Source organism: Salarias fasciatus (genome assembly GCF_902148845.1).
Source record: "Salarias fasciatus chromosome 7 unlocalized genomic scaffold, fSalaFa1.1 super_scaffold_4, whole genome shotgun sequence".
In the NCBI taxonomy this organism is placed as follows: Eukaryota; Metazoa; Chordata; class Actinopteri; order Blenniiformes; family Blenniidae; genus Salarias; species Salarias fasciatus.
This window is the reverse complement of record NW_021941229.1, coordinates 15,020,374-15,162,734: the sequence shown is the minus strand read 5'-3', so window position 1 is coordinate 15,162,734 and position 142,361 is coordinate 15,020,374. Positions and strand designations below refer to the sequence as shown.

General features: G+C 42.1%; 8 protein-coding genes across 13 annotated transcripts; 4 read left to right on the top strand and 4 right to left on the bottom strand.

Moving 5' to 3' along the window:
- Positions 1-22,414: 22,414 nt before the first annotated feature.
- On the top strand, positions 22,415-30,602 carry slc5a1 (solute carrier family 5 member 1). Of its 2 annotated transcripts, none has more exons than XM_030084619.1 (14): positions 22,415-22,459; positions 22,813-22,917; positions 23,123-23,182; positions 23,933-24,037; positions 24,902-25,007; positions 25,433-25,513; positions 25,606-25,820; positions 26,037-26,172; positions 26,334-26,441; positions 26,541-26,691; positions 27,356-27,524; positions 27,788-28,003; positions 28,984-29,092; positions 29,188-30,602. In XM_030084619.1, the coding sequence occupies exons 1-14, from the start codon at positions 22,445-22,447 to the stop codon at positions 29,409-29,411; spliced, it is 1,800 nt and encodes a 599-aa protein (XP_029940479.1). In that variant the 5' UTR covers positions 22,415-22,444; the 3' UTR covers positions 29,412-30,602. The 2 variants fall into 2 exon arrangements, with proteins under 2 accessions (XP_029940479.1, XP_029940480.1); XM_030084620.1 differs by having other exon boundaries at positions 28,984-29,125; positions 29,188-29,411.
- A 10,826-nt stretch (positions 30,603-41,428) lies between these two features.
- rnf208 (ring finger protein 208) lies at positions 41,429-50,728 on the top strand. Of its 2 annotated transcripts, XM_030085616.1 has the most exons (3): positions 41,429-41,897; positions 41,985-42,111; positions 48,542-50,728. In XM_030085616.1, the coding sequence occupies exon 3, from the start codon at positions 49,582-49,584 to the stop codon at positions 50,356-50,358; it is 777 nt and encodes a 258-aa protein (XP_029941476.1). In that variant the 5' UTR covers positions 41,429-41,897; positions 41,985-42,111; positions 48,542-49,581; the 3' UTR covers positions 50,359-50,728. The 2 variants fall into 2 exon arrangements, with proteins under 2 accessions (XP_029941476.1, XP_029941475.1); XM_030085615.1 differs by having other exon boundaries at positions 41,429-42,111.
- Positions 50,729-51,702: 974 nt separating this feature from the next.
- Positions 51,703-55,911, bottom strand: LOC115383433 (uncharacterized). 2 transcript variants are annotated; one of them, XM_030085613.1, is made up of 6 exons: positions 55,187-55,909; positions 53,222-53,374; positions 52,917-53,079; positions 52,751-52,833; positions 52,513-52,610; positions 51,703-52,258 (listed from the first exon to the last, which is right to left on the bottom strand). In XM_030085613.1, exons 1-6 carry the CDS (start codon positions 55,898-55,900, stop codon positions 52,171-52,173), a joined length of 1,299 nt encoding a protein of 432 aa, XP_029941473.1. In that variant the 5' UTR covers positions 55,901-55,909; the 3' UTR covers positions 51,703-52,170. The 2 variants fall into 2 exon arrangements, with proteins under 2 accessions (XP_029941473.1, XP_029941474.1); XM_030085614.1 differs by lacking the exon at positions 51,703-52,258 and having other exon boundaries at positions 52,693-52,833; positions 55,187-55,911.
- A 2,831-nt stretch (positions 55,912-58,742) lies between these two features.
- Positions 58,743-61,554, top strand: cimip2b (ciliary microtubule inner protein 2B). Its single transcript, XM_030085629.1, has 5 exons — positions 58,743-58,848; positions 59,095-59,303; positions 60,553-60,707; positions 60,970-61,096; positions 61,310-61,554. The coding sequence occupies exons 1-5, from the start codon at positions 58,784-58,786 to the stop codon at positions 61,552-61,554; spliced, it is 801 nt and encodes a 266-aa protein (XP_029941489.1). The 5' UTR covers positions 58,743-58,783.
- Positions 61,555-62,299: 745 nt separating this feature from the next.
- LOC115383431 (iporin) lies at positions 62,300-73,672 on the bottom strand. Its single transcript, XM_030085611.1, has 10 exons — positions 73,555-73,672; positions 69,406-70,713; positions 68,712-69,006; positions 66,891-67,895; positions 65,280-65,356; positions 64,968-65,142; positions 64,770-64,875; positions 64,622-64,668; positions 63,277-63,949; positions 62,300-63,182 (listed from the first exon to the last, which is right to left on the bottom strand). Exons 2-10 carry the CDS (start codon positions 70,669-70,671, stop codon positions 63,071-63,073), a joined length of 3,756 nt encoding a protein of 1,251 aa, XP_029941471.1. The 5' UTR covers positions 70,672-70,713; positions 73,555-73,672; the 3' UTR covers positions 62,300-63,070.
- Positions 73,673-75,818: 2,146 nt separating this feature from the next.
- LOC115383435 (liver-expressed antimicrobial peptide 2) lies at positions 75,819-77,370 on the bottom strand. Its single transcript, XM_030085617.1, has 3 exons — positions 76,563-77,370; positions 76,286-76,425; positions 75,819-76,021 (listed from the first exon to the last, which is right to left on the bottom strand). The coding sequence occupies exons 1-3, from the start codon at positions 76,626-76,628 to the stop codon at positions 75,994-75,996; spliced, it is 234 nt and encodes a 77-aa protein (XP_029941477.1). The 5' UTR covers positions 76,629-77,370; the 3' UTR covers positions 75,819-75,993.
- Positions 77,371-77,488: 118 nt separating this feature from the next.
- scarb2c (scavenger receptor class B, member 2c) lies at positions 77,489-88,230 on the bottom strand. Its single transcript, XM_030085612.1, has 12 exons — positions 88,026-88,230; positions 87,351-87,508; positions 85,414-85,558; positions 85,139-85,330; positions 84,893-84,984; positions 84,201-84,320; positions 83,508-83,686; positions 83,215-83,333; positions 81,185-81,258; positions 80,264-80,315; positions 79,914-80,066; positions 77,489-79,786 (listed from the first exon to the last, which is right to left on the bottom strand). Exons 1-12 carry the CDS (start codon positions 88,146-88,148, stop codon positions 79,748-79,750), a joined length of 1,446 nt encoding a protein of 481 aa, XP_029941472.1. The 5' UTR covers positions 88,149-88,230; the 3' UTR covers positions 77,489-79,747.
- Positions 88,231-91,031: 2,801 nt separating this feature from the next.
- rai14 (retinoic acid induced 14) lies at positions 91,032-125,031 on the top strand. 3 transcript variants are annotated; one of them, XM_030085184.1, is made up of 21 exons: positions 91,033-91,448; positions 93,410-93,491; positions 109,494-109,624; positions 111,108-111,196; positions 111,394-111,458; positions 111,989-112,046; positions 112,293-112,363; positions 116,158-116,264; positions 116,348-116,532; positions 116,973-116,998; positions 117,365-117,451; positions 117,892-117,981; positions 118,149-118,283; positions 118,693-118,794; positions 119,922-120,617; positions 120,722-121,188; positions 121,397-121,565; positions 121,657-121,824; positions 121,932-122,090; positions 122,327-122,392; positions 122,984-125,031. In XM_030085184.1, the coding sequence occupies exons 2-21, from the start codon at positions 93,456-93,458 to the stop codon at positions 123,068-123,070; spliced, it is 2,994 nt and encodes a 997-aa protein (XP_029941044.1). In that variant the 5' UTR covers positions 91,033-91,448; positions 93,410-93,455; the 3' UTR covers positions 123,071-125,031. The 3 variants fall into 3 exon arrangements, with proteins under 3 accessions (XP_029941045.1, XP_029941044.1, XP_029941043.1); XM_030085183.1 differs by having other exon boundaries at positions 91,034-91,448; positions 118,146-118,283; XM_030085185.1 differs by lacking the exon at positions 117,365-117,451 and having other exon boundaries at positions 91,032-91,448; positions 118,146-118,283.
- The last annotated feature ends 17,330 nt before the right edge of the window (positions 125,032-142,361 follow it).

Below are 142,361 nucleotides of genomic sequence, written 5' to 3'. Positions count from 1 at the left end.
GATGCGGGATGTTTTTAGCCACTTTGCTGTGAAAATAATATTGAATTTTTTTATCTATTAATAATTAGTATTTTCTGTAGAAAAAAAATTAATTCTTCTGACTTGACTCTTTAAGACAGCTTTTGTGGAAAATCAAGCCACACAGTAACCAAAGTAAACAAGGAAACAATCACACACACCTGTCTGTCATGCAAGGTCTTCAAACACCAATGGGAGTTAGAGTTCAGCATCTTCACCAATGACCAGGAATCGAACCACAGATGACGACATCTGAGGAAAATCCACTGCACCACCACGGCAGACAGCTTGGAACTATCCCCCATAACATTTTGTTTGTTTTGTTCGAAGATCTAAAAAAATCTGCTCATAACAGCTAAAAATACGCTGGATAATGAGTGAATCAAGAAGATATAAGTAAGTAAAAACAGAGTTTACAAACTTTACACCGAACTGCTATGATGACAGCTTGGACCAGAATTATTTCTGGTCTCAATTAGTCCATTTGTAGGCTCTGTGATTTGTTCAGATGCATCTCAAATAGAAAGAGAGGCGGATGAAGAAGCAGGAGTCTGCCATCTCTCTCGACCCCGTCTGTCATTGTTGATCAGCACTCGTTCCCCACTTCACTCCTCTTCAGGATGAGCCCCTCTAAACTGGTTTCGCCCAGACCGTCGCTGCCGGCGCGTCTTGTGATCCCTCTGCTTCCTCCTGGCCTCAGCTCACCTCTCTTCACTCCCTCCAGCTGACTCCTTCCTGCGTCTCCTCAGCGAACTCCACGTTGATCCCGACTCTCTTATCCCCTCGGGACCCTCGCCCCTTTTCTTCTTAGCTCGCCTATCTGCTCCCCCTGACGCTTTGGCTGGACGCCACCTCAAGAATCAAATGCACTGTTCTTTAAGGCAGCTGGAGGAAAATTCCTCTAGTCTGACTGTTGGAAGGGTTTCAGTATCTGATCTTATCAGCAGATAAATCTGGCATCTGGCCATTTTAAATCCAGTCATCTGCTCGAGGCCAACAGAGATGCGTCCACACACTCACCTCACTTCAGCACCGCTAAAGTCACTCCTTCTTCCTCTGGTCTGCCTTCAACTCAGTAAAGGATGACAAATGAGGATCAGCTCTTCAACCAGAGGAGCTGACTTGGAGGCCTGAAGACACTCTTCCAGGATTATAATTACCACAGCCTGATTACATTTAAGTTGAATCACAGTTTAGTTTCACATCAACATTTATTTGCATCTATTAAAATAATATTATCACTGTGTCAGATCTGCACGGCTGGAGGGCAACAACTTAATATAAATAATGAAACTTATAATTCTATGCTCTTTAAACAATTTTCGGTTTTGGTGCAACTGTGGTCGATTGAGCGCTACATAAAATGTAAAAATTTTACAGCCACCGAAACAAGCCACCCTTCCTTTAATTACTGCTTTGCGCACTTTCAGCCTTCTCTCAATGAGCTTCATGGCAGTCACCTGAGATGGTTTTCTAACAGTCTTGAAGGAGTTCCCAGAGTTGCTGAGCACTTGTTGGTCCTTTTGTCTTCACTCTGTGGTCCATCCCACAGCCTGGAGGTGTGTTTCATTGTAATGTTGAAGGATAAATGATGTTCAAACTGAATGTGAGCTAGATGGGGTGGCATGTCACTGCAGGATGCTGTGGTCACCATGCTGGTTCAGTGTGGCTTCAATTTTGGATAAATCGACTACGATGTGACCAACAAAGCCCCCTCCACACTGTCACATCTCCTCCATGCTTCATGGTGGAAAACATGCCTGTAGAAACCATCCAACAAAGACACGGACGGTAGAATCAAATATCTCATCAAACCCAGGCACAGATTTCCACTGGTCTAATGTCCATTCCTTGTGTTCTTTGGTCCAAACGAATCTCTTCTGCTTGTTGCTTTTCCTGTCGTGGTTTCCTAGCAGCTATTTGACCATAAATGCCTGATTCACGCGGCCTCCTCTGAACAGCTGATGCAGAGCTGTGTCTGTGTGGCATTTATCTGGGCTCTCATCTGAGGTGAGCTGGGAACTTGGGATTTCCGAGGCTGAAATAATTGAATAAGTGAAATAATTTCAGGTGACTACCTGCTCATTAAGCAGCAAAGTAAACAGAGCAGAGGGTGTAACATATACACATACATAATTTAACATATAAAACACGCTTTGAGTTATTTCACCTTTTTTAGTTTACTGCATAATTCCTTAAGTCTTCATTCATTCTCTGATGCCTTCGATGGGAATCTACAATCTAAACAGTCAAAACAATAAAGAAAAACATTGGATGAGGACGTGTGTCCAAACCTTTGACTGTAGTGTAAATCAGAATGAGATTCAAAATACCTAGTTTATTCGCCCTGTGATTGACTCATACTTTTGCCCTGGCCATGACTGCCCTGAGTCCTCCTGCCTGAATCCAACCAGCCTAAAGCCACGAATACAAGGCAATCAGGAAGACTATTAAACGGAGATCAGAGTGGAGTTGCAGTTGAAAATGCAATCTTGATTAAAGCTGAATAAACTTCAATGATATGTTGTGTCTACACCTGTCGGCCAACCTTTCACTATTTCCCCCGTCTGACCTTAAATGAACGCCTTCTTCAACCTCCAACTGAAAAAAAAAGTTCCTTCAAAATAGATGAGAAGAATTGATGTCTGCCCTCCCTCATCCCTGTATCAGGCCTCTGCTGCTGATCTGCTCTTGGTTCTTGATGAATGTCATCAACCTCTTTCTGACATCTGGCTGTGGACCATCTGTCTTCGAGTCAGTTAGAGTCACTGCTCCGGCCATAAAAACCTCCTCTTGACCCACGTGACAGATCTATCTATGGACTGCAGTCAAGACTTTTTTTTCAGAAGTCAGTTGAGAAAGTGAACAGAACAAAGTCTTTAAGTCCAATAAAAAGTTAAGAAATTAACAAGTGCCAGTCACTGTATTACTGAAGCATTTTCTTATTGTAACTCTGAGTATGTTTTCAAGGGAAACTTTGGAAATACAGTGAGACAAATCTTAATAATAATTATTTTAAATTAATTCTAGTCACACAACACAGCCAAAATTGATGGAAATATTAGCATCATTAAAGTATTAATCATTCATCAAAGGGCCCAAGTAAACTGAAAATAAAGCAAAAACCCTTTTGATGTTTGACAACATTCGGATTTACTGCTGTTCATGATTCTCATCAGGACTAAAATAGTCATCGCCATGAAACTCTACACAGAATCTCATGACCGTCATGGCTATCTAATAGTTGTTGAGTTGTGAGTTCATGAATACCAGACACACAGCCGACTGTGGTTCAGTGGGTTGAGCAGTCATCTCTCAATCGGAAGGTTGTTAGTTTGATTCCTGTCTCCCCCTCTCTGCATGTCGAAGTGTCCATGGGCAAGACACTGAACCCCAGATTGCCTTGCATGGCAGCTGCTTCCACTGGTGTGTGAATAGGTGAATGTGATATTGCAGTGTAAAGCGCTTTGGGCTCTGTCAGTGCAGGGTAAAAAGCGCTATATAAGTGTAGACCATTTACCCAGACATGCTGCTGGCTATAGAAACATACTGGACGATCTTGACCCGCTTCATGCAATGTCTAATGAAAGACTCACAGGTCAAACAGAAAGACACAGTCACTTTTATTCCAGGCATACAAAGAAACCAGTATCGTTAAAGGAAAATTTCCAAATAATATTAATCCCTCTGTTTACCGCCTAGAGTTCTGTTTTTATTTGATTTCTGATTCATCCAAGGTTAGCTAACTTGGATTTTAATCACTAATCAATGACTGCATGTGGTTCTGTGAAACAGGAAACCACTACAGAGAGGCTCAAGAGCCACTCGAACAATCTAACAGGCATGTCTTTGCTTTTTATGCCAAGGGAAAACCCACACAGGGAGAACATGCCAACTCTGGAGTCAAATCTCAGTGTTTTTGCTGCAGGGTAACAGTGCAGACCACATCCCTTCCCTGCCACCACAAAAACATTCTATCAAACTCATTTCCTGAAGTACCACTTTTATTTTTTCCTGTTGTTTTCCCAGGAATTCTGTTGCCTGTCAGTTTTTAAATGTTGGGCATGTCACATGTATACATGAGAAGCTGAGTTAGCTCGAAACATAACTTTTGCTTTAATACCATAAACAGCCAAACAACGTCTGTCCTAACAAGGTAACAGTGGCGCGCTTGTTGTGCAGCTAAAAGGAGAAAGAACACTACTCTCTGTTGCAGCCCGAATGTAGTAAAAGAAGGCTTTAACAGGCCTGTGAAGATGCCGGAGCCCTGCTCAAGCCTATCTCATTGTGCCTTTAGGCATCAGATAAAGACGTGTGCCAGCATTCTTTCGCGAAGGCAAAAGAGAGGAAAACGATGTTTTCCAACCCTGAGAGATGAAAACAAGGCCCCGCCACACAAAGAGGTTTTAGCTCCCAAAACATTCATTCATAATGTCTACTTTATGAGGACTTCCAGATTTTACCCTTCTTTTATATATACTGTATAAAACATATACTATCAAAGCACCTCAGTACAGAACCCAGTGCAAGAAATACTGCAGGTACACTGCGAGAATCAAACTGACAGCCAAGTCCAAGAAACACAAACACCAAAGAAGACACGCAGTGTAAAAGGATACCAACAAGCCGTCCGCCTGCACGGTGAGTCACAGCTCAGAGGCAACCTGCAGGCGAGCAGGAAATGGTCAGGCTCAAGGGCGAGAAGGGACAACGTGAAGGACACACCCAACACGGACAAGAAGATCATTTAACATGCTCGTTCCATACGGACACGGGGGGAACAGGAGGTCAGAATTCCAGCCTCTCACTCCCTTCTAGGAATAATGTAATTGTATTTTAACAATTTCACTTTAATCTCTTAACACTGACATGGATTTTCTGACCCTTGCGCAACAAACACTTCCCCCATCAATGATTCCAGGAGGCTACTCATTCAAATATCATGCATCATACATGAGTTGGTATTCGCAGTCTACTGTTTGCATATTCCTAAACTGATCACTTCAGTAAACATATTAGAAAAGTGCCCAGTTTCCCAGTTAAGCCTTCAGGTTTAGCTTTCCTCTATTCTTTTGTTAAGCAAACACCAAAAAAGCCCCACCTTGTGCGTTCATGAGCGGCCCGCTGTGTGCCCACTTGCTCTTGGAGCTGTGGAGGTTCATTGCACCGTCTGTCCACTTTTCGTAAACGTCGACTTCCTTTAATTACCATAGTTTGTGGCTCGTCTGAAGCAATTACCACAACACTTCAGGTGTTAAGTTAGCTGGCTGCACGGTGTGTTTATGCAAGTAAAAATATACTTTCCAGCTCCACCTGTTATTTGCAAAGACGGCCAGCGCACACTAACGCGCGACTGTGAGGCTGCGTGTGCGTCTGGGAGTGAACCGGTGTGTCACTCACCCACGGGCATGACCCTGATTCACGACGGTACTCCAGTAAATCATTTTCATGACTGACTGACATGTCGATGTGCGTCTGCATAAAATCGAATCACTGCTGTTGCCCTTGTAATTCCGCCGCAGCACGGAAAAGGGGACCGAGCACATTTCGCCCCTGCATTAATCACAGGGTTCCTGCTCAAAAACAATTCAGCTCTTTCAATAGGAACTACGCCAGCCGTCAAGTTGATTGATCTGCTGATGCATTTACCTCTCATAACGGTCTTATAATTCATACGTATAGTGAAGAGCATCATCTACATAAAGGCATCAATTATGCTAAACAGTGTGAAGACATAAGTTTATCTTTCCAACTCAATGCCAGCAAGGATCACAACAAGCAAAACTGTAGTTTCCTCTGATCAAGATTTTCGTGAAAACGTACAACTTCTTAGTAAACAAACTGGGCAACAACACTCACTACTGATGGCGTTTCATATCTAATATCAAAATTCTATCCACTCTTATCAGGTTGGTGTTTGGTTGAGGAATGATATAACGATATTACATTTGTGACGGCTCAATGAAACAACTCACAGTCGTACCATGACTATTCATAAATTCCCATCACTCACATGTTAAAGAAAAACAATAGGAACCAGAAAAGACGGTGAAGTGGAGAATTATTTTGCTGTACAATAAGAAGGTCATCATCGGCCTTAAATATTATTCCTTTTGTCAAAAATTAAATCGGCTACTTGACTGCTTTCACAAAAGATTATTCAAGAAATCTTCAAACAGAAAGAACTATGGATAACTTTTGACTACATTTGCCTCTTCTCAAAGTAAGATGCAGGAAGAAAAAGAAGAACATGAGATGCTTTTCTTTTGTGACGTTTTCGCGTCTGTCACGGATCTCAGCGGCACAAGATGCACAAGCCCAAGTTGTTCCAACTGCAGGGTTTATGAATATTTCACGTTATCACTCCAAACATCTGAGAACATTGTTCACATTCTCAATTGAACAGGGTCAGCGGAGAAAATCCGAAATGTTATTGAAGAAGTAAACAATTTATTTTGGCAAAAGAACAAAATGTGTATGTACTGAAACCTAACTTTCAAAAGCGCAGCTGCAACCATGTCCACGTTTATCTGCTATTTATCATCATTTCTATGGTGACCTTGATTTTTTAAAGCCTACTTAAAGACATGATTCATTTCAAGCCTCTGTAAGCCCTTTGGTCGTCACATGTTCCATTACTTCATAAAGATCACAAAAGATATGATTTCAGAAAGGCAATCCACCTATAATTAACAGGCTTACAGGCTTCCAAATTCTGGGCAGTTTGCCTTCCTCTTGTGCTTTATCACAACGATCTAAAAGTCTGAGCAATGCTTTATCGCTAACACCATTTGACCTCAAGTTTTTGATCGTTTTAACTTTGATTTTACTGTTTTAAGTAATAACAAAAAGGTCATTTTAACAGATTCCGACACAGAACTTTTTATAATATCTGTCTACGAAACATGGAATCTATGTCGTCTTTCTCTTTTTTCACATGTTTACAGAAGGAAAAGTAGTGCCAGGCTGGTCTCAAACACAGCATTCAGCTTCAAATCAAATTATATGGTTTTTAGATGTCTGAAATATGTCGTTCATTGGATGGAGTGAAAAATGACAGTTGAGCTAAAATCCAAACACACTCATGGAATGGTAAAGCCAGTGTTGTAAGAGACGGAGGGACATAGAGCTGTTTGTGTCGCGCTTCAGCAGTTCAGTAATGGCCGTTAACAAGGACTAACTGAGAAATTAAACTAGAAATTTGAAGGACTTCACTCAATTAACACAGAAACAAAGTTTCCCCACAATTCTTGTGACGGCAGCCAGACTGTCTCTATTTTCAGTATCTTTAATCTACATGGCTATTTTTTTTAAGCTGATTAGAATTAAAGAAGTTACAGCATTTAGTTGTTTTTTTCTGCAATGACCACTGCACTTTTTTGCGCATGAATTGTCCTCTTGATAAAATCGCTGTTGAAAATACATGAAAATGCATACTGTCACTTTAAAAGAAAAGCCCACACACCTCATATATATTCATATTATAGACAGAGGTCTGTTGATGAGCTGAATACTAAAATCATGGAGTACCATCACACTACAGGTATAAAAAGAAGTGGGTTTTCATAGACTAAAGAGTGCTGAAATAACATTTGTAGTCCCCCATATATAAGGAAATACTTTAATAAAAGGATGTAGCATAAATTGCATCTATTCAGCCTTAACCTTCACCAGATTCTGCCCGTCCTCTCCCTACCGTGATCAGGCTGCTTGCCCATGAATACCTCTGCGTGCGTGCCAGCATCTGAACAAATGCGCAGCACAACAGGGAACAGAGTCACCTCGCAACTCTCGTAACTTGCAGCCAAAATAAACACGTTCGGCTTCTCAGCCAAGAATGATGCTGATTAGGTCTGCTACAGTCATGAAAGACCAAGAGGTGCACCTCTGTTTTTCAGCCGATTCACGAGTCGTTTTTATTGCACAGTCTTGTACAACAGCGAGACAAAGGAGCCAAGCAACCACATTTCACTCTAGTTAGTGTGATTTAAGTAATTACTACCAAGTTAATTGTTTTAGTTCAAAATGAAAAAAAAGTTGCCTCAATACACAAACAGTCTACTCCTAAAATTATGACTATATTTAATTCTGGAAGATATTTTCGCTTCTTTTGAGAGTTCACCAATCAAACTATCTCGAATTCATGAACTGACTGCTGAGCAGTGAAGCTGAAGCTGGTGGAACATAAACGTGGCTGGATTTTAGCATGAAGCTTAATTATTGAAATGAGAGCCAAAAGCTTTAATTATCAGGGGCCGAAATGATTGTCGGTCATTTAGAGCTAGTAAGACATTTAATTTTATTTAATGCGCTGTCAGATTGTCTAATATAGGGCAAAAGCATTTATTCCCAGTAACAGGTTTTTCCAGGTAATTAGTATTAAAGAGCAGTACTGGGTCATAAATCTGTGAAACTGACTTTACATTTTTTCTTTTTCTAATTACTATAAATACGCTTCTCAATCCCACTTAGCATACTGCTCTCTCCTTAAACGTCATTATTCAAAAAAGTGTTCACTTGGCATGTGTTTTGTGGGTGATCGACCAAGAAGACCATCATGAAGGGCATCACGTGCAAACTGGAGTATTCAAATGAGGTTTTCGGGAAGACGAGGCTGATCTGCTGGAATCTGTTTCGCTTCTGTTTTTTGTCTGCTCGACTTTGACATGGAGTAATCAGACGGGACGCTGAGCCCCAAGGAAATAAAATGCGACACCATGAAGTTGAGTCTGGTGAAGAACTTATGAAATCAGAGCACTGTGAATTCATAATTACACAATCCTCAGTGCTTTCCTTTCATAGATCACCTTACAAAAGTGTGCAATATCACTTTTGCTTTAATATGCACATGTGATTGAGCCCTTATTCATGCTTCACTTGTAAACTTCAACACTCAAATACATTTGTTTCAGTTCAGACTGTAACTGTTTTCTTTGATAAAGAGCCAGTTTCATCCTTCTGGACATTACAATGCCAAAAGCACGAGGAGCATCATACAGTAAACTCTCAAGTGGAAAGTGAACAGTAGCAGGCCAATGGATTTGATGAACAAACCAGAGGAGAGAGAGCGCTGCTTGGCCAGAGGAATGGAAAGTTTAGAAAACTGTGGGATGGATGTGTGGATGAGAGCACTGCCAATGTGCAAAATGCAAAACAAAGATTTTACATATCACTGAAGCAAATGTAGCCTCACATGTAAACAAACATTCGGTTAATATTTACATAACACGTAATTGTGGTCATTTGATTTTTATCTTTTTAAATATTGGGTTACATACTTCAATCTGAATTTTTTTTTTTTTGCGAGAATTCACAACAAAATAGCAATGTCATACTGTACTTCATGATATCAACATCATGTACACATAGCAAGCCATCGTCTGGACTGTTGATCGATGTTCTATTGATACAATTTGAGAAACGCCACACCTCACGGTTGTTGGCATTTATTGGTTCTCATGCTGCTGTTTGTCTGATCTATCTGAACTGAGAACAAAGTGAGTTCTATGTGAACTAAATGAACTAAATGAGCTTGACACCCATGGTTTACTGTCTTAGTTTCATCTGTGTGTTTCTATGACAACACAGTGACCACGAATAAAGCCACAAACCAGAGAGAAAAAAAAACCTGACTTTGCACGGGCATTCATCAGCAATCACCACAAAAATAAACTTCAAAGTTGAGACTTAAGTTACTAAAGTGACGAATGCAGTTTTGCTAAGACGAAGCAAAAACAAAATCTTCAAGAGAGCACGCAAAACAGGAGCACAAAAGAGTTAATTCAGCTTTAGCACATAAATCAGGCATTTTAACGCCCAAGAGGTGAATCCAAAATGAGCCAGTGATTGGATTTAAAAGACTGATATTAAAATACTCATTAAAACCAGAAATTAAACAGAAATTGAAGATCATGGGGGTCTAAATTCAAGATGCAAAGAAACCTTCGCAGTGTTAGTAAAACCCAAGTGTAATTGGTTGAAATTAGTTGGCAGACTGAGCGAAAATGACTTTACAGGATGGCAAGATTCATTTTGTAAGGACAGCCAATTGGAGGATCTCTCATAATACCTTTAAATCAAATGTCTAAGATCTAATGAGGGCACTTGCGCACGTTACTTCTATATGAAACCCAGTCAAGTAATTCACTAAATGGAATAATAACCCCACAGTAAACCAAGTGATTCTCAAATTTCTGAATCGTGGTCAGATGACTGTATGTCCGACCGACACACTCCTACTGCATGCCTTTGCAATCCCATGACCACCCATCGCCAAACAGACAGCAGAATGAGAGACTCTAGGTTGAACACAAGAATGAGGAAATTCTTTCCAATTTGTTGATTTACAGTCAGTGAACACGACACTTTACTGCCAATGGTGCCAGACAACTTTGGCCAGGATATTTTCAGTCTTGTTGTTCAGCTTTGTTGCTATCAGTTATTTGAAAACGTAAAGGAGAGGAAAGCTCTCCTTACTGGGAAATGATTACGTGCTGATATAGGTAAGCTTTAGCATCTTATTGGTGACAGACAATTAGGAAACAATGTGCTTGAGGAGACCCTGTGAAGCAACACAAAGGAACATAGCGGTAATTAATTTAAGAATGTATTGTTTTAATAGATAACCCTGATAACAGGATTAACTCCTGCTTTACAACACTCATTTCCTTTTCACACCAAATTCTGTTTTTACAAAGGTGTACTTGTTATTTTCTTGAAAAAAATTGCGAAGATTTTTAAATACATGTAGCACATATACACACTTGGGAGTGAAACTTTGCTGAACAGAGTTTCCTTCCTCAGTCTCCTGGGTCCAGTTCCTCACACCGATCAACGGCCCTGCTGGTTTCACTCCAACTATGGTCAGCCTCATGCTCCGCTTCCTCCTGCTCCTCTCGTAATGCGTCAGTCTCACTGCCAGCCAGAGCATCTGAGATGCGACATACGTATAAAACGTGTGTCTGGTCTGTCTTCCCACTGACTTGATCACCAAATCCCCGTTCATTGTGGACACCTGACAGCTCAGTCCGGTGTGTGTGTGCGTGTGTGTATCGCCTCCAGTATGTACATATTTTTCATGAACTCAACACACGAGCTGAATATTAGACCATGAATATCAATCAACTCCTCTTCTCAGACCTATTTCCATGAAAGAAAAACCGGTTTTATATTAAGATCAATACAGTACTTATCCTCACAAAGTTATACAGCTTACCATCTTTGATGACACGCGTTACCTCCGCTGATGTAAGCTCTTTTGTTTCTTTTCTTGCATACTGAATTTGGAGCTTTCCTCTCATGTAACAGCAGATCGTGGTATCAAGCAGTTCTGGCTACAGTCCTGCCTTCTTTAGCCAATACTTCAGACTGAAAACATTTCTCTTAATGTTAGCATTAGCATTCAGCAACATGAGACTGCTGGAGGTACACCTCTTATCCAGACAGCTGACTGTTAATTCTCAGGTACAGTGAAAGATGTTTTCCACTCTCGTGCTCACAAAAAAATTGATTTCCCTCTGAGCAACAAAAGAGGAGCCAGCAGGGAAACGATCGGCTGATTAGCCGACAAGCTACAGCGAGACAGAAAGCAATGTTAAAGCTTCAAACTGATACTGATAACCTTGTACATGCGTAACATCAAAATGTGAGAAGTGTCACATTCAGAAGAATAAAAGAGAACTTTCCTCTCGGTCTTCAAACATTGTGAATTGTGAGCGACACTGAACACGAACATGGTCTGTTGGGCCTGAGGTCTTGATGGAGATTAGGTGAAAGTACATAAACTTTCAGAAAAATAACATTAGAAAATTGAAAGTCAAAGGCCTCTGCATGAGAGTGGCAAGTCATTAATATTTTCATATTGAAGTTTTTTTTTCGTGTGGCAGGTGGTTAGTGTGGAGCGACTTTATAAATTAAGATACAGTCAAGAAGGGAAGCTGGTCTTATTGCCTATTAAGAAACGTTGTGGATTATCAGGAGAATGGTCTGATAAATACGTGAGGTTGGGAGATGATGAACAGTTCAGAAGTGAAAATGGGGTTTGCTGCAAAAATCTGAGTGAACTTATTGTTAATTTTGAACCTTTTCTCTATTGAATGAAGAGAAAGTACACACTGTCCTATTTGGGGTCAAAACAAATTTTAGAAATGTTTCAAAGTCGTCTCTGACATCAGAACAGACACAGATACAGGGGTACAGTGGATTAATCAAGTTGGCCCAGTTCAATCATAGTTTATACGATAGTTTTCTGTACAATGGAGAAACAGATGTATAGATCTTAAATATTTCCTGAGATAATCTGCTGTGAGAAGTGTCCATCATACACTTTCAACAAAAATATATTATATTTCCCCGTTTTAAAGACTATAGAAGAGGGAAATGTGCACTGGAGCTAAGAGGAAGATCAACTTTTTACTCCGATTTCATTTCTCTTCCTTTTAAGGAGATCTTGTATGACCAGTAACGGTAGCAACTCACATCCTCTAAGCAGAGTCGTAGCAGCAGCTCGTATTTTCACTCGTGTCCAGACAGGAAAAAAACCACACGGCTCTAAACTTGGGCTTCTTCCACTGCCCTGATTTCTTTGACTGTTCATTTTAAGATTTTATGGATCACTTGAACACTTGTCTGTGTCCACCTCGACAATACATACATATACAGTACATATATGTATATGTATATATATATATATATATATATATATATATATATATATATATATATATATATATATATATGTGTGTGTGTGTGTGTGAGGGTATGTGAGGGACGCTCCAAAGTTAAATCTGCATTTTTCTGCTTTAAAACGACCGTCTGGCAGAGTTAGTGCTTTCTTTTAAATATTGCTTTAAAAACCTACTTTTATGGACCTGCCTGGGGTGGTGTCACCATTTTATTCAATTTCATTTTATTATTCACAACTTAACCACTTTCATCTCCTTTTCTCCCTTTTATGACTGTATTTTGCCTCATCACTACATTCTCCTCATTCAATCACACATTGTTATTATTTCATTTAATTGTGTGATTTCATTTATATTTTTGCTAATATTTCAGGGTTGTTGTTTTTTTTTTGTCAACCTTTTAAAATAAAGACTCTCAATAAAAGTTTTTTCTAAATATATTTTTCTGTCAGCGGTTATTTCTTTATTATATCACCATGATGCAACATTTCTCCAGGACTGTACTACTGTGCCACCTTGTGGCTATAATATAATATAATATAATATAATATAATATAATATAATATAATATAATATAATATTGACATTCTCAAGCCTAAGGGCTTTTCTTTAAGTTTGCATGTTCTGCTCTCCAGGGTGTCCTGTCTCTATCATACTCAGCTCGTATTGATTTTGATCCTCCAAGACCCCTTGCCCATGCTTCTGATGGATGTATGACTATATAATAGGATCAAATAAAAGCATCTATACCATTGTGGTATAACGTAAATTCATTATCATTTTATAGAGTAATAATATTTTTTGTTAAGTAGTCGTTACTCCTCAATACGGCACACAAAAAAGCCAAGGGCTGAATTTGATCAGAACAATGTCTAAATATCATGTATTTCTTTAATATGTTTCTCGTTTCTTTTTGTTGCACAAACAAAACTCACTGCATTTTCAGACAGCAGAGACACCTAAGTTCTCCAGCCACAATAACAGTAAAGAAATCTTCATGAAAGAAATCCATTTTCATTTCTGCAAAAGAAGTTTTTGCATCTTGGATATTATGTTTTCTCATTTTGTTTTCAATGAGTCTCCATCTGGGACCTCGATTCTACCAGTTTGAACACTGTTGCATTGAAGAAACCACACTCCATGGGAGCAAACGGAGCAGGTCTGGAGGTTTTTGATTCTGGCACACAGCGAGGGAACCCTCATCTCCAATAACCGTGGGCCTGAAACACCACCTCTATTTCCCCCCGGCAGCACTACATGACATCAGCAGTTCCCACAGTCAAGACAACTTCTGCCCTTTGTCATAACTCGCCGTTACAATGAACCTCTGTAGCAGGATGTGGAAGGATGCCCGGAGATGTGGTTCTGATTACCACTTTGGGAACACTCGACATGAATCTCGCTTTCCTATCAGTGATCTGCACCGCATTATCCCAGACTGCTGAGAGGCTACATGTCTGATATAAGGCACACAGTCAGTGGATACGTTATCTTGAACAAAGCTCTGTTTTTATTTCATTTAAAGATTAAAAAAAAATAATCTGCAGCCTAACTTCTATTAAGTCCTTAAACACTTCATGATCAATCTGTCAACAAACAAGTGTTGTAGAAATGATCATAGTTGTTTATGATGCTTCAGACAGTTCAATCAGAATATTTTCAAAGTTTTTTCTAAAAAAACTACATAAATATACAGTCATATGAAATAAAACAACACATAAATGTAGATACATACGGCCTGCGGGGTTGTAACCCCACCTTTTACCCTTCAGTGAGAGGCTCCATATCCCCAACACTCTCAAAAGAGTGCTTATAGATGATAGATGGATGGATCAACCGCTAACTAGCAAGGATCCATCCATCTTCTTTACCATTTATACAGCTTAAAGTCACGGTGGGCTGAAGCTGATCCCAGCTGACTGTGAGTGAAGGCAGGGTACACCCTGCACACACCACCAGTCCATCACAGGGCTAACACAGAGAGACAGACAACCACACACACACTCCCAGTCACATCTAGGGGCAAATTTCGAGACTAATTAACCTCAAACACACACACACTGCACAGAAAGGCCCCCAAGCCTGGATTCAAACTGGGGGTATTCTCGCTGTGCGACGGACGTGCTAACCACTGCATCACTGCTCAGCTCGACCGCTAATTACCGACTGAATACTAACCGATGCTCACACAAATAGACACAACCATTAATTTTCAGCTGCATTTGTCATGAAGTTCCGATCAGTGAAAACATGACAACACAACTTATTGTAAAACACTGTTTTGAAACGGTTTGAATCTTGACCTGTTGGAGGCTCATGTGAAAATTGCTGAGTTTGTGCTCGTGTGACCGCTTTCCATTGATACTGAGGTCACAAGATGAATTCTTCCCATCAGTGTCTCTTGAGGGCAAGACTGCGGGCTTCGTCTTTAGGTTTTGCCAATGGATTTCTGCATAGTTTCCTGAATCGTACAAATAAAAGACAGACTCATAAGACATGAGTTTGTCTGCGTTGACCACAGGGTGCCCCATCACTCTGTTTACCAAAGACAGCATCAGTACTTTCCCACAGTCCACAGACACTATGGGAAATGTCCTGCATGAGATTGATTTCTCGCACTAATCAGTCATGTTTGTTTCTAGTCTTGCTGCAACCAGATATGATCGGCTCTGTGATGTGTTTGTGTTTTAAACGTCAGAGTGGCTCCCGCCAGGTTTCAGCTCAGATTTCATTCTTACAGGAAAGAGAAACAAACTCAGTCGCACCAGAAAAAAAAAAAAAAAAACCATCGGAGACTATCTTGCCCCGAATGAAGCCGTCAGAGAGCCAAAAGTGTGCTCTCTAGTCTAAAACAGGGAGTGAATTCAGCAAGAGCGACTGAGCCTTAATCCCCACAGAGCATGGCCTCATTCCAGTGATTGATTCTCATTCAAGTGAATATTGATTGTGCCCATTTAGAGATATCAAGCACCCATTTGTAACAGTACCAGTCTGATAACCCCCTCCCAACACACACACCCATGTCCCACTCCTTTGTGTCTCCACCTCGCCACACTGTGCAGGTTTCTGCATTTCAGCAGACTGTCACTGCATCAGTATTTCTCTATTTTCAAACTTTACTGTTAAATAGAGCAAATGTGAGATATTTCCAATCTAATACCTATTTAGAAAATAAAAACAGCACAAATAAAATGTGTTTTTGACTTTAATTTCACCCGTTTTCTTGAATTAAAAAGTTATTTTGGTTACTAGTTAGTTACAGATAAAAGCTTGAAGTGATTTTCTGAAATATGCATTAATTCCCCTGAAAGTGAAAAGCTACTTTACAAAGTCACAGCTAAATATTAGGCAAAGTTTACAAATAAGTTTTATTACCTCCTGAAAAAGCAGGTTTTGATTTTCAAGTTAGCCCAAAACCCTGAAATCGCAGCTCACGATTAGACATCATTTCTATTCTAATTATTAAGATATATTTTATATGACAAAAACAGCTTAAGCATGTTCTACAGGTAAAATTGGTACAAGAAACAAGTCTTGACATAACATGTAATTACCGCGCTTTGCCTCTGAAGGGCAGTATATTATCACATATCACATCCCCACATTTACAAGCGCTATTATGCAAATCAATGAAGACAAGAAACTAGAATCAAAATATCAAGCAAACGCCTGTGATTGAAACAGCACTTTTATAACTTGCTTTGCTTTCAGCATCATAAATAATTGTCCAGTGCCAGAGGATTACCTAAAAGAAACCAGTTTTTAATTTGGCCTCTTTCTGCAGGAGGCTTCTGCTCTGCCCCACAGTGCCGGGTGTAGCAGAGCGCTTTAACCTTGGACATGAATGTCACCATTATCATGATAAAGCTGAAGGCAGAGACTCGCTGGGTCAGAGCGGTCCAGACACACTGATGAGAAATGATGAATCGCGGATGTTATACAATCTGGAGCAGGTTGGATTTTGAGCCAGTGCGTCCATATATAGATCTATCCGCATTGAAGCCGACTGGTATCCAGCAAACACAGATGTGCTCTGCAATTTGCGCAGAATACAATTCAATACAACAGTGTTCAACAAATAAATCACTGTTATTGGGTGCAAATTGGATGGCTATATGCTATTAAGTGATGATAGGTTGAAAGTATTTAATTACAGGTCTTAATAAAGAAGTAAAATCCTTTTTCTTTTCACAGAGGGCTGTAATTAACACATTTCAAGAAGCTGTATTTACCAACAGACTGTATATACACAGAGAATACAGCAATGCAGCAAGGCAACCTCAGGCTGGAACAACACTATTTGTAAGGGTAAATGTGTCCGCACACCTATTTTCTTTTTTTCATCCATCCATTTATCTTCATTTCTAGTTGACTGGAGGTGAAGGCAAGGTGCGCCATGAGCAGGAAGCCAGTCCATCAAAGTGCAAACACACAGAGACAAACAAAAGTTGTGAGGAATTAAATGACATTGCCAAATCAGGCAAAAGTACCAATTAGATGTAATAGGGAAACTTTGGAGTATGTGATCTTATTGAAACAAAACCTGTCTTTGTCAATTACGTCTGCACTTCACCAGTGTCAGCTTAGAAGAATCAGACTCAAACTCAACTTTAACTCTCCTGCAGAGACACCTATTGGTTCTTAGTTGTTGTAGTTGCTGTAGTTCTTGTCAGTTTTAATCGCATTGATCGCAATTTAATCGCATTGATCGCAATTAATCGTGATTAATTCATGGAGAACTGTCAACAATTAACTTTTTTAAAGTTGAGATTAATTGCAATGAATAATCTAATCCTCATAAATCAGTCCCAATGTCAGGAAAAAACACTATTATCCTCTAGTTATTTTCTTTGACCCAATTGGCAGACCTCAATGGATTAATCGCGATTAAAATTGACAGCACTATTGCACTTACTTCCTCTGATGCTTTTTGTCCTCTCTGCATATCAACATTGTGACAAAATAAACTGCAGTTATACTTAAATTGCATTGTTTTTGCCTTAAAATTTTAGGTCAACTTTCCAAAGTGAATATTTTAAGACGCTCAGAGGACAACCCATTGCTTTCTTCAGTTATGAAATGAATTTCAATGACTGAAAGTAGCATTTCAACAAGCCCAGTTCCAAAAATGTTAGGAATATCAACGGCGTTCGTTAGACAGAGGTGCACAATACGATATCTTGTCATGTTTGAATTTGATAATAGCCACACATTTTAAAGACTTTGGGACTGGTATCATATCACTGAGAATGTCCACTAGGCTTTTCAGAGTAATCTGCAGATGTCTTAGCAATGAGTGTGACTGAATCCTGTTTTTCATATTCAGCACATCATTCTTTTAGTTATTTTAAGCTAACAAGAGGTTGTTTCCTATGCTGTTGACTTGAATCAGAATTGATAATTTTCTTATGAGCACCTATTTTCTTTTTCAATATTGTTTTTGAAGAGAAAGTGTTTCTTGGTTCTTCTACCTGCTAAAATGGGTACCTACTGTCCATATTACAAATACAATGGTGTGTTTGGAAAGTCTTGTCCTGGCTCCCCTCATCTTGAGTATTTATCTGTTCTCAACTGGCTCCATTGCCAATATTTATTGGCTTTTATTTATTATCATTTTTTGCTATATGGATAACACAGAGCTCTAGTTCTCCTCTAAGCCCAGCTATAATTAGTTCTAAAATCTTGTAGAAAGCCAAACCTTTACATGAACGAACACTGTTCTAGAGTTTTTATCAGTCTAGTTTTAATATGCTTCTGAGCACCAAGTCAGCATTACTCATTGTTTATAATGACATGCTCCTCGCTGATGATTCGGGTGTTGTTGTTGTTCTGCTGGACAGAACCATGTGTGTAAGCCCTGCTGGCTCTGAATCCTCCTCCGCTTCCGTTTCATATGGGGTTCCACAGGGCTCCAGTTTTGGGTCCCTGCTTTTTTCCACTGCTTACTTCCACTTGGTTACATGGAATTTTAAAGACATTACAAAATTAAAAAATAGAAGTGATGGTGTTTGGTCCCTCCTGGTGACTTGGGCCGCTTAGTGAAGCCAACAGTCGTGAACCTGGGTTTTAAAACGGACACTGATTTTAAGCTGGACTCCCAGATAAGCGCAGAAGTTCAGCTTCTTGCATCGCAGAAACTTGGCAAAGGTGAAGCCCAATCTCGCACGTCAGCACTCTGAAACAGTAACTCGCACTTTTATTATGCCTCAACTCGATTACAGCAATGCACTTCATGTTGGAGTTAGACGGTCTTCCCTCGCACGTCTCCACCTCCGCTGGCTGGCCCGTGCATTTTAGAATTCAATATAAAACTCTTTTATTTGTCTTTAAATCTTTCAATGGTCTCGCCCTGCCTTATCTCTGAGCTGCTTCGCCCCGAACCTCCTGCTCGGTGCCTCAGGTCAGCTGATCAGAGGGAACGGAGCTTTCTATGTCCAAAGTTATGGAACGAGTTCCTCACACAAGCCCCTTCACTGTCCATTTTAATAACTAATCTCAAAATCCATTTACATTCTTTGGCTTTTACTCCATCTTGAGATTCTGGTCCTGTTTTTATTGTCGTCATTTTAATGTTTGGTAACACTTTACTTGAAGCCCCCCTGTATAACACATTATAAGTACATTTATAAAGCATTATAATGCCATTATAGCACATGTAGCTATAGTTATGAACATTCATAAATGATCACAATGCTTTGACCTAACTCTAACCCTAACCCTATGCTGTATAGAGAGTTATAAAGCATTGTGATCATTTATGAGTCTTTATAACTACTTATAATGTGCTACACCAGGTACTTCAAGTAAAGTGTTACCTAATGTTTTTATTACACCTAAATCTTTAAAATGTGTTTATGTTCATTGATGAACAGTGTTTTGCTTCAGCTGTAACAATCCAACCAAGAGAGAACTAAGATCTCTCACAATGTCTTAAAAAAAAAAAAATTGCTGAAAATAAAACTGAAGATCATCTCACTGGCCACAAATCTACTCTTTTCAAACGTGACAGATTTTTCTTACACCAGTGATAGCACCAGTGTTCAACCCAACACCTTCTACCTCACCGCACATATCAACAACATCACCTGGTCTGTGTACTTCAATCCATGCAGAATCATTTCCGTCAATCACTCAACCTTAACAGCACTTTTATATCGTTCTATGCTGTAAGTTGGATCCCATAATGCAATGATCCGGACAACATCAACTACCTCAGAGTTCAGTGGCGAACACCATCTCCAGGACTCCCTTCACTCAACACAATTCCACTGTCGCTGGATTCACTCACTCCTGGTTCTTTTCTCTCCATCGGCTTCAACAAAATCAAAACCATTTATCCTTAAAACCTCACCGAACTCCTGCAAATACACTCAATCTACCTTTAAAAACCTTCCTTCCTCTGCTGGCGTCCTCCACTCCCCTCGTCCATCTACCTACCAGACAACTTCCATCTTTTTGCCACTTTTCCTGAATGACTCTGGAACGCACCACAGGAAATTCAGACTGAACATCTTTAATCAATAAATCACTTCCCAATTACAAAGAAAAAGAAACCAATCGAAACTGCCACACATCTCAAAATTCTGTCTGATTCTATGGGATATTATTGCAGGGTTTTTACATAAAAAGTATCTTTAAGAAACTTGCATTTAATATGAGCTTCAAATTAATAATTAACAGAAATAATCATGTATTTTGTGGGGTAAAGTTGAAAAATAAATACTTTTGACTTCTAAAATGTTGTAGCTGTCACGCAGCAAATTAAAAATGCAGATAATTGCTTGAAATTGTCTTTAACGACTGACAATCCTGTTAATATTAAACATTATATAAACAACTGTTTTATAGTAGGTAATTTGGCACTCCAACTAAAATATGAATAAATCATGTTATCTGCAGCTGTTCTTATCAGATATCCTACATTTACTTATTGACAGAGATCACAAAATCAGAAGAAGAGGTCAATCAAAAGGCAAAAGAAGAATATGTAACAGAGCTTTCATAAGTCCTTTTACCTTTGATTCACTTTTGTTAGGGTACGACACTTTGATATCTCCTATTCAAACCATTTACTTTGACCTCATTGGTAATGTAACAGAGTTTATCTGTCACTCCCTTGTTTTGAAGGAACACCAGTCCTTTTAGTCATGGTATTTCCGCGTGAGTTGATGATTAACAACTTCAAATGCTAAAAGGTAACACATTTCAACACGTTTTCCAACACTTTCATACACCTGCAGGGTGAAATCAATGCATCGAGCTTCAGCAAAACGTTCATCAATAGTTCAAACACTTCAACTTGTCTGACATTCCCATGTTTTTATTTTTCAAAATCATTGATTTTGTCAAATCTTTTCTAGTGTGTGTGTTTTTTTTTTTGTTATCACCCAAAGACAAGCAAACATAATATGGGTGTATTAATGGACTCAGAATTTCAGATCAACAAAATTGCATTAAATACATGTCGGACTCCACACACTGTCATTTCTAAGTGGCTGAAGTGAACATGCCATTAGCTTTAACTGTTCTAACCACTTTCCCAAGCCACAGCCTGGCATTAGACTGGAAAACACTTTTAATATGGGCGATTGACATTAATGAGACCCTGATTTCTGTCCGCATGATGTGGCTTCATACACACATTCAGGTCCAGATAACGTTAGTAATACCAGGGGCAAAAGTGTACTTGCACGCACGTACACACGCACACAAGGCCACACACCCCCACCCTCCCACACACACACCCACACCGAGCCACACACCAGAGGTATAAAGGTAAGAGTCTGTGGATTGTGGCACCAGTCCGAAGAAGACCGGCTCCAGTGACCCTCCTGCTTCTGACTCCCCCTCGCAGCAAAATGACTGGAGAAACCTCGTATTTTGGATTTGAGTTCAGGAGGAGCGCAAGGGCAACTGACCCTAAAGACTACCTCAACAATGCACCAGATATCGCTGTTATTGTGGTTTACTTTTTGGTCGTCTTAGGTGTGGGAATATGGGTAAGTGACTCCGACCTACTAATTTGATATATTTCATGCTTTTATTGTAATTACTCGGCTTCAGACTTAAGTACAGTAAGTTATTTGACAGACAAAATTTTACTTGAGACTGAAGAAGAAACCCGTCTTTCTGTTCAGAAACAAAATGTGCAGAGGCAGAATACTTATGACCTCAGATGTTATGTCAGAGGTGTTTTTTTGTACCTTTCCGGCAGGCATTTGGCGGAAATGAGATATAAAAGCACTGAACTGACATTGTGCAAACACACCATTTTATTCAGCGGCCTGATTCTTAATGATTCAACAGCATAACAGTTTTCTCGTAATGCACAAAACACTAATAGGGTTCATTTGTCAGCAATACCGCAATTGTGCAAATTGAGAATTGTGAGCTGTAATTGTAAAGATTCTGTTATTGATTTTAAAACTCGCATTATCCATGAGATGCTATGTAATCCCTTTCTTCTAAATCTATGCATAAGACACAATGAAATTAACTTAAGAGCAATTTAAAAATGTATCTTAAGACAATTAAGTGTAATGCATCAACAATGTAATGCAAATGTTTAAGAAAAACATGAATCTCAACACAGATGCAGATTTCAACATAAAGTTGCTGCTCAGACCATACGTGCGAGGCGGTGTTTTGCACAGTTTATGTGATTTTTCTCAAACTTGTCTTTGCAGGCTATGGTGCGCACCAACCGATCCACTGTGGGTGGATTTTTCCTGGCAGGAAGGAGCATGGTGTGGTGGCCGGTGGGTATTGCACCACTAGGAATCCTCATATTAAACAGAGATTGAGCCATTTTATTTTCTCTGTATTTTTCCTGTAATAGGAGGCACTATCACTGCAGGAGGCATGCTGCCGACTGATAAGTTTTATTGTTTCGCACTAATGTGGCACATAAAATGTGAGGCTCAAAGTCATAACGGATGTGTTCCTGTAAAATCAGGTTTTATTATAGCCACTAGCTGTGCAAATCTTTCCATACTTATGGCGCCGACATGGTCAAATTCAAAAATCGGCTGTGAAGTATTTTCAAAATCATCGGAAAATGTAACAACAAGGAAAGGTAAAACACACCACTGACAGACTGTGCTCTCCACAGATCGGAGCTTCGCTCTTCGCCAGCAACATTGGCAGCGGCCACTTTGTAGGGGTAGCAGGAACTGGCGCGGCTTCAGGAATAGCCATTGGAGGATTTGAATGGAATGTGAGTAACATTTTCTGTGCGTTACACCTGCATTACTTCTAACAAAAACATATGTCTAACCTGTGACACACACACTCGGTATCATTACTTGTCTGAGTCAGGAGGGCTGATGGCCTGAAGATAATCAGTAAACACCTTCACACAGGGAGGAAGAAAATGGTCCGCCTTATCAAACGTGGTGTTGACTTTTGATTGTATGTTTCAGGCTTTGGTTTGTGTCGTCATTCTGGGATGGCTGTTTGTGCCCATCTACATCAAAGCTGGGGTAAGCACGACACCGGCAACAAACAGTCACTGAAGCCAACTTATATAAACATTTCTACATTGCACTATACACTGATCCGCCATAACATTATGAATGACAAAAAGTGAAATGAAGAAAACAGATTGCTTCTTATTAATGGCTCCTGTTAATTAGTTGAGTATTTTTTGGCAAAAAATGTATATTTTGTCCTTTATATTAATATATTAGAAGCAGAATGCTGGAGAAGTGGAAAGAATTTGAAAAGTGAAAGAGAGCATCTCTCAAACTGCAGCATCTATGGGGTGTTGCTTGTCTTCTGGGGATAATTTCTATCAAAACTGACCCAATCGAGGAAGAACTACTATGGTCATGAAGAGCCAAGACCTGTTCGAGCAAATGTGAAGTGAAGGTTAGGTTGTGTGGTTTGATCCAGTCGATGGCTCCAGACTCCTTGCATCAGTAGTTTAATGAATAAAACAATAAAGAATTGCACGTGCGTGTGATGTCTCAATCATTCAGTCAAGCAATTCTATTTTATTAAGGCCAAGCCTTGTAACTTTGAACCTTTCAAAGAAATGTTGTTGACACCTCGGTGTCAGATACCGATACGATGGAGTCCATGCCTCAACGAGTCAGGGCTGAATTTGAACCAAAATGTGAAACTTTGACGTTACGTGAATGCACAATAATCTCCTTTTCCTGCCCCTACAGCTCAAGCAAAACAAATTCACGTAAACTAACGTCTAATTACATCTGAATGTCTTCATGTAGGTGGTCACCATGCCCGAGTACCTGAAAAAGAGGTTCGGCGGACAGCGAATCCGCATCTATCTCTCTGTGCTGTCCCTGGTCCTCTACGTTCTCACCAAGATATCAGTAAGTCACTGACAGAACAAGGAAGCAACAAGGAAAAAAAAAAAAAGCACTTCCCTGTCTTGTTTGTTCAGTAGTGTTAAGAAACTTAACACAAACATCTCAAGTATTTACCTTTGTAGATATTGTAGGTACACTTTCACAATCTTAACTGCTTGACTCCGATTGCCTTTAAAATAGTTCAGTCGGATTATATTAGAATTTCTATTATCTTTTTATTTCCATTAACACACATAGGAGAGGCAGAATATTCGAAATACCTGAAAATGTAAAGCAGATATAATGTCGCAAATAGTTACACTAGATCTCTCCAACAATCTGAAATACAGAATTATTCAACAAGGTTAATTACTTCAAGACAAAATGAACAGAAAAGGATTTGGATATTTTAACAGCAGTAACTTTTTACTCTTAAATTAATTGCTCTACATTATTTTGCATTTCAGACAAGCTACCTTTTGAACTCATTGCATGCCTTCAAAACACTTCAAACACAAGTAGAATGAGTGGATTTCCTACACGGTGAATTTAAAAAGATTAAAAGAAGCTAAAAGACAGAACAAAGCAGAGCAAACAAGAGAAAGAGACTTTACCACTGAGGAGAGGTCAAACACTGAATGTGATCTCTGTGACAGGTTAAATCAGTAACCATGGCTGTAAATGATCCAGATACCAGTAACAACAGAGCAGCAGCACATGACCCTATTTAAAAGGAAATGTCGATTAGCTTTTGGGAAATGTGCTTTAAAATTCTACTTCCTACTTGTCCCTCTTGCCACATGAGAAATGTGATGTTAGCACTGTATGAATACTGAATGTTAATATTAATTATTTTTTAAATCTTTTTTTCCTTTCTTCTTTCCTCAGGCCGACATGTTCTCTGGTGCCATTTTCATCAACCAAGCTCTCGGGCTGAACATCTACCTTGCCGTCATTTCCCTCCTTCTGATCACCGCGCTGTACACCGTCACAGGTCCGTACATAGGAACCATTCGCTTCCTCTAAATAGGATCCCGACAGATTGATATTTTCCTCAGAAAGTCTTATCTACATGAATGGTACCATGATTGCAGTTGTAAAGCCTTTCTCAAGGCTATGTGGGGATGTAGACACACACACAAACACACACACTCTGTCCCGGGGGGAATTTATCTCTGCTGTGTTATTGTGGTTAATCACCCGTGGACTGAGATAAGGATGCACCGGCCTTCTGTTGCCGTTCTGTAATACTGCATCCACACCTGAAGTAAACATTTTATGCGAGGAGCATTGCCCTCGCACTTGCATAACACCATAAACATATGTTTTCTTTTTCCTTCAGTGAAGCATGCTAATGGTCCTACATTTTGCATATTATGAAATGTTCACAGGTGAATAACATGATGTACTGTATCGCAGGTGGACTGGCCGCAGTGATCTACACCGACACCTTACAAACCATCATCATGATTATAGGATCATTCATTCTTATGGGATTTGGTAATTGCATTATATTTACTACACTGCAAGCATACATGTTGTTTGTATTATTACTTCAGTAAAAAAATTAAAAAATTGTTGCACATCCACAGCTTTCTCTGAGGTTGGGGGCTACGAAAGCTTCCAGGAGAAATACATGATGGCCATCCCTGACGCTAACCAAACGCTGAACTTCAGCAGTGAGTGCTACGAGCCTCGGGCCGACTCCTTCCATCTTTTCAGAGATCCGGTATCGGGGGACCTGCCGTGGCCCGGCCTGGTGTTCGGTCTGACCATTCAGGCCATCTGGTACTGGTGCACGGATCAGGTGAGCCTTCTTATGGTGAAGACAGTTTATTTGCGAGGACTGCTGCTTACTTGCTACCTGCATCAAACAACATCATAAACAAATTCAAGTGACTGAAACATTCTTAATGGCTTTCTAGAAGTGCATTAGGTATAAAGCATGCACTGCATGACTACGTGTGTTTTCATTTCAGCAAAGGCTTCATGGCTCTTGTTTATCTGTTCTTTTCTAAACTAGGTGATCGTCCAGCGCTGCCTGTCTGCCAAGAACCTGTCACATGTTAAAGCAGGTTGTATCCTGTGTGGCTACCTGAAACTGCTGCCCATGTTCCTCATGGTTTTCCCCGGCATGATCAGCAGGATCCTCTATACCAGTAAGCAGATAGTTTATCTTTTGTGTGAGCAGAGGCTCACGCACATTCTGCTGTCATGGAGCAAGAAACTCATCCCTTCGGCTGGCGTCACATCAGATGTCTTGCGTACTAAAATTGTACCCCACCTAAACCTATTCCTTCTACCTGCAACTTCTATCTAGATGAGGTGGCTTGTGTGGATCCAGACTTGTGTATGGAATACTGCGGGGCCTCTGTGGGCTGCAGCAACATTGCTTATCCCAAAATAGTGGTGTCTCTTATGCCCGACGGTAAGCATTTTAAGACCACAGTCTGAGGACCTCTAACTTGAGTTTGTAGTTTCTTACGTTAACCCCTTCTGCTGACTCTCTGTATCTTATTTGTTCCAGGTCTGCGAGGTCTGATGCTGTCTGTGATGCTGGCCTCTCTGATGAGCTCCCTCACCTCCATCTTCAACAGTGCCAGCACTCTCTTCACCATGGACATTTACACCAAGATCCGGCGTAAAGCCAGTGAGAAGGAGCTCATGATTGCTGGCAGGTAAAAAATGTGTTTGTGGCTGAAATCTTTTCTAATTGGTGTTGGTATAATTTAGTAAAAGCTTCAGGGAGTCACTACAGAAGGGTTAAATAGCCACGTGTGGCTCCAGACCCCTGACTCACAATCCTGCCAGTGTACTAATCTGGAACCAGCACAAAAACATACTTTTAAAATGTTTTCAGTTCTTAACAACAGACAATTAAAGTGGTGACGGGAATCTCTTCAAGGCCACCAGACTATTTCAGCACTGCCCACTGAGTTTATATGACAGAAAGAGGGAGGAGTTGCTAGTCTGTTCCTGTTATCAGCGTGTTATTGTGCAGCTTTATGGACTTTAATTGGAAACTTGCGCAATGATTAATATAAAACAACAACAACTACCAAAAAAAAATAAGACATTAAAGTCTAATTCAAATTGTATTTTCCTCACTGGATCACATTTCTCATAAAGAGAATCAAAACTTCAGTTTGTAAATGGAAAGAGCACGGAAAAAAAGAAAATACTGGAAACTGTAGCACACAATGACAACAATACAGCTGTTTCTTTAAATGGGCCTTCTTGACCCTGTTCACTCACTCTGAAAGTCATAAGTCTAACCTGTGACCTTCCTTTTCTTTTCGTGTGTGTGTGTGTGTGTGTGTGTGTGTGTGTGTGCGCGCGCAGAGTTTTCATTGTGGTCCTGATCGGTTTGAGCATTGCGTGGATCCCTGTGGTGCAGTCCGCTCAGAGCGGTCAACTTTTCGACTACATCCAGTCCATCACCAGCTACCTGGCCCCGCCTGTCGCATCCATCTTCGTTCTTGCCATCTTTTGCAAACGTGTCAATGAAACTGTGAGTTGCTTCCGTATTTCAACAGTTTACCTTGAAGTTTATAGTTTCCACCGATTTTTCAGCATTCACTAATTTAGGAACATAAAGGAACATAGTCAGACAGTTACTACCGGGGCTCACTCGCTCCTTCTGTTGTTCTGCTTAAACAAATGTTAAACGTACACACTGGTACAAAAAATAGTTTCAAAAAGTTCTATATTTTAAGTTAATCCAAACTAAGATAGTAATACTGTGAATAAAAGGTTCTCTCTTTCTGTCATTAGGGCGCATTTTATGGCCTGATGGTCAGCCTGGGTATCGGCCTGGCCAGGATGATAACCGAGTTCGTCTATGGGACAGGCAGCTGCGTCACACCCTCCAACTGTCCAACCATCATCTGTGGCGTGCATTACCTCTACTTCTCCATCATCCTCTTCACCATTTGCAGCATTGTCACAGTGGCGATCTCCTTTATGACCAAACCCATCGACGACATACACGTAAGTGACTGCTGAGCGGTGAATCTCGATCGACCCTTAATTTACTCTCAACTGCAACAAAAGCGCCACAGGTATCTCAAATCAGTTGTTTTCAGAAGGTATTTTTTAGAATTAAAGCTCCAAACTTTTGAGCTTCATTTCTCTCATTCAAATCTAAAGTAACAATTCTCACATTACACAGAACCTGTTATATTTTTGTTTTTTTTCTTGGCTGAATGCTGGACTTTCTAATGAGTTTCACTGTAGGAAAGAAAAAGGCCGTTGGGATCTCTGAAAAGCATTTTCTGACATGCGCTAGTTAGAAATTGACAGAAATACAAAGACAAGCACAGATAAGTACCACTCGAACTTTTGAACTTCATTTTAGTAACAGTAAAAAGGCGCAGGGTTCGAAATGTACTCAAGTGCAAATGGAAAAAGTAAAGATCCATTTTTAACTACTGATATACAACACCCAAGGTACACAATAGATATTTGATTCAACTTGATCACTCCCTGCAGTTTTATATCTGTTACAGTAAGCTATTTTGATAGTTTCATCTTAAATGATGTTTAAATAAAGAATGGGAGAAAAGGATGATGCAGGCATCGGTCTTCAAATGTAGGGAGGAAAAAAAAGTAAATATGTGTCCACAGAAAGAAATCAGAAAATGACCTTTTAACCTTAAATTTAATCTTTACACGGAAGAAAGCATGCTGGAAACAAAACTTTTTCAATAACTCTTCTGGACCCATTTCAGTTGTTGAGTTCATATACTGACTTCTTGCTTACTGCTACACAATAGCTCCCCCCTGTGGCGCTTTTGCAAATCACACTTTCTGTTTTTCCAATATCCATATGTGAACGTATTTGTCTCAGCTGTTGCAGCTGATGTAAAGAGCAATATAACATAATTGCTGTCATATCAGTTTTACAGTCTTCCGAGGTCTGTTGCTTAATCATGGCAATTTACCGATTTTCAAATCGTTTGTATCACCAGTTGTATCGACTGTGCTGGAGCCTGAGAAACTCTACAGAGGAGAGAGTGGACCTTGAACAGGACGAATGGGAAGATAACAGACAAGACACCGACAGCATGAAAATAGAAGGTAATGAGCGACTACACGGATCATTCACACACGGCAAAGACGGGTAAAAAAGTACACATGACACAAACACTTCCTTCTGTTTTTCCCTGCACTAGACCCTGAGGAGTACAAGAAACCTGGGCTCCTGAAGAGGGCAGTCATGTGTTTCTGTGGACTTGAGTCGAACAAAAACGCTCCCAAGTTGTCTCCAGAGGAGGAGGCGGAGTTGAAGAAGCAGCTCACCGACACTACAGAGGTGCCAATCTGGAGGAAGGTTGTCAACGTGAATGCCATTCTCCTCCTGTGTGTGTGTTTCTTCTGTCACGGTTATTTTGCTTAAGAAACAACCCAGGAGACTCAAAAACTGTCATTTAACTCATGTTGCAATGACACCATTTTGTGAATATAAATTATATTAAGTTAAAGTAAAGCAACTTTGCTACTTCCTCAACAGCATCATTCACTTAACTTAACTTTTTATTCTGTATCATTACTCCTGTATGTATTCAAGTACTGTGGGCACCCACTGAACTCAGCCAGGATGAGAAATACATTATTTTTCTAGCACATGTGCCTTTCGATCTCCCTGGTGTTCTGACAGCTAAGGTACCACCTCCATATACAGAATGTGCATGGTCAAGGGTGAATCGTGTGCTTTTGATGAGCCAAAGTAAAAGTGAACATGGAAAATTGAAATATTCATGTTTTCCACTATAAAAAAGTGTAAATGTAGCAGAAGTGTATGAAGGTGTACTTATTAAATAAATTATTTGTGGTGGGTTACGGTTCGACCTTGAATGATGAAAAAAGTAGGTGGAAGTAAAACTGATATTCATTCTCCTTTAACACGTTTAACAACTAAATAGAAGGAATCACAGTGATAACAGGGACAATGGTTTCATACTGTAAAGACTGTAAAGGACTATAATTAACACATGCCAGTGATGTTTTCTGTTGTCTCCGGTGCTTCATAGCTATTGAGGCTATTGAAAATATCTTTGAATCCTTCAATCCAACCACAATTTACTACAAAACAGGTAAAAAGTTTACAGCTAACCTGTGAGTTTGGATTCTCAATGCATTAGAGTCTGATGCTAACCTTTATTAGATTCATTAAATGTGTTTTATTCAGGCTGCTGTAAATTGCTATGAGTTAAGGGAAGATTTTACCCTCCTTGTAAAGAAAATATTCTGCAAGAAATGGGGATGCGAAGACCAGCAACAAGCAGTTATTCAGAAAACTTTTAAAGAATTAAAGTGAAATGTACTTATTCTTATTAATGAATGCCATTCTAGTTAAATGCACCTTGTATTTACAGTAATTATGTTCTTGTGGTCTTTCCTGTTTAAATTATTGTTGTGAAAGTAATTTATGCGGTGTAATTCAAATGTTGTTTCATGCTGGGATGTTGCACTAGAAGTTAGATAAGCGGTACACAAAACTGCAATTTGCAGTTGATGAATATCTTGTGATTTCACTTTGTGCTACCTCATTCTACTAAAGCTGTAGTTTCTCATGATATGTGCTCAAAGTCACTGTCACTTCTTCAATCTGTGTACTTTACTGTGTGTCGTTTTGAATGTCAATGAATAAAAACATCTGAATGAAAAAGTCTTGTGAGAAAGAAAGACTCTTTATTTTCCTCTCGTGATTCGGTGCGGCCAGTAGTTTTTTTTTTTGTTTTTTTTTTAAGTTGTGGAAGTGACCTGGAATAAACCCATGGTTTTATTATTTGATTGTGGAAGTTTTGTGCTTTTATCAGTTCACCACGGGGATGTGAGCAGTGGTTAAAATGGTTATTATGGTTATAATCTTACATCAGAGTGAGAAAGTCCCCAGTCTGACTTCAGCACAGACACGAAAGGCTTTCTGTCTGCAGTTTAATTGCTCTTCCTGTGTGTGCAAGGGTTGTCTCGGAACACTCCAATTACCTTTGAAATATGTGTGGCTGAACGCTGACTAAACAGTTGTGTAAGAGGTCTCAAAAAAGGAAAACTGTATATTTAACACTAATGACTATCAACATAAAATCATATGCTTGATTTTTATTTGAACAATCCAACTCAAGGAGAAAATAATAAGGCAAAAGAAAGGGTCACAACAGATAAGAAAAAGAGGTTTCAAATTAAGATTTACCACATTGACTTTTTGCACTTTAACTCAGTGAGCGGTGGTTATGTGACAGTTGTGCGTTTGACCTGGAAACCACATACAGTAGTAATTGTCCACACAGGTTAAACAAAGTCATCTGAACTGAACAATTACATAAACTGTCATAAAAAACTACTCTTATTCATGAGAGTGAATATTGCAGCTCCTTTATAATAGACCGAGCTGTTCCACACAGCCTCTTCGTCACAGACTGCCATCAGACAAAAGGCTTCAGTTAGAAACTCTACTCTCCTGATATGTGATCAAGGGAAGCATGAATCGTCTTAGTAGTTACATGTTCAGGCCTTTATGTGCGAGGTTTGCATGTTCTCCCTGTGCGTTAGCTTCCACCCACAGTCCAAAAACATGCATGTGATGTTAAGTGGTGACACTAAATTGGCCCTTGGTGTGAATTTCAGTGTTGACATTCTTTCTCTCTGCCCTGTAATGGACTGGTCCCCACCTGTGGAACAGCCTGCCTCAGGACCGCAGAGACTGTCGATATTTTCAAAGGAAGGTTAACACACCTTGCTAAGGGCCGTCCGGTCTCTGTATGACCAGAGCAGGAGTCTGGTCCGCATTGCCGGCAGTAAGTCGGACATGTTTCCGGTGCATGCTGGACTCCGGCAGGGCTGCCCGTTGTCACCGGTTCTTTTCATAATCTTTATGGACAGAATTTCCAGGTGCAGCCAGGGGCCGGAGGGGGTCCGGTTTGGGGACCACAGGATTCCATCTTTGCTTTTTGCAGATGATGTTGTCCTGTTGGCTTCATCGAACATGGATCTGCTGCATGCTGGGGCGGTTCGCAGAAGAGTGTGAAGCGACAGGGATGAGCATCAGCACCTACAAGTTCGAGGCCATGCTCCCCGACCGGAAGAAGGTGGCTTGCCCTCTCCAGGTCGGTGGAGAGACTCTGGCCCAAGTGGATGAGTTTAAGTATCTCGGGGTCTTGTTCACGAGTGGGGGACGGATGGAAGTGAGATTGACAGACGGATCAGTGCAGCGTCTGCAGTGATGCGGTCGTTGTATCGGTCCGTTGTGGTGAAGAGGGAGCTGAGCCGAAAGGCGAAGCTCTTGGTTTACCGGTCAATCTGCGTTCCCACCCTCACCTATGGTCATGAGCTTTGAGTCACGACCGAAAGAACAAGATCCCGGATACAAGCGGCCGAAATGAGTTTCCTTTGTAGGGTTGTAACACCCGCCAGTGCCCACAAACGTAATAAACCACAAGCGTTATAAAAATATGCAGCTTTTAATGTAATAATCCTGCAAACGTAATACATTTTCCACAAACGTAATAGCCGCTGCCTAGTACAAACGTAACACGCAATTTCCCACAAATGTAATAACTGTTACGTTTGTAGAGATTTATTACGTCTGTGGGGAAGTGAAGATCTTCAACTTTAAATGTTGTAATAACTTCCCACTGTAGTGGCCAAGAGGTCTGCTGAAAGGTCTGGTATTCCTGAAGAAGCTATACCGTTTCTTCCAGAAGAAATTATATCCATGATTACTCGACTCACCCTCAATCTGGACATGTCCATGACCGGCACATTTAATCGAGTGTCTCCACAGTTTAGAGAGTTAACTTGAAGACGCCTTCCCTCGATCTATATTAGGCCTCCTCTGTCTGAGCATCTTGATTTATCTCAAAATCATGACACAGTTATCAGTGTTATGAAAGTATACAAAGCAGCTGGTCGGAACGGCGGTTTGGCACAACGTCTCAAAGAACTTTCCGTCAAGAACAAAAAATGGATGAAAGCGTGGATGACCCTACCATGCCTCGCTCTTGGCCACTACAGAGTGAAGGATTAATTTTAGAAGTAGCCTATGCTATCACACTTATCCTCTTTAGTCCCAGAAATGTTCCATTGTTATTTATAGGATATATTTAATTTGTTTATGAAATGCACAGGTTATTCATATTTTGATTTATTCTAATAGTTCAGACATATGCCTGCTGTTTAGTGAGGATAAGGAATTTACAAGGAATATCCATCCCTTGTAGCCTGTGTATTCTTTTTGTTCATCAACCTCTTTGCTATAGCCTTCAGCCTTTTAGAGTTTGACAGCGTATAATTCGCTCATTCATTTTTTTCAATAAAGATGTTGAGAAATCTCGATTAATTGCAAACACAACACTTATAAACAGCCTAAATAGGCAAGATCTGATACAATTCAATTCAATTCAAATTCATTACAGGCATGTGTGTTATCTAGCCTATATTGCTATGTTGTATGTGGCAACCTTGACATTTCGGTAGGCCCATTTTATTTATGTATTTATTTATTTATTTATTTGACATTGTTTTTGTTTTTGACTAACCACATTTCAAGGTTAGGGTTAACCCTCATCAACTATGAAAGAAAAAGAAGAAAATTTGATTTATTGCTCATTAGTAAAAACACCACTTATCAGTCTAGGCAAGAATTTCAAGGTTTACTAATTCGATTATTTACCACTGAAACCAAAGAGAGAGAGCTTTTCCAGACCCATGGTCAGTAGGCTATTAGTAGGTAAGAACAACAACAATCAAACAGCAGCAGCAACCATTATTCATTGCATTATTACTAGCTGGGCCGTTAACGGCGATAACGTGCTGCGTTATCGCGAGAGTCTTATCGCGCGAGAAAAAAAAATGTCGCCGTTAATCTAATCTGTCCTGTGTGTTTAATCGCTGCCCAGCTCTAATTATTACATATGTGGGAAGTTATTACAACATTGAAAGTTGAAGATTTTCACTTCCCCACAAACGTAGTAAATCTCTACAAACCTAACAGTTATTACATTTGTGGGAAATTGCGTGTTGTATGTCGTGGGAAATTATGTTTGTAGTCGCCGGCAGCTATTACGTTTGTGGAAAATGTATTACGTTTGCAGGGTTATTACATTAAAAGCTGCGTATTTTTATAACGTTTGTGGTTTGTTACGTTTGTGGGCATTATTACATTGGCGGGTGTTACAGGGTGGCTGGGCGCTCCCTTCGAGACAGGGTGAGGAGCTCAGTCACATTACATCAATTTTGTATCACATCCTTTTAAGTTTTTAGTTATTCTCTCCTTCACACTGGGAGTCTGATATGGTTAGTTGCTGAAGGGGGGGCCTGTGTCCGGGTCCTCCTGTACTGGCTGGCTTAGGGGGGCTCGCAAACCTTGGGGTGGGGGTTCCCTTGGTCTGGCGGGATTGGGGGGTTGGGTGCCGGAACCCCAGCAGTCCTGACCTATGACTTCTCCCAGTGTGGGCGGCCCCACTGGTGGTGCTTCCCATGATGCTCAGTGCCATGCCATGTCTCCGTTTTGGATGGAACAAACTTGGAGTGTGTGTGTGTGTGTGTGTGTGTGTGTGTGTGTGTAACCTTGAATGAAGGTGCGTTTTTTTTTGTTGTTTTTTTTAACTGATTTTACTGTTTAGCACTTTGTGTTGTATTTTTAAGAATATAGATGATGATTTGATTTGATGTGATTTGATTTGATTTGATTTGGTGGCCTGTCCAGGGAGCACTCTGCCCTCATCCATAGTTAGCTGGGACTGGCTCCAGCACCTGCAACCCCTGAACAGGATAAAAAAGGTATAGGAGATGGATGGCTGGTTCTCTGTAAACCTGAGAAGGCTTCTTCTTTCTTCCCTATTTTCATGCTCTGGTTAAACTTTACACGCTCATTTGACCATTTCCACATGTCGATATTTATCAAGGCCCTGTTTACACGACAACATCTTCAAGTAAAACCATCTCTGTGTGGTTGTTGGAGGAAAATGCAACATTTCTTAAACATTGCTGCTGCGCATGCACACCATGGCCACGACAAAAAGTTCTTCTGCACATGTGTGAGTAGATGGACAACAACAAAAACAATGGTGACTTCCAGGATGGCAGGAATCCCAATCGATCTTCTCCTGGGACTCGGTAATTATTAGCTATCTGCATTAACAAGTAGTTGACTTAAAAAGTGGCCATGAATGTATACACTCTTTACTATATGACTTAAGTACGGTAATAGGTTAATCTACACTGATTAAAAAACGAATGATTAATCATTGCTGAATGACTGAATGATTAATGATTCCCCGAAGTTTGATCCCCTTTGTCCTTCCTTAGATATCCAACAGTTGCAAAGTGATTTGTATCTGTTCTCACAATTTGTCCAGTAACGTTTCTGACCGTCCACGTGGAGCATCAGAGCCAACAACTAACCAAAGGTCATTAATGAGGCTTGCATGGCTCGAACCGGGAGACATTCTGGTGTTACTATTATTGAACAAACGCCCTCTTGGCTGAGACATTAAAGGATCTATCTCTTAATCTGGTTACACGAACAAAGGCAGTCCATTGTTTAAATAAGAAAATAAGTTCAGTTAATAAGTAAACCACGATAGGAAATCAATTAACACATAAATGAATATCAGACTGATATGTCAAAATATGTTACAGTTGCATGTATGACCTAGAAGCTACATAGTAATTGCCCATACAGGTTAAACAAAGTCATCTGAACTGAACAATTACATAAACGGTCATAAAAACGACTCTTCATAGAAACGAACATTGTAGCTCCTTCATAAGATAATTAACTATTCCACACAGCAGCTTGTTTCACAGCCTCAAAAGTAGTTCACAGATTTATTTAGAAACTGTTATGAGCCAAAGGGCTTAACCGGGTTAGCAATCCCACCATCTTTAAACGCGATTAAACAAGAGGAGTCTTGGTAGAGACACGGTCATTCTACAACAGAGCAGCAGAAAGCAGCTGACAGGCCGTCTCAGTCCCCACCACACTGTCAAGCTATGTTATGTAACAGAAATCTATATTCAAATTCTCTGAGTATAAACTAACCCTTTAAAGTTTTTCCAACAGCGATTACTTTAATTGTAAAACTGCTGCTGTCATATGCTGTCTATATTTTCAAATTATCAAAAAATGTTTTTTTTTTGTTTTTTTTTTAATTGCCTGCTCTTTCCAGTAATCTGATTGCTGGGATTTCTTTTACCCTATACAGGAATGTAATTTAAAAGCTCAGGACATTTCATCACTTCTCTCATATGTGAAGGTTACGTCCATATGTACAGGACGTTATTTGCTGATCATCTCAGGGTGGATTACCTTCATTTGGTTTACTTTTGAACTGTGCGACACAGTAAGCTATCCTGCTGGGAGAAGCCATCAGTAGATGGGTCCAGTGTGGTCATGATGGGATGAACATGGTCAGCAGCAAGACGTGAAAAAACTTGTTTCCAATCATTTACTGTTCCAATACTGGCGAGCTTGTTCCAGCTGTAGCTTCCTTTTCCTGTTCTTCACTGACAGAAGTCGAGTTCTTTTGGTGTTGTAAGTGGACTGCTGGATACTAGAATTTACACAATGACTAAAAAACTACCAATCTACCTATCTATCTATCTATCTATCTATCTATCATGTATATACCCTTTACCAGACTCCATCATGGTTCTACAGGGGGTTAATGTACAATGATTAAATAATGAAAGCGTCTGGCCTTGTTGAATGATTTATAACTTAGGCGGTGCAGCTGCATGCTTTGTTCCCTGAAGTTTGAACCCACTTTATCCTTCCCTAGATATACAACATCTGCAAATTGCTTTGCACCTGTTTCCATAATTTGTCCAGTAATGTTTCTGATTGTCCACGTTGTAACGTCAGAGCAACCGACTAATCAAAGGTCGTAATGAGTCTTGAGTGGCTCTTGCCAAGACATATTTTGGTATCTTTACTAGTTAACAAACGCCATCTGTTGGTTGCTTCAACAAACTGTGCTGAGTCATTAGAGGAGTCAACTCTGAATCCGCTAAAATTAATGACGGAAGTGATTGTGACATGTGTGAATTTGGGCCATTGTCTAAGGAGAGACGTTACAAAAGATATAATTATATTCAGTTAAAATAAGTAAACCTCCATAGAAAATCAATGAATCAATAAATGCATACATAAAACTTGGATAATGTCAAAATATGAGAACTTAAACCATAACCAGGAGCAAATTAAATGAAATTAAGCTCTGCTTCATTTTTCAGTTTTAGCTTATAAGTCAAGACAATCTAGGTAATAAATTGCACTAACAGTTAATAAAAATCAGATTCTTCAATATTGAGATCATTTACTTGAAAGTTTTTGCTCCAAATGAATGTAGAAATACATAAAGCAACAAACTTCAACTGAAACAGACAGGAGAAAGAGAGCTGATGCACCAGCGCCTCCAGCTGGCACAAATCTGTCATTGCATGAGGCTGCATGACTTCTGGCATCCTGGTTCCGGAGGGCCGCACAGCCCTGCCTGTTTTCAATGTTCCCCTGCTGCAGAACAGCGGAATTTAATGACTGGATCAAGATAAAGTTCTGCAGAAATCCTGACAAACAGCCAATCATTAGACACACTGAAACCGAGCAGGAATGCGACACTCCAGGACCAGAATTCCCAAAACCCTAAAACAAAATGTAAAGAAAATAACTTTATAGAGCATCGTAACACAAGTGTGCAGTGACAGTCCAAAGGGAATAAATCTTTTTTCCCAATTTATCCAGTTATACTCAGTGTGACCATGTGGAGGTGTGAGAAAATGTATTTAAAAAAAGCACTTTAGAGAAGAATGTGTTTGGTCCTAGAATTGTTTAAATAAAGCAAAAAGGCCTCAACTAGTTCCCTAAAAACCTGATGAAATGCAATATTCCCTCTTTCTCTGCAATAGAAGTAAAAAGTACAGCCTTAGTAGTGGACATTTCTACCTGCTGATTCTGTTCTTCAAGCTTGCAATTCCTCGTTTTTATCTTTATTTGGAAGTGTAAATAAAGAGTGTCTCCATGTGGTAACTTTTCTTCCTGATCATGGACAGGACTTTTTGGGGGGAAAAAAAAAAAAAAAAAAAAAAAAAAACTTTACTCATGGCTTTTGCAAAATGTATCCATCTAATGACACCTTATTCTATTTAACCTGTGAGGAATTCAGCAGTGGCAATGCAAAACGGTTTATTCTGATATCTTTATATCATTTCACTAACTTGTTTTAAAATGAGTCTTAATGTCAGAATTTGTCAAAACAAAATTATTTGACTATTGGCAGGCATTATCAGAAAATAATAGTAAGTACAAGTAAATGAACATGAATACTGAAAATTAATCTACTTAAGTAGCAAGTGTAAAATTAAGTTACTGCTTCTGCTGATCAGCTTTTATTTAATTTTATATCTTAAACTCATGATAACCTTTTATTAATCTGTTCAATCAAAATGCTGAAGAAATCACACCACCAGTCATAAATTGGCTTTAAACCAATCACAGATTGCAGCTGGAAGGTCATTATATCATATAATATTGGAACGATTTCAAGTCTCGGCAACCACTTCCTTAAAAACTTACCTGGATGAGTTTACACTTAAAATAAAAGAAAAATCACTTCCGTCACTGACCACATAGTTTACATTTTTAAAATGTGGGTTTAGAATTAAGCTTTCCAGGGAAAAACAAAAAAAGGCCAACCTACCTGAAGGTGGATATTTCATTCATCAGTAGAAACTTCAGCTGCAGGTGGGTGACCAGAAAGATTTCAGGCAGTCTGTAACCCTGCAGAATAACAAGGACGTTCGTTTCCAAGAGCTGAACTTCACACAATGAGTGATGTTATAATAACATCTCTCTGTCAAAAATGTAGCATCCGCAGAATCTTATCAAGTTACTTTGTCCTTTAATTTAAAAGCATTTGTTTAGAATGAAATAAAAAGTGGCTGGTGTTTCATACACAAAGAAGCTGTAATGGAAACGGACAAAAAAGCGACTGCTTCTTCTTTTTTTTTTTGTTTGGGGGGAGTTTAAAAACAATAAATGAATAAAAGTTTCCAAAGTAATTATTTAAGTGACTGATTTACGTGTTATTTACCATACAGACTCATCAACATGTGAGCGTCACATTTTTAGGGGGGGGACTCCAATCAAACAGTCATCCTCAAAGTTTTCTACATGATTAAATGTCCATGTCTTTACTAGTCGGTACCATAAACATGAGCCAGTCAGACATTTTTTTTTTTAAATGTAGAAGTTATGTACAACTCCTGATTTGTCAGACTGCCCCCCCCCCACCCCGCCAATTTTTTTAAAACAGCAATGTGAAGTACAGATGTCCAAACTGTCACTCCCACCAGTGTGATCTATCAGTATGTTCATCTTGAAATTGAAAATGAGATTGCACGTAGGCTGTATCAGACCGACGTCAGGTCTGTAATAAACTGCTGAGTTACCGGACATGACTCTTCCATTATCGTTCCTCTTCTTCCTCAAGAGGTGCAAGCGAGGTCCGACAGAAGACAAATTAACCAGGTGTACCTTGCACAGGTCAATTAATGATACCAATATCTTTAATATGTGGAGCATTGCTTTGGACTTTTGATTTTATAACCCACATCTTGATCGTATAATATTTATGGACAGTTTACGCAACAGATTTTATTGTGCTTTATTACACGCTATGATTTTATCGTCTCAAACAAGGAACACTCTTAATGACCAGTAAGTCATGAGTCAACAATAACAACTTTTGCTGTGGGGAAACATTTTGGATAATTACTGTATCTACAGTTGCCTGCGTGCCAAAAAAAAAAGGGGGGTGTGCAAGATAATTAAACATTAATCCAAGAGCGCCAAGATGAAAAATGGAAATTTGAGCAAAACAAGATGTGTTGAACACAATTAAAATGACAAAAAAAACAACAACAACAATTTAAGGGTAAAACAAGCTCTGAATTTATAAAACACATCACTGACCACTATTCTTGAAACCATTTAGTGCATTACGCAAAAAAGTAGTTTAAGTATGGCTTACTTTTGGGATTAAATCTGAATTTATGGACACTGTGCACAACTTGGTTTTTTTATAACAAATCATTTTTTAAAGCATTATTTAATGGTCTCACCAGGTTGAAGAGACATTTCATCAAAACATGGTTCAGAACAGAACAGCAGCTCCTGACAGAGAAGCAGGACTTCGCAATCATGTATTCTGAAATTGTAATTACCAAACATGGTCACTTGTGCAAAAAAACGGGTTAAGAAAACGGTTTTGAATCTGACGTGCTCCAGAAAACCTGCTGGGTTAAACAACTGAGAGAAAGAAGCCTTTTTTGAGGAAGCCGTCTTACCACAGCAATAACAATGGTGTGCTAAGTAAACATTGCAGCTCTTCCTCATACCTTGACCAGAACAAGCTTTACTGCAGGAACCCCTATCGGGATCCGCCGGACGCTCAGAGTCACTGTCCTTCACTGCACTGCTTTCCCTCGTTGCATTATGCATTTGATGTCCTCATTATGTAAGCACACCCCTCTTACATTGATTAAAAATTCACATCATGTTGATTCCCCGCTTTTGATCTGAGGATTATTTATTGGTCAGCACGAAAGCTTGAGCAGATACAGAACTTATTAATATTGTTACGTAACATCGCAGCCTGTGCAGACCGGAGGGAGCTGAGAATGCGGCCTATAAGTTTCTCTCTCGGCGGACCTATAGAATTTTAAATCAATAACCTTTTTTTTTTCCCTTCCTTTTAACAGAGGGGTCTAACTCAAAGGAGGAGGGAGTATAAATGTCAGATCTGGGATGCAATGCTCAAAGTGTCCTGGTCACAGGAATCAATTTCAGCAAACAGGAATAATATACAAATGTGGGATATATGGTAGATGTGCTGCTTTAAAGCTCAATGTCAGCAGCTGTACAACAATTAATATTTTGACTATGAATATTTTTTGTTATAGAAAAATACATGAAATACATGAGTAGTGCACCAGATCCCTGTGTTTGCCGTGTGTCTGTCTCCAGTATCAGCCTGTGTGAGTCTGTGCACATAAAGGATGATTCATTGCTTTTTGGTGCTATCATAACTCAGAGGCCCGGTGTTTGTGTGTACATGTGCTTGTCTGGTCTGTAGGGGTGTGTTTGGATGTGGGGAATGAGGAGGGGGCAGGACTGTTAATGCTCCTCATTGGCTGAGATATTTTCTCTGGCAATGGGAAAACGTGATCCTGCCTGCAGAGGTACTGCAGTGTGTGCTGCAGCGAGAGAGAGCGAACGAGAGAGAGAGAGAGCGAACGAGAGAGAGAGAGAGCGAACGAGAGAGAGAGAGAGAGAGAGAGAGAGAGAGAGAGAGAGAGAGAGGGAGGGGAGGGGTGGGCAGGCCAAATAAGCCTCATGCATAAGGAGAGAGCCAGAAGCACAGGGAGAGGGAGCGTGTGTGTGTGTGTGTGTGTGTGTGTGTGCGTGTGTTTGTGTGTGTGTGTGTTTGCGTGCGTGTGAAAAGACTGCGCATGTGTGACGGCGAGGCGCACTGACTGGAGCAGACGGAGGAGGAGAAAGAGCAGTAATGAACGGCAGCTGAGTCAAGAGAGATAACAGAAGAGGAGAGGGAGAAGAAGGAGGAAAGAGGCTGACCTGAAGACCAGGAGAGGGAGGAGGACAGAGAGGAAAAAGAGGGGAAGGAGGAGAGAAAGACGAGGGAACGTACAAGAGAGACAGGCTTGGGGCGTTCAGAAAATTCCAAATATTAAGAGGAGGAGAAGCGGGATGGAGAGAGAGATGCCAGAGGGAGACGCTCGGCCACAGCTCAGAGAAGACGGAGTGAGGTTGGGGGAGTGAAGGACAGAAGAGGAGAGGCGGACGGGAACGGAGGATGCGGAGGTCGACGGAAGCAGCCTGACACATGATGTATCCACCTCGCAACAGCTTCCTCCATCTTACGTCTCCTCCATCTTTTCCTCCGCGCAGTGCCGCTCCATCCCTCTAGAATCAGGAGGGGAGAGCACCCTCCCTCTGGCGAACGATCTCAGCAAACGTATACAAAAACATATACTGGAACGGGAGGACGGGAAAAGACGAGTGTGCAGGAAGGCAGGTGAGGATGATGAGATTTGGCTGTTTGTGCGTGCGCTCGTTGTCAAATGTATCTTCATCGTGTCGTCTCGTTGTATAGTTGACATGTGAGGTGTGGCCCGTCAGCTATCTTTTCAGTCAGCCTTTGTGAGGCTGAGACAGAAACAGAGGTGCCGTTTTGCTTTGTTCTGCTGCTATTTGCACGGTCGTTGCATCATGACGTCCATTTTGCAAATGCAAACACACACACACACACACACAGACGCCCACATGGATGTAGATATGAATGGCGACGCCACATGTGCTCCCACAGAGCCCTACACCTGCACACCTGCTTATCTGCGCAGACCATACGCAGCGGCGGGAGACCGTCAACAGAGCCTTCTGGTGGTGCGCGAGTTTGGGTGCAGATGGTATCTGGAGTGTTTCCTGTCTTCGGCGGTTGTGACATTTGACAGACCTCTGCACAGACGGGCAGGAGGTGAAAGGAGGAAGGGTGGGTGGGGAGGGTGCAATAAGGACAGGACGGGACGGGACGGGAACGGCCTGTTCTGTCGTCGTCAGCAACACTGAGGCATCTCCATATTGGCCATACATCGGCGCTGCAGTGAGAGCGCTCGCCACACCACGCTGCGATTGCATAACTCCGGCTCCCAAAAGCACCCCTCCCACACTGCAAGGCAGCGACGCTAAAGCCGCCTCATCTCGACGCGGTCCAAATCATTTTGGCCCACCTCACTCCTGCCACACACACACAGACACACAGACACACACGTGAACAACATGAAGCACACAGCAGTCAACAACGCCATCCACCTCAAACCTGTGCTCTTACAGCCGCTTTCAAAGAAACACAATCAATTGCATTAATCAATCAAGCTGCTATTACTGAAGAGATGGAGCACTTGCTGAGGTTTTCTCTCACAAATCTTCTGAGTTCTGTTCCAGGAAAGAGCGACGCTTCTTGTTACTGCTAGTGTTTTTCTGCCTGTGTGCAGCTCTGCCATGTTGCTGTGGGAGCTACAGAGACGAGAACAAAGAGCACTTGGACTGTAATGAATTGCGAGGCAAAATGGCCGATGTCTCCCATGAATGACAGCGAGCTGAATTAATAAAAGCAACACCTTGATACAAACACACTACACACTTTTTACCCATGTGAAAAAAACAAACGTCAGATTGCAACCGTGCCATTAAAGGTAAATACAAACAACGGATAAAGATGCAAACATTCTATGTGGATTTAAATGTGAGGTGGGAAATGTGTAAATACATTTAAGTCCTCACATTTCAATGGCATTACTTTGAAATTAACCAATTATAATATACGTACGCAAATAAAACTACCATTCGCAAATCACCCAATAACAACACATAAACAAAACATGAGTGGGACCCAGACATACTCAACCTATTTCCATCTATCAAATGCGTTTGAATAGATCTGATATGCTTTCCAACCTGTAAAACTCACCACAGAAACAAATCCTCTTGCACTGACATCATTTGACTGAATCTCTACAAATGGGAGTTTACAGAGAAAGAGCTGCAGCAAGCAAATGTACAGTAAATCTGGGGATTTGCCCTCAGATCACACTAAGGTCATAATACATTATGTAATCAAAATAAAGGATCACACTCTGCACAGATCCCAATAATGATGCAGCAATTCTGTTCTCTTCTTTTTGTCAGCTTAGGGATGAATGTAGATAGAAATCTCAACATAGCTGACATACCTAACATACTGCTGGTATGTGGCGCAGAGACACAAAGAGCCAGAGCCTCTGTGCTTTGTCCGGCCAATGTGAAGATACACAGAAATGGATGGAGAGATGGAGACAGATACACACACACACACACACACACACACAAGCAGCCACACGGGCAGAGCTACCGATGCGCCCCGTCTCTATGACTCATGCAGAACATGGTGCCCTTCTCTTCCACACCGATCGGCGCAGGTGGAACCCATCCAGCGCTGATCATGAGGACCAAAGTGGAGTGTGTGTCAGGAATGTGTTTTTGCCTCTATTTTTCACTCGTGTGTCAGCGTAATCAGTCACAAATTAATCTCCCGTCACATTGGAAAATATTTGATTTGAGGATTTGTACCAATCAGTCTGTTATCAGCGTGTTTGTGAGGCTGCAGGAATGTTTAGGGTGGTGCTCTGTGCGTGATGAGGAGTTGTCTGGGGTGAGAATGTTTTCGGACTCGTGCGTGTGTGTGTGTGTGTGTGTGTGTGTGTGTGTGTGTGTTCCTAAAATGTGAAAGCAGCTCTGTGTGTGTTGAACGGTACGAGGAATGTGCTGCTGAGACATCTCTGTGGTCGGCTCTGCTCTGCTCTTCCTCCCATGCTTGTGATGATGAGGTCAAATGCCTGCCATGATTTCATTAGCGAAATGATTCCACTGCAGGAAGAGCATCCAGAGCTGTACAGACAAACACACACACACACTCTATGTGAGGACTTTGGAGAGCTGCAGCAGTTTACACTGTGTTAATATGGTGGCTGGGTGGAAAATGAGCTCCTTACATAACGGGAGAGGGCTCGGTCGATTAGGAGGAGGCTGCGCCAAAGATGACCCATCAGCAGGCAGGCCGAGTCAGTTATCAGCCCTTTTCATAGCGCTGTCACCAAATTAGAGGGTAATTTTAGCTGCTGCATCTCCCTCCTGGCTCAAAGGCTCCTCATGCAGCTTCACTGCTTTATCAAATTGACCTTTACCATGAGGAGACAGATTTAGGCTGTTTGCATCTACTGAATGCGTCTAGACTTGAAAGATCTGGGAGATAATTATATGAACCCGACTGATTCTGCATGGCAAAGACTGTCAAAGATGTCAGTGACGCATTACTTAATTATATTAATATGAAATCTATATATAACAGTCATTTCATTTAGAAGCCCTACATTAAGATTTTAAAGCATTTCTACAATATCTTCAACACATCCCAGTTTATTAATGAGATTTATTGTTATTCTGAGGCACAAATCTTTAAGCGTACTATCCTTCCAACTTCTATTCCACTGTGATTTAACTCGGGGTCGCAGGGTGCTGGAGCCGATCCCAGCTGACTCTGGGTAAAAGCAGGGTTCACCCTGGACAGGGCAGACAGTCCATCACAGAGCAAACCCAGACAGACAGACGAGGGTTTCTTTGTCAGAATCATTCTCATACTTTTAGAGCTTTTCCACATAAGCAACTCAATGAATTTTTTTTCATAAATTCTCTATAAAGCAACACTTATTGATCGATTCAAAAACATTTTTTAAATATTTTTTCTGGTGTGTTACACTAATGAGGCCTACAGTGGTTTACAAAATTATCAAAAAGTTTTTTTAAATCAACATAATAAGCACATATCATTCATTCACATTCATCGGTATTGGTAATTGTTTCTGATGACAAAACATCAAGACATTTTGATATCACTGATATCAAAAATATATCAATACTTATGTTTTTATTCACTACATTTAGAAACCAGTGTCATCCTCAGTCACTCTGTCCTGCATGTGTGTGATTTATGTGATACGACACTCCTCATAGACACAGTCACACACTCTACAATCACCAAATCCAAAACACAGCTCAGACAAGCGGAACACAAGGAGAGAAAATAGCATTACCTAGTACACTTAAAAAAAAAAAAGAAAGAAAGAAAATAAAGAAAAATCTGAAGATAAGATGATGACTACCTGCACCGGCACAACCACTGAGTTGTTCAGAGTGTGAGGCTTTGTGCACACCCTGATGACGCTGCTTCCATTATGCCGAGGTGTGTTCGAGCAAGGAAACATTCAAAACACGCGGCACAGTGACCCTTCAGGACCGGGAACGGACAACGTTATCTTAAAGCCTACATCATTACTGTTTCCAGTACATATAAACATTCACAAATGAAGCTGATAGTTCAAGAATACCAGCCTTTTTTTTTTTATTTTTCCTTGTCAACACCCTGCCTTATGAAATGTGCATGAAATGGCTACTGTGTGCTGAAAAGAATGAGAGAGAAACCAGGGCTATTTCAGGAGAAGTGTTGCAGTACCGCAGCGCAAAATGGACACATTTAGTACGACTGAAAGCGATGGGTGACATTTGGAATAACGCCGGCGAATGTCTCTGTGTCTAGGTGCACAAGCGTGTCAATAGATTAATGGAGGAAGGATGAACGGGGGGGAGGTGGATGTCTGCGTGCTCCTGTCGTACATGGCTCGGCGAATCAGGTGAAAAGCAGTGGGCTAAAGCACTTCTGCCTCTTATGTACATCTTTCCCGTTCGGCGTGAATCCTCAGCAGGGGTTGGGGGCAGGAAACCATGGAGAAGTGCGCAGATAAACTGACCAAAAATAGAAACCAAGACCTATGCTGTGCTGTGCTCGCTCTCTCTCTCTCTCTCTCTCTTTCTCTCTCTCTCTTTCTCATGTAGGTCACCTCCTCTGCTCAGTTAGTTCTTTTTTCCCTCTAATGAATCATCACTGTTGACAGCCTTGCAGAGAATGAACGATGTGTCATACTCCCTCTTCTGCTATTCGGCAGCTATTGTTCGGTTGAAGCCAAATATTTTCGTCCGTGCACTTGCTCTTCTTCTTCTTCTTCTTCACAAACCCACACACAGTATGACACAAACTGCTCGGTGCAGATTGTAACCTGTTCCCACGCGCGTTATTACAGTGGAACCAACGCAGCGGCACACAGGATGACTGAGAGCTGCCGGGAAGGAGGAAGAACGGCGAGAGTCGGGCTGCAAATGTGTCTCAATCTCCTGCCCTGGTGACACAACCAGCCGAACCGTGGCGCTTATTTACCTTGTCAGTTACATTTACTGCTTTCTAGGCAGGCTGATTAGCTTATAGCTACAACATGACCTTTAAAAGATTTACAGAGGGCTTTAAATGCGTTTGATGTGGGAGTGAGGCATGTTTTTTTTAACAGAGCTCATAAAAATACATGTGTTTATATTACGCCTGACAGGATCCTACATAGACAGACAAAATGAGAAGCTAATTTTGATGTCTGGTCCAGAGGATCACAGCCATGAGACTTATAGATTTTACGACATCTTGAAAACTCAGCAACTCCCAGACAGTAGAAAAATGCTGCTGTACATCTGCAGTGCAACAATCCTATCAGAGAGTGACTTGCACATTAAAAAAAAAACACTCATTAATATAAATAACTTCCAGATATTGACAGATGAAGTTATCTCCGAGAAACGTTTAGGAATCATCAATCATCAGTTATAAAATAGAAATACAAGCAGGCATAACTTATCACTGCCAAACCTTTCAGAAACACCTAAAGAACAGCTCTATCTTACTCTATTATTTTGTTTTCATTGTTGTAGTGTCTGTTATCACTATCTCTATTGAGATATTGTCATTTAAATCATTAAATTTTTTTCCACAGCTTTTGTTGGTAAAGCTGATACTTTCTGAAGACCTTTCCACAAAAAGAGCTGAAACAGTGTTTTGGCAAGTCTGTCTATACGTCCCCATACTTATGCAAACTCGTGCTGTAAAATGTCTGTGTTGTTTGAAATGTCTTGTCTTGTTACCGAGAGCAAGCGTTTACACTGACAGATGTTTCAATGCCTTTGTCCTACGTGCAATTACAAGAATGAGGAACACATTTACATATGCCTGTGTGGCGTCACTGCTCATTCCGTTTACTAAAGTCACCATGACAGACGGATAGAAACCGAGGATTACAGGCACAAAAGTAAAACCTGACTTACAGTCAAAGGACTTTAACTGTAAAGGAGAGGTGTAGCTGATACCTAAAAATAGATACTTGACAGAAAAGTGACTATGTTTTTAGCGACCATTACTGATTACTAGATACAAAACCAGATTTTTCATCATGTTAAGTAAATCCACCTTCAGTTTTACCGCTCTAGATTCCGTATTACAGAAGGTTAACGCTGTAAACCAACATTTATACTTACAAAAACAATTAATTTAGTCAATTATTCTAAATATTGCAACAGCATAGTACTGTCAAGATTGTTGTTGTCTGCGTTTTGTCCATATTTTGCTGAAGCACACTGCATATCAACATAATCTTCAGATGCGTGTTGTCTCAAAAGGAAGGCGTGCTCACGGCGCTGTGCCCAACCGCCAGTGACAAGACAATAATTATCTCAGACGCTGAAGAGACACACCTGAGCTGAGGCCAAGATGGAAAAACAAATAAGTCAACGCTTTTTTTTTTCTCCCAACTGAGACATCCTGGCACCCATCCATCAGATAAAAACAAATTATCTGCTCCTCGAACTGATTGATCTCAGTGATTTCTAATCATTGATACCTAAAGAGAATGTAAACATGTCTGCGAATGAGCAAAGTGAAACGACCTTCTCATATCCAAAAGATAAGAAAAAAGCACTTATTTCTCTGAATCAAAATAAATACTGAAACTCTCCTATGTTTGTCTTTTCTGTTTTTACAGGCCGATGGACCAAAGGAACTCAAAAACATGAGACAATTTAAAGGAGAGACAAGCACAGAGACATCCTTCTGAACTGTTATCCCGTTGGGAGGAGTGCCCAAGCATCCAAACAAACAGAACAAAAAAAGAGGACCTTCACTCCCACCTCGGAGGATATCTGCAGCCTTTGGAGTCTGACGGAGTCACTGTACAGCTCTGTGGAGCACTACAGCAGGAGGCCTCCCAAACGAAAAAAGACCTCTTCCCTCCGTAAACAAGCCACCTTAAGAGTCACAAGAGGTCACCTCCCCAAACTGGATCACAAGCAGAGAAATACTGAAGCTTGTTCTTTCTTTCTTTCTCACGCACTCAAGTCAATGTGCAACACACCCGCAGCCAAAAACAGGAAGCTCAGTAACAGCTTCGTTTGAGAAAGGGAAGAGTTTCCCTCAAGCAGGGCACAGGATATAGTTTCAGACAATACCTCCTTGGACCTTTTTCTGACCTGCCTGTAATAAAACCCTATACTCTGTGAATGCAGACATCCACCAAACCTGTACTGTATGTGTGTCTGTGAGCATCTGTGTGCATATGAGATTATTTATTAGTGAATTCACTGAGTGAGAGCTTATCTTTGTGCTGAAGTGCTAAGAGTCCTTGCGTAGAGTTTTCTTTCTGCAGATATTCGTCAGAGACAGCACAGAAACATCAGCATTGAAAAAGAACCTTTAAGTAGTCAACACTGGTCATCTACTATAAGCTGGACTTTTAAATCATCTCTGTATATTAGCTGTGACAGGATAAAAGCTGCAGACTGTGGTGCTCTGGCTGAGTTCTTCTGCCTGTCTCCCCCTCATAAGGACTCAGGCTGACAGTGCAGCTCCCACCAAGGGGAATATCTGAGGGAAACATGGAGGCAACCATCCGTCCCCACGTCCCCTCCAATGGCTGACTTTGCAGGAGTTTAACTTTTCCTCCTCCAACCCTCCAGCTCGAAACCCGGCAGGGGCTGATAAGAGCCGCAGCCCCGCTCTCTCTTTCCCACTTCTGAAACTGTGCGAATGTCCTGCCTCCGGCGCCAGCAAGTCACCATCCCCATGGACACCGTCAAGATCATCCAGTCAGAGAAGTTCCCCAGAGAGTGCCCCGTGCCCGTCACCCAGCCACGCTATGCTCCGCCCCCGAGGGTGGCTTGGGATGGCGGAGGCGAGGGCGAAATCATCGTCAACCAGGCCTGCAGCGACCTGACCTTGGACATGTCGGGGTCCCCCAGGCCGATGATGTCCCCCCCGGCCCCCATCCTGCGCAGGGAGCAGAGCTTCCTCGCGCAGCGAAAAACCAGTGCCAATGAAATCTGTTACCACCAGTTCCACTACAAGATGGAAGACGTCATCGTCAACCAGTACGTGCTGCGCTCCTCCTCCACCTCTTCGTCCACGTCCTCGTCCTCCTCGTCAGGGCCGGTGATGCCCTGCGAGCCCCTGGACTGCCCCACCTGCGGCCACACCTACAACTTTGCCGGTAAGCGTCCACGCATCCTCTCCTGTCTGCACTCAGTGTGTGAGGAGTGCCTGCAGATCCTCTACGAGTCCTGTCCCAAATACAAGTTCATCTCCTGCCCCACGTGCCGGCGCGAGACAGTGCTGTTCACTGACTATGGGCTGGCTGCTCTGGCCATCAACACCAGCATCTTGAGCCGCTTGCCCTCCGACCCCAACGGGCCCGTGCAGTGGGGCGGGGACGCCGACCGCAGCTGCTACCAGACTGTGCGTCAATACTGCCAGTCAGCCTGCACCTGCCAGATCGCCAACCCCTTGTCCTCCTGTGGCATCATGTAGACAAGGGGGGGCACTGCAGGCATGACTCAACGCGGCCCCCCGCCAACACCACCGCCACCACCACTCTTTCTGTCTATAAGCTCGACCCCTTTCTGCCAAGCCCCGCGTCTCTCCACACATACAGTAAATAAATCCCTCCATAGATGTTATCTCTATATATTTAATAGCACAGACGGATGCTGTGTGGGACTAATGGATGCTGGTGGTTCAATAAATAGTAAATAAATGTATTTTATGTATGGACTGGAATCCTATTCACCCTCTCTTGTTTGGTTGGACGTGTTTGTCATTGACATCTCTTTACATGGGAATGCCAGGGGAGGTCTGTCCCCCCAACCTAGGTGAATAAAGATTAAAATGAAAAACTACACCTGTGTGGCATACTCTTGTCATCTGTTGAAGATCCATGACTTTCAGTTTCTTAACTCGATTGGTGCAAAACAAAAATAAGTCATTGAGATGCTTCTCTGTTTTTCTGCAATTTGGAAAACCCCCTAAAAATACAGCAAAACAATTAAATAAAATGTAACTTTTTTTCAATGTGTAACCATTCAAATTGAAATTTGATAGAGTGATAACATGAAAACAAGGGTTATGTAGTGAATTTATGTTTTAATTGCTGTAAACCGTAACTGAACCAGTCAAAACAGTTGAAAGTATTAGTCCACAGTGACATATATTCAACTCAGTTGCAATTGCTGCGTGTTTTCCTGAAAGACACGACGAACAAATGTCAAGCTAGCAGTTTGTCACAACACGTGTTTTTTTTTTTTTTTCAAATCTAGGACAGAAACACGGTGGAAGTCACAGCTTCAGATATTTTCTGTTTCAGCAGAGAAAAAAGTGCATTACATTTTAATTTTTTCCTACTTATGATGTTTCTGTAGTAACCGGAGTGCAGGGAAGACACTTACCTGTTCGTGGAGCAGGGAGACCGGAAGTTGATGTTGACACAATGACGTCAGTGCTATTTTAACTTCACGTGATGATTAAAAAAAAAAAATCTCGATTCGTAAATAATAACTCATTCAGTTCCACACGTCCAAAATCATTGTGCCAAAGAATGCTACAAAATCAAATGAGAACCAAAACGCTCACTTAATATTTAGTCACAATTATTATGTTAATTAGCAGTGAATATTCTAAAATGACCATAAAAAACTGACATCAGTTTTAAATAAGTCTTGAATCTGTTGCTTTTATTCTGACTTGAATGAAGGGTACCTGGGCTTGAATCCTTGGTTAGCAGGAAAGGATGATCAGTAGTATTTAAGTTGGGTTTTTTTCAATGTGTATAACTTGACTGTGTATCTGTAGTCATATCTTTCACATGCAAGAAGCACACAACTACCATTTTTTTCTATGTTTATTTTGTGCTGCAGCACCACACAGACTGATTTTTTTTTCAATCTGTTAATATGTGACGTAGTACTGGATATTATTCTTATATGAAAATAGAATTAAAAAAAGATTTCATCTTTATTAACAATATACAATATAATGACACAATATATCACAAAGCCTTGACGTGTCTGCGGCTTAAAAAATAATATTCTGAATGGGCTTTTTACACCAATAAATTCTCCATGAACACAGTGAGAAAAGCAATACAGTCATAATTGTAGAGAAAGTGACTATATAAAATGGTATTTTTCTTTAAAGAGCTGAATATCACTGATAATAAACAAACATGACCAACTGCTACGGAAGGAGTCATTTTGAAAGCCATGTCAGTGATGAGATTATGAAGCCCACTCCTCTGCAGACACCAAAATGCCAAACATTTAAGGCAGACACCAGGCGGTCATCCCTTCACATGGGCAGAGTTTTCCTCCTCCTCCTGAACAGCTTGCTCAACCGTCGTCGGGCCGAGGTTTTCTCAGATGACTGCGTCTGTTGGCTGAGTAGATAAAACATTTATCAGGCAGGGATGAAACAAGCCTTTGCATAAAACTGCGGGCGGCGTGTGAAGCTAAGTTTCACCATAGAAAGAACAAAATGTTCGAGGGGGAACAGATGCGCACCGAGGTCTTCCCTTCTAATGTGCATTAGCTGTGGACCGGTGCATCAGTGTGGCTGGAGCAGCATATACAGTCCCCTCAAAGATCCAGCCATCGTATGGGAAGTGACGAGAGAATAAATGCTACAACTCACCTCTTTGTGTTGAAAACAGCTGATTCTCCTTTTCCAAATGACCCAAATTTTAGCTTCCAGTGCCTGTGACTTTTATTCTTCTCTGTTTTTGTTGAGTTCTGAAACCAAAAATAATAATAAATTACATTGAATAGCTCCAAAAGGATAAGAAATATATTAAATCATGTGGGAAATATTTACCAATTACTTTTTGAAGTAAAATGATTTGAATTCAGTCTTGTGTGAGATTGTGATTCACCTGCTTTTCTTCCTCATCCTCTGCCCTCTCCAGCAGATCAGTTGTACTCATAAGCTGTCCTTTATCGTGTGTGTTCATCTTTCCTGCATCAACAACCCAGAACTTAGATCACAAACGAAGAGAAAAGTCATTTTATTTCAGCAGAAATGAGTGGAAAATGACTCACTTAAATGTATCGTTGAAAGAGCTGTGTCTGAGGCTGATCTCTGCCGAAAATGTCCGTTTTTCCACTGCTGTGGTTTGCCCACACCGTCCTTTCTATTGTGAAGAATTTCATGTGGAACGAGAGCCTCTTCATCTGCGGCATCAACCGGACGAGCGTTGAGAGTCTTAAAGAAAATCAAGTGACAAGAAGGACAACGTTGTCATGGTGTGACTGGTTCGAACGCTGATCTGATGAGTCTGTGCCGCATGACTCATTCTTATCAGCCTTCCAAAGATGTCGCACATGAATGCCAACACTTGGCTCACCTGAGCGTCTTGATCTTCCCACAGGGCTTCCAGCTCCGGTTGCATGCCTCGACTGTGCATCTGCTCTCTAGCAATTCCTTCCAGCATTTGGCACACCTGTTCCAGGTAGTCGAGCCCAGGACTCAACTCTCTGTTGTCCCCGACAGCAAGGCCCTGCACAGATCAGCGACAAGACAAACGACTTTATAAAGAATCCAACACACACAAGGCCATGCAAATGTTAGTGAAGTCTCATATAGAAAAAAAATTATTTTCAGAAAGGCATCTCAAATGATGACGATGTGAAAATGCGACCAAGTTATTTCAGAAATTCTGAAGTCGTGGACGCATTACACCAAGTCTTTTTAGCTGATCATTACTGTGCAAATATCCTAATCTGAAAATCTATCTATCGCGTTCATGTGAGGCCACTGCGACCTCAACGATCCATACTGACATTTGTGTGTCATTTATAGGAGTCAGAGTCAAAAAACTGAGTTAAAATCAAAAAGGAAATAAACATTATCTTTCAATTTCAACTTATTAGTGAAACAGCACAAATGTGTTTGTTATCCAGTTACTCAGTGTTTTCCTAGGTCTTTCCAAACTGCTGCTTTTGAGAAAACACTAAAACAGATTGGTCTTTAAGACACGAGGGTCCCCACAGCTGATTAAGGAGGGAGAACAAAACAACCTATTAGGACATCACAGCATGTGGCATGTTGGCTCCACATACTGTAAATTATACAAGCATGGGGTCATCAGATAAGATGAGAGCAAAATACATCTGGCCTGATGCAGAGGCAAAACTATGAATTTCAACTTTTTTTTAAGTCTTGTCAGCACTAGGTTGACTTATATTACTTCAAGCCTGAAGTGTTATAACTTATGTTGGCTATTACCAACATATGCAGTTTTAGAAGTCTTGAAATTTCAATATTGATCCGTTCATGAATGAATAAAGATGTTTGCCCTCAAAAGGCTGTCAACCAGCTGAACCCTCTTCCTGCAGGACGACCCACTCTTCCACCTGATCCACAACCTTATGACTCACAATAATGATTAAATTATAAGGAAAAATCAGAAACACCGATTGCTTGAAAATGTTACACTGACACTGTGGAGTAATCTATTCTATTTCGAACCTTCTGATGGACATTTGACATGTTAAAACACAGAAGTGACAAACTGTTCAATTTTAAGAGCTAATCTCCAACGATAGTTAAGTTATATTTTATAATAATAAAAACTTCTGAATGCAATGACACATAGTAACAGAAGGTTATTATGCCTAACATACTTTTCAGGCTTATCGGCGGCTCATTGCAACAAACCATTCAAGTGTGGCCAAAAGCAAAACATGGAAATGAATGCTCACCCACACCCACAGACTAAAATAAACGCACTGACGGTTAATTAAACCCAAATGGCACACTTAATCCAGGTGTCAATGCCTGTGAATGGTCATCATAAACAGGTATGCACACCTGTAGAAGAACCTATTTTTAATGCTTTTTTTTTCTACGTCCAATGATTAGAAGAAAAAAAAACTTATCAGAACAAATTCTTTCTTCTGTCTGGTTCGCAGCACATCTGTCATGAAGGAAGTACAGATGGCTTAAGTTCACCCACACGTCTCCATCCATTCCTCTCATGCTTGTCACCCCGCCAGACAGGTTTATGATCCTTCACGCCAAAGACGGACACGTGACGGGTTGTGAGCATAAAAGAAAGCCAACACGGGTAACGACATACCGATAACAGAGCAGCTTTGTCAGTTGCACTTGCAACCTTGTAACTAAAGTAAAAGTAGAGGGCCTGGTTGGACGTGTGGCGCTCTCGGAGGCTTGCATGCCTGTGCAAGCTCATACATGTAGTCAGGTGAACTGTTGCAACCCTGAAACCGTTTCCCGGCAAAACCGCAAACGGGAAATTCAACACAGGGTTCCAGTGTTTCAAGTCTGAGCGTCAAAAACAGAATCTCACCTCTGATCTGTGTGTGTCGAGACCAAGAGAAACCGGCCGTCTGCACACATCTGACCTCTGCCTGATGGGAAGGGATGGGTTTACTCTCCACCCTGAGTTCTCTGTCCTTTGTCCTATTCCTAAATCTGATGTGTGGCGTTTGGGAAGCAGAGATGCTCTGGGCCTGCGGCTGAGCACCTCCTCCACCGTCAGGGTCTTCGGCTTGTCTCTGAGATGAACAGAGTCAGTCTTTTGGAGGGACGCTTCCTCTGTGAGGTGCAGGCCGGTCGAACCTTTCTCCTCTCTGATGGGACAGAACTGTGGAGACGAGGAGGAGGAGGAGGAGGACGGCACCGGAGAGTAGAGGACAGGAGACTGTGATGAGAGTCCTTTTTGTGGCATAAACAAATCCATCTCAGTGTGATCTGTAGAGACAGAGCCGGACGTGGACAGAACGGTGTCACAGCTGGCCGTCTCCACCCCAGAGTCCACCGATTCCGAGCGCAGGTTCGGTTCCATGTAGGAAGAAGATGTGGGAGAGTCTTTCGAGTTATTTCCCAGCCACAGTGGATCGTGGCTCGGGTTATCGTCAGTCACCCACGTCTCCATGAGATTCCCAAAACTCCTGTACAGATTCATCCTGAAACAGAAAACCTCAGTCCGTCGCGCCTCTGAAGCTGAACTGCTGAATGGAAAATGAACGAGAGACCAGTTTAGACAAACCCACACAGTCATTAGCTGAGAGGTGAGCTGGTGATGTAGGACTCAAAGCATGCCCTGCGATCCGCCTCTCCACCTTCACCACGCCTCTCCCCATCGCGGCGCTCGGCTGCGTGTTGACACACGCTCCTTCCTCTCCCTAAATACTGGGAAAAAGGGTGACTCAGCCAATTTGTCCACACACCTGTAAAAAAAAATCCCAAACACAATAGGAGCAAGCTGTGACACGGCTGCATAGATACGACATGAGACGTTTCTGTAACCACCGATGTACTGTAACTTCCACCTTTCTTCTTCAGAAACATGAAGACAGCAACAGGATACATGATCGACATGTGCTGAGCAAATGATGGTATTGAGGATAATTTGTAGAGTTTCCATTTACATTCTTTACATTCCTATTTCCCCTAACCAACAGGTATTTATGTTAATGTATACTCACAATAAAAAGGCTCCTCTCTTTGGGTATATGTTGTTATACATGCTCTGTATCTGTTAGTGTGTAAATCAGAAGTGTGTGAAAATGGTGAAATAGTTTTGTCACTTCAAGAAAACCCATATTGATCTGAGACTGCAGGAATGTGTAGGAAGGACACTCCTGTCTGCTGACATGCTCCACATTCCCCAGGTGAGCAGTGGGTCACCCAGTCCAGCGACCCGGGTCCATCGCAGCGCGCTGAATACCAAAGACAAAAGCATGCTGTGCATGCGCTTGGTCAATAATATACAGCAGGGCAACCGTCGGTGTCTGACTGTAAGCGAACTGGGATTTAGGACTAAAGCGTCATCAAGTGTGCTTTCTTCATCAAGTGTATTCTTCACAATAAATAAAGACATAACTATTCAACTTATTGACCTTTTTTTTATCGATGCTTTAAGAATGTTTCAGCTCTGTTAATTATCCAGCTGTTTGCCACCATAAACCATCATAACTGGTCACCAGAATAACCAGCATGATGAAACTTAGTCAAGCTGACATAAGTTGGTAAAACCAGCTGGTTCAACTAGTTAATGTTAATCTGAATCAGTTTCGTCATGTTGAATCACCAGCTAAGCTGGTATAGAAAAGAAAGGAATTCATGCCGGTCTGTGCTGGGTGGGATTTTTTCTCCATCAAGGCAAATAAACACATGTTTAAAAATGAAAGAAATTGCATAATGGAAATGCAAATAAACAACAAAGATGCCACATGCTGGTTATTTGATCTATCCAAGGACAGGACCACATGCTGATCTAAGGTCTTTCGTATTTAAAGGATGCCTGGTCAGAATGGGATCCGACATAAGCAGGTTACTTCCTGTCTTGGTGGCGACATTCTGGTCCGCCAGCTTAAACCAGCGCCTGAGTAGACAAACCATGAAACAGTGTCAGTTTGCTATTCAGCTGGGGTGGTATGAACAGAAATCCAATATGGTTTCCAATCTGGGGTCCAGGATCAACTTGCAGGACTCACCCAGGTTTTGTCTGCTTTAATGTCATTATTGCTAATATAAAATTTGAATATGTCCAAGAATGCTAAATGGACTAACAATTATATCGCACTTTTTTCAATGCTTGAGCAAAATCCAAAGCATTTTACACTGTCAATCACATTCACCATTCACAGCTTTAAATGTAATAATTATACTAATGTTTCTACAAAAAAAATAGTAAATCAAATAATTTAAACATATTTTCTTTCAAATCATGCTGATTACAAGGACACTGAGGCAAAAGAAAGCTACTGGGGTCTCTTCACAGCTTGTTTTTTCCCCACTTTGAATCTTTCAAGAAGAACTCAACTCAGCTTTATTTATATAACACTTTAAAAACAGCTACAGCTGAACTAAAGCGCTGTACATAAATACATAAAACAAAAAACATAAAAGAAATCATGAGAAAGTGACATGAATGAATACACGCCGGGTGAAACAATAAATCTAGTCAAGCAGACACTTGTAAAACTGAAACGTAGTGAGGAACAAATATGTCTTATCAAGCATTATTCATTGTGTACCAACTGTGTGTGCATGTGTGTGTGTGTGTGGGTGATACCTGTGTATCCTGGTTTCACTCTCTTCAGGTCACTGTTCACTGCTCCAAAGTGCAGTTTTCCATCAACACATGATCCTGATGTGTAAATAAACTACATGTAAAAGATAAATCTTTCATATTACTCATACAATTAATAAAATATTCGTAAAATGCAATATACTAAAATAGAAATAACACAAGGTCTATATAAAGCACCAAGTTTTTGTCTTTTTTTTATATTTTATTTTTGGTTTCAAATGCAGAACAGATGAACAACAGATGACAAAAAAAAGATACTTTTAGATTTTTCCCCCACAACTCCCATCCACCCCTGCTCACTCTGGAAAAAAAAAAACCCCTCCATTTACTACCATTTACTATGTTTTAGGTACAGTTTCTGGCCAAGTTCTTTGATTGATTTCAGGTTAATAGTTTCAGCAGAAGGTCGCTAGGAGGCGTCATTTAGTATTTTAATTTTCAAGAATATTTTCCAGAGTTTTCAAGTTAAAGGTTTTAGCTTGGTTTGTTAATTTGTCCAGGTAAGATATTCATTTTAAAATCCATGTCAATAAATAGATGAGTGGAATATAGGGCAGATCTGAGGTGACTTCAGGAAGGAAAACATATAACACTGCAGAACTAAAAAAATCTGTAAATAATGAAAAGTTAGAAATCCTTCTCATAACACAACAGAGGTAGATGTGTTGTGCACGTGGCTGCGCCCTCACGCGTTAACTCCGGGTTGGATGGGAGACAGCGTGCTCGCGGGGACAGTCTGGAGCGCGCGCCAGTCCAGCGCTTCTCTTCTGTTTGAGTCTGATCCTCTGTAGCAACCGGTAAACACCGCGGGCGGTCTGCAGGGCGATCCGCTGCACCGCGGCACACATGGACAAATACGGCCCGAAATTCAGCAAAGTCCTGCTGACTCCAGATCCTCATTACATCCCAGGGTGAGTTGCGCCGCCTGGCACGAGACATCCGTCACGTGATGTGCTGTTTATGTTTGGAATGTGTTTGTGCATGGTTGTGATGTGACTCAGTTGACTTAGATGTTAATCCTGGTAATAAGATATGCAAATTTCACTAATTATTGTCTTTGAACCACACAGCTCTTCAGATTCTTCAACAAATCATTTATAATAAATAATATTTGCAGAAGTAAACAGGTAGTAGTTGTTGGCCTTTATTTTGGATAGATATACGGGGTATTGCCCGCAGCTGAAATACAGTTTTGCCAAGTCTTACGGGAGGCTGACAGGTGAGCTGCTGACCAGTCCTGAGGTGAAACACTCCTGCAGCCTGGTCCTCCACAGCGGTCAGCTGCCCTTCACACACACCGACGCTGATCTGACCCTGAGCGGCATCCCTGACAGTAACCTGAAGAGGGTGATACCTGGATACACAGGTATCTCTCTAACACACACACAGATAAACAGTGGCCAAGTAACCCAACACCCCAAGGCCAATTTTTTTAATAGGTGGATTCTCCTGTCAAGTTTAATAACAGGTCATTTGAATAGTAGATTTGTTTCCATCTGATGAGCAGTATATAGTTGACTTCAGCTGAAATCTGGAAACTTGCCGTCAGCAACAAGAAGGTAAATAGCGTGTCTTCAAATGTTACATTAAATATGAGGTTCCGGTTAAACACAAGACGGCCACAAAGAACTGGAAGGACTTCAGAGAGGGGCATCCTGCCTCTGCCATGCTGGGGCGTTTGATAACCAGGCTGTCTTTGTCTTTCTTCTTGGTTGGTTGTTGGAGTCGTAATTGGTGTCTATCTAGACCACAGCCCTTTGTTGTAGTCAGTAGCCTCAGCTCAGCCTTTGTGGTGTGAAATATAACCCCTGCTGCTGGTTTGAGTGACGCAACAACATGTTTTGTAGCGCACGTTTGCAAGGTCAAGGTGAGATTGTTTTCTGCACATTGAACAACCTGGAAAAATTCAGTGCATCACTGACCTAAATCTTCTAATAGCCGTGCTCAGTGTTCTTTTATTTAAAAGAGATGTGATAACTGTGACGTCCGGAAACTTAATAATATAATGTGTGTTATTAAAATGAAGAAAAGAGACTCAACCTTGAGTGGCTGGCAGAAGAGAAAAAAATAGATAAAATGCTATTCACTCTAGATTTCTGCAACCTTCATCGGTCAATAAACTAAATCTGAGTCACGACAATGTGTGGATGGATTTCATATTAAGGAGTTTCAGGTCACATTAAGACACTTTAGAGTTTATTTTGGCTCAGGCACCATGATTCTTTCCAAGGATATGGAACAGTGAAGTGTGAAGAGATAAATTAGAAATAAAATAAAACACATCCACAGCTGTTTTCAGAATATGGCCTCTTAACCATCAGAACCAGGGCTTTTCCTGACCTTCACACTTCTGGAAAGACCTGAGAATTTTATCCCCATTTATATGGATGTTGCTCTTCCAGAGCTGCCATTCATAAAACTGTAAATCTTTCATTAAAATCATCAACAATAAATCAATTATGAAAGTGATTCAGATCACTGGAGAGGTCTGGTGTGTCACTGGTACACAGACACACACACACACACCCTCTGAGGTGAAGACAAATACCCCACCCAAGTAAGTTAAGATTTTTTACACCAAATCTTATTATTGAATAACGTTGTTGCCCCGGCAGGTTTCATCCCAAAAAGCAGGAACTTCTTTGGATGCAACTACTATGAAACCTTTCGCAAAGCGCAGTGCGAGTCGTACCAGGAACAGCAGGAGAGACGCCGGCGGCGGGCGTCCAGCTTGCCAGGTGTGGGCGGCTTCAACTCTCAACAAGTTGAGGTAACGGTCCTTCTGCCGAGCGCACACACTCACACACACACTGACATGACATTTCTGATTCTCTCTTCAGTAAACAGTCAAATTGAGATGCTGCTGAATCCAGTTATTTACATTTTTTTGTATTTTAGACTGCGACAGATGAGGCTTGAATGCATCATTTCATTAGTCTCTATAAATTTATAGTAAATTTCTGGCTTCTTCTCTTTTTTTCTGTTTTGTTTAAATGGTTCTGTGTATTATTATTATTTTTTTTTTATCCCAGAGGCCTAAACCTCCTCTGGTATCGATCTCAGACGACGTGTTCACCTACAAACCCCTAAAGTCTTTCGCCCCGCTTGGAAAACCATATGCAATGGAAGATGAAAACCCTCATAAGTACTTCATCTCAGGTACGACACGGTGCACTCTCACAGTTTTTGTCTGAAATGTTGAAGCTAACTCTGATAACATGCAATTCACTCTCAGCTTAAATGTATTTTTTCTACTTGAGATCAATGCAGTAAGAAAAAAAGTGTAGACTTTTCTCTCGGTTCCGTCTCGGCGTGTTTACGTGAAAAGTGCTGCATTGGCTCAGAGACGGATGTTTTTTTTTTTTTTTGCAGGATTCACGGGGCACGTGCCAAAAGCTCGTTTCCTGATTGGCAAAGGTTACCCCGTCACCACCAACGAGGCACTGATCCGGTTTCGCAAGCAGCAGAGTTATCTCACCGATCCGGACTGGAGGAACAGGCCGTCGTCGTCATCCATGCCCTCCATCCACCCATCCAACAGGAGCTTGGCGCCGTCATTCACAGGACTCAGCTCTGGTCTGGATAAAAACACATTGTTCACTGAAAGATCCTCATGATCAGCGACGTTACACAAACTGCAAAACTATAAAACCCCAATAAAATGTTTGTTGGTAACATGATGAGTGGAATGTGATCAGTTAAGAGGACGTCTTCACGTTTCAGGACAGCAGGTGGGTAAACATGTCGAGTCTTTATTGACAGAAGTCGATTGTCACCGGGCATTAAAGGAATCAAAGGAAGCATTCAGAGAAGAGAAAACAGACAGAAGGTGGAACCATTTCACAGAATTCACATTACTGGAATACTTTTTTTTTTTTTTCCACTTTTTAAATCTCTCTTTAGCAAACTCACAGAACACACTTACCTTCGCTTTTCTCTAACTTGGCTGATCACCTGTGTATCAAAACGTACCTGCCACACGGTTAAATACCTGAAACAGCCACAAGATGGCCTAGAGTTGTGCAACTGAACAAACCACTGGAAGACATACTACTGTAAAGACCGAGCAAATCCACGACTTGAAAATCCCGTTGCGAAAACCAGCTCTAATAGCTATAAAAACATCCGATCTCCAGTAAAAGAGCGACACACACGGTAGGTTTTAACTCATGCACCAACAGTCAATCCATGCAGGGGATATGTTTATAAAAGCTACGTCACTAAGTCATGTACTACAGGAGGCTGGTGTGTCTGTGGCATATTTGGCACTAGTAGGAGGGTATTGCTATTCTTCTAAATCGTCCTGGAAATGAAAGATGAGACATGAAAAATTAATGATTCTGCACCACGAGAATTTCCAACAGTCCACATCAGCATTCATATTATGACCGATATTCACCCACAAGTAATACAGAGGGAACCATAAGCACCTAATCATGTTTATCCACAGTAGAAAGGTTAAAAAAAAAAGGCAATGGCCCATATTTATCCAGCTATGCGGCAGAGGAAAAAAAAAAAACACGGATCTTATGTTCATAAATCTTAATTCACATTTAACATGAGCACACATTACAAAAGAACACTGTAAAAACAAAACAACTAATAGACGACTTAAGATCAGGATGGGGCTGCAGCAGCTGTTTGAAAGTTTAAATGAGATATATTGATACATTTAAGCTAAACCAACATGAAATCGGACAGTTCTAAGGTGACGTTTTCCCACATTAAGTATTTACACACAGTGACTCTTCAGGCTAATTGTTGCATAGTACGCAAAGCTATAGTGGACAAAACAGTAACTGCATTTGAAATGTCATCAATGATAATGTTTTAGAGATATTGTTTTAAATATAACACGGTGTTGTATATCAAATAAGCTGAATGAGGAAAAAACCTGGGTGTCAGATTGCTATTTATTACAGCAAACAAGTTTTACTGAAACAACCGGACTGATTTCCAAACAGCTGCTGCAACTCAAGATATGATGAAGACGGGCCGCTGAAAAGCTGATCTCTCTTCTTGTGCTTTTCTTTAGGTAAAGCAGTGGGAGTGGGGGACTCTTTATGTATTTCCATGCAGTTAGACGGTGTCAAGTGTCCCCTGTCTGCCTTCACCCCACACAGGGCTGAGCTTTCAGCACTGACTGCTGGCGTGCGGTCCTCCGAGCTTCAGTGAACGGATGGATTGGGCCAACAGTCCGAGCTGTGATCTGTCCAGATGCAGCCACTGCGATGGTCGACATTTCCTGAGACGTGAATGATACAGAGATAAATGTATAATTTGAAGGGAAAAACACAGATTACGTACATTACGTTTACCACAAAAAACATACTTCTTACCTTCTGTTTTGTGCTTCGATGTGACTCTGAGATGTTGTCTCTGCTCTGATGGACCAATCAGCCGCTCCGAACAGCTTGGCCCAGCGTAGACCGCCCTGACAGGGACTCCCTTCCTGGGCTACGGCTGGTGAATTGGGCATCCTAAAGTCTCTCTCTTCTCTCCTGTCCTCTTGCCGGCTCTCCATGCTGATGTGGAACCACGTCTCTGCATTATTTCTGCTGCAGTCCTCTCCTTCCACCACACCGTCCACCGGCTCGCGCTCCTTCGGCCACCACTCCGGAATGGGAGCCAACGCTGGGCTCCTGTTGGCCTGAAGGCCTCCATGCTGCTGCTGCTGCTTGTAGAAGCTTAAACTCTGAGGAGTGAAAGACTCCCGGAGGGGTGAAACCTTGGTTTGCTGGCTGCTGTAGACTCGGTCCACCTTCTTGTCGACGTGTAGTCTCGGCCAGCTGGTGGCCAGCAGCGCCGAGCACGGCTGAGGGGGAGAAACCCCCCGATCCTCCGAGCACAGCTGCCTGTGGCGCAGCAGCCGTGGCTCCAGGAGCAGGTTGAGGTCGAAGGGCAACGCGGAGAGGGGCTGCAGCAGCAGCAGCAGCTCCTGAAACAAAGGCTGGCACCGACCCAGCGACATGGACAGGAACCCCCAGGAGTGGTAGTAAGTTTTCACCACATCTGTGGAGACAGTGAGGAGTGTGAAGGAAGAGAGATCAGACATAATGAAACACCTGGGAGTCCAGTTTGAGAGCCTGTCGAAGCATCACTCATCTTTGGGCTGTGATCATTTTTGTCATCTGCTATTCAGTTGTTTGCTAACACAGAGCGACCCCTGGTGGACAAATTAAGAAGAGTGTTTCTGAAAAATTGTGGCAAACCTGGTATTAATCAAATGTACACTTCAGAGAGGTTTTCTGAGAGCTGGATTTGGCATGCGCGCCAGCTGTTTGACACCAGCGAGTCAAACATTTACTTACTTCTTCTTCCTTTTTTAGAAGCAGAACACACATTTCATTCATTTTATTTTAATTAAAGTCTGACGTTCAAAAGAGCTTGACCTTAAGAACCGATCATCATTAACCTGCCAATATTGACCAGTTCGTACAAAGTATTAATTCCACAGAGGAGCGGAGGTGGCACGCTGGACCGACGGCGTCAAACTAAGTAACATTTTGACAGTGCCAACATGACCCAGAGCAGAGTCGGGGGATAATGTTATTCCAGCACTCATTACAGTCCATTTAGCTGTAAAGCTCTCTGAATGTGAGCCAAAGTGCTGGACAGGCTGAGCTATAGCTCCCTGGAGTTATATATTACATAAATAGTCGAGTAGATGGACTGTGCACTCACCTTTCTGACTCTGGAGGTGACTTAGCCAAAATTCCAAAGCTCTCAAGCTGTCAGAGAAAAACATCAGAGATTTAATGTGCGGCAGATTCATTAGAGTCACTGGACTTCGTTGCCTTATTGGTCAAACTAGAGGTAAGATTTATTTTACTTGAGCAGGCCCATGATGAAGGCTCTCAGCCTCATGCAGTGGCTGGTCAGCTGTGGACACTGTCTGATTTTGGAGACCAGGCTTTGCAGGACCCTGGTGGACGGACCTGGAGAGGAGAGAGAGACCAGGATAAAAGCTGATAAACTGTGCTGACACAAACATTCTGTATTCTGGTCCATAATGTAATTTTATATATACCGATTCTCGTGGAGATCTCCACCACGCCCCAGCAGTGGTTGCGCCGCTGTCCGATTATGACGTCCAGTTTGTGATCGCGGAGGCCGTCTTCTAAAATATTCTGAACCGCCGGACACAAGTGTTCCAGGACCAGACCAGCGATGGTGGGACTGCAGGAGCTGTTACCCAGACGCATCTGCAGGAGAAGAGAAAGAATCCTGACCCCGAGTATTTTCTGCTGACAGAAGTTATTTGATTCTTTTCCAATAGCTGGAAGTAATATCAATTTGGCACTTTTCCCTGATTCGGCGCTGAGCTCTGCAGAGTTCATACCTTTTCTTCGGGGTCCCTGCTGCTGCCGAAATGAGCCATGATCAAATCCACCGCTCTGCTCACAGATCTCAACAAACCTGCAGGAGTCAACAGATACACAACGTGACTCTTCTTTATCTGTATAATCATGACAAATCAATGCATACACAAATGATCTGCAACTAGGGCAATCAAAAATATGCCAAATCTTAATTATTTAAATAAAACTGGCACACATGAGTTGACAGGTTTCACAGAGTCCACAAACAGCCTCATTATGGACCGGTACAAGAAAATGAGAACACGATAACCTTTGAAAACACTTCATACGGCTCAATATGTTTTTGTTTTCCTGTAATGGCAAGAGATACAATTTTTTTTGAACCTCAAAAGAAATTTGTAGAATTTCAGCATTCGGTGTGCATGGTTTCACAAATTCACCCTCATATTGTGGCTTTGATGCAAATCCTACAACATTTCTAAAACACTCAGATGCCGATTTATCATAGTCAGTCTCAGGCAGATTGTTGCCTCTCGTCTTTTTTGAAAACACGGCAATCTCTAGTTAGGCAGTTACATTTTTGGGGGGCAAAACCAGGGCAAGACGTGATTTTTTTTACCCCCTTAATCTTGCAGCCAGGCTAGATTGAACCCTCTGGGTGGCTGATAGACTGACACAGGTAAACTAAAATGCATTAAAAGTGTTTCTATACTTCATCACTTCTCATCAGTGATTATTAGTAACAGATTAAACTGCTTTTATTTATTTATTTTTTGTTGGGTACGAATCAACTTGATTCTTGCAGGAACCAATATTAAAATTTGAACACGGTAAGAGTGACTCTGTTTTTCCGAAAAAGAAAAAGGTTCAAGCCAAAACTGCGGGGGAAGATTTTCGCCTCAAAAAGTGGGTTAATGCATGAATAAAATGAGAGAAAGATTTCAGGGTTTCATTTTCATATTGCAAGGATGCAAATGGGAATGTGAAGTAAAGATGAAAGAGTCGCTTTCCCGTTCCGGCAGTGAGCTTCGACGACTTGCGTCTCCCTGCCTCTCTCTCTCCGGCTCGTACTGACTGGCCTCTGCAAATGTCACGGTGAATTCTTTATGCGTGCTGATGCCGCCTGCAGTGCTGTGCCACACTGACTCTCTGCTGCTGCTGCTGCAAATGCCTCCATCAGTGATTACCCACTGCAAAACGAGCTCCACATTTCTGCAATAACATTTACACCGAGTGGCCCATATGGTGGCACACACACACACAAACGCACACACAGACTGATTAGGTGTAAATCATTAGCTCTGCTTCTGCTGCATCGTTCTCCCTCTCATCCTCTCTGACGCTCACACATAGGCTACGGAGCAGGAGCCTGAGCCAATCCTGTGCAGGGAGAGTTAAAAATAGGTCATGTTTGAGTGGAAGCCCCTTCAGGGTATTGAAGACGCTGCTGCAGTGAGTTTTTACTGCTGCTTTCAACAGCTCATCACTGGCTAGACTATTCAAACAAGAAGGAACCCAGCCATTACAGCTACTGGGTCAATTCTGACACACTCACGTAGTAATTTATTCCACGTATTTAACATCATTTACAGAGAATATCATGGCAAAGCAGTTCATTAGACGGCCCTCACCTCGCCTCTGAAGATGGCTGATGGACATCGACTCGTAAGATGTATCAGGCGACAGGCAGAACTCTGTAGGCGGCCTGTCGCTCAGGATGAGGGACTCACTGTGACGGCTCTGACCGGGCTTCAAACCGAGTCCCACAGAGTCCTGGATTTGTTGGGGATGCAGGCCAGAAGCGGCCAGAGAGAAGAGAGAACTCAGAGAGGACAGCGGCGCCACGGAGGAAAGGGCTGCCGTGAAGCTGCTGTGAAAAAAGCCCGAATCGGCGGCGGGTGCGGCTCGGTACTGAGGACACCTCTGCTGCTGCGGCGGCGGCGGCGGCGGCGCCGTCGGGGGAGTCTGGGACACCTGCCTGTTGGGATGCAGGGTGTCTGTGGTGAGGGGTAAAGTGGGGGGCGTGTGGGAGAGCACCGGGTGGTGGGACGTCTTCGGCCGACTGGACGCTCTGGGCCTGGGACTGGTGTAGCCCTGCTTGGGCGTGAGGTTGATGAGGTCCTGGTAGGTGGGGATTTTCACCAGGCCGGGCTGGCTCATGGCCGACGTTGGCTTCAGAAAAGTGTTGGTCTGAGTTTTGTCGGAGCAGGGACTTGATTTGTCCTGAGCCGCCGCGGGCTTCGGGCTGCTTTTTGACGTGCACGGGCTTGGACAGCGCTGGTTCCTGTTGGGGTGGCCCCACATGCGTTTGTAGGTGAAGCAGTCCGGGGTGGGCGTGCACGTGGAGCAGGTGTCAGAGCTGGTCGGAGCCTCCAACACCACCGGGAAATGGTTTTCCATCGGCGACGACTGGAGATTAGAAAGACACTGGCTGCTTTTCCCTTTAAACTTCAGGCCGGGCTGTGAACTGCCAGACTTGACATTTTTTTTATTAATGTACTGTTCCAGCAGGCAGCCCAGGTGCTGGGCTTGGGACGGCGCTTTTCCTGAGGGGACCAGAACAAAAGGCTGGATGGGCAGCGAGGTCGGCCTCTGGGCCTTACTGTATCGAACCATATTTTCTGCTGAACTCACTCCTGAGAGAAAAAGAGAAATACAACAGTAATCAGTTTTAGGTGGCAAAACTTCTTCCTGTCCTTCCTTTCTTATTTTTTTGACAACAAAAACAGGCTCTTAAAAACAGGCCAAAATACAGACAATACTCAATTGTCTCATAATGTTTGACAACAGGTCTTCAAACATCACATCACGATGTCAAAGATAAGCAAACTCTCTATATTTATTTGGGAAACAGGGAATTCACTCAGTAAGAGAGTATTCAGGAACCAACATAGCCGCCATATTTTCTTTTGGCCACAGTCACTGACATCTTTTGTGTCATCTTCTAACTTTACATTATATTTCCTCAACATGGCAAAAGCCTAATGAAAAAATTTACTTTGCTTTCTAGTGAAAACATCGATGAGTCAGTCTTGATTTTCGATTTTCCTTCATGAACTTGCTGTCGTGATGACAGATGAAGGTTTGAAGTAAACTTTACAGAAACAGACCAGTGTTGAAACAGTTGTGCACACTTACAAAGCCCATCAAGAGCCCCGGTCTGAGTCCCACACCGACTCCCTCAAGACACACAAAATGTCCATGTATGTTAGAAATGACGCTACAATCATTGATCCTTTTTTTAACGCACAATCACAAAATTAACTTTCATTATATAGTGTATAAGTTTTGTTATTTTTATTCTAACCTTTTATTTTCTTCATGTCCTATTGGTATACAACCCTGTGCCATGAGGAACATAAGCCCAATCACGTCTAAGGCGTGTTCCCAGTAATTAATCCAAAAGAAGCAAAGAAAATAAACTGAGATTTCTCGCACACTGTCAGCCTTACCCGTCTCTGCGGCATCGGCGCGATCGTGCTCCCGGTCCTGGCTCGCAGATGGCTGTGTGGACGCGGCCCTGGCGTCTTGGCATTTGCTGCTATGTGGGCCACTCTGGCCGGGGCACAGCGAGCAAGGCGAGTGGGAGAGGCTCTGGACGCCATCTGGATGCTTCCTCCTGCAGAGGGCTTTCGCGGTGGAGGTGGTTGCAACCTGGTAGTCGTGCATCTGAAGCAGAGAACAGTCTGACCCAGAGGCAGATTGTGCTGAAGAGAGCCTCGTTTCCTTCTGCTGATCCTCTTTCTCCTGATTTCACACAGTAACAAGGCAGAACTGTTAAGATCTACATAATCAAATCACGCATGCCGATTCGTACAGGAGATGGACTAACAGGCTTGTTTATGCAGGGGTTCTAAACTGATCTGGAAATTAGATATCTGATCAGCTCCATTAATTAGCAGAATTTAAAAATAAATTGTAAAAAAGTAGTGATACATGCCTTAGAAACATTTCCTCCTTCTATATTTGAAACTGTAATAATCTTAAATTAAATATGTATGCCATTTGTGTGCATTGTGCTGTATTTGATACTTATGTTCTGTGTCCTATGTTAGCATGAATCATTTCTAAGCAATTTAAGTATCAGTAATCAGATCGTATCTTGTTCAAAACCAATGGAAGGGCTGTTCTTCATGTGATATCGACCTTCTTGACGTCGCTGTGTTGCCGCTCCGTCCTGTGATCGAGCGAGAGCAGGAAGGGGCTGCCCCTGCCGGGCCCCTCGGGGCAGCCGGTGAGGCTGGACCACGCCGGGCTGGGCGACTGGGAGGACAGGTCACACGTCACCAGCTTGTAGTACTTCTGGTTGGTTCCCACAGCCAGGGCGGCCTGGCTCTGGAGACAGGCAGTCAGGTCGGACACCTCCAGGGAGGACAGGCCCGGGGCCAGCGGCTCCAGCGAGTACAGGTTGCAGTTGGAGTCGAGGCCCTGAGGCGACCAGCCGGAGGCCGGGGGCTTCCCGGCGCCGTGGACGTCGGCGGCTAGACTCTGGGAAACCGGCTGGAGGTTGAGGAAGACCGAGCCCTCGGGGGACGGGGAGGGGCGGAGGGCGGGGCTGCTGAGATCGCGAGGCGTGGCGGGATTGTTGCTCCGGTTGTAAATGGTGCAGAAATTCACCAGGACGCCGTCGGAGCTGTTGCAGGAGGAGTCGCTGACGTACTCCGTGTGGCCGTTCGACAGCCGGTCCGGCGAGAGTCTGCGCACGCTGTGGACTCGACAGGTCGGGTCCGAGTCCTCCTCCGAACACGCCATCGCCGATCTGCTGTCGTGGAAGCAGGGGCAGTCGGGCGGCTGCGGCTCCGGCTGGTTGGAGAGCCACCGGTGGCCCCTCCCGGTTCCCAGCATCGTCCCCTCGTTCCCCCACTCGCTGTCCGGGTCCCGGGGCGACATCGCGTAATTTGCGTCGCCGTTACTGAGCGGCCAGTTGGAGTTCCCATGCAACACAAAAGAAGAGTCCTCGTGGTATCGGTGCAGGTTATCTCCATCGATGTCCTCATCCTCCTCATCCTCGTCCAGGTCTGTGTTGGGCAGAAATGAGTTGTGCGACCGCGGATTCCCCCTCGCCCCGGCGCCTCCGTCCTTCGCGTGCGAGCCGCTTTCTTCCGGCGAGGAGTTGGAGTCGTACCTCCCGCTGCTGTCGCTGGCGCCCTCCTCCTCCGTGCGCTCCTCGTTCAGGCTGCCGTAGCTGCTGGAGAAGTGGCGGCGGCAGACGGCGAAGGCGTGCTGCTCCCGGGCGAGCGAGTCCCGCTCCGGGAGGGACACGGCCCGCGTCAGGCCCACCGGGCACAGCCGGCCGGGCCTCTTGGCCGAGCCGCACAGGGCCTGGACGGGAAGCTGCCAGGCGGGGAGCTGCACCACGGGGAAGTGGCAGGCGATCAGAGTGTCACCTGACAGGCTGGACGCTCCGATCATGCTGCTGGATGACGCCCCGCCGAACAAGCTGTCTCCATGTTACTGGAATTGAGAATAAAACATGAAAAACTAGTTTAAAACGTAACTCATCACAAAAAAACAAACAAACAAACACATATGTGTGCATGGATATTCATATATTTGAGCCGCAGTGCATCATATTTATCATAGTTGGGAAAATCCTTAATAATTGTCAGTTTAGTTCTCTAATGGAAACGTTCCTGCAGTGACGGAGGAAGTGATGGAGAGCTGCAGGTCTGCTCCCACACACCTCGCCACTGGTCCTCCAGTCTAAAGTCGGGCCGGGTTGTCTGCTTCGAGCTTACGCTCCATAATTCAGTGGAGCGTAGCAAACCCCTCCTCTTGCCGCCCGGGCCAACCACCATCTCTCGCAGTCTCCCGGCTGCTCTGTAACTAGGGCAGCTGCACTGCAGAGCCGCTCCGCTGGCACTGCGAGGGGTAAATACACTTTCACATCAGCTTATTTAATTCAGCGTGCGACACCACATTAATATGGGAGCGTACACATGTTCACGCCGAGTCTCAAAACGCACATAGGTAGAGTGACGGCAGCTATTTTCCCGACGTGTCATTAAAACAATTAAAGCGCATGTGCAAAGTACACATGAAATATTTAAACACTGATGTTCAATCAGAGGAAAAAAAATGGGTTGCGAATTTAAAGTTGGCAAGAGATTCTTCACACTACAAATACAAACCATTTCATAATAAATTCAACCACTGATAACGATTTTTATTGAGTGAAGCAATGTGTATTTAAGTACTTATTACGCATTCAAGTATAAATAAATCATATTTCATGACTGCAGATACTTTTTCAGGTCAGTGTTTGATCTTAAAGCTAATGTCAGCTGATCTATAACTATTGCCCCATTACATTGTGGTATTTTAGGATTTAGTTAGAATATTCAATAACTTGGAGTTATGCTTTTTGTATTTGTACTTTCTGATAAAAAAAAGAAAACTGGCAGATGTCTTATTTGCATGAGGAAACAATCAAGATGTATTTTTATGGCTTTATGGCTGCAGCTGGGAAATAAACGGATCAGTCAGGCATTTAATTATAGAGGGGAGTCTTCCTAAGGCGCTCGTTCGTGCTCCCAGTGAAGGTGGGATGTAAAAGTTTATGACCAAACGATCCCTTTAGTAAATTATAAGGAAAGCTTTTTACAAGAAAAAGCCAGAAACACATTTCTTTCTGTTTTTCCACTCTTTTAAAAACAGTATCAAATTAGATTTTTATGTTAGCAGCGTTCTTTCATAACTTGGTTGATTATGTCTGAAAATCTAACAAGAGGGCTGCAGAAATATCCTGAATAAATCTGATAGTTCAATACCAGCGGAAAGTAGGCCAGTCTGACACACCACTCGTCTGCAAAGTCTAATCATTTCTCTGCAAAGAGGATCCAGCTCTCGTGTGTCGTCTCTGCTGGAAGTCTTCTTAGTTTTGCGACACAGAAATCTTTTCCATTCTCTTTCTTCAGTGCGCCGGAGCACAGAGATGTTTGTTATCCTCCCTCCGTCAACTATGGCTCTGGAAATTTCTGTCAGGTCGAGTCAGTCGTCAAGCGGGAGAGACGGGACTGGAGGTTATGCCAACGCAGAGTCTGATCCCACGGCGGTCATGATGCTGCTTGTTATGGATCAGGTCGGGCTATAATAAGACAACATCAATAGCAGCTGAAATGCTGATCTTTGATGTGTGTGAGGAAGCGTTTCAGTAAGAAATGAAGATAAGATCAAAGACGATGTTTGAGCCATATCTTGTCTTCATTTTTTTTTACTGTGATTGTTTTACAATGTTATCAATAGAATTATGAAGAGCTTATAATTAGCTTTCTGACTATAATATGTAACACTTTGAGTGTGTTTTATCAAGGAGCATCAAAAAGCTGACGCATGTTCGATCACAGCTAATGCAAAATGACAACAAAGGAGGAAGCAAGTCCAAGCTGCATGATATCAGCTCCTCGTGCAACACTGCATTATGAGATCATGTCAAGCTCAGTCATCACAATATGAACTGGAATAAATAAAAACAATGATATCTTTTGTGCTTTGAGAACCGTTCGTCTATACAACAGTGTTATTTCTCTTGTCCACAATTACACCAACTGTGACTGGACCAGTATTTTAGAAGAGGAGCACATTCTCAACTTTGTTTTGATTTCTGATTTTTGTTCTGTGGCCAACAGGTATGAATTAACAATGAATTAATCACACGATGCACTGCAAAATTTATGTTATGCCTTTTGATGCCATGATTTGCAGTATATTGTGCAGCCTGTGTTATTTAGCTTTAAATAATCTCAAACTGCGGATTTGAAATGATATCGATGGGTCAGAGGGATGCCCTTTCCCAGAATGCATTTCTCCTTTTAATTGAATAATTGAATGAAAGGGGAAAACTCTTCAAACTGATCCAAACAGACATCTTGAGGAGTAAATCCAATGTGTTCTGGAAACTATTAATCTAACAGTTAAAATATTCACAGACAACAAAACCTTTATGGGATGTGGATGTTCATCTGCTATTGATTTATTAGGTTCACCGTCTGACAGGCTGCGTGACCTTGTTTTGACATGAGCGTGATGAATCAGGGTTTTCCTCCTTATGACTGCCGCGCAGATTTTAGAGACGACAAAAATAACTGAAGGCAGGGGAACATGGCAGACGCAGCCAGACACACTGTGCACACATTTGTGCTCATAAAAACAACTCATCCATGACAGAAATAAAAAAAAAAATCAGCGTCGAGATTAACCAGGCGTTAATATAATGAGCAGCAATAATAAACATCTTAATGAAACAAGTGCAAACAAAACGTAAAGCAGCATCTGCGGCATCTCCTGCACACCTACTTGAAAACTGTGGTCAGTCAAAGTCGCTCTCCATCCTCTTCTTGCACGAGACTTTGATCCATTTTCACGCACGCGGCGGGTTATAGAACGAGCGTCTGAAAAGGAAAAAAAAAAAAAAAAACTAGACGCACGCTTGACGCGAGACGTGCACGAGTGCAGCAGATTGAATTTGGCTTCGGGAATAAAAACGTGTGAGTGATGAAGAAGAAGCCGGGAGGAGGGTCTGGAGCGGTCCGCTGTTCGGGTCCCGGACAGACGCGGGTGGTCCGCACGCCGCCGCACGCGCACCGCTCAGGTTGCCTGGAAGATTGCGTCACGACGGCTCCAGCCAATGAGAAGAGGGAGAAGTCCTGCGAAGAGTCCAAGAAGACCCAAAGCCTGCGAACACATCTGCGATAAAAATAAACATCACAGGCAGCCATGCAGTCTATATTCTAGACTCTGAGCAGCGGACACACTATAATGTCTGATGAACAATGAAGCTGTTAAAGTCGATATTGGATATAGTACAGATATTTTGTCATGTCTTTTTAAACTGCGATTTTCAGATTAAAAATAAATGATGCTAAATGCACAGTGTCTCATCTTGGTGACCTGAACAATGACGTCTGTAAAGGTTAACGGGTCTAATGATGGAAAATGTGCGGATCTGCAGACGCACTGTTGCTCTATAAACTGGCTCAGCTCGCCCTCTAGCGGAGAGATAACTGAACTACAAGTGCAGGGATTTGCATCGTTTCTATTCCTGAGTCAATTTTCATTTCCTGTCTTTTTATCTCAAACTTTCCAGGAGTCGCAAAACACCTTCAGCGCGAGGATAACAAAGTTTATGAAATATAATATATGGTTTTACTATTTATTTCATTAAATCAATGAAGTACAATGAAGGACCAGAGTTCTTTAAACTGACAGAAAATATGAAACTCTTGGGAAGTAGCTGAGATATTTGGGTGTAAAGCAAAATGACACAGGAAGAATATAGGAGTTCCTTTGAAAGACTGATTGTTGTTCAAAGAATAATTTCTTCAATTTATTTTGTGAAAGCCACAAGATGGTATTTTCTATGCAATCATTTTTTTAAATGCAATAGTTTTTAGTCACCTACCTACCTGCTTTGGAGATCAGGGAAATCTTTTCAATTTTGAAAAAGCTTAGGATTGGCTCCGTTACTGTGGACCATCTTCTAGTTAAGTTACAGTATAGAATGCTAGGATAAACTTTTTAAATTCACTTTGCAGTTTTCTCCTCTCTTCACCTATTCATGTGTCCAACACTGGATGTCATTAACTTAATCTTTCTTTCTTCTGCAGTGGCGTGCACTCTCCTGCAGGATCTCTCTGATCTATGCTCCAGCCCCATCAAGTCTGCATGCAGCTTTATGTCAGATGTCGACAATAGTTTGTTCATCATTATATGCCTGTTATCATTTTTCTCTCCCTAATCCCAATAAGTGCATCAGAAAAGCAGAGAGTAGCTAAACCTTATTTTTTTAATGTTCATTTGAATGTTAAATATCATGAGTGAGCTGGATTTTAAAACTGAATTGACTTTGTCAAAAAAGTTTAGATTCAGCCTGAGAGCACAGGTCAGTGACTCATATTTGTTCGTCTAACAGTGAAGCGTAGATCTGATGGGCTTCCTGCCCATTTAAATGTGGTTAGTGTCTGAACCACTTCCTTTGTTAGTTTGTCCAGGGTATTTTTAGAAAGGCAAGCAATTAAAAATAGCCAAAGGTGAGGTAAAAAGCTGATTCCTATCACTGTGTCCTTGATATTTAATCTTAGAACAGACTAAATACACAATCTGCACGCTGATGTTCATATCAGTAAAGCAGCTTCCAGTCATTTCTCAGCCCTTTTTGGACCAAAAACACATTTTGCAATGAGAACAGCAGCAATAAGCTTCCTCTCAATGCACACACACCCCGACACACCCCCCACAGCAGACCTAAACACACACACACAGACACGAGCGAATTTGTACTCCAGTCACAGCAGCCTGCAGATCAAATCTTCCAGTAAATTAAAGGCAAAGAAGATGGGGGCAATATAACCTTATTTAAATAAAAATATATTTATGTAGATACATTTTTACAGTATATACAAACATGTACAAAAGTCAGAGCGCTTCACACACTTTGCTTCAATATTTATATTTTCTCATCAAAAGCACTTTTACACTATACAGCCTTTAAAACTGGTGGGGGCGGTGATCCAGACACGAGGATCAGGAGACATGGAGCCATTTCATGCACGGTGGTGCCAGATCAGATTATTGCAGCCTTATGTCAGAATATGATGTACTTCCAACACATCTTCCGTTATGGAGCCAAGATCATCGCAGATCAGGGTCGTGTGGAGTCTGGCGGGTTTGCTCCATGAAGCACATGTTTGGAGAGATCGACGTGCCGACAGAGTCGTCTCTGTGTGTGTTTCCCCTTCACCTATGGAAGGCACACTGATTTTTCCTGCAAAGATAAGGCAGAACTTTATTGCTGCGTCATTAATATGACTTCATCCACATCATGCAGCATGCACGTGAACACTACTGCTTCAAACATCAATCCAGGATGGAAATAAAACTGAAATGTGGAACAATATGCCTGTTTTATGTAACAAAAAGCTGTGGAGCGGTGGTAACTAAAATGTTTCAATTTTCAGAACAGTGTTGCTGCTGGGCTTTCTGAATTTGAACATTAAATGTTAGATATGGCTTGAAAACAGTGTTATACCTGCAGTACTGGGTGCCACACTCTAAGTGATCCCTGCAGCTGGCACCAACAGGCTTCATGCTGTTCCAGCGCCACAGCAGGGAGCGTTTGGTCCGCTGGATCAAACCGCTCCAGTTGTCGGGTACAGGCAGCGTATTGACCTGTGAACGGCAAATATTGGATTCTTTTATGAGCTTTTACGACCACCAGATCAAACATTAAACGCTGAGATGAGCACAAAAACAATAAAACTTCCAGAAGCTGGACATTAGGAGAAACAGAGACGTTATTAATTTACCTGAACAGCACAAATAAGAGATAATACAACAGAGAGGAGGATGACTTTCTCCTGAAGAGTCCTCATGCTGTTTGCAGGCTGAGCTCGACAGAGACGCCGGTCTGACTCCAAGCTGCTCCGCGCTCCCGTGTCTGTAGTATTAAAAGGCCGTAACCGGGTTGGGGAGGAGTCTGGCTGATTCACTGATGAGTTGCATTAATGGCGAGCCGAGCTTCGCTCATGGCAGCAGCGCAGATCTCCTGCACTTATCAGGTTTATAGTGACAACTGCAGCCAAAGTTTATCTCCTGAGGTCCAAAGTCCACTTCGAGCTGGGAATTGAGGACAACTCCACGTCAGAGGTAGACCGCTGAAACTTCAATGTGTGCCATGAGCTGCAGACAGACTCCTGTTTGCACATTTTACGTCAGTCCCAGAGTCTTTTGCTCTCAAAGTGAACACAGAGATTATGCAAACTGGAGATACTGGAGTATGAACTATTTTTAAGGGCCTGGACTGAAATGAACTGGCATCCATCCTCAGGCCCACAGCTCATTAGATTCGGCTTAGATTTAATGAAAGGTTACAAGTGTAAGTGGATGTTGAAATGAAAGCAAACAGAGTTGGACTGATCTGCCCTTTCTGAGTGACATTAACTCTGTCTGACCTCTTCAGTGTTTCTAATCAATCGCAGACAGGCCAATAACACACACAACACAAGCATGACCGCTTCAATGCCTCGGGCTTTTTAGGACAAGTAGACTAAAACTGAAGGAGTTCATGATACGCAATATACAATTTACCAAGTATTTCAGTGCAGGAGTCTACTTTTATTTAAAACACACAGTGAGGCAGAAGGAGAACATGCAAACTCCACACAAAATGACTCAGTGCTTCATCAAATAACTTTGAAGGTGTGTTGGTATTTATTGACGACACATTTCAGAGAACAGCGCAGCACGTTTATTGATGGGTCGTAGCGAGCGACACAATGTGCAAATGGTTAAAACAGGTGACCTATTGAGAGTGTGTAACCAGCGATTACATGTCGAGTGCTGCTTTTACTGTGGCGTAGAAGGACAAGTAAATTTTATCATTCACATAAAAACAGACAACATCTTAGCAGTCAATAGTGGTCACACAACGTCCAAGAACGTGTACGTTAAAGTGATACTGTGTGCAGCACTAGAAATAAAAATCATCCACAGCAGCAGGGAAACAACACTTTCACACTCAAAACTTTCATTAATGTTATAAAATACAGCTCAAACTGGCTGTAAAGACCAGTGCTTAGCAGGGAGAGGACCGCTGTCTTGTTAGTGTTGCGCCGAGCACAAAGCTGTTCAAACACACGGCGCGAAAATCAATTAACTTTACAATTACAAATTCAGAACATGACAATAAAAAGATGGAAATACAAGGAATATAAACACTGTGTTTCAATCCACCAAAAACATTTACAGAAAACCTTCCCTTTATCATTCTACCGGAGAAGTAATACTGGTTGGTTCTTATTCCACAGTACGTGGGCCGATCTACCTGAGCTCAGCTTCCTCGACACGGACAGAAAGGCCCGGATTCAAACCGCGGAGCTGATCCTGAAACATTACCGACTTCAGAACCTTTTCCTCTGTCAACATATTCAGGCTGGATATGATTCTCTGTACACTGCGGGGTAAAAAGTAATCTAATAATGGTCATTTTGCAAATATATTCTCTCGAGTGATGCAAAATGTCAGCGTTACTAAAAAAAGTGAAATGCAGATTCTCTTTTCTTCTAAAACAAGCGTTCATCAGTTTGTTTAGTAGCATCTTGCAGTCATGCAGAGACTGTAAATAAAAATATACCTACGAACACATTTATTTTTCAGTGAAGTTCATGCAGGCTTGATTAGCTGTCTCTATATAAACCAGATAAGCCTCCTCGGATCAGTCGGGGGTCTACATTGATCTGTACAGGACCGCCTCTGTCCTCTGCACTGTGTGGAGCCCAGCAAGACAGGATTGTGAGGTGGGAGAGGGGGCCTGGTGATTGACAGTCAACATCTGGAAAATCAGTGCGCAGGCTTCACTCGAGGGTGGATAGAATGTTACGAGAAAAAAAAACAAAAACTAACAAAATGTAAACGTCATGAGATCTTACTGAATTTATCTGCATTAGTGATACGACTAAAACCCACTGACTGTTAAGGCTCCTGACAACACGTCTTCAGTTAAAAATAAAAATGTGTTGCCAGTACAGTGTTGACAGATTGCAGCTTCAGAACTTTCAGTCTGCTTGACCCCAAATCAGCACATTTTCTGTAGACTGTAGCTGCAATAAGGACAATCATTTAAAAGACAGAAGAACTAAGCAACATGTTTTACTTGGGGAAAAAGCAACTCCGTGGTTGAAATAATGCATTGAAAGTGAGATTTACTGTGAGTGCAATTGATTTTTTTCTTAAGTGGGGCTTTTCTGTCCCGTAGTTGTGCGCAAAAGACGAGAAATTTGACTTGGGCATCTCTGGTTCGATGATGGAGTTGGAACATTTCCATCAGCGTGACGACAATAAAGCTTCTGGAATTCTCTGATTTGTTCAGTGACATCCTGCCCAGAGGTCACGGTGAAGTCTGGGTCGTTTGGTTCAGACAGGTCAGTTTTACTCTCCTGACGATGTGTTTTTCCAGTAGTACTTCTGTCTGAAGCTAAATCATGGTATTCAATCAGACTGTGTTTGTACTGTTTTAGCTGTGGAGAGTGTGTTTACTCTTCGATTCATATGATTATGACGACCAGTAACATCGCTTGATGGAATGGAAAAAAGGGGGAGGGGCCTATTTTTGGTTTAACAAGGGAATCGCCTTCTTCACGCCCACACTGTCCGTACATTCATGAATGATTCCAATTATTTCTCCTTTTTCAGCCTTACTTCCCAGATTGAGAAGTAAGAATCAAATAATAAGAATTAAAGTTTTTTTCTTTTCTTTTTTTTTTTTTTTTTTTTTTTAACAAAAGTTCAAGAGACTGGAAATTTAGATTCATCTCTAAATCCTTTAAGAAACAAAAAGAGGGACCAGTCTTCTTCCTTTTTTCATGATTAATAAGAAGATTAAAAGATGGGAGACTTGTTACTTGGAATCCACAGTTAAAACCTCAGATCCATCCAACTCTTGACGTTTTACTGCAAACATGGCTTTTCTCTTCCTTTCCCATCTGCTTTGGTTCTACGATGAGAGGAGGGGCTGCCTCTCAGCAGCAGTGCTCTGAAAAACATGCAGAATACACATTTAAGAGACGGGACTTTCCCAAATTCTAATTCAAAAACACATTTAATCGTAACACTCCCGACACAGACAAATGTCGCGTTGATCGGCAATGACGGACGCTGACCTCTGGGACTTTTTGCCGACACATCAGCAACATGAAAACTCCTCCCAGTATGATTCCCAGACCGATCAGCATGAAGGGGACGTTCTCCACAACGCCTTTCGTGACAACGACCGAGTGCAGCTTCTTGGTCGACGCGTCGTCAATGACGACACTCTGACGGGACCCAGAGGGAAAATAGTTTGAGAGACGAAAGCAAAACAAACGGAGGAGAATGTCAGAAAGCTCGAATGACGCTCACTAAATACTGAAATGGGATATATTTTCACTGAACTGGTTCAGGAGGACACTGTCATCAGTGTGCAGTAATACAATGCAGTATGTCCACTTAGTGGATGTGTGTGTTCTTTTACCTCGTTGAGATAAACCACAGGGAACACCACCGTCATCACGTTTCCCGTTTGACTGAAAGGAAACATAAAAACATCGTTCTGCATCTTTGATAACACATAATGTCCCAGATACGCTCAGTATGTGGGGTACTTTTCATTTTCTGTTTCAATATGAGGTTAGTGCTGGTCCAGCATCCTGATGGCACCAACAGCTTCACGCCGTCACTCTGCGGCGCACACTCAGGTTATATTGCGTCGGCCTAATTCTATCAGTGTTTGTAAGTTTAGAATGAGTGAAATGCAGAAAAGTCACACTGCAGCTTCATAGAAAGTTTCTTTAAAAGAGAGAAAACGACTCTATGGACAACAGAATCAGTCCTCTCCATTCAGTCACTGTGGCTTTAAAAAGAGCAGACGATAACAAATCTTGACAGATCACAGGGAAATATTAAGCCTGATTAAAAAAAAAAACAAAAAAAACAAACCTCTTTATGAACCATTATCTCCAACATGGTACTGAAGTTGTTACCTTGCCAGCTTTTGATAAATGGCTCAAAAGATAAACAACAAGAATTAAATAAAACGACTGTGTTTATTTGTAAATATTTGAAAAAAAAAAATTACTCAAAAAAATTCCAAGTCTTCATTTGTCTTTGTTTGTCTGAACTGTCCTTCCGTTCAGCCTCAAGCAGTGGAGGGAGCGGTCCGACTCCGTCAGATGGCGGTGAAACGCACAAACAAGTGAGTCAGGAGTGTCCAAAAGTCCACTCATGATGATGATGGTGGCAGAATTGCCTTCCAGATATCGTGCCTGGCAGCATTTCCCAGACACGATCGGCCACACACAAGTAAAAGCCGAAAGTGACGTTAACGCAGTCGCCACGAGGTTCACGGAAACGTAGGAGCAGAGTCGCATAAGGAGGAAGTGAAGCGGCCGATTACCTGAAAGTGGGGATTTTCTCCACGTACACATTAATCTGGAGCCGCTTGGCTGCCTGCAGGATGGTTCCCGTTAGCTGCAAAACAGCATAAAGACATGTGAGGAGTCTGCCTCATTATTTATTTATTTTTTTCTTTTTCATTCCCAGCCCCAGAATCACATGTTTTTCATCCACTTTTTAATTGGGCTGAGATTTCAGTTATAACTTTTGGAGAAAAAAACACCTCGCATACAAGTACAGCGCTGTGCTCACATGCTGTTGATGCTTAGATTATTAAAAGTCTTATATTAGCATCAGGAGGACATGAGAACAGATCCAAATTCGTTAGCGACAAGATCAGCTGAACCAGAGAACACCTCTGAACCTCTTATCTCAACAATGCTGAGTCAGTTTAGAATGACACCTGCAGAAGTTTCATTTCTATTTGAAGTCGACTCATCAAGTTTTTATTGCATTTCATTTTTAGTGGATTTCCCTTTCTTTTACTGTACTTGCTATTTGTCTATCTCCGTGTGTTTATGACAAAAACAGCCTCAGATCTGCGCGGCGGGAGGTGAAGTCGGATCGTTAATCCAGCGGTTACAGCAGAAGTCACAGGACTTTGATCGCGCTCGTTATTTCTCATCCAGAGGCAGAGAGCAGGGAGGAGGATAAACAGTAGCTGGTGTGTTGCCTTCAAAGACGTCTAAACTTCAGCTGTCCCCCCCCCACATGATGCGTTTGAGGATCAACTGTGTTAAATGCAAAATATAATGAGGCTCAATGTGATCGCTGCGAGCAGTGAAACATTGGTTATGTATATAAGCATTCATAGAAGTCTGTGTTTGTTCACATAATGACCAAATTGGTGATAAAAACAAGACAATAGAACAAAATTGATTGATTGATCCACCATGGCTTTCTTATGATAATGACAACATTTTAAACTATAGTTTACTATTCACCAGTTAGTTGGTCGCTCTCTTAACACTGAAACAGGTTCATATATACAAGGCAACAATCAAAAGCAAAATCTACGACTCTACTCGGTGTACTGAGAGTGGCAGTCTACATCTCGACGGCTCACCAATCTTTTCAGTGGAGCTTTGCCAGATAAAAAAAAAAAACTGCGTACGCCTTCTCTCATCTTTGATTTGCTGAAACAGTGAAGCTGAGCGCCAGTGGACACGCCCACTAATCAATAAAAGTGTCTGTCTTCGCCGAGATCTCCGGCTGGCCCTCAGAGGAGTTCAACATTTATGGAGATTCTCGATTAAATACATAGTGTAAAGCTGACAGCACAACTCCCAAATGTTTGAGGACCAGATTTTAAATTACAGCAAAACTTTCAGATTTGAAGATCAGAAGGTTTAACTTCAGCCACTAAACATGTTCTCTATAGTAGAATCAGCGCCTCTCTTTAACTGAAGATTGTAACTACCTTGAAGGGCGTTTAGTGAGTTTTTACTACTGTAATTGTACCTGATAAAGGGAAACTGATCATGGTATTTCAAGTTTTCCTTCACCAGCATTAAAACAAATATGTGTAGGTATTATTGGCCTTGAAGTGCATACTTTAACTGCAGTTTAAAAAAAAAGGTGGAAAAAAATACCGATACATTGCAAAATATGACAACATGACAATACAGAAACCCTACAAATGGTTTATCTCAATGTATCAAAGAATCTGTATGTCATGCTGGTCTTTATGACAGTATTACTGCATCAAATGTCGACTAATTCTAGATGTTTCGATCCACACCGTGCTCCTCAAGATGTGTTTTCCCCCCATCTGTTTATCAGAGATTTACCGCCAACCCATTAAGTTATTACAGGATTATTTACGATAAAGACTGCGAGACTTATCTTTGGCGACCGCTCCGTACCATGATCCTGTGCTTTAATGTTTAACCACTGTTGACAAAAGAAGAACTCCAAGCTGCCGGTCGCACTGCTGCCACAGGCCACCACCTGGTGGCAGCGGAATCTAGCGCAGGTCTTTACAGCTGCCATCGAGAATCTAACTATTGTGTGGAAGTGGTTGAATCTTACCGGATGGATATCGATCACGGTCTGGTGATGTTCCTTCTTAGGATTCATCCCAAATACATCCTGGACAAACTTCTCATCAGCCTCATAGAAGTGTGGTGAAGACATTATGATGGGAGCTCCTACAAAAAAAGAAGAAAAAAAAAAAAAAAAATCAGTGCAAGAAACTTCATATAAACAACAGACTGGATTTCGGAGCATAAAGCAGCTTTGTGAAGAACATTTGCATGCGCCGCACAATGAATCATTGTCTCGCTGGGTTGGAAAAGAGAGCAGCTGCTCAGAGCCGTGCGCACCTTCTTTGCATGTGCTGATGTTGAGCACGCCCGAGCCCAGGCAGTTACCAGCCGGCACGCAGAAGCCGGCGTTGGCTGGGTTCACGGTCAGGTTGGCAAACACCTCGCTGGGGGGAGAGAATCGATACCCGGGGATCCCCTTCACTGTCACGTCGTCCTCGTACGCCGCATATAAAGACCTTAGAAAAAGAGTCACACGGCGGTTAATCTTCGGGAGCAGAAACAGTTCATAGGTGCGACGAACAGGAGAGGTTTGGGTTCATTCTCTGTCGTAAGCCGATTTGCTGAAAATATGCCGGTTTTGCAAAAGGTGCGTTACAGACTGTACCGCCATATAAGTGCCTCATAAAGCAAAGCTCTTGCGTCTTTTCACAGCCTCAGTCAGCAGCCAGTCGACCTGTACGTGCCTCTTTGTTACAACTCAGGTATTTAAATAGACAAAAGAAGCTGGCAATGGCTCTTTAAAGCCTGATAACTGAGGCCGTGACCTCCTTTAAGAGGCTATCATTAGACAGCCAGGATAAACTGGTATCATTAATCCAATATGCAGACCTGGGTAAAGTCAAGTGAAGGTTTTAGAAGACTGGCGGGGGGGGGCTGTGAGAGAACCTTTCACTAGCAAGCACACGACAGAGGAATAACACCGGGAATGTGGAATATTCGGCATCGCTCGGTCTCGTCAGGTCGGCTCACCTGCACAGATCAGAGGAGAACATGTAGAGCAGCTCATCCTTGGAGATGATGGGATGGAAAGACGCTCCATTGGTTCCATTAATCATGTTACACTCATCAGATGTCCACCAATTCAAAGAGCTGCAGGCACAAACAAAAAACGCCATGAGAGTTTTTGCATTTGCATCGGGCATAATTCATGTTTTTGACAATCAGTTTTGAGTAAACTTACGTTTGACTTTGGCAGAAAAGGTTAGACTTTTTTTTGTTTAATTGGCACATCCCATAACTGAATGACACTTAAAACCTCTTACTTTTTATTCACGGTTTAGCATAGAAACACATTTTACCTCCTCATAGTTTTTTCCTTCGTCAATTAGTTTGAAACTTATTTGCTGAATATCTTATAAAATACAAGTATTGGGTGAAGTAAATGGAAAAACATTTATATTTCTTAAAACTCCTTAATATAAAAAAGATTAAAAAAAAAAAATTACATTTAAGAGTTGACATTTTCAAACAATATATTTGCAAATTCACAATTTCACTAAACTAAAAACCAGTTTGGGATTCTGAAATAACTATATGTTTCCCTGAAGTGACCAAATAAATGAAATCCCTCTCACAATAGTAACCTGTTTTAAAAACGGATTCTGTCTCTTGTTATGTTGTTCTCACTGACTGGATTCACTGTGAGAGCTGATGTTTTATACCTGCTGCCATTCCATGACTCCACTCGAGCAAAGTCCTTGTACCTCTGCGTACCGGTGGAAAACACATATTCTCCATCATTCGAAGCATTGCTCTGGTTGAAAACAAAAAAAATAAATCATGAGAATCAGCGTAGTAAATGAGGATTTCATACTGTATTCATTCACTTTATGCAACATCCTCTGTGCCATTTTTGAACTATGACGTCGTAATTTCCATCACAGAAATGCATGATTAGATGCTGAGACCTTCGAGAAGAGTCCGAACACGTCCTCCAGATCGCGTTGAAAAAGCTTTAGGGCTTTCAGCAGGCCGTCCTCATACCCCCACAGCAGCTCCCCCACTGTGCGGGTGGTAAACAGCCCTTCTCCGCTCGATCTCATGTAGGAAGAGATCACATTGGCCAACACAGCGTCGTTTTTGAATTTCTCCATCACCGTCTAGTCAGAGCAGGGAAGGAACCAGTGTCAATAAAAACAAAACGCATTTTGTTTTTTCTCTCTCTCTCCAGATTTTAACCCACCATCGCCGGGATGTTGACGGTCCTGATGAGGTCGCTCTCCGGGCCTCGGGACATGTTACGCTGGAAGACGTAGGTCTTGGTGTTGACTGCTGCCACTTTGGTGCCATTATCTTGGAAGTTCACTTCCTCCATGGGCCGGTACTCTCTGTGTTGAAACAAAACAGTCGGTTTCAGCCCATGAGGGACGTGACACGCACTTCTCCTTTACACACAGACACGCAATGTTCACAAATAACTCGGGATCGAACCAACAAACTGACGTTACCACCTTACCGCACATAAAATTAGGATGTAAAATTAACCTTCCATGACAAATAATCTCAGAATTACAGGGCAAGTTCCTTTTGAGGGTTGTTTTTCCTCTTTTCACATGATTAATGAATGCTACTTTGTAGTCGGTTACAGAAACACTGATTCGATTACTGAGAAAAATCTCAACTTCTCCACTCAATGACGAAGCATTTTTGCTCTGTAGTAAAGTGAGACACGCTGGACATCGGCAAAGGTGGGATTTAAGAATAACTATAATTTTTCACGAGAAATGTCACATGAAATTTTGTGCGTGCCGCTCGTGACTAAATGAATAAGAAGAAACTAAATGCTGAATGGACACAATGAAATGCTTTTTTTTGGCAGAAAATGAGGAAGGCTAATACAACATTAAATCTGCAATGTGATTTCTCTTTCTGAGATGGCAAACAGGAAGCTTTCAGAAAACCACTATGTCAGTGTCTGTGCTGGGAGTGAACTGAAAGACACACTGGTGTGTCCAGATACAGGTTTATAAGAGAGACAGTACAAATTATCTGCTTCTCAAATCCTAAATTTACAGATTAAACTTATGGATACCGATATTTCAACTTGGACACCTTCAGAAAACAAGTCAAATTAAAAGGTTCAGCACAAAGAAGAAAAAAAAGAGTGTGAGAAAATGTGTAATAAGGAAGCCTTCATACTGTTTAGCATGTGCTGTTTTATAGGTCTGTCCCAAAATGTCTCAAGGTCAAAAACCTTTTTAAAGTGTTCAAGGTCATTGTTATGCAGATATGAAAAAGTTTTGTTTATTGGTTGCCAACAAAACAATCCTCATGATCTTAATCCATCTGTTACCACAATACAGATTATTGTGTGAATGCTAAATGAATTAGTGGGCTGACCTCGTGCCTTTTAAAAATGTCAGGACAGTTTTCAAAATAAAACATAAAATGAATCAGTTTGATTATTGTCAGTGGTTTGTATCTGTGTCTAGAAGAAAAACATGGTTAGTGGGTCAGGGACAGACTACAGCATTTTTTGAAATCCAAATTGGAGTAGCATTTGATGATACATGAGAACTGGGCCTGTTAAATTCAATGTGAAAAGCTAATTGAAAGGATACCTTTTTTTAAATAAAAATGCATGCAAATAATTGAATTCCAATAAGTGACCCTAAAGTGATCAAATGGGCCGCATAGTGGTTTAGTTCAGTTGGTTAGCACTTTTAGGGACGTTAGTCATGAAATACAGTCCAGATAGGGCCTGTGGCTTTTCTATGTGGAATTTATGTGTTTTCACTGTGTCTGTAGGTTTTCTTCCTGGTTCCTTCAATAGTCCAAAAGCATGTATTTACAGGTAATCAGTGATTTTCAAATGGATGTGGACGTGCATATGTGAGACTTTTTGTCCTCTGATGAACTCACATTTGTATCCTATATTTACCCATAGTACACTGGGATCAGTTTCACTTCCCATTCCTCATCCTATTAATGACATAGTTTGCATGGTTAATTTTATATAGGATTAAAAAAAACAACAACATATTGTGTGAATAACAAAGTGCTGCATGTTGGATCTTTGAAAATTGTTCCACTGTCTTGGCACCTCAGCTTATCTGTTCACTTTGTTGCTTCAACACTTTTATAAGACGTGCAAATATGCAGCCGTCCTCCTGCTCTCACCTATACGTATAGGGTCCGATCTCCACCACGGCTGGCCTGTCACCTTCCAGCACCTCCAGAGGGTTTGTCACATTGAAGAAGTAAAACTGCATGTAGATCGGCGCCGGTGGATCCTGCCAAGCCTCAAAAGCATCTGTACCGTTTTTCAGTACTACTTCCTATATGGGACAAAGGTCAGTGGGTTAAAACTGTGAATTCAGAGGAGCAATGTGCTGACGATAAGCTGCTTCACATCACATGACTGTGACGAGAGGCACTGCGTGTACCTGCTGCAGGAAGCCACTGATCAGGACTGGAACGTGACATTAATTTAAACTGAAAATAGTCTAATACGCTGACGTCATCTTAAAGCACGTTCAGGACAAAAACACAGTTGAAATGATATCCATGTAATACTTGATCTAAAAGCTACAATACGCTACAGCTGTGTGTCGATTAAGGTTAAATGTATATACCTGTAAACACAGAGGACCTTATAATTAATAGTACGTATCTGCTGTTGAAACCACAACAGGTTACTAACAGACAATATCTGTAATTCTACCTTCAGTAAAACACATTTAACTTGATACATTTAAAGCATTTAGGCAGCATGTTTCACGAATAAATTCAACACTTAACTGCGAACAAACTGAGCATGCTAGCATTAGCAGTCAGCAAAATGTCAACGTTTACCTTTTTCACCACAGCCTGTATGAAATGTGGGAACACGGCCGACAACACAAGGGAAATACCGAAGATCAACAAGAGTAGGGAAACCACTCCGAGGCTGTAAGTGCAGCATGATTTCAGCAGCATGATGAGACGGCAGAAGATGACAGCAGCCTTTTCTCTGACAGCACTGGGCTGTTGTTGTTTTTCGTGACCTGGGAACTTGCTCGACCGAACAAAGACACGCGTTCGGATGGAGATAACTCCCACCACCACTTCCGCTTTGTAGGCAATAAAGGATTTCCTGAAGAAGCTCAAAACGCCTTTAATAAGATTGACTTTGAAAAAGTATTTTAGCAAAATGCTTTTTTAAAATCAAACTTATTAAAGACATGTTATTCTTGACAATACTCAACGGGAACTGTTCACTAGCTAGTAGCATTACACACGTTATTTGGCTCAGCTCAGAGGGTTGTCGAAGCCGGATTGCAGTGGAGGAGTTCCTCTTGAATAAGAACACTCTTCGTTTGAGGACACAAAAATCGGTGCCATTCGGAAAATTTCGGTGGTTTCGTCCGAATTCCCTCGCCACCACTCCCTAGGATGAGGGGTGTCAATTCAAACATGCGGCCCGCAGACCGAAACCGATCCTGTTCGGCCTGCAGGATGACTTTGCAAAAAATAAAATGAAAAAGAATACATTACTTACATTATATTTTTGTAATACAGTGTAAAACTAAACAGCTGATTGCAGCCAGATGCGGAGTAAAGGCAACTCACCTTTTTTTTTTACCCCCCAAAAAACTGCATGAACTTCATTTCATCCTGAAAGGATGAGTTGGTGAAGACCTGCACCCTGCAGAAGTTGTGCATAATTTTTTTATTTTTTTTAAGCAAAGAATCATCTGTGCTGGTCAGATGATGGTAGAACTAATATTTCACAGTGGGTGCATTCTTGAAAAACTCAACCACTGATCTGCGACAAATGATTTTGAAGACATCAAAGGTTTTCTCTCCTTACCTTGAGACATCTGAACAGAGTATCATTGAAAAGATTTGTGTTGTTTCAGTTATTTTAGAAATAAATAATACTAAAAAGTTGAAAAAAAACTGCATCTTCATTGTGATCATCGTGGTTGAATGAGAAATAGCAGATTTTTGAAAAGTGTTGATATTTTAACACAGATACGCCTGTAAATCATATGTGTATTATTCAGATCTTACTTGACAGGTGCAAAATAAAACACTACTAATACCAAAACAGTTAGCATGTGTCTCAGCATGATTTGTTGTGTGTGGAGGTTAAAAAGGTTTGTTATAAGACGAGACATATGCATTTCTGCTCAATATAACAATATTTCATATATAGAGCACCTGCATGTTGTACATAGTTTGTCCACTAGATGTCCCTGTCTTGGCATCCAATGAGGCGCCACTTCCTTCATTCTTTGTTGCCTATAAAGTGAAATTATAGTGCTTGAGTCAACATTTGATACAAAAGCAGACACACCTTTGCAAAGCTAAGTCATAAAAAGGCATTTGTGCTACTTTACCATGGTCTGTTATTCGACTTGTATAGCACTTGTATACAAAGAGAGTCCCATATGAATAATTATTTTTGTCTGAAGTTTGGACAAATATCTATATTGATTAAAAAAAACTGTGAAATTAGATGATTTAGTCATTGACTTATACTCAAAATTAGTAACTCAAAAAAGACAGATTGAAATGTAGTTTCACTTTGTGTGGTTTTGGAATGAGAGATGTATTGGTATCTATCCCAATATGTTATCCTATCCTCTCAGTATCAGCATGGCAGTTTTTAGAGCTCAGACAGGTTCTGACCTGCATTAATTTGTTTCATTGCAACATAGGCCCACAATGTCAAAATGACTTGTTTGTTTCACAATTCAAGAGGCGATACACGCAGAGTGCACATAATCACAAGCACCGTGATAAACGGGCCTTTCACAAAGATAAAAAAAGTGGACCTGTTAGCTAATGTTGACCATTTAAGCTGGACATTTCAAACAGTTTTACATCAAAATCTAATCCAAACCGATGCAAAAATGATTCACACTACAAACTGATCAAGTCTTTAATAGACATTTTTCATAACTTTCTGACTGAAGTGCTATTGATCAATGCAATACTAATCATGGACAGGTTTGGAATGTTTGTTGTTATAGTTTGGGCAAAAATGTCTTACTAAGATCCACTTCAAGACTGTACAGAAGAAAAACAGAATTAACAAGATTTATGGACCTTTCAGAAACAGTGTCCATCATGACAGACTATTATCTCACTGCAGGAATTTTCAAATTGTGGGAGGATGAGGCCCCCTCAAAGGTTGAAGCACCTTCCATTCCACCAGGTGAACCAGGTCTACAGTGCAAATGTCTTGTCATGCCACGCAGTAATTTGTAGTTGAATGGTTGGCATCATTCAAACAGTCAAGTATTAAAAAAAAAAATCTAAAGCATGAAATAACAAGTTGGAGCAGGCACATACAACCAAACCAGGAAGGCAACCTTTAAACACCCTGTGTGCCGACACACACAACCAAACCTCAAGAGATAGAAGCAGTGTAGCTGCTACATGTAAACAAACTTACATCAGGCAATTCAATCAAAATCAAAAGAATTGAGTATATATTGCTGTTGTAACTATGAGTTCTACAGATCCATTCTTTAATAATATAAACTTCAGCTTCGCACTACTATTTCATTTTCTCCTAATTTCTTCATAAAAATTGTGAAGAAAAATCAGGTGGATGGGAAAATGCTCCCCCTCCCCCTTACTCCCAGATTTATTTTCTGCAGATGTAATCAACCTGAAAACTCCAAACTCACTTGTACAGAATACAACTTGACAAAACTAACATTTAAACATCCAGCTATGGAAAATGTATCACCAAATAAAGAGATTCCTGTTAGTGAGGCTGTCCTGGCGGAGCACTGTGAGAGTTCTGCTCTCCTGCTCAGTGTGGGGGTGAAGTTTGGGGGATGCGCCTCTCCCCCCTCCGTGAATGGGACACAATGGGGAACAGAAGCGGGCTCGCTCGCCGCGGTCACGAGAGCACTGGCAGAGTGACGTCACTTTCCTGAACCGGGCCGCGGTCGTTGAGCGGAGCGGAGCGGAGTCTTCCCGAGTCCTGCCGAGTTGTCCCGAGTCTCCCCGAGTCCCGAGAGAGAGGCGAGAACAGCTCAACTTTTAATGTAAGCGGGCCGAGCCGAGCCGAGCCGAGCGGAGCGGAGCCGCCGTGTGCCGTCTCGCTGTTTTCCCTCTCCTTTATGCATCTTCCCGGTCGACTGAGTTCCACAACGACTCGCTGTTTCCTCACTTATTCAGTCGCTCGTCCGGGCTCGTCTTAAAAAAAAAAAGAAAAAGAAAAAGCGATTGTCTGCTTTCTGTCCAGCTTTCCTGCCACTCCAACACACAACAGAGGTAAGTGTGTCCGCTCGCTTCATGTAAGCTGATGTTAGGAGTTGAATGGGATGCTTCGGCGTTTTTCTCACAAGTGAACTGTTTGATTATGAATTATGAAGCAGGAATGCTTCTGTGTACTCAGTTAACAGGACGCTCAGTCTGACATCCAAAGTGTTTGTTGTACAATGATGCACGACGATGAACGAGCAGCAACTTCAGCCACGACGCTCCTGCAAAAAATATATTTTTTTATTAAGTAGAATGCACAGATGCAAATGGGAATCTATTTTACTAAGTCTCGAATTTTTTTGTTTACTTGCTTCTTGCAACAGTGAGGACTCCGTCAATGGATTTATATGTGTTTGTTCTCCTTCACTCCTTCACCGCAGATGCAGCGACTAATTTTGGGTCATTTTGAGTGTGGTAACAACAGAAATTTATCTTGGTCACGATTTGGTTATATCACCGGTAGTTTTAACGAATCTAATCACGTTAACTCTTGGTTATGTGCAATTCAGATTAATCTGAATAGATTAAATATTGTTGGAAGAGTCCAGACTTCACTGTTTAGAAATGGGGGTGTGGGGGGGGGCTTCTAAAGAAAAAATATCTCTGGTACAGAAGTGTCTGACCACATCAGAAGTGTCTGACCACTATCTAAATATAACTTTGCTTCATGGTAATCCAAGTCAACATCTATTTATTGATACTAGCTCTCACAAACCATTGTATCCTTGCATAATGCAGTGAGAATGATCCCTTATCATGGGTCAGTGATTAACCTCCTTCCAAAGAAGTCTGAAGTCTGACTAAAAGCAATCTTGGAATGTCTTCCTATTGATTTTATGACATGTTATCATTATTTAAATCCAAAGACCATTCATTGAAGTATGGACTTCATACCTCTGCTTTTCCAACACTTGTATAGTATATGTGACTGAGAGGAGACTCGTCCTCACACCTCTTTTTTGCCGGTTCCAAGCATTATCTATGCCGATTGTGTGGGCGTATATTTTTTGCTGAATTGTCTGGTTGGTGTGTTAACCAAAAACTAAAACTAAAACTGAAAGCGCATGTTGCTTTACTGAATCACAGCTGGCAAGGTGATGTAAAATATGAACCATTCTTAGGTGATTTTATTTTTACCTCTTGGCATTAACTGTCTTTTCATATGAAAATGAAGAAACAAATAACATTTTGGAGATTAAAACATAATCGATCTCCAAAGTAAAAGTCCCATGTAAGTCTGAATATTATTACTAAGCTTATTTTCCAGATTTGTAGCTGTGCGGAGCCTTGATGAATGCACACATTTTTAAAATGCTGTTCCTTCAGACCAGACTGCCAGTAATCACTTGGGGATCTGAGCTGAAGCACAGGCAGACATAGATGACCCCTGGAAACAATGATAATGGAGTAAGTAAACAGTCTAAGTCTGGCTGGAATGCTCTGAAGGATATTTTGGGGTTAAATCATCGACGAGGTCATTTCAGGCATGAAAAACTGGAAGCCGCTCGAGGCAGCCAGGGCGCAAAAATACAGTCACCAGACATCCCCACGGGTTTAGCAGTGATTTATAACATCCTTGCAGGAAACAATACAAGCCAGAAACCATTTTCTGCAACAGGTTTAAATTAGGATTGCATGTGGTGGAATCTACTCCCAAAAACTGCCATAAGGGAAAGTTGGAATATTTATATCTGTTACAACTTGAATTTAAGACTCTTTTGTTTGTTACAATTTTACACTGTTCCAGGAATAAGGCTTTAATAAACCTCAGATTTCACTCTGCTCTTTTTATAATAGACTTATTAAATTCACTGAGGCTACGCAGCTTAGTCACTGTGTTACATATTAAAGTAACGCAGAAGTCCTCAAGTTCTATCCTTAGAAACACTCAAGTACATTTAAAGTGGGAGTATCCATCACTGAGGCTAAGTTTAAACATGTGTTATTTTTCTTCTTCTTCTTCTTCGCAGGCTTGACTGAGTGATTGAGTGAGTGACTGCATGGATCGGGCTGAACATGAAGAGCCTCAAAGCGAAGTTTAGAAAAACTGATGTAAGTACTGTAACATATGGTTACAACTATGAGAGTGTGTGTGAGTGTGTGTGTGTGTGTGTCACTGTCTGGACATGTATGTCTTGGAGAATTTTTTTTAGAAGTTTGGGTTTTGCAGCAGATGGTCCGGTGACGATTTTGTATCTGTAAAATACATTTATTTTATGAAAAGTTTTGCAAACTCTTCTGGACGGTTTTAACATGACACAGGCTTTTATGCAACAAGGCAGTGTAGAAACTGAACACGATTCTTATTGAATCACTATGGAAAGCTTTTTTTTTTTTGGGGGGGGGGGTAATCCCACAAAGACCACAGATATCCACACATACTCTGGCTCTGCATTTGCTCCAGATGAAGATTTGCGCCTGCTGACTGTGAATCAGTCTTTAGGGAGGCGGTTCCTCGCATTACTCCAGTCATTCATTTGGTCACAGTCTGAGATGCTCCACACTCACAGGAAGTGAGGCGTCTCCACTGCGTCTGACTCATCTGTTGTCACGGTGACCGTAATGACACGGAGCCAAAAACGCCAGACAGGAAGAGTCTGGAGGGTTTGCTGGATGAATGAGGGGCGCGTCAGGAGACCGAGGGTGTGTCAGAAGTACAGAAGTTGGCAAAATGTTGGAAGGATTCTCCTAATGAGATGTTTGCCTTCCATACCGTTTTCCTGAGATTAAGAGTATGTGGTGGAGCAGGATAGAGGGCTCTGGTTAAATGACATGAACTGCTGAGACCAAGAAATTGTGCCAGAGAGGAAGAAATAGGTGGAGAAGATCTCTGCCTTCGTTCAGTTATACATAAAAAATGCATTTGGGAAAAAAAAGCATCGCTATTGATTGATGTTCAGCTTTAGCAAAGTATTCCAAATTCAGTCAGCTATGCGAAGGAGTACAACGGCGTTCTTTGTTCTGGAAAATGTTGAATCCAGCTTTGGCCTGCAAGGTCAAATAGTTCCTTCTCGGTGAGTGAAACTGAAGGGTTTCAGCCTCACCTTTGTCAGACATTCTCCTGTCACAACCTGCGCCGCGTAGGAGAGGCTGTACACGGTTTGAGATGCTTTAGGAGGGACAAGATTGTCTTGACTAAAATATCCAGTCGTAGGCGGCAGGAGAGAAGAAAGGGAAGAGCAGTGGATGTGAATGTTGCTTGGAAACACAACTGATGCCATTTTCCCCATCATGCATGCATGCATGCCTTAGCACACCTCCCACATTGTCACACTTTGCCACGTTTTATGTAATAAATCCAGATTTTCATATGGGCACACTGATATGATGCAGACTGGAACAGGAAACTACAGCCCTGCTGTACGATATTAGTCACAGTCCAACATTGATAGTAGCTGTCTGGTTGGCAGTCTGAAGTAACACTATAAAACTCTGCTTTTTATTTCAGTCAAAACTGCCTCTGTATTTTGGTCTCATACAAGAGAGGACACATTTTATGCCTTGATTCTTTAATCAACCTTGTAAATAATTTTGTGACTTTTTGGTCACCTTGAGTCATTTTGTTGTGATTTTGTGCCGCCTTTGACTCATTTTCTGTCAAATATACCACAGAAACTAACCGACTGAGCAGATTTTAAAGCACCTCCTCAGGCTTTCGGTCTTTTTTTGGTCCATTGTTTTTTTTGTTTTTAATCTCTTCATTGCTCTTCTCTTGGCGGTCAGTTTGCCTTTCCTGCAGAGAAGCATCTCTGTTTGTGTCATGGTGGTTTTTTTTCTTTTTATAATTAGACATCTCTGTGGTCATTTTATCTCACTTTCAGAGCCCGCAATGATTTAAGCTCAGTTCCCTTTGAGCTCACTCAGTAATCAGAGTACAGTGATTACAATGAATGTGTACAATTAAGACAACTGCAGCAAAATAAAAACTTCACAGGCTAACATGTTTATCTTAGCAAATACTCATTCCACCGCTTTATATAGAAACCTGGAAAGCTCCAATAGAAAGAAAACGTCTCTTTAGTTCTATTTTGAGCTCCGTGTGTGTCAGTGACAGATTACCCAGGAATGTTCCCCCCTAAACCAGCGCTTCTTTTTTCTTTTTTCTTTAAACAAAACAACAGAAACATAATGACTTTGTAGATAGCTGCTGCATGAAGTAAAGACATTTCAAGTGGTTCAGTGTGACGTCTTGGCTTCATGGAGTTTCTCTGAGCTCAGTCGACTGAATGAGTCAGTCAGCTGAACCTTTAATAAAACACCTTGACAGCATGAGGCCTAAATAAGGCCAGTGTTAAAAAAAAAAAAAATGAAGGGTAGAGCGGAGGAGAGGATGGTTATTACTGTAACGTGATACAAGGCGCGAAACAGCTCCAGTGAGGATTAAAGATGAGGTTAAACAGAATACATGTGTGATGAAACCTTTGCATGTTTTTACATTTCTGATCTTTTATAGCTTAATACTTTATATTCTTATTTGTTTTCATGTTTTCTTTAATCTTGGTTATCTCACATTTGGTTACTTGGGAATCCATCACTCTTATCTGTGTTGTGATTTGTGCTGTGAGAGTTCTCATGAGTTCCATGTGGTCTGGTTAAAATGAACCCTGGTGCGATCGCTGTGCCAGCGCAGGCCATTTGTGGAAGTGTGAATCCTGCAATCCAAACCCTGGAGTGCATCAAAAACCGAGTCTGCTTAAAAAGTAGGTCAGTTCACTTGGTGCTCGATACACTTTGATGTAGTGTGAACGCAGCGTGCGCCAAATAGCTGGAAATGCACCAAACAGCACGTGACAGACTTCAGAAGCTCCAAACCCCTCAGCTTATCGTAATTGATGTACATAATGGAGGATTTACTGCCCCAGTTTTAACTCTTTTCTACATTTTATGGGCTGTGGGTGCATTCTTAGCTAGTAAAAAATCCCACCACAGTAATCCCAACATGCATTGTGTTGCATTTAACTCAGCGCATGGCTTTACTGTGGGTGTTATGTTGTAGAATATACGTCACAGCAGCTGTCCAACATCTGGCTTGTTTACATCCTTCAGTGAGTGTGTAAAAATGAAAGTGTGAACACGAAGTCCTGAGTTGACTTCTTTATTTTTGTTTTTGAACTTTGGCACAGACCAGGAAACCGCTTGAAAAATCTTAACAATGCCTAAAACTGCAGGCAGGAATGGCGTCCGAGCACTCCAGTGGCAGTCGCCCGCACCAGCTTCTACATTGCAAGTGTAAACTGCAAGGTCAAGATCGTAGACGAGGTTTTGTTTGTTGTATTTGCAGTAAGTATTGATCGAGACGAGGGATCATCAGTTAGTCAGTCATTTTGCCACTACTGTGGAGCTATCTGCAAAGGCCAAATTCTGTCTTCAGTTTGCAGTGAAATACAAATAAAGCCTGTTTTTTCAGGCCAATTTTAATGAAATTATAATGTATCAGAATTCGCAAAGGTTTGAGTACAGTTTCACAGACACCGCTCCCAGGTACTGGCCTGATCTTGCATACTTGTATTCATTGCTGTTAAACTGATTCTACTACAGTCGTTGGGTAAAATGAAAATACTTTCCCTTCATTCAAACGTGTTCTTTCTTTAGCCTGTTTAATTGTTGGAAAATGATTGTGTAAATACTTTGCAACCGATCTCCGAGCTGCACAGCCAGGCACACTCAGCAGAATGTGTCACTGGGTTAAGCAGATCAGCTTTCTCGAGTGCTGCGCTGTAAATGCATCGCGGTGTGAAAACACTGCCCACACTGAAGGTGCTCGGGCTTTTTCCGAGTTTAATGTTCAACAGTGTGAAATACTGCACAAAAGATTAACAGCAAAGCCGAACGAATGTGTGGTTTTCTCGCAGATTATGCAATGGTGATAACAATTTTTGTCCTGCTCCCACATCATCGAGGATGTGTGTTTGATGGACTTTCATCACATCGCATTGTCCAGGAATTGTGTGCATACCAGTGAGTAACAGGGAGTATCTGCAACAATGCATTATCAGAATGTGTCAGCAGGTGTGTGGCTATGCAAGGTCAAAGTGACTTACAGGAATTTCTTCAAGAGTGTGCGACCATTTATGACTATGCAACGTTTGCGAGACATCCGGCAGTAGCGAGCTTATTTTTTTATTTTTTATTCTAGCTCGTCTCTGCCTCAGCATGTTGTTGGCATTTGTTTGTGATCAGTTTGATTATTCCTATATTTTAAGTTATGTGAGTGTGAGCACGCACGTGGGCACAGGAGTGCCTGGAGGGAGAAAACAGCGTTGAAGACAAGTAGACGGTGTAATCTGGCTTTGGCCAGCGTCCACAGAGAGTGTCTGAACACTCAGCTGTTAGAAACAGTGTTGCTTCTCCTTGCTTTTAAGATGGCTGCACAACAAGAGCCGAAGTGTAAAACAAAAGGAGCCGATACATTATTTTAGGTCTTGACTCAACAGTGGAAGATTGTTTGTCCTATAGTTACTTTATATATGTAAATACCTGAGGTTGACCTAATCCTCAAGGGCCACGCTAAAGTGGTAAATGGGCCTCACTTATAGAGTGCATTTTACTACTTCAGCAGTCTCAGTGCACATGACATGAACAGTCACATCCACCTATTGGCACTCACATTCATTCACACGCCAGTGGGGCAAACCTGAGGTTGGAGTCGCTCAACAAACCGAACCACAGCTACTCTAGTAACAGTCCTCCAAGCTTCCACGTCTCTCTGCTGCAACAGCCCTGAATTCAGTGTATATGTGTCATGCCTGAAGTCACCCATGTGAACCACGCAAGGCTGCATTCATCATTCCAAGAGCTTTCCCTTGAAATACAGTGGAAAATTGCAAAACCGATGACTGCGACTTGGCATTGGACCACTGATCTGAGCAAACACTGTGTTCCAGCATCCAGCACCACTGAGCATTTTCAGTTCTTGATGCTGTCAACACATTTTTTGTAACATGTCAACCCATTAAGTCCAAATTAACAGTTCCGTCCCTGCTGTGTGAGCATAGCCTCTCTGAATCAATTAAATTGTTTGACTATTATCTAACTCGCAACGCTTTATTACCATCTCCCAAGATTGCTATTTGCCAACCCTGCACACACAACTACAGCATAAAAGCATCGGTTATTCTTTTGTTGACAGTAGTCCTGGCTTTAAACACTCAACCAACCAGCCTTTCATACCGGCGTACAGTTTAAACCTGTTACCCCAGCTGCTAGACTAAGCAGGATTACACAAATCTTACACACACACACACACACACACACACACACACACACACACACACACACGTAGCAGGATATAGTAGACACATACACACACCCTCCTCTTATCATCCAGCCTGTCTAATTGATGTGTGGATTATGCTGTCTCCTCTCGTTCCACACAGCTGTTTCATAGCTTCACTTCCTCCGTGCTGCATGGCACCGGAGTCTGAACTCCACACTTACTGTTCGCTGCGTTCAAAATTGATATAAATGTGTCTGAATTCGGTTGTGTCAGTGTTTAAAGTATGGCGTCCTCCTTATCTGGGGTAATGAAATGTGTCTGCTGTGTTCACCAGAGCGGCACAGCGGAGGAAATCACATGCTGATCATCTGAAAACATTTTTTTAAAAAAAACTCCTTGTGTGCCTTGTGGCCAAACGATGTGAAACCATAATCTTTCCCAGCATTCTTGCTGCTGTACAGCAAGGAAAATATAGCCATTAGGAAAACATACTACATCCTCCTTTTTCCATTGGCCATTAAACCCGATGCAGCAGCAGAATAAGAATTATTCTAAGGCAGTAGCTCTTCAGTTACAGAGAATTTCCTTTTTGGTGAAGCAGAGCCTAAAGGTTCAAGAGCCTGAACCAGAGCTCCTTTTGGATGTGTTTTATTTGGCCCTGTCTGACTCGGTTTGGCACGTCGTGGTTTGTTCTGGCTGGGCGTAGTGAAAGGGTATTAGGACTGGGAGTGACAGTAAAACCTTAGGGACAGCCAGGGATTAATCCGGGGGAAGAGGTGGAGGAAGGGTGTTGTCAATTGTCAGCAGGAGATAGTTCAGCGGCCCGAGGGACGACGGTGACCCCATTCACACTTGGGATGTACAGTATTTTCATACGTGATGCGGTGCTAGCTGAGGGAATATTCAATAACTATCAACACAGATATTGAAAAACATGGTGGTAATACCAGCACAGAAAGCTACTTTAGTGAATCATGCTGTATCTTACATTCTGATAAACAACAGAACTGAAAGACTGGTCAGTGTCTATCTTTCAAATACAATTTTACCCTGATAACTTCTCAAAAAAAAAAAAAAGACAATAACCAAGTGTTTCTTGTATGTTTCATACCCTGTCCACCTATGTTACTACTTTAATCGTCAGTGTTGGTAGTTGCGGCGGCTCATTAAAACGTTGCTCTTCAAATCTTCAAAAATACAGACTTTACCTTGGTTAAATTAATCCCAAGGAAAGTCAGGGGGAAATGGCTTAGGGCCTGTTTAAATGTGGATCCAATTAAAGCAGGAGCTGCCCACGGGATCCCTTTATTCCTTATCTGCCTGTGTACATGAACTGAAGACGCTCGGCCAGGAAACCGACCCGTCAGCAGTCACACGAGACTCCGTCGTCTGCCGAGGCCTCTGCATGTGTTTGCATGCTCATTCATGTGTGGGCGCGTGTTTTTTTGCATGGGCTAGTTTGTTGTTGTCTGACGTGGGTGTGAAGACATCAGCTGGGGTGCAAGGTGACTGTATAATCACATAAATCTGATTTTTTTTTTGTTTTTTTGAGCTGTTCATAAAGAAGTACATCCAGTACAGCATGACTCACAAGACCAACATGCCGGTTGACGTTTCTCTGCACTACATGTAGGTGAAGTAATGCAGTGAGACACAACTAATCACTGATAATGTCTGCTGCAGTAAAAAAACCCAACCAGATTAGGTGAAGCGTGAGGGGAGAGGGAGGAGAAAAGAGACACAGTGAGGAGGGCAGATGAGGGAATGAGACAAGTATGGAAGATTAAAGCTTGTAGATGTTGAAGAAAATGGAGAGAAACTTGGTTTGACTGTAAATGTCCCCAGTTTGGTTCACGGCAGGTTGTTTGGTTTGGCCGCCTCTGAACAACTGGAACAATATTCATGACTTGGAGATGGATGGATGGAGGAAGGGTTAGACTCAGTTCACCTGAAAAAACCAAGACTTTTGGCAACGCGCGGGCTGATTTGCTGCACACTTCCGAGAACTGTTTTCGCTCGCAGATGTTTGTGAGATGTGTCTTCTAATGATTTAAATGATGAAAGTGACGGACAGGTTAATGGATACACGCTCGAGCGGTTCGGCCAGATAAACACAGTTTCCTGTTTAAAGCCTGAAACCCAAAATATTGTACTTGGAGCAAAATGATCATTTGAGGGGTTTTTTTTTCTTTCTCTCAACCAAATTGTAACTGTAGGGCATTAGTTTACAAAATGAAAAGTTAAGTATTATTTATATGGGAGAAACAATAGTACTGTAAGTCTGGCATTCAACTAAAAATTGCTGCTTGGCTCGAGAAGAGCATGTGAGCATTGGGAGAGTTGGAGAAAGTGGTTCAAGCTGACTGGTTTTCCAGTACTTGGATTCTTTTTTTCCTCCACCATAGCATTGGTGTGTTAGTATGTATGAACTGCCTTGTCTTCTGCTGACCGAAGTATTTGATTCTGCATATTTTTTCCGACCCTACTGACTTTATGAGCGGCGCACAAGCGTAATGAGGCTGGTCTCTTTCCAAGTGCAGCTCCGTTTATTTATAGGACAGGAAAGGCTATTTGTGTCAGGAGGAAGTGTTGTACGAGAGCTATTTTCACTGGAGATCTTCTTGCGCCCATAAAGGTCCCGTGCCGGACATCTGCTTCGCTTTAGCTTCAGCGTTATGAGTACACGTCAATCGAGTCCTCCTGTATTAAAACTGTGGAAGTCCTGAGAGAAACACTTGAAAACAATAACAAGATCTCTCCTTGTCCATTACAATTTTTAGCTGAATAGTAAATAGTAAATGGATAGGGAATTGCTTCTGGCATTAATAATACACATGCTGGAAGGATAAAAATAACTTTAATGAGCGCTATGCAAAACACTGCCGGTTTTCAGGTCAACATATTCATGACATACATTTGAAAAGAATTCGTTATCGGTGCGTCCAAGACACAAAAATCCTCCTTGGCAGTCTCTGTTCTTGGCGAAATCGGCGCTGACAGAGCGCTCTCTTGGCAGACACTGGATGTTAATAAGAGTGCCATTTAACTGCTCTCTCGCTGCTCTTTATAAAGGGAACCCCCACCATCTCCACACATCAAAGTCTGAATGCAGACACTCGGGAGTAGTGCTGCTACAAAGTCCGATCAGGCCCTGGTTGGACGGCTGGTTTAACTGGCAAGAGATGGAAACATGTTTGCTTTACCTCTGTTGTGCTTAGATATTACATGATGCATCAAGAAGAAACTCTTTTTTTATTCTAGATGCACTAATTTCTTTGTTAAATTTTCTTTTTGGAGCTCCTCGGAACTCCAAATTGCATCTAGTGGACAGTTTCCAGTTCGACAGTGTTCAGATATCTGTTTCTCAAGAGGAGGTTGGAATTTTCCCACAGCCAAGTTACTCATGATCGTATCCTTAGAAACAAGTGAAATATTACATCCAAGCTGTTTGATCCACTGTTGGTTATGTAGGCAGTAGGTACTGATGGATTAATGAAACCCAGAGGGTTTAAAAAAAAAAACCCCGAAACATTTGGCCATTTGTGCTCCATGTTTGCTTCATGGGGTCAAAATGAGCTCAACAGCAAATTGTAAACAGCCTGTTTTCTTTTTTTTGTTGCTTTCATCCCAGCACCAGTATTTACATCAACATTGTTTTGATTTGTATTTAAGTGCAATGGGGGCTGCTACTTAAGTGTGTTGTGATCATTGATGCATTGTGGGATATTATGAGTGCCACGTAGAATAGGGAATGTTTACTGCACTAGATTTCTATACAAAACACCTTATTAAGGTGATTTAAAATCCCGTCAGTGCCTTTATTTAGAAACTGGTTCCTTTATTCTTCAAACAAATGCAGTCCTGACATAAACTGATGTTGACATGTGCAAAATGGTGACGATCCAATGAAGATTCAGTGGTTTTAGGAGAGGATATTTTCACTGAGGTGGGGCTGAGTGCTCACAATTGGAGAGAATTGTTAAACAAGGCAAGCTAAGCAAGAAAAGTGTTCTCCGTTAATTGGCTGCATTACCTAAACATGCAGCTCATGTTGGGGATTATTGTGAAATACGTGGCAGCATCTTTCATTATGAGTGCAGCCATCTGGTCTTTGTTTAACAGTTCTGTATACTAGCTTTTTATTCCTGGTTTCAGAGTTTCAGAATCCAGTAAACTTTTGTACTTTGTGTGTGTGTGTGTGTGTGTGTGTGTGTGTGTGTGTGTGTGTGTGTGTGTGTGTGTGTTGCTCCACATGGCAGTAAGCGATTTCAGCTGTGGCCCAAGAGAAAGGATGTATTGTTAGAGGACATTTGAGCATCTGCTTTGTTGCAGATAAGCTGGTTTGAAGTGAGCAGCCACTGCTGATCAAAGGGCTCAGATATTGTAGTTGTGTCAATCTCTGCCTTTTCTTTACCGTTTCCTCTCCTTTTATTCCGTACAGCGTTCACTCTCCCGTCCCCTGCTGCACTTCCTGTGCTGCCCTCCTCTTTCCCCAAACAAAGAATAATCCTTTGACTAGTATACAGGTTATACCCCTGTGGAGGACAGTCTTGTTCATGTTGCATCTTTTTGTCTCATACAACCTATTTTCACTTATGTCTCTCATCTCTACATGTACTAATCCCACAGAGCAGTGACTCACTGTCTGGGTTCCTGGACCCCCTCCTGGGTTGTGCGTGTGTGTATTGTGTGTATTGCATCTCACAGAATCAAGTGCAGTCGTGAAGAACTGCCGAGTGCAGTTTTGAAAACAGAAAACTTTCACTGCAGTTTAGGGGCTTGTTTACACGACAACGGTGCTTGGAGCCACTGAAAACACAACTTTTGAAAATGGCTCCCAGGGTGGAACTTTTTGAAAATGGTCCGACTCCATTCTCATGTAGATGGAGAAAAATACAAGTTTTGGTAAATGCACTGATTCTGTCTCCGTGTACAAGGGGAAATTGCAACTATTTGACAACGCTGCTGCTGTTCATGTGTGAGCTGATGGACAGGAACAATAATGGCCGCCTCCAGAGTGGCATGACTTGCTAGTTTTATAGTTGAGAGCCACTCAATAACAATCCAACTTCGTCGTCTGTCCATGGACTTTCCTTTGTTAATGTTCATATCATACTGTTGTCTGTGTGTGTCTCTGCGTGTGTGTGTGTGTGGTTTCATAACAAAAACAAACAGCAGCCCCCAGGCTGTCGTGGAACCGGTGCCTCATTTTGAAGGCCCCTGCTTTAATGGCTGGATGTGTCGTCCTCTTTATTTTCACTGGAATAATTAATGCAAATCATCAGTGTTTTTCTACATGAGGTACCTGCTTTCTGTCGTTCCTTTCAATAGTTCTTCCGTGAAGTGATTCTCTCCCTTTTGAAGGTATCTTTAGAAATCTTCCTCACTCACTCTCTCCGTCTTTCTCCCTTTATTTCTTGAATGTTTTCTCTTCTCGACAGACTTTTTTTTTCCCTTGACCCGCGAGCTACTCGGTCGTGTGGGTCTGTCCTTCAAACACTTCAGTCCAGAGCAAGATTTCCTGACAATTACTGACCAGATCACCATGAAATTTGCTGGATTTTTTGATTTGTTTTTCTGTGCATGCGCATGGTGTTATTACGAGGGACTTCAGAGTCACTGTTCGGTCAAAGTTCCCCCGCACGGCGCTTTAATCCACGACAAGGCATCTGGAAAAGTAAGACTTGGATTTTCCTGTAATTTGCTATGGATATAAATTTGACTTCCTGGTAAAAGATTAGCTTAACATGCGTTTTATTTTTCTGCTCCACCTGTATCCACAAAGCAGGCGGGCCTGCTGAATAACAGAGCCACAAGGGTTTGCTGGTGTTGCTTTATCGTATCAATGTTAAGAGTGGAGTCAGAAACATGGAAACATGCAGTAGTCTCCTGCTTCCTGTTTGGTTTAGAGATTCAAATACCTTAGGAACCTTAGTAAACAGGGGTACAAGGAGGATGAAAGAAGTACAAACACCTTTTTAGTCTGTAAATCAACAACTATTATTTCTTTTTTAAGGGAGACTACTAGAAGTTTCTCAAGGTAAATGTTTGTCTGATGAACTCCATCTGCTCCTTGCTGTTAAACTCTACAAACACACAGAGTGTGATGTAGGAATCACCATTTCCTGTCTGGAGTTTGTTTTTCCTTCAGATAACTGAGGAGGGCTCAGAGACAGAGGAAAGCACAGATGTTTATCCAAAGATCACGGGGTTAACAAACACTCACACACAAGACGGACTTCTGTTTTCTTAGCAATTTATCATGACGCTGGAATAATTGCTTGATGAAGAACGCTGCAGAGGTGTAGTGTTATTAGACTTCACGGAACGAGGGCCCTGAGCGGCGGTAGAGAGGAGGCAGCAGGGAGGAACGAAAAATGAGTCTCGTAGTAAGAACTCTTCTGCATGTTGTTTCCCCGAGTTCATTTCCTTTTACTTTCCTTTCTGCTCTTTTCACAAGTTTGCTCTCTTGTCCTTGTCCTCGGGCCTGCACAAACAGGAAACACTTAGCGTTATCAGCACACCCTTTGTCTGTCTTAATGAGCGTCGGGCTGAAGACAGCGGGGGAACACACACGCCCTGATCCCACTGTAAACACTGCGACCACAGCCGGAGCGCCAAAGACGGAGGCAGGAGCTGCAGGGGAGGCACGGCAGGCAGAGTCAGAGGAAACTGAACTGAGAGCAGCAGAGGAAGAGAAAACCCTTCTCCCTTCCTGGTGGGACACACAGGACGACAGTGGGCCTGGAGGATTTGGTGTTTGACAAAGTTTCGGTGTGTCAAGATGCAGATCTTGTCTAAAAACTACTGCATTAATACTCACATAACGTAGTTCCCATATTTTAAGTAATATAATGCTGCAATAGCAAGTGGTGTTAAGATTTTTTTGTCCAGCCAAAACACCAAAGTCATTCAGTTTAGTTACATAAAACAGACCCTGAGCTGAGAAGCTATAAAATGAATAAAAGAATAATGAATAACATTTTTTCTTTGCCTGAAAACAATTTTTGATGACTAACTGTTTTAATAAGGCTGAATATTCATTACGATGACAGGCTCTCAGACTGAACTGATATGTTTTATTTTCCCCCACTGATATTTTACTCAGAAATTAAATGATCTCCACATTTCGGCATTTATATTATACTGCTGTTTAAATTTCAAGCTACAGTTTGTTTGTTTGTTGAAAAATGTAAGCACACAAGTAAATGTGTCTATTATGAACATGCAATAGAATATAATTTTTTTTTTTTTTTTTTGCAAGCTTTCAGTTTCTGATGTTCCTTACTTGGACACTTGGATTCATGGCCAATGCTTTCAATCTCTAGTCAATTAAAATAAAGAATAACTCTTCAAAGTGAACACTGCAACAAATTGTAATCAACTTTAATCTAAAAAACAAACACATATATCTGTCTCCGTATTTCACAGCTTTGTTCATCAACTTTGTCGGAGGAAACTTTAAAACACACTTTGCTCAGTCACGTTTGGCTGGAGCGGAGGCCCGCGCCGATTTAGCTCTGCCAGCACATGATTTTTTCATCAGCCTCCCTGCGATGACATTGGTTCTGTACGCGGCCGAAACTAGAGCAGTGCCTTCCGCTCCACTTAAACCTGTCCAGTACAATGTAGTCTGAAGCTATGGGTGTCATGCTGCTCTGCTGTGACTGCCCTTCATCTTTTTGTCCAGCCTATTAAAATCACAAAGGCCATTAGGCACGATCATACCACCAAGAGCATGAATGCTTCCCCCTGTCATGTTTTCTGTTGGTGCCAGTGGAGGGTATTTATATTGGTCGCTGTCCGTACGTGCAGTTCTTATTAGTGAGACCACAGAGAGTTCTCACTGCAAATGTCAGCTGCATGCTCCACAGCTTTCAGATAGCAACGCTTATTCTTTAGGAAAAGTAATAAATAACAGCAGCGGGCGGTGTATTTCTGCTTGTTGGAGGAACTGATGGTGACTGAAGGTCAAAAAAGGCAAAGACATGTATATTTAAACTGGTGAAACAGTTGTTGGCTTGAGTCTTTTCTTTGCACTTAATGTTCTTCAGATGAAGCAACGATGTGAACAGATCTCCATTAAAGTGAGTACACAGAGTACTGGCAGTCCAGTTTTACTAGTTTCCCCCCAATAATGCTCATAAAGTGTGATCCAAGTGTTCTTTTTATTTATTGTAAAACTAGACTTTTGTAGCATTTCCATAATTTTCTCCTTTATTGCATAATTGTTGGGTAATTGCAGTGTGCACCTTCATCAAGTGATTCCATATTCTGGTCATTTGGATTGAGGCTTTTCTTGTGTTGTTGGTAATATTAGACAAGCTCAAAAAGCAATGGGTTCTCAGTCAGGACTGGAATAATGAATAAGTTAAACTAAAGAAGTGTCGACTCAACACGGTTAGTGATGATCGTTCTCTTCTAACTTGGGGTGTCAATCAGTATCTTATATCAGTTTCAAACACAACCCGGCAGTTCATGAATGCAATTCTGCAAATTGTCAAGTTTATCAGTGCAGCTAGATTTGTTTTAGCACTTATTAGGTGTTGATGTAGAATGAGCTTGCCTTGAATGCATTTCATAAATAAACCAATTGGATAAGTTACTAATCAGCTGTGGGGCTTTGTGTATATAGCGTGTGATAGCTGTACAGAGCTGCTGTGAGTCGACAGTGCTTTGACAGCAAATCTGACCACTTCAGCAGTCGCAGCTAGCTTTACATGATCAGTCATACTCGCCTGCTCACACAGCAGAGGCAGCAGCCGCCCTGCGAGGTGTCTGACCTCCGACGGGAGCAGTCTGGGGTTCAGTGTCTCCTCACTCAAGGACAGTTTGGACACATGGACAGGGTGAGACAGGAGATCGAATCACCTGCATCATGCAGTGTTTCCTCCAGCATCTAAGGCTCTGGCTGCGTTTTTTTTTTCTTTTTTTTTCTCAATCTGTCCTTTGTAGACGTGGGTTTGTTTGGCTGATGTTTCCGGATCACAAAGGCACTCAATTATAGCAGTAGGCTCGGCCCTTCCTGATATCCACATAGCAAGATAAGGAGAGTGCTGGTCACTGTTCAACAAGCACAGCCTTGGTCTCTTTTCAATATTTGTGTAACGTAAACAAGCCATTTAAAGCTGATAATTAAGTGCATATGGTCATGTTTTCTGCAGTTATCCCTCATTATGGTTCTCAGACTCCTCTGAGTGTAACTATTTATAGTATTTGATTGCCTCAGTGCCCTGCATGCTGATTGAACAGCACATGACCGTCTGTATGAAGATCACAAGACTTTCCATACCGGCAGACCAGGAGGAAAAACCAGCCCACCTCTGGGGAAAGCAAGTAATCCTAACCAGTCCGCCATATGGGATGTGTCCTTTATAACTCCAGCTATCTCCGACTGTGTCGTGTTTCACTGAACACCAATCATCATGACAGACACGTGCACTTTCTAACTGCTCTTATCATGTGAAACGATTTCTCTCCTTTTCGTATTTCCAGGTTATTTTTCATATTTAAGGTGATGGAAGTTAAAGTTTTTCGAGAATAAATGAAAGGGTTACCATCAAATATGTTGTATAAGAAAGTTTTCTCTGAAATCTGAATTGACAGGAGGTGTTTTTTTTTTTTTTTTTTTGGATTTGAGGTGAAGTATGCCCATCATTCACTTGGCAGAGCTCCTGGAGGATTCATATATCTATTTCACAGGTTTCTGTCGGTGTTGAGCCAAATGTTTTCATAACCAATCTGTTACTTCCAGGCTGTCAGGGGACTTTCTCGTCTTACACCTTCTCCTTTGAAGCCAGGACCAGGAGTCACACACACACACATATATATATATATCGCATATGTGTGGGCAGTGGTTTGCAGCAGCTAGACAGGACTCAATTTTCCACAGCTCTCTCTCAGAGACAAGGTTTTTTTTTTTTTTTTTACGTTATTCATCATGGCGTTGTTTAATTTATGAAACCACAGTGACAACTCTCCCATGCTCTCACTGGTTCAGGTTAAGGATCGCGCACATTCGACTGCAGGTCATCCAAGCTCTCCTTCCAGTGACAGAAGATTTTTTTATAGCCCCGGGTTTTTCCAGCAGCTGTGCAAAATGTATTGCAGTGGTTGCATTTGGGTGTTTGCCACTGAGGCTATTTACGCACAGTATCGCCATGCCAGCTTATTGCTCTCTTAAAATAGGGCCCGTTTTGCCACCGCAGGTATTTACGGAGTCAGAGGGTTCACCTCGTTATCACGTGTAGGTCAATGGGCTATCGGGTCAGATCTAATACTGTACTGCATCCTAATATGCTCAGAGGTGTGACTCAGGGAGCGACGACAAAACAGCCGCTGCTGCCTACAGTGTTGAAAGGGGGGCACGAGTTCACTTCTCTGCTTTGGCTTTGCTATCAAACTAACGCAACATGTACAACCTGCTCCTTCTTCAGACCGCTTTACAGTCGGATGGTCTCAAGATGAGATCATAGTCAAAGCTTTCCAACTGCTGACTTCTCACCAACTGAAAACCATCAGTGATCCAAATGTTGCGGTATCTGGTTTGTGTATGAATGTGTGAGTGAACATGTTCATGTTTGATGCTGCTTATGTGCGATTCTGTCTCTGGGGCTATAATAAAGAAAAAGGACCTCTTTAATTAATAACGCTTTGGGCATCTTATATGTTTGTTCGATTAGCAAGAAGACTGATATGTCGTATATTCTTTAAGACATTTAAATAAGGGTTTAAAATGAATTCAGATTCTTTGATAGCATTTCTTAATGTCTCTGCAATTGCACTAATCTCCCTGCCCCCCTTTCTCTTTATCCCCACCTTTGATTCGTCACTTTCAGACCAATGAGTGGAATAAAAACGATGAGCGGCTGCTTGCTGCGGTGGAGCACGGCGAGGCGGACAAGGTGGCGTCGCTTCTCGCAAAGAAAGGTGCCAATGCTGTGAAGCTGGACAGTGAGGGCAGATCTGCGTAAGTATTCTGAATTTAACCAACAGCAGAACTGGTTTGGGTACAGATTTGGTGCCCCGTGTTGAGAGGGCTGTTATTCTGAGGTCAGGTTGGTTTCAGTGACCTTTCTGAACACAGTTTGCGTGGGATGGACTGGACCCTGAGTTGGATAAAGCGGAATCCAAGAGAGATGGGTGTAGAAAAAAAAATGAGCTTACTTAAAATATGCTCAAATTCTTGAGTCTTATCTCAAAGCTTAGCAAAGGAATGGCTCTCACACTCCACTGCGCAATGTTAAAAATGAATGGCCGTTCTAAAAATACGCCTGTTTTTCCTTAGTTTCTTGAAAGGTTGACATTTTGCAGCCTTTCACTCAGCCTCCCTGGCACTCAGTGTTTGGAGAGCCACTGCATTTCTGCAGAGGCGGTGGAGCTGGCTGCCTCGCCAGTTTGAGATTGTTGATAACATAGAGGCAGAGTGTTAATATTTGACCTCTTTCTCTCTCTCTCTCTTTTTTTTTTTTTTCCTGAAACACAACACCCGCTGGCCTCAATGCTTTGAGCGGTTCACACTGAGGCAGGAGCATCAACACATATGTAAATTCCCACATGCTGAAACAGACACAGACACACACACACACAGGCTCTTTATTCCCCCACCAGTTCACATCCTTGACCTTTTCCTCTGTGTGCGCCACGGACGCAGAAACACATGCAGATGCACACTGGCAGCCTTTGTAAATCATGCTGAATCGTGATGGTTTGGAATCGCGGCGCTTCAACCTTTTCAGGAATCACAAAGGAGGAGTCTACAGTATCTCTATGGTGATAAAACCTGATTGAAAGGCATGTGGGCAAAGTTGTGGGTCGGGGAAGGGAAGGCTGGGTATGTGGAGGGGTTTTTTTCTTCCCCCCACTCTGCTCACTGAGGTGGAAAGAGGCTGTATTGATTCCTCTCTGCATACACATGCACAACCTGGACAGAAAGCATTGTTGCTGTTCAGGTTGATATTGACTTATGACATTTCTGCTCACTAAGCAGTTACAAACCAAAGCGCAATGTTAAAAAAACAAAAACAAAACGGGTTTAAAGTCTGAAAATTGCAGATTCCCGATGAAATTTTGCAGCATTGGATAGTCCAATAACTATTAATGTGCATATTATATTACAAACCATTAGATTTGTGTAACGGAAAGGTCAACGGCAGAGATTAAAAGCCACCTTGACTCCATCTCAAGGCTCTGAATGAATCAGTCCTTTTCAAAAAGATCCATTATTCATGTTTAACAACTAAAACTGGAGTTTCAACCATCCAACTAAACTCTGAATATATCCAAATGATCTAAATGCTCTGATGTCACAGTTTGCTACTCACTGAAATATATCCATTTAAACATTTTCTTTCCTTTAATTCCCTGATAACATAAAAAGGTGAATGTAAATCATTAAAGTTAAGGTGTTGTATCTGTTTTTGATTTGTTCTTTGCTCCTTGTTTTTGCCCAGTCTCCATGCAGCAGCTGCTCGAGGTCAGACTGAATGCCTCTCGGTCATCTTGGCTCATGGAGCTGATCTATCAGTCACTGATCTTGCAGGTAACCACTGCTGAGTTCCCAGTTGAAATCAGTCATTTTCTTTATTCCCCTGTATAAATGTAATGTTTTCCACCTATAAACCCAGTAAATAAAGAAGTCTCATCCTCAAAGAAGTTAAACATTTTTGGTAAACTGCACCATTTTGTCAAAATGATCTCAGTTAATGACTTATTATGTTGTTTTTGTTTTATGTTTAGGTTTTAATTCTTTGCACTTGGCTGCCAAAAACAATCACCTTGAATGCTGCAGAAAACTCATTCAGGTAAGACCTCAAATAATTGAGTCTGCGATGACAAACTAGACTAATGTGATCAATCATGTGACCTTGGAACAATCAATATCATACTGGAGATGATTGCTGCTAAATATTTAAGTATAATGTGAAATATAAAGTTCGAAGGCCAACAGGACTTCACTCAGATAGATCACGACAGCCTAAAGGACTCCATTCTCTAAATATTTGTGAAATCAGACAGTTTCACTGCTTCATTTCACCTTTGTGCTGCTGGTGTGTGCGATCAGTAGATCTTAGCAACACCAGCATCCCGTTCACTCTCTCTCTCTCACACACACAATCACTCTTCTGCTCACATTCGCTGACTTCAGTCTTCCATGACAGTTTGCAGCAGCTCAGCAACACGGCTTACCTGCTCACACACGCTACAGAGGCTGCATGTTTGTGCAGAGAACTGCTTGTTGTGTGTGTTATGTATTTTATAACGCGATCAACAAATATGTAGAAATTCTGTTGTGCAAAAATAGTTTGAGTTTTCACTCTTTTTCACCATCCAGAGTAAATGTCCCATCGATGCTCTCGACAGCTCAGGAAAGACTGCTCTGCATCATGCTGGTGAGTGTCAATATCCTGAGAGTTAATTCAACAAAAATGCTCCGACCGAAGGTTAGTCTTCAGCGAGAGGGGCGTGGGAAAATATCTTCTGAGATTAGGGTTAAGCTCCAATTTTATTTGGATAAAGCTATAATCCATATTTGGTATTATGTGAGTGATTAGCAGTGATTTCAGTCCATTTCAGTCCAATCAAACGTAATTATTCTCTTCATTGTCTGTTTTTGTTTTGTTTTATTTCACTTCCAGCTGCCAGTGGGAACATCCAGATCGTCCAGCTGCTGTGTGAACTCAAAAGCCCCATTAATCTGAAAGACACAGTATGTATGCTTTCCTTAGTGCTTCCACTTTGTCCTCCGCAGACTTATTTATTTTCTGGCACGAGAAATGACAGAAGACCGACCACAAAAAACACTCAGTTGGGTCTCATTCGTATCACTTTGCCGTCATGTTTCCCGAACGAACTGGAGGGTTTGTTTGAGGATTAGTTTCACTCAGATCTTAACTGCTGAAAGATCTCTGTTAATTGATATGCCCTTCTGTTTGTCCTTCGCTTTAAGATAGATTAATGCTGCGTGCGTGTGGTGGAAGGCCGGCGTACTGTGGGAACTCTGCTCTCTAACCGCAGACATGCGGTCTCCATCGCAGTGACACACCACTCCTGTGGTTTTTACCCAGCTGGGATGTGCAGGCATGAAGTTGTTTGACTTTTTTTTAAAACGCCATAAAGCAAGTGAGAGAGAAGAAACGTTGTTGTTGCTCGTTCAATTTCTCCTTCAACAACTAACATAAATGAGATGGATTTTACTTTGATGTTCATTCTCCTCTCTTAGTTTTTGGAATCAAGATCACTGAGACAGAAAAGCAAAAGGGAACTCGAGCTTTACGCCCACATGCTCGTCACAATAAACCCCAGGAATGCCTCAGCGTGACCATCGAATTACAGATAGGAATCACAATTTTAAAATGACGTCCTCGAGACCATCCAACACACACACACGATTTAAAAAACTGGATCTGCTCCTGTAGCATATATAACTAATGTGCAGGATGAGGTCACTCTTGCTGATTTCAGTTCATTGAAGCAGACGTCATCACCAATACAGTCTGAATTATCAATGCTGCATCATTTGGGAGGTAAAACACCAGACTGCTAAAGTCTCTGGAAAAAACCCATAAAATGTAGCATCTACTGGGAAATTCTTGAAAGAAATAATCTGTGCTTTTAGAAATCTCATAGACTTGAACTAATCTGGGTGTTTTACACTTTAAACATGCGTTTTATTGATTTTCTACTTATGATAGATGTCCATCACATTAGTAGAGTAATCTCAAACTGTTGAATGTGAGACGGTTTCACTGAACAGGATTTACTTTTCCATCTCTAATCGTGTGTGTGTGTGTGTGTGTGTGGGTGTGTGTGTGTGTGAGAGTGAGAGGTTCACACTGCGTTTTCCCTCTGAGGGGATGTACAGACTGTGGACCTCGGAGTCATCTGAAACATATTACTGTCGATATACACATTTCAGTCCTGCTCAGTGACTGTGGCTGTATGTTCCTTCAAACCTTGCGTGTTCTTTTTGGAATGAAATACTGCAAATTCCTCCAACATGAAAAAAAGCTCAGCCTTGACTCAACTCATGAACTCGGCCTTGTGATTCACTGGCTTCCCTGAATAAATGCATCTTTGCAGACAGAACTTCAATTTTTTATTCTCGCATTTTTTTGACAAGCGATATTAGACGCTTGTAATTCGAAAAAATGTGCAGTTTTATTCTTTCATACTGAAGCAGTCTTTCATAATACAGCGTCTTTCTCCAAAACAGACACAAATTGGAAGCGACTACAAAGTGATAAACCTCCTTCCTCAAACCTGTTAAAAACACAAAAAAACTAAAAGACCCTGCTGAGAAACAGTTTTTGAGCTCAGTACAAACGTGGAGGTGCAGAATTGTCTTGGCTCCCACTGAAAGTATGAAGGACTCATTCCTGGGTTATGAAACCACCGAGATTTTCAGTTATCAAGTGGTTCTGCGCTACATAGATCCTTGATCCCAAAGCTACTTAAGTAATGGTTTCAATGCTGGATTTGCAATCTGAAAGAAATAATATTGCATTGTAGTGTTGATACGTTTACCTAACAGATCTGAATACTCTAAAAAGGGGCTGTGGGATAATCATACTTTACTGGAGAACCTTTGAACCGACAGTCCACTGAAAGCGATTCGATTTAAAGCAAACCTTGAGTCGCATTATCCGAAAGGGGTTCATGAAAGCAGACTGTGTCGGTCTGTCCTCTGACGATTTACCACCCTGAAAGTCTTGCACGGTGAAATTACTGCTTATATTCAAGACAATATGGTACAAATTAAAACATGAGTCAGCCCTGAGCCGGTACACTTCAGCATCCGTAAACAGTCCACCAGCAAGAAGCTTGGTGCGCGCCCTAATTAGTTTCACCAGTGCTTTATTGTTTAGTGGCACAATGATGGAGTTTGTAGCAATTATTCCCAGCATGGAAGTGGAGATCTTGTTAGGAGTTGCAGTGGGAAAGGAAAACAAAAAAAAAAACAAAAAACATCTGCTTCACTCAATTCAGGGTCGTAGTTTCAAGTACCTTTAAAGTGGAGCTTGATTTTGCACAAACCTTTTCTGTGATTTCACTTGCTTTTTTCCATGAAGAAAACAAAAACACTTTGTATACTAGCTTGTTAAGTTTTGTGCTTCTCAAAATAAAACCCATCACATGAACCGCTCTGGTATTTGTGCCACTTTGAATAAATGGTGAATGAGAGCTGATGAGAGGGCCGCTGGGATAAATATAAGCTCTACCTGCTGCGTCACACGCGACTGTATTTAAAAAGCAGGATATTGATATTCACATTATCCATTTCAGTGCGGTGTGTTGAAGGAGGGAAATACTGAAAACATCATCTGGTGAACATGAATAGATGATGGAGAGACACGGCTCCTCACAGAAGTCTGCAGGCTTAGAAACTAGCTGCACCTCTGTAAATGTGCGTATTGACATCACTGCTCCACAAAGAGAGCATTTACATTTAAACATTTAAGAAAAAAAAGGGTATGCTTGTCTGTTTCCCCCCCCCGATTGCCATGACTCTGTCCTCACTTCAGGCCTGCCCAGGCTTTTTCACTGTTGCCCAAATTTGGGCAATCGAGCTTTAAAACCAGCGGACGGCAAGTCAGAAACATAAGTCGCGTCACGTGTGAAGGAATGAGCAGTGATACACCTGTGCCCCCACATGCAGCCACACATGCTGGATGGATTAGCCAGACCAAAACCAAATTATGCCGTCTTACAGATTCCAGAGGAACAGAAAGGCAGAGCAGGCCCGGAGCTGGTAAAGTCTTCAGTGGGGCTCGGAGGGAACCAGAACATAGTTTAGTTCTTTGTGGTGTGGAAGCAGCAGCCTTGTAATATAAAACACACAACTATGCTGACACACTTTTTTTTCCCCTCCCTACTTTTTTCTTTCGCTGGACACGGCTCCTTTTTTTTTCACTTCTTGTTTTCACTGGTAACAGTTCACATGATGTGAGAAAGTCTGTTCCAGATACTAGACGATAGAAACTGTGTCTTCATGCGCTCCGAAGTCACAGTGAGTTTTGATATTTCCTTCATGCTCCTCAATGCCGCAGCTCAACACCACCCTCAACAGTCTCAGCCAATCAGCTCTTCCGGCTGGATTGAGGTAATAGGGGGTGAAGGTTAGGTGAAGGGTCATGCTTAGGGTTAGGGTTCATCCGTCCTGATGTGGTTACTGAAATACTGCTGCTGCCTGCCAGCTGTGTAATAACCCCAGCTGAGTTTAAACCAGCGGTTGTGTCACTTTGGGGATTTTTCCCTTTGCTCGTGTTTCTCTCGCTGTAAATAAAACATACGGCCCCGCAGAAAGGGGACGAATGTTGGCCTTGTTGTTCAGCTGGTGGGAAATACGTTTCCACCCTTTTTTCACAGACATCTGAGATTTCTCTCACCACACTGATGCGAAGTTACCGTGCTCCGTGTCAAAGTCCACATTCTGTGGTCTAACAAGATAAGGTGTGTGTGGACATGTCTAATATTTTTTTTGTTTATATTCTGTCTCCAAAGGAAGGCTTCACGCCTCTGCTGCTGTCGGCCAAACACGGCCATGCTGAGGTGTGCAGCGCTCTGTTGGACTGCGGTGCTGAAATCAACACTTCTGACAGCAGCGGCAGGTAAACGCCGCGCCCGTGAAGGCGACTCGGCGATCGGCGCGCACTCCCGCTCACGCCTTACCTGCGTCTCTGTGCTTCTGCAGGACCGCCTTGATGCTCGCAGCAGAGTCCAGCGCGGTGTCCGTTGCAGACCTCGTGGCTCAGCGGGGGGCCGACCTGGCAGCTGTGGATTCAAACGGCCACGACGTGTTACACTATGCTAAGCTGTCAAGCAACACAGAGGCGAAAGCGGCCCTCATGACAGCTCTGAATAAATATCTGGCCATAGGTGAGAGCAAAAACACACAATACACTTGCATGAATCCGTGTGTGTATTTACAATATTGCATTCACTGCATCAGTTGTATTAACAGAGCAGTTAATCCACTCAGTGTCTCACGAACATTTATAGATTTACTAGATTGTCTCAATCACGCCGTAAGGTGAGAGCTGTGGGAGATGTTCAAATCTTTTGGTTTTTTTTAATTAAGTTCTCAACAAGATCAACACAAACCTTTGTGACCTGCTGTTTGTGAGACGGAGATTTGTAAAACTAGTCAACGCTGCCATCTGTAGTCACAGTCATGTCACTGCAACTTGTGTAGAAAATGTCTGTCTACTCAGGAAGTTTTCTTTGAATTTATCTCCTGTTTTTTTAATCGAGATTGAGGAGGAACCTGCATGAAGTACTGATTTTTATTTTTTATTTTTTTGGTCTTTCTTTTCCAGATCCCAAATCCCCTAAAAGCCCACAGGTACGCTGCCAGTCCCTCTTCTTCGCCATTTCCAATTCTAAATACAAGTTAAATTATACAATTAGTTGCTTATAAATGAAAACTCTGACTGAAATTAGATCTAGTTAATCAAATTTCCGATGTTAAAAAAGCTGAATATGAAATAGTCTAATTTAGACTAACATGAATTGCAATAGCCACATAGCATCAATTTTCTCAGCTTCAAAGATATCCTTTGGTTTCCATTTATGAAAAACAAATCTCAGTTCTTACTGTAGCACTCGCTGATTGAACCTCTTTACTAACCATCACTGAATCCCATCTTTTTCTCTTTCTCTTTTTGTGGCTCCTTCCCTTCCCTCTCCGCCTCCTCCTCTGCCTCCTCAGCATGATCAAGTAGCTAAACTAAGTGATGAACGGATCACAACTCCCAAAAAACGAAAAGCACCTCCGCCTCCTATTAGCCCACTGCAGGTAAACGCATGCTTCTGTATGTGTGTGTGTGTGTGTGGTTGTCTGTGTGTGTGTGTCGGCTTGTATCGGTGTGCCACTCTTTATATTAATATGAATGCATGTGTGCAGTTTTTTTTTAAACCGAGGACTTTGACTACAGCCTGAGGGTCAACCTGTTCTTAATTCTTTCATTATTTTTTCCTCATGGGATATCAGGTTTATTCACTCATTTACTTATTCATTTTATGTAATGATAGGTTTGTAATTAAAAAAAAACAAAACAAAGCCATCCGGAGTAAAGTATTCCGGTTTTGAATCAGTACATTTTGGTAATGAATAATTAGTCTGGTTTTGTGTGCCAAGAGAAAATAAACATTTTGAATTTTTTTCTATTCTATATTGACGTGATTCCAGTCCATGCCTACTATTAATTCCAAAACTATCAATTGGCCCCCCCGCAGAGCTCGGGACCTTCCTCTCCTTCAGTTGTTACGTCCACCGGCACACCTGTGTCCAACAAAAGTGACACTCCCAGAAGATTCAACTATAAGGTAATACACAAACGCCAGACATTACAAAGAACTCAAAAGATCATCGTTTCCCATCCCAGTTAAACATCTGCCTTAATCCTGTATAAGCCCCCCGCAGCTGCTGTGTTGTTTTTTTCCTTTTTTCCCGCCACCACTCACCTCGTTCTCTACCTCTCACTGGCAAGGAGGAGGATGAGACCAGAGGAACGGTGCTGAGAGAGGAGGTGGAGAAACTCCACGAGGAGAGAAACATGCTGCTGGAGACCATCGAGGACCTGAAGCAGACGATGGAGACGGTGACCGGTCCCGAGCTGGACACAAAGGTGATTAATGACGAATCAGTGACTCCAGTTCAGTGAGAAAAGCTTGATCACAGTAGTTGAAAAGAATCCAACATTCCTGGATATTTGTGGATAGACATTCCTACATGTTGGTTTCTTTTTTCCAAACAGTTTTTCAGTATGAGAAGCATGCAGGAAATCCTCAACACCACCTACTGAAAGTCCTGTTCTTAGTTAGAGCTGCACTCAAACAAACAACGGGGCTGCTTTTCCACCATCAGCATTCTTGAAGGAGGTCTAACCTCAGCTTAAGACATGTCGCGACTCGTGTTGTTTTTTCCGAGTGGTCCTCGGTGTTGCCTTCATGCTTCTCTGTGTAATGTGTGTGTGTGTGTGTGTGTGTGTGTGTGTGTGTGTGTGTGTGTGTCTGTGTCTTTCTGCCCGTCGACAGAGCGAACAGAGTTTCACGGCATCCGCGGCTCTGCTTTCTGCGCTTCAAGCCAAGGTTACTGCTCTCACTCTGGAGAACCAGCAGCTCGCTAGCAAACTAAAGGTATGTGGTCCTTTCTACTCCTGCTTCGCAGCGGAACAATGAACAAACGGCTGAATGGAGTGGAGTGAACCTGCTGCACGCCGTGTATTTGGGTCACATTCCAGTCAGAAGCAAACATTTTTAACTACCGTAAATAAATAAAAAAAATAAGATTAGATGAACAAAGTACTCTGCAAACAGTGTAGTCTTTATGAGTGTAGTTCTGGTAACAGAGATACATTTGAGCGCTATGTACATCATGAAACTTGAGAATGAGAATTGAAAGAGAGAAGAGGAACAGTGGAAAAGTAGCTTCACTTTGTTTCCACTGCTTGTATTTACTCTTCCTCAAGATTTAATATGAAGTTTCATATTTCATTCATTCAACAATAAAAACAAAGAAAGCCAAAACTGACCCAAAACATTACATTTTATGCTAATAGCTCATTTTTGCAGGTTTACTGGTTAAGTGTTATTTATTCATCAAAGAGAGAACAAGATTTATGTTAAGTCAATAAACATGGGATCAAGCCTCGACATATTTTCATAAACCAGCATTAACTCTCCGCGCATGATGTAAATCTAATAATCACTTATATACAGTAAAATTCTTATTTGTTAAAAACTCATGCTTATTTACAGTTTTAAGTGTCATCATCGTCATTTTAATAATGAGCCTCTTTTAAAACAGTCCACAGCAGCCAGGTTAGCCAATGTGTCGCTTTGTAACTGACATTATATATTGATGTTTCATTGTGGCTTTCATACAAATCCCTGTTAAATATATTATATAATATATATGAGATTTTCAAATGAGAAAAACGACAAGCTCTTCAATAATATGGTTTATATATGTGTAGATGTTTGTATAGTTTGTCGTGGATGAGTTGGGTGTTTCTGAGCATGACGACCAGCTCAAAGCACAGCAGCAGGTAAAATGCTGATGAGACTGGTGTCAAATTACAAGGACTTGTCGCTGCTTGGTGGTAGACACCGCCGTGTGAGAAGTTGCTGAATGAGAAGGAAGTGAGCTTCAAACTCTCCTTCTGGGGGTGGGGTTGAATTTTCTGTATTTATAAGAAATTTGAATTGAAATGTTTATTGTTGCCCCCTCCTCTCTCTGTTGATTCTTCACGCTCGACTCACAGAAACATCCGACCCTTCATGGCACTGAGGACCTGAAGGACGGCAGTCGTCCCGACAGCATGGCCTCCAACTCCTCCTTCCACTCCACGCAGGATGAGTTTGAGCCCCTTCCCCACGTCCCCTCCCCGGGGCAGCAGACTGACGGGGCGGAGGAGGTCGACGGCGAAGGCGGGCGAGGGGGGAGCAAAGAGGAGATCAGGCTGCTGAGGCAGGCGCTGGAGAGCGTCCAGACCAAGCTGCTGGAGACCAGGAAGGAGAACCGCTCGCTCCAGGCTCAGCTGAAACCCGAGCGGATCAGAGAGCAGGAGGACGACGAGGGCGTCCGGGAGAAAGCCAGGGAGGAGGAGCTGATGGGAAGTCTGGCCGAGCTGCAGGCCAAGCTGACAGACACCCAGGAGCGGTACCACCAGGCCGTGGAGGAGGCGGAGGCCCTGAGAGCCCAGGTGGGGGAGGGCGAGCCGGCGGAGAGACAGGGGGTCCAGAGGCGAGCGTCGCTGGAACGTGAAGTGAAGCAGCTGAAGGCGCAGCTGGCGCAGACGGGGTCCGAGCACGACAGAGCGGGCGAACGGATCCGACAGCTGGAGGAGGCGCTGAGGAGGACGGACGAGGAGAAGCAGAGCGCTCAGGACAAGGAGCAGAGGATAGCGCAGATCGAGGAGCTGTACAAGGAGGCGCAGGAGGAGGTCAGAGTGCTCCAGGTACGGCCACTTTCATACCTGCATCCTATCACGTATTACTTCATTTTGCAGAAGCGTGCAGCATCCGTCATTCAACCTGCATTTCGCTCTCTGTGGTCGTCCAGGAGGCCCTGAGGGGCACGGTGCCCGTCGAAGCAGCGGCCAAGGACTTCGAGGACATGAAGGCTGAGCTGAACGAGGTGATCTCCGGGCTGCAGCGCCGCCTGCTGGAGCTCTCGCACTCCTTCAGCGACACCAAGAGCCAGCTGGGCGCCGCGCAGAAACAGCTGGCCGAGAGCAGCGCGGCCTCGTCCGCGTCCGCCGATCAACAGGTCCGGATGCTGAGCGGGAAGGTGGAGGAGCTGCAGGCGCTGCTGGTGGAGACGGAGGGGAAGTTCGCGGCCACTCAGGAGGAGATCGCGCTCCTGCGGCGGGAGGCGGAGGCCCAGGCCCAGAGCTCCGTGGCCCTGGCCGACCACACGCAGGTCATGTCATCTCTGGGGAACGCCATCAAAGAGCTGGAGAGCGAGGCGGAAGCCTTGAGGGCCGAGCTGCACCAGAAGACCATGCATGTGGAGGCGCTTCAGAAAAGGTGGGAAAGTAGGAAAAATGTCGGAAGTGCAGCTTTTTCCTGATTTCCAGCACAGAAATTCTCAGAAATACAGTGAAAACACGCAAGAAGTTTTGTAAACGAGTCGTTTTTTCTTATATCTGTAGCTCTGTTGTGGAGTTGTTGCTTGTAAATTTACAAAACTTAGTGGCGTTTCAGTGTTCCTGTGCGTTCCACATCACTTTCGCAGGCTGACAGCAGAAAAGGACGCCCCCACCGAGGACTCGGCCGTACGCCAGGAGCACGAGACGGTGCGGGAGCAGCTGGAGGCCGAGGTGGCCCACCTGACGCAGCTCCTCCAGGGGGCCCTCAGGAAGCAGGATGAGATGGCTCTGGAAGCCGCCGACGCGTGGCAGCAGGTGGGAGAAACCTCAGCAGGACATCATCCACAGAGGAGAAGAGTCAACTAAAACAGTTTGACATGTTAATCTGTCCTTTTCTGTGTCTCAGGCCCGGGACAACCGTGCAGAGCGCGAAGCCCTGCAGGAGCTGCTGATGTCCAGGGAGAAGGAGAACCAGACGCTGACCTCCAGACTGGCCGAGTCCCAGGATGCCGTTTCTCAGCTCAAACAGCTGGTTGAGAATCACGTCGCCTCAGAGCGAGAGAAGAACAAAAGGGTCGGTAGTAACCAGGATGTAGATTCACTTCTGCTGTACGTCACTGATATAATTAGTTCATTTCACGTTTCTGGCTATTTTTAAATCTTCGTCGTTTCGTCTTTCAGATAGACGACCTGTCTCGTGAGGTGGGGAAACTCAGGGACGCCTTAAACAGCCTGTCCCAGCTTTCCTACACCTCGTGTTCTCCGTCCAAGAGGCAGCAGCAAACCCAGCAACTGGAGACGATGCAGCAGCAAATCAAGCAGCTGCAGTTCCAGCTGGCCGTAAGAGATTTTTCAGGAATATTTCACAACAATGCGTTCAAATGATCCGCCTCTCCAGGAGCTCGCTCTGATTTTTCGTTAAATTAAAGTTAAATGTAGTTAAGAAGGGATGGAGGAAAAAAACAAAAGGATTGCGGTGGGCGGTTCGAGTCCTGGTCTGATTCTGCTGCTAAAGGGGTGAAAATGTGCTCCGATGTTAAACTCCCTTCACTGTTTGTTTCATGTTGGATTTATAGGAGTCAAAGAAGCAGCATGAAGAGATCGTGTCGGTCTACAGGATGCATCTCCTCTACGCCGTTCAGGTAAATCCATCACATTTCTTCTTGAAATCGGTCAATCGTTTAATTTTCATTAGAAAATCCAACAAGACTGAAACGAAAACTTCTTCTTCTGGAAAGAACTCTTAAGTGCAGATTGTTTTCATTCCCATTACTACTCCAACTTCAGTTGTTTACTTTGGTTGTTTATATTGAAGCGAGTTTCCCACCGCTGAGATTTCCCAGAGTGCCTTGACTTTCTGTAACCAATACACAACAAGCCAAATATATCAAATCGAATCCTTTCATCCCTGTCACCACCGACAGGATTTGGCACGCGCTCTTCTCAAAGCCGTAACTTCTGGATTGCGGATGATGTAAACTTCCAGAAGGCAGAGAAATAAAAGTTATTGCTCCTCCACGAGTCAGAACTGCATCCTATTTAATTCCCCCCAAGATTTATGTATTGTGATCGCACTTTTGTAACACAGTATCGACTTAGTTTCAACAAAAACATGTTTTTCTGCCACTTCACCAGAACAGCCCGAATATTTGGACTGCGCTCACGTGTGGAACCACATGCATTTTATTTTCGGCGGGTTAAGTCAGCCAGCGTGTGCGCTCGTGTCTCCTCAGGGTCAGATGGACGAGGACGTCCAGAAAGCCTTGAAGCAGATCCTGATGATGTGCAAGGTGCCAAGCCAGGCCAAGGAGGCCTGCTGAGAGTCGGCGGGAGCCGTCTCCTCCAATCAGCAACCGTGTCTTTCTGGGGGGAAAAGCGACGACGGGAAAGCCCGACACGCGGTGCCTCTGGACAGACCTCGAGTATCGGTGGAAATGAGAAACTGGTTTACAGTCTTTGCCTTTGTGACATGATGGAAGAAGAGTTTGTTTTTTTTTTTTTACAAAAATGGCACAAGCAGATAAGATTCTCAGTATTCGTACGTCAGCACTTAAAATGTGCCGTAACCTTAAATCCCACGCAGCTGCAGAGGTGTGACCGCTCATGTGTTCGACCACACTCACACTGCGTTTCTGTTACAACGTGCGCTTAGTGAAATCAGACCATCGTCCGTGATGCTGGTAATAGTATCTGTTTTATGATACAGCAGTGTTAGTATTACTTTAAATCCTCTCAAGATCTTTTATGCTTATTCTAGTCAAATTTCAAATGCAGGTGCATCTCAAAAGCCTTTTGTCTGCCATTTCCACAACGAAACATTGAAACTAAAATGTTTCAAGCACGCTGTATTTTTGACTTTCATGATTTGTAACAAGCCTGCCTGAAGGTTCCTTCCAGTACACAAAATGACAGAAAGCATTTTAAGTAGTGATGCCGCAGTGAAAATTTAAACCATATTGCTAGTACATTAGCATAGTATCAATCTATAAAAATCAAAAATAAGTCACACAAGGGAACCTTGTTAAAATTTACTTAGTGTTCAAAAAAAAGTGACAGACAAAGGGAACATTTAGTATTTACTATCTCTTCCTCCATTTCACTGGTCCGACCTGTTCAAAATCAAACTGGACTGCACGTCAACTAAAACAGGTTTGAATGTTCTAGAATTGTATTAAAAAATGCAACCGAAATGCTTGAAATATTTCAGTTTGTCTGAAAAATGTAAAAATAAATTGAAGCTTCTAAGTTGTTTGAGATGCATCTGAAGTTTCGCCCTGTTAATGATGCATGAATGTTTTTTTGTTTTGTTTTTTGGCCCACTCTTCTCTAAAGACTCAAGAGAAAAAAATATTCTATTGGAATTTTCACTCTGTGTAAAATATATATATTTTACTGAAAATATCTGTTTTCTTAAAGTTACTGTACATTACTGAAGAGGTTCGAAGACTGTATTTCTGCTGGCGTGTGAGTTTTGTGTGAATGAGAAGCTTTTTTCCCCCCCGAGTGTAACAACACTATGTTATCGTAACACCTGACTTAGTTCATTTTCTCATTATTATTCATATTTTACGTACACTAAAACTGTTTACTTAAGTATATGAAAGGTAACATTGCAAATCTCACAGATGTCCGCCAGTGTGGGCTCAACGTTCGGACCGGAAGACTCCACATTTCCTCCTGCAGGCTTTTCTTTGTACTTGAAAAGAAGTCAAATCAAACATTTGAGTTTTATAAGAAAGTTCTCCTGCATCAGTCAGTATTTTTTCACCAGGCTCCCTTCTTCTTAATTTATTCACACGATTGAAGTTATTCTGTAGGTTCATGGTTCTCCGTTGTCGGTACAGAAACACGTTTCAGATGCACTTCTCTGGCCGCGTCGTCTCCAGGCTCGGTTACTGTGTTCACACACTCCTTTGCCTTGTCGCTGTCCTCGGAGCCCGGAGAGATCAATGTTCTGCTCGACACTGCTGGAGACACACGCAGCACTTACGCTGGAGTGGTTTCAATCAATATGAGCGATTGACCCCTCATTTCTTAGTCGGGAAGGTTTGAATTTTTAGTTTTTGCTCCTGAGTTGAAGCCTTTGCATGTCTCTCTATGTTTTGGGCGGCTGAACATCATCAGTGATTTTCTGAGTCTCTCTCGGCCTTGACTGAAATGTTTTGTACCAAGAAAGGGAAAAACAACGAAACGACTTTTCTGTCTGTTGTTTCTTTACGGTTTTGTAGTGACTAGAAAAAAAAAATGCTTGTTTGCCAACTTTAATAAATTTTCAAGATACTGTAGCTTTGTTTGTGTCTTTGTTTTGTTCAACACCCAAAATGATGCAGCTCTTATATAACAGCAACACACAGCCTGTTGTGATGTTAAAGGTTTGATTACAAGTTGGGTTTCAGGGCCTTTGAAGTTTTCATGTTCTCTCTGTGCTTGCACAGGATTTTCCCAGGCTGTGGATGAGGTTATTTGGTAACATTAGACTGCTTTTTGGTTGTTTGTCCTGTGGTGGACTGGTGTCCTTCACTCAGATTTAAAAAACGAGCTTTTCACTTCTAGTCAATTTATTTTAGATCTGATCATCTGTAGAAGTGAGGACTCCGATTTGGGTTGAAAAGGGAAAATCCAAGTGAAACATTTTGAAGGAAAATAATAAAAAATATGGGGTATAAGTAGAATGAAACTGCACAGTACGTTTGTAGCCACATGCATATCTGTCTTAAACAAGTTTCTCTTGTGAATGAGTGAGTGTCTCAAAGGAAGCAATAAATAAATACACTGGACCTGAAATCATCTTTGAGGAATGCTGTTTGACAATGTGCATTAAAAGAGAAGGCTCCTCTTCCAGGTTGGCTTTAAACAAATGTTCAAAAGACCATCAACATCCCAGGTCCTGACTTTAAAAAAAAAAGAGAGAGACAGAGAAAGAGTTTAATTCCATCATTATTGAAGACATTTTCACAGCTGGGCTATCCATGACAGAAGGATCCTCTCTTTTAACTTATGACTAATAAACTCTGAGAATGAGTGGCCAAACATTTAAAGTCTGCTTCAAAAAAAATAAAAAATAAAAAAAAAGTAGATTGGGAGGTTGTTTTTATAAACTGTGCTTGGCCCCTTTAATGATAGTGTTGTAGTATTTCAACACTTGACACTGGGATTTAAAGTTAATGGGGAAAAAACTACATTTATAGTGAATCAAAAATGAACATGATGATATGATAAAATAAGAAAATTAGTGAAAAATAAAGTAACAGGAAAGAACAGATGAAAAAGAAATACAAAGAATATTCAGCTGAATATTGGTAAGACGATGGAAAGGTACAATTCTGTTACTACTAGATAATAATGCCAGATATGAAACAAAACTCTTCAACAGAGTCTGCAGCCTGGTTTCAAAATTGTCCAAAAAAATGTACAACAGCCTCCTGCAAAGAGCTGCACACAACACTAGATGGCAGTCTCTGCTAACCGTCCCAGACTAAAACCAGCGACTAGAAATGTCCAAACTGAAACAAATGGCAAAAAGAAGCCAAATGAATGTCTGCAGGGACCTGAAACAGGATATTCGATTCTGATAATGGTTATCATAGCTATGCCGTAAAATCAATCAACCCAAGCACCTGACAGCAACATCCAGATTCATTAAGAGGTTTTCTGTTATGCCACTTCAGTTACAGAATAAGGAAAGTTCAGTTCTGAAAACTGTTTGTATTTATAGTTAAAAACTTTTCTACATTTCATTTTCTTGTCATCCAAAATGAGGGGAAAGAGAAGAAGAGGCTTCAGTGTTTGAGATAAGTGATGAATAATGCAGAGCAGAGTGGTTTTAGTTTTCCTGTCGGGTCAGGCGCACCGTCCTGCGTGTCAACACTCTGTCCTCCCTCCATGTCCACTCAGCTCCGGCCCTCTGAAGTCCTGCCAGTCCAGACCGAGTAATTTATCTGCCGCTCTGTTTCCTCTAACCGGTGGCACAACCACTTCGTTTCCTGCCTGAACCCTGTGTACTGCCCACTGGGCAAACACACACACGCACGCACGAGAAAACACACACACACACACCTCTGCTTTTACACGACAACTTCCTGTCGATTTGGCGTTCCCACATGCGCTGCCCTCCAGCTCCGGGGGTCAGCGGGGAAACATCCAGCGCTGTGATCCTAATCCAGTTAAGGTCTGGATTTGTGGGGAGTCCCGGGCCGCAGCAGGAATGTCTGGAAGTGTCGGGAAGAACTCCGTTCAGCTGACGATATTTCAGACGAGGGATCAAACATTATTCTGTTTCGGTAATTCTGCATTTGTCTTTGATCAGTTGACTGCGATCAAAGTCAAGTTAGCTGTTTACAATAAGAGTGATTCCTCCGGAAGCTCGGAGACAGAAATGTGGGCACAGCAGGACTGTGTGTGTGACTGTCTGTCTTTGCCACTGACTCAAGCCGCCGCAGCAATTTCAATGGATGATTTTACTGTTTCTTTAGTTTGACATTTGTGTTAATAATACATTCCTTGGAAAACATAAAAATGAAGCAAATGCAGTAAAAAGTCAAGAGTGTTTCATAAATCAATGATTAAGAAATAAACTACAAGGTACTCCAGAAACGAGGAGGAACAGGGTGAGGTAATAAAAATGGAGGTGAAAATGTCACGGTGCATGTTCATTAATCTTTCTGCGCTGAAATCTTCAGATACAACGTAAAGAAGTTGTTACGGAAGGTAAAAAGCCTAAAGAAAGGCTGCAGCTGAGGGAACCATTTGGAGATGAAATGAAAGGAAGCTGAGGTGAAAAGAGAGTAAAAAAAAAAAGCAGCGCGGCAGAGGCAGGAGCAGCAGATGAAAAGACGGGGACAAGTGCAGAAGCTGAAAGAGAGCAGGGATGACTAATCTGCCACTGAGGCTCTTCACTGAAGGAGCAGAAAAACTTGAATCAGCTGCCAGAAGCGTGAGGAGGATCGGGCCGGCGAGAGGAAGCTGCTAATGAAGAACTGGGTCCTCCACTGAGTCTTCTCCACAACAGTAGCGCTCCACTGATTAAAAATGGCAGCAGTTTGAGCCGCTGTTCAAGCGTTTTCTAAAAAAATAACATTTCCACGCATGTCTGGTTCCTGTTTGTTGCCATGTTTGTGACTAATCAGGACTTGTGTGCTCTGTAAATACTGTCGACGGGCTGTTTTTTTCTATTTCTTCGCTGATGTGCGTCACGGACGCGTGTTTGTTGTCAGCAAGCTGGCCTGAGAGTTTCATTCAAGTGTCGGTACTTTATCTTCCAGTATGGTGTGTACACATCAAGTCATTAAGCGTTCCTAAACAGTTTTGGCTGCGGCTGCAGACGGTTGGGCTCGGGAATAGTTTCAGGATTGATGGGCCGGCGCCGTGTGGCACAGAATCCGTCTCAACTCGGAGCTTAAACGTTGAGTTTCCTCTGCATGTTTTCTGCTGCAGCTGAGCACTGCAACAGATTACGCTGCGGTTAGCACGACTCAATAAAATGCAGTATCATAAAAACTGAACATCCCTCCGCTGTGGTTCCCCTTTTCCAACCCTCCATGGGAAACACACAGATTGTCATCCGCAGATGAAAAGATGTTGCGTTCGCAGCAGCACATGTGTCGCAGCACTTGGTGTCTCTAATTTTACGACGCTCAAAACATTTTCCTCTGGTGGGAAAAGGGATTATTCCGCCATTGTGGGAGAGAGAAAAAAAAAAAAAAAACGGCAAAGCATGTCATCGCAAGTCACAGTCGGACGAAGTGAAGATTAATCACTTGAAGCCACATTAAACAATGCGTGACAACAATTTACAGCTCCTTGGTTCCGCTCATCAATCATAAGAGGGACAGTATTTGTAGCATGAACTAAAAATCTTGCATTGATTAAAGTTCCACTTTTGGATCCAATCAATCTAAATCCTCTACTATCTGGTCAAAAGCTTGAGGACTCAACTGCCTGTCGCTTGCATATTTCTGGTTTGTGGGTAAATAAAAAAACAACAAAAAAAAAAGAAACTACATAATCAAATGGATTGCAAAGCCTCAACTCCATCACACATCTTTTCAGGCACCAGATAATCCAACAGTAATCCACACGTGTGAACTGTCTGTCGGTTGTGATTTGTTCCTGCCTCCTTCACCTGCAACTATGAAGACAACCTGCCTGAGGAGCTCCTTCTGCACACTACAGGGAAAGGAAGTTTTTCCGCAGCCTTCCACAACTTCCACGGCCACTCGTACCAAACCCTCAAGTGGGATTTGTGGTAGTTTTGTTACCGCGTGAGAATTTCAGAGCAGCTTGTAAATTCTTCTACTGCGCTCGCTGCTTTAAGGAAACGTCGCGTTTGAACTCTTGACACGTCTTTGGTCTTCAATCGAGCTGCACCAGAGCTCGTTTTGAAGTGGATACGGAGCGGCGCACGGAGGTTCAGACGGGAGTGGAAACACCATCAAACTTCACCATTTAAGAAAGACCACATCCTCAGACTGATCTGCTTCAGCAAACCTCTTTAATTTCTTTGCCTAAATATGTCCTGTGTACTTATCTGTTTACTGCAAATGTTACAGACAACACCAACACTAGCCAAAAAAGAAAGAAAGAAATTGTGGGAACAGCCCAAAGAGAACCTATCCAGCTGATGTCACATGGGTTAAAGATGCAGTTTCTATTCACAACTCCTCTTCAGATGTAATGTAACCAACTGAAGACTGGGAGAAAATGGGCTTTCTACCTGAACACTGTCAGTGAATTAAACACTAATAATATCAGCCTGCGGGCATCATTAATCTACAGTAGAAATGATCCAACAGGAGTCTCCACTTCAAAGTCAAAACAAAACAAGGATTATTTTCAGCAGATCAAATAATACCAAAACACCTCTTTTTTACCGCAGATGATTCATTTGATTATCTGCTGGCATCATCCATCTATCCATTTTTTAGACCTGCTTTATCCAGAATAGGGACACGGAGGGCTGGAGCCCGTCCGAGCAAACGCAAACCGAAAGCACAGTCCATCTGGGAAAGTCTCCGCAAACGCATTTACTGACACCTACATACAACTTAGAGGACGGATGTCAATTACTGCCCAGGAGCCAACAGCAGCCCACCGAAGGAGCCAGAAGCAACAGGTTGGTGAATAAAAGTGTAAAAGAGTGGCAAAGAGAATGTAGAATTGTGTATTTCTGTAAGGAAATTTAAGGATGTTCATTTTTTTTTTAACTTCTCTAAATTGAAACAAAAAATTAGGAATAAAAAAGTTGTCTTTTCCATTCTGAGACTGAGCGTTGCTCTATATGGCGAGGTACATTCCCCATCACACTCTCCCATCCACACCAACAAGCTATTAAAGTCACCAAATAACCATAAATCATGTTTTTTTTTTATTTACTAGGAGAATGGACAGAGACAACTTTACGAAATCCACCCAAATATCGAACGGGGCACGAAAACACCACTGTCCAGCCCGCCTCCTCTTGAGTTCTTGAGTAAACCCACTGAGACATTCAGTTAAATTCAGGGTTTCAACAAAGCTGGAGACACTTGGCTTTTAGCGCCCAGGCTTCTGTCAACAGCTAAAGGTTTCGGTATGTCAGTAATCTCTGCGGCGACAACAACTCCCATGTTTCCCAGTCTTGTTGTCGGTAAACTCGGTAGAGACAGTTCCTGTCTTTTTCGCGATATCGGAGAGTTTCGTCAGGATTCTAGTTCAACTTTTTGTTCCTCATTTCTCAGAGGCTGTCTTCACATCCACTCCACGCTCTTTCTGGTTTGTCGACGCTGTTAACACGCCGGCGTTACAGTCTAATACAACCACATTTTACTGTTGGGTAATTAACTGATGTGACCAACATGTAGCGTTAGCGACTCAGCCTCAGCCACCGAGCCGTCAAATGTTCTCAGCTTGTCTAACGCAGGCTGTCCTTGAAATAAGACCCCGCAGCAGACGAATGGAGGGGCGTAAGAGACGCATGCAGCTTAATTGCTGCAAGATGTAACCTCGCCTGCAGCTTACTGTGGCCCACAAACACACTCACGCACACACACAAACAGGCACTATAGCATGCAAGCACACAAACATGGTACACACAGTAAAGAAAACACAAACCCTTCTAAGTGTGTCACTACATTGCAACATCGCTGTTTTTTTTTTTTTTTCAGATGCATTTTTTGGTTGTTTGAATGGTGAAAAACAGGGTTTTTAATTCCTCTGGCTGTCTTTTCAAGCATTGCTGAGCAGAAATCATGAGAGAGATGCTCCAGCCTGATTCGATCTCCACGATGAGAAATATCCTGAAAACCACAGGGAAATCCTCTGAATTACACCATCAAAATACACAATTCTCAGCACTGCTGAATCCAGTACAATATGTAAACCATGAATATCATCCCTCACAGTCAGAAACAATATGAATAAGTTCCACAGAGAATCAAATGCACAAGTTGGAACAGCAGCAGTCTGGATTATTTCCTGTTGGAAAATGTGCATTAAAGACTCTTTTTTTTTTTCTCATTCGTAAAGTTCGGTATTACTTTGAGTGTCACTTCAGGCAGAACTCAAGCATGACATTAAATGCATCAGCAAAAGGAAACAAAAAAATACAGGAAGAAAGATGTGATGCTCTGCTGTGATGATAGGAAGAGTGAGTTCCTAAATTGAGTGGTACTCCGCTACAACCGCTACACCATCTCTTGGCATGCGGATGATATTCCTTGACATCACAGCGCCGGCTGCGGCGGTAACCCGGGTCACTGAGATACAGTTACACTCACGGCTCAGGAAGACCGCAGACCACAGAGAGCGGCGAGGTCCTCCGCTGAAATACTGCAGGCGGTGGATTGGGAACGGTCATAAAAGTCATGGCTATGTTCATGTAACTTCTCATAATTGGTAATAATGCGTCTGCCTGTGCTGATTTCAAACAGGAACTACGTGGGACTCAAGAAGCTGCCTTTGAATGTAGGACATAGAAATTTTGGTAAGATTCAGCTCACAGTTAATATGCAGCATCATCCATCTAAACATGTTGTTCTGCTCAGTAATAGATGTGGGATAGTTGGAGGAGATCCTCGATCTGAGAGAGTTTTGGCTCCAGATTAAAACCCTAGAGATGTTTATTTCTGCATCTGATTTAGCACAGAATGATTGCTACAATGCCGTCTGGAGGTGGGGTAATAGCAGTGGGCAGAGCAGGGCCTTTGATCAGGCTGTTTTCCTGTTAATGTTTTACATTAAAGCATCTTACAAATATGTTAATGGCGATGTCAGCTTACTTTTTCCCTGCAGGGCACCTGATTATTCAGACTGAAACAATCATAAAAGACAATGTCATTTTGTGATCATTTGTATATTCTGTGTACTCCAGAAAACATTTGACAGAGGGAATCTAAAGGGGGGGGAAAAAAAAACCCATTTTGTACCATATGTTGATATTAAATCAAGGGGAAAAAACAACAACAACCCTGATTTGACTGTTTGCTGCTGAATGTTATTTATCAGCTCACACTATCTTTCCCGCAGGCTCTTTATATTTCAAGCAGACTTGGTAAATTTCCACTGAAGTGTGTACCTGTGCACCAAAAATGAGGGGACCCTGAGATTTAATTACCCTGCCCTGTGCTGCCGTTCCTACTCGAGGGCCAGGCTTCCCAGTTTCGGTCCCTTTCGTTCGCTCCGGCCTCCCCACATCAGGTTCTGATGAGCCTAACTGGAAACACGTGCTCCACGCTGGCTGCCCCGACAGATGGGACAATATCATATTATTAATGACAGAAAGAGAGAGGATGGGGGTGGGGGGGAGGGTGGGGGTGAAGGAAAATCCTCCCTCCTCAAAGGATTGCTGGTCTTAAATAGCTCAGCACTGAGCTGCTGTTGCTTCTGAGGAAGTTATTAAAGGAAAACAGCACGTCTGTGTTTGCATATGGAATATCCTCCCCATCTAATTCGGTACGCGGGAGGATTAGCCTCATGTCACTTCTCTGGAAGCCGCTGAACTCTGGACCCCTCCGCACACGCCGGACGGGTGGAAAGACTTCAGTATTTAAAAAAAGTACAAGGACTTTAGAGACTTCCTTGGAACTGGTGTGCTGTCTGGGAATAGCGCTGCACTGGACAGCAATAACACTTGAAATGATCGTTTCAAGTCGCTTTTTTTTTTTTAATCTTCCACACTCGGTTAATGAACAGATACTCGAGTGATTACATTTCACGCCACATATTACAACTGGATTTGAATCTTCTTCACCTTCCTCTTTAGAGACAAACTGTCAGCTTGCAATGCAAGGTAATCCAGCTAACAAAAACACTTTTCATATTTCACATGCATTAGCCAAAGAAAATTCACACAGTTTGGAGCTACAGAGTGGAAACAGAGCGATTATGTTTCAGGTGATTAGCTGTTTATATTGGTAAGTGTAAAAACATTTATATGACACATCTAAACTAAACACATACCTTTATTTGTTTTGGGATTTTCACCTCGGCCAACCATAATAAATAATTTCCAGCATCTAGCCGGCCAATCATAATACAGCGTGTGACGTGATCTGTATTTGCAGGACCTCGAGCCGATGTGGTAAAGTAAGCAAACAGCAGCAGCCTCTGCTGTGTAAACTTTCAGTGGACTTTGCTTGGAATATACTATCGGCCTATGTTCATATTGTTTAGTCACTTCTTTTGGTAGTTGTATCATGGCGGTTAGCGCTGCCGCCTCACATGGACAACAGGCCTGGCAGAGCACCTCTCTGCGTTGGGTTTGCATGTTCTTCCTGCATGTGTGTGTGGAGATCACTTAACTTTATTAGTAACAGTCACCTGGCCATCAATCAAACACCTCACAAAAACGTGCGACTAAAGTTCATGCTCTGCTTCATTTCAAATGTCTCCTTCTTGAAAGGTTTTTTCCATGAATGTTGTATTTTAACCCAATGTGACACATTTGAACCAATTAGATATGTTAGATTTTCCATCCAGTGAAGTCGCAGGTGGTAATATGTAAAGGATTAGCTTGAGGGTGTAATTACGGCAAGTCATTCAAAGAGCACCGGCTAATGGGAGGAGACGACGGCGAATTAAGAGGATTTAAAGATGGATGAATGTGCCACTGATGGAGTACCAGTTAAAAAGGCTTTAAGTGTGTGTGACTCACCAAATGGGAAGAGGCTTATCTGTACCTGAAGAAAAGCAGCAGTTTAAGGTCACGCTTCAGCGACAGCTATATGGTGTGAACCGTTTCCAGTTTCATTTGCTACAAGCAACCATTGACAGAACATTTAATTCATTTAGTGCACAAAAGCAAAGCCAAAACTTTACAAAGAAGCACAAAAACGAGCAGAAGTAAAGTGAGACTATTTCAAAACAGGGTGAACTTTTGATCTCGTGGAACCCAGACCAATCGAAACATAATAATCGAATAGTAAAATAGAAGTTTAAATAGTTACAGAAAAAAACCTTGCAGATCAGACGCCGCTGAGCTGGTGTGGAAAGATGTGCGGCGCGTCGCATCTGTGTTCTGGTGCCAGACTGCGAAGGAAACATGCCTGTACTGCAGGCTGAGTCACAAAGGCCAGATTCACCTGCACCGAATTACCCAGCCATGCATCCTGCCCGCGCAGGAAGCGCTGCGCATGCAAGGGCTGCTGCGGTACGGGGGCAAATGACAGGAGAGAGGATGCGACCCGCTCCTTTTCCAACTGCCAAGCTGAGCTCTCGAGGATGAAAAGTTGAGGTTGAGCTCTAGGCAGCCTCCGCAGAGGAGCGGAAGACCGAGGCGTCCACATACTTTTCTGGGTGATTAAAAAAAAGGAAGATAATTTCGGAGGTGCACAGATATTGTGTAGAGGAAAAAAACAAAAAAAAAAAAGGAAGAAAAAAAAACACACCCCACATGCTGAGCGACAATTAGGTGGTCTACTGCTTTAATGGCTTCTTTCACCCCCAGTCACCACTGATTCACTTTGTATCAAAGCACCGGAAGCGACATTAACACTGAGTCAAACCAGCACAAACCACCTCTGTCTCTCTTTCATTTGCTGTCACACACACACACACACACACACACACACACACACACACACACACACACACACACACACACACACACACACACTTACAGTACCACAGCATATACACAGGAAGGGGGTCTTCAAGTTTGCAGCCAAGTGACAAAGTATTTACAGGCGTGTTATAAGGACCCTGCAGATCTCAGCGTGAGTGCGTGTGTGTGTGTGTGTGATAGAGAGCGAGAGAGGGAGAGAGAGAACCAGAGAATGAAAGAAAAAAAGGCCTGACACTTGTCTATGAGTGCCTTATTAAAAAGGTGAGAAGTGAGTGCAGTGTCTGGAGGAGGGGGTTAATTGTGCTCTTAAAAAAGGACTTCAAAGGGAGACTGGTGTCAGGGCTGAGGGGCATGGGAGCGAGAAAGGATGAAGAGGCGGAGGAGGAGGAGGAAGGAAAAAAAGATACTGTAACTGATGTTGAGGGCATTTGAAAGGAAGGACTCGGGAGAAGGTACTTTTGGACATTCTGAAATAGAAAATATGCTGTTTTATTAATTAATTTCCTCATTTTGTGAACAGGAATTTGAGAATTTTGAAAACATTTTGAAACTAAATTGCTCAGAGTTCCAACATAATCTAAAAATGCAAACCTCCATCCTTTCTTTATTTCCTTATTCATGTTAACAACATTGCTTTTGGCTCCTGAAACTACTGGATAGCAAATTTCTCTTTAAATGACAAGTCACTTAGAAATAATTTCAGAAAACATCTTCACAGCAAACAGAACTGTCAACAATGACGAAAAAAAAAAACAAAAAAAGTAAACAAAACAAAAAGGGCAGTGAGAAAAAAACTGAATAGTTAATATGCTAATTAAAAAAAAATATATATATATACATATATATATATACACATACATATATATACATATACATATTTATTGATTATTTATTGATAAAGGGCTCATGTGAAGCTGGATTTTGCAATTTTCTGTTTCGGGTTGAGTTTTAGTGTAGCATTGATTTGTTTTGCTTTATGAACCAGAGGTATGCTAAGTTTTCCTTTCTGGACTTAAGCTCAGCTCTTCACTTTGGAATCGAGTTTTCTTCTCGCCTGATATTTGTCTACCAATAATTGCACTTTCTACTCTTTTTACTTTAAATAAAATGACCCTCTATCTGTTTCATATTTCATGGGTGAAGATTCAGAGTTACAGTGAAAGAATTATAGCATCTGAAGTTAACCAATTCAAGAATGATAAATCTACTACATCAATTCAACGGTTGAATGTAAAGACTTCACGATTCTAGCTGAATAACGACCCGGGCCATTTCTAGATGAAGCTGTTTTATCCGTAATATTTTATTGAGATGAAACATGACAACTGTGACCAGTATTGGCAACTCTACTGAAAGCGAACAGCTGCATGACTCCCGGACAGCTGATGTGTGTCAGGAACACTTTTTTCTTTTTTTTTCACTCTACGCTGCTGTCATGTGAAACTTTGCATTTCTAATTCTTGAACTTTAAAGCTAATCAGAAAGATGGATGTATTTCCATTCATACAATCAAAGAATTCAAAACTTATGCTTTCTGTACTTGAAAACACTTTATGGGGTATCTGATCAAAGTTTGCACCTTGTACCTTCTGAAAGGTGATCAATATTATGAGATAACAGCTGATCAAAAACAACCAATGTTGGACTGGATTTATAACTTGTCCTTTTTAATGCGAAGAGAAATGACCTACTGACCGTAATCAAGTTATAAATTTTACTCAAAATAAATTTTAAATGAACTACATTTTTGTAAGATTTTTAGATGGGTGCTTTTACTTCAACTTGAGTGAAATTTCGCAAAGTACTCAATTCAGATATTTCTGTACTTTTTCCTCCTCTGCTTGCGGCTTTCTTCATCCCCCTCAGTATGTTTACATGCAGTTTCCTCTAATGAAAATGATGCCTGAAAAGATATAAATTGCTTTCATCCTTTATCAAATTCACTGTAACAATATCCAGGAAACAGTGAAAATATCAGTAATAAGTGTTTATATAAACAGTTATCTCACGACGACTGCACAAGTCTTGCGGAGCGACTTGTTTTGTTGTGTGTGCATCTGTTGCCTTGATCTCGAAATATTCCCAAATCACTGAGTGCAGACACCATAACCGCTGGTCTGGATAGTTCGTTGGTGTTGGGCGGAGGCCCATGTGATTGGAGCCAGAGCTGACACCTGGTGAAGCACTCACTTTATTAGAAAGATGAAAACCATGTCCATATTTGCATGGTCCAGTAAAGACGAAGAAGGTTTCATTTGTTTTCAAATTATAGCCTTTGCGATAAGCAAACACCCCACCTCATGATTTGACTTTATACATCTGTTCATCTGCCCACCCAGAGAAATGACATAAACCACCAATATCTATGAACTTTTACGTTGTGTCTTTCTCTACAGCTTAAAGTAACTTTGAAACCACACAAGCAATGCAAACTGTAAGAAAGAGCACATTGATACCCATAATACTCTACACTTTGACAAAGAAAGGTTGAAATTTATGTCCGTGGATAAATATGAAAACCTTTTTGACTGTGTGCCCGTCATAAATTGAAAGTGCTCCGAGTTAGAAAATGTGGGTTCAAGTACCTCCAGGTGTTTGAAATGTCATGCCCTGCAGAAAAAGGCACATGGTGACAGGTGGGGAAGAGGTGGAGTAACACCACCGAGAAAAAATGTGATGGTAAAATCCATAAAAACAAACAGAAGGCTCCATAGGAGCTGTCCAAAGCCTTGCCTGAAATTTCCAATACAGATTTTTAATCTGCTTTAGGATTTTTCCAGTGATTCATCGTCTGCTCATGTTATTTCACCTGAAACTGATTATTTTTTCTGTTGGACGGATAGTTTTACAGCATTTGCATGAAGGAACTTTGTCCAACCGGTGCACCAAAAAAAAGATTAAAATATCATTCTTAGCTGAATCAACATGGCCTGCAGCACTTGTGTGTTTTTCTTTCACCGTTGAGAAAGTATTTTAGTGCTGTTCAACACATTTGTCTCAGATAATCAGATTAGCAGATTTTCTTTGGGCACTAACTGTCTGATCACGAGAGTTACTGCGCACACGGTTTCACAATATTTCTTTCTTCTATTTGTTTGACACCTGCACCGAGACCACGTCGCCCTTTACTTGACGTTCTTGTTTGTTCGTATGTACGCTCGTTTACCTTTGAAACCAAAGCAATGCGCACGCTGACGTGACTTTATATCGTTGGCCTCGGAGGTGCCGTTTCCCAGCAGCCCTCTGACAATAATTACACGGATTCATTGGGTTTTATCACAGAACAGACAGTTCTCTTCTTGGCCTGGGGAGACCCGAGTGTCACTAAATGACGGGTCTTTAATTACAAGCACAAACAAACGACACCACGTACATGTGTTCTGGTTTACTTATAATGAGGGAGACACCAGCAGGAAAACAATGTTGTCGTAGCAGAAAGGATTACTGAAACCACAATATCAAATTCTCAGTCTTGTTGTAAAAGGCAATCATCATTACTGTACGTTAGGAAATACTATCTACTGATGCAGCACTGCTTTGATCTGCTTGACGTCCATGAGGCAGCGGGTCTCTAATGAGTTAGATCTAGAGTATCTGGCCCTCAGAGTCTCCTCACAGCCTTTCAGAGGTTGAACCATGTGTTTCTGATCAGTTAAATTAATCACCGTTTATCTCGCCGAGGTTAATTTCTCACAGAGAAAAGAGAAAAACTCCACCTAAGACCGGCTTTGTGTCCACACTGCGCGCTCTGTCTCTGTCACCTGTTGGAGCTTTGCTTGTCAAAAGTTCCTCTGCAGAGCGAGGCTTGGATTACAAACTAAACTCGGTGCGTGATCTACAGTCAGGTACTAGGCCAAGAGAGCCTGAGAGCGCCACGCACATGTGCACAAGATCTCTGTGGCGTGTTTTTGTTGCTCTGCTGGTGCCTGTGTAAATCCTGCTTCTGCTCTGTGCTGCATGCGCGTTATGAGTGTGTGTGTGTGTGTGTGTGTGTGTGTGTGTGTGTGTGTCGGTGTGTGACCAAAATCACCAGGCGGTGTGAGTAATGCCTTAGCCTTTGGATGTCTCTCATACGAAGCGACGTCAGAGCCTGTTAGTAAATGATTAATCAGCGCTGTTATTTGGGCTTAAGCTGTCTGATAGCGTTTTTCCTGGAAGCTTTGGAATTTCTCTTCACAGCTGGACTTTTACAAGATCTCACCGCTCTGCGAGGGAATGACAAACGGAGAAATTCAAGCGCGCCGCAGTGTTGCAACAGCGGAGAGACTTTTGGAAAGCACGGATAAAATAATACATAATCTATCACAAGCTGGAGACACTGTTTAATCTCAACGCTCGATTTTCTGTCTCATCAGAAAAAGGCGCAACAGTCACCTGACATTATGCTAAAATATCTCAGCTGAAAAGCATTTGTTTTCCCTCCTTATTTCTTTCTGTCATTCTCGTACCATGACGAATTGCTGTCATAACATCATTAGGTGTTTCATACATCACAGGCCACCCACTCATCTCCCCGCTCGCTCTCTCAGCACATCGAGAGCAGACGTCCATGTAAAGTTGAGTATTTTAACAAGTCATTAACTTATGTGCGCATACAATGAGCCCATCTTGAGGAGCTTTAATGCATCCAGCAGTAAATGAACATCACTTATATGGTGCATCTCACTGTTAAATGTTAAGTCAGAGTTGCCTATTTGCACGCACACTCACACAAAAGGTGCTCGACCTCGATCGGTAGCAATTTTGGGTTTGGAGTTTTGGTTAAGGGGCAGTACGGGGGGATTGAAAGACAACCTGCTCCACCATTTGAGCCACAGTCACTGCAGTGGGAGGGATAACAAATTGAACTCTTATAGAAAAAAAGGGAAAACTACTTCAACCTCCTCATTGACTAAATAGACCATAACAAATAACACACACACACACACACACGCACACGTGGCATGCAGGTCAGTGGTAATGGTGGTTCTCCTGAGGGGTGTTCAGACGCACCGAAGTGCTTAAAGAGGTTAGCAACTAACTTAAATCTGAGGCACAAACAGTCATTACCGGGCTGAGAGAGCATCATGAGTTTGTGACTTCTGTAACCTTGGCAGTGTTTCTTCGCCTCCCGACATCAAGGGGACTCCTCTTGATTTCACGCTGGTGGCTGGACGTGCTAGATGTGTGGGACAGACGTATATAACCTCAGAGCCAGTGACAGATTTACCACCTCATCGTTGCGTCTGCTGGGTGAGCAGTGGAACAGATCCACACGCTGGGAAACGGAGTTCTGCCTGCGATGGAATGAGACAGCATAAAAGTGATGGTCAGAGGAAGAATGTGGGTCATGCTTTCCTGCCATGTTATCTGGCAAGACCTGCTGGTTCTCCCATGCTGGACTAACAGCTGCTGTTAAACGGCTTTAATGGGCTCCACACGAGCCAAACTAAACTGGGATGCTTTTACTAATCCAATTACATGATTTTCGAAGACAATGCTGCAGCTAATTTTAAATATGTCTTTTTTTCTTTTCTTTTTTTTTCAAATTGAAACTTGACTATTGTGTTCCAAAAGACCATTAATGCAGTTCATTATTAAGGTTTTGATTTGTACATTCTGTAAAACAAAAGTGTAAGTGCAGAAAGTGAACGACAGTGTGCTGGAATGGCCAAGCATTAAAGATCGGGCCGGACAGAACATCCTGGAACAGCTGTGTTGCGAACCAGCCGAATACGACTAAACAGCAATAAAGACAAGATAGTTTCAAAACCCACAAAGTTGAGCTGCCGTTTTTTTAATTGCTGTTCCAAACATCTTGGAGAACAAACCAGATTGTCTGTAGATACAGGTTAGATGAAATCCCACTGTTTCTTTCCGTGTTCAGAGAGAGACTCCATTTCTCTGTGGGAGTCACACTGTCAAGAATATGAGAAAATGTCATTAAAATGACGAAATGAAGTCATTTGCTCTTCTAAAGACATATTTAGGCACTAAATTAGGCACAGTAGTTGCACAGATGTCCATCTCCTATCTGAAAGAGCTTCAAGATGTCTGTATCTGAGGACATTGAGTTTCACTGGACTGTTACCCAGGTCCCTCCTGTTGAGTGAGCGGATGTCTTGCTTCGGTCCAGTGGACAAGTCAATGTCAAGCCCAGCATTAAATCCACAAGCAGGCACAATATAATGAGGTTTCAAACCAGCAACCCACTGGGACAGGGCACTGTAATCCCCACCAGTGCAGGGTTGAGTAGTCATTGAATCAATGTGTGTTTGTTTTAGACTCAGCATGAAAATGACTGAGGGATCCAATAAGGCCTTTCTTTTTTTTTTCCTGAGAGTTTTTCTTCTTTTTTGACAGGCGAACGTGATCTTTAATTTTTCATGTGAAGACAAAAACTGCAGTGAATAAAAGAAGTTAATGCAGGGAATTCAAAGTCCAGGTGTTGCAGTGCAGATGCCAAATTTTTCAAATAAGCAAACAGTTATCTGACGCCACATTTCACAGAAGATCCTTTCTCCTGCGAATGCCTCTGTAAACACAAGAGTCATTAGCTAAAGTTCCACTCCAGTGCTCTTTTGTAGCCATTTTAAAATGCTCTGAGTAGTGTTTAAATTGTGATTCAAAAGTTTTCAGCCAAAATTGCGAAACCTGTGTCATTTTCCAGAACTCTGTATCTGCAGAGCTCCAGTAGCTCATTAGCAATTCGCCTCTGGGTTGTGGGCGAAGGTCCGAGCTTCTGTTGGAGCAGCTGGGGCGGAGCTTGCGGGGCACGAGGTCGTGGCCCACTCAGTAGGTTTCTGACGCATGAAATCCAGTCTGCCTGATTCTGCATTTTCTGGTCTGTTCATAGCGAGTTGAATGCAGAAATACTCACAAATGCAGTTTTGGGCACAGTTTTCTCAAGATATGTCCTCTAGCATCAGGAAAAGGCCACATGAAAATGTGAGCAACATGGAAAGCATGATTTTAATTGGAGTTGGTCTTTAAGTTAATATGTTGTTGTGTACTTCATGTTGTTTTTTTTCTGAATTCATAGAGTGCCCTTCCACAATTGTTGGGACAGAAACTCTAAAAGAAGGACAAAATATATCTGCCCAGTGGTTAAGTCTACTTCACCAGCAGGACAGAATACACACAACAAACAAAAGTATTTTTAAAAATCTGACTTAAGTGGAGTTTTCTTCAGCACAGTGACATTTACTGTAGTTTATCAATATACAGTATCTGATCTGCATTTTGCATATTTATGTTCATCCCTTCTTTGATATCAATGAACACAAAAGTGCAGGTAACAATCCAGTAGAAGTGTATCCAGTGGATGTAATTATTTCAAGAGAATTCAACAAGCGTTACTGTCATTAAACAAAACGAATAAAGACAAATGGCAAAGTTGAAAACACCTACACTAATGTCAGCATTTATGCATTACTCTGTTTCCCACCAACAGCTTGCATGTACATTTCCAGGAAATAAGGCTTCCCCTGAGGCCTGCCTGCTTTCAGAGTGAAAATGAAAAGTTTCTGGGCAACAGGATCGCAAATGTTCTCATCAAGCCAGCTGAAACGCAGAAAAGAAAAAAAAAAAGAAAC

What these genes read in the sequence shown, in the direction of transcription:
- scarb2c (XM_030085612.1), bottom strand. Translation starts at nt 88,148, where the DNA reads ATGCTGCTGAAATCATGCTGCACTTACAGCCTCGGAGTGGTTTCCCTA. An exon ending in TACAGGCTGTGGTGAAAAAG is followed by an intron (nt 87,509 to 88,025) that starts GTAAACGTTGAC and finishes TGTCCCATATAG; the next exon opens with GAAGTAGTACTGAAAAACGG. An exon ending in CTGTGGTTTATCTCAACGAG is followed by an intron (nt 80,067 to 80,263) that starts GTAAAAGAACAC and finishes GGGTCCCGTCAG; the next exon opens with AGTGTCGTCATTGACGACGC.
- rai14 (XM_030085183.1), top strand. Translation starts at nt 93,456, where the DNA reads ATGAAGAGCCTCAAAGCGAAGTTTAGAAAAACTGAT. An exon ending in GCTGCAGAAAACTCATTCAG is followed by an intron (nt 111,459 to 111,988) that starts GTAAGACCTCAA and finishes TTCACCATCCAG; the next exon opens with AGTAAATGTCCCATCGATGC. An exon ending in GACTGCTCTGCATCATGCTG is followed by an intron (nt 112,047 to 112,292) that starts GTGAGTGTCAAT and finishes TTTCACTTCCAG; the next exon opens with CTGCCAGTGGGAACATCCAG.
- cimip2b (XM_030085629.1), top strand. Translation starts at nt 58,784, where the DNA reads ATGGACAAATACGGCCCGAAATTCAGCAAAGTCCTGCTGACTCCAGAT. An exon ending in GATCCTCATTACATCCCAGG is followed by an intron (nt 58,849 to 59,094) that starts GTGAGTTGCGCC and finishes TATTTTGGATAG; the next exon opens with ATATACGGGGTATTGCCCGC. An exon ending in TCATAAGTACTTCATCTCAG is followed by an intron (nt 61,097 to 61,309) that starts GTACGACACGGT and finishes TTTTTTTTGCAG; the next exon opens with GATTCACGGGGCACGTGCCA.
- rnf208 (XM_030085616.1), top strand. Translation starts at nt 49,582, where the DNA reads ATGTCCTGCCTCCGGCGCCAGCAAGTCACCATCCCCATGGACACCGTC.
- LOC115383431 (XM_030085611.1), bottom strand. Translation starts at nt 70,671, where the DNA reads ATGATCGGAGCGTCCAGCCTGTCAGGTGACACTCTGATCGCCTGCCAC. An exon ending in TCACCTCCAGAGTCAGAAAG is followed by an intron (nt 63,950 to 64,621) that starts GTGAGTGCACAG and finishes CTGTCTCCACAG; the next exon opens with ATGTGGTGAAAACTTACTAC. An exon ending in ATCGAAGCACAAAACAGAAG is followed by an intron (nt 63,183 to 63,276) that starts GTAAGAAGTATG and finishes TTCACGTCTCAG; the next exon opens with GAAATGTCGACCATCGCAGT.
- slc5a1 (XM_030084620.1), top strand. An exon ending in TTGGAGGATTTGAATGGAAT is followed by an intron (nt 22,918 to 23,122) that starts GTGAGTAACATT and finishes TGTATGTTTCAG; the next exon opens with GCTTTGGTTTGTGTCGTCAT. An exon ending in GGTGTCTCTTATGCCCGACG is followed by an intron (nt 26,442 to 26,540) that starts GTAAGCATTTTA and finishes TATTTGTTCCAG; the next exon opens with GTCTGCGAGGTCTGATGCTG.
- LOC115383435 (XM_030085617.1), bottom strand. Translation starts at nt 76,628, where the DNA reads ATGAGGACTCTTCAGGAGAAAGTCATCCTCCTCTCTGTTGTATTATCT. An exon ending in CTCTTATTTGTGCTGTTCAG is followed by an intron (nt 76,426 to 76,562) that starts GTAAATTAATAA and finishes TGCCGTTCACAG; the next exon opens with GTCAATACGCTGCCTGTACC. An exon ending in TGTGGCACCCAGTACTGCAG is followed by an intron (nt 76,022 to 76,285) that starts GTATAACACTGT and finishes TTATCTTTGCAG; the next exon opens with GAAAAATCAGTGTGCCTTCC.
- LOC115383433 (XM_030085613.1), bottom strand. Translation starts at nt 55,900, where the DNA reads ATGACTGTGTGGGTTTGTCTAAACTGGTCTCTCGTTCATTTTCCATTC. An exon ending in TCGACACACACAGATCAGAG is followed by an intron (nt 53,375 to 55,186) that starts GTGAGATTCTGT and finishes TGATCTGTGCAG; the next exon opens with GGCCTTGCTGTCGGGGACAA. An exon ending in AGGATGAGGAAGAAAAGCAG is followed by an intron (nt 52,611 to 52,750) that starts GTGAATCACAAT and finishes TTTTGGTTTCAG; the next exon opens with AACTCAACAAAAACAGAGAA.